The sequence below is a fragment of the Manacus vitellinus genome, unplaced genomic scaffold (genome assembly GCF_001715985.3).
Source record: "Manacus vitellinus isolate BGI_N305 unplaced genomic scaffold, ASM171598v3 scaffold_4_pilon, whole genome shotgun sequence".
NCBI lineage: Eukaryota > Metazoa > Chordata > Aves > Passeriformes > Pipridae > Manacus > Manacus vitellinus.
Window position 1 is genome coordinate 44,173,730 of NW_021940604.1, and position 144,179 is coordinate 44,317,908.

The 144,179-nt window shown below is 37.5% G+C and overlaps 1 protein-coding gene across 1 annotated transcript; it reads right to left on the reverse strand.

The window, feature by feature from the left end:
* Positions 1-19,746: 19,746 nt before the first annotated feature.
* On the reverse strand, positions 19,747-65,355 carry FAM83B (family with sequence similarity 83 member B). Its single transcript, XM_018077867.1, has 5 exons — positions 64,912-65,355; positions 32,825-32,989; positions 24,169-24,293; positions 20,053-22,105; positions 19,747-20,016 (listed from the first exon to the last, which is right to left on the reverse strand). The coding sequence occupies exons 1-5, from the start codon at positions 65,353-65,355 to the stop codon at positions 19,747-19,749; spliced, it is 3,057 nt and encodes a 1,018-aa protein (XP_017933356.1).
* Between the last annotated feature and the right edge of the window lie 78,824 nt (positions 65,356-144,179).

The following is a 144,179-nucleotide window of genomic DNA, read 5'->3' on the forward strand; positions in this document are numbered from 1 at the left end:
CCAGCATCTACCCAAAATCACCCCTTCAAAGGCATAATGATGGTTGTCTAGCACGAGAGCAGACTCGCTGTTTGCATTCAAAGGTTTTAGGGTGGATAAAGAGGAAGATATATGAAGCTGAAAAGACATCTCTTCCCACTCCTCCCTTGTTAACCCCCACAACTTCTGTATCTGGACAAGGTGAAATTTTTAAAAGAAAAAAATTATATATTAAGATTTTTTTATTCATGTTAGCTTGCTCATTTTTTAAATTATCTGAAAAATGGCTTAACGAATAAGTTGTATGTCATTTCAGTGGCATGAACACCCATGGGAAAGGCATGAAGCTGCATCAGGAGAGGTTTAGGTTAGATATTAGAAAAAGGTTCTTCACCCAGAGGGTGACTGGGCACTGGAACAGGCTCCCCAGGGAAGTGGTCACAGCACCAAGCCTGGCAGAGTTCAAGGGGCATTTGGACAATGCTCTCAGGCACATGGTGTGACTCTTGGGGACGGTCCTGTGCAGTTCCAGGAGTTGGACTTGATGATCCTTGTAGGGTCCCTTCCAACTCAGCATATTCTGTGATTCTGTGATTCTGTATAATGGTATGCAGTCTTCAGCATCCGATAGGATCCATCCTTTCAGAGATTTCACTTTAAAAGTCACCATGATTCTATTATCAATAACATAGGCAATGTTATGGCTGATCTCTTTGGGTTATTCTCATGAGTCACCTTGGCTTGAGTTTCATAGGCTGATGGGTTAATAAACAAAATGAAGAACTGTTCAGTCTCTATCTGCATTGTTTCAGAAGTCTTGCTGCTGTATGCACTCTGTCTTGTCTTTCTATTGGCAGAGCTGGAGTGAGCTACATACCAGAGAGAGCAAACCTGTCTCCAATTGGTTATTACTTGGAGTGCCGCTTTCTCTAAGTTGGGAATAATGCAGTTTGGAACAATTTAATTATGATTAAGGATGATGTTTACACATTCCTTTCTGAGGTAGAACTGAGGATGAACACAGTCAAGAAAATAGCAACTGCTAAATTCAAGACCTGTAGTAGGGACTAAAACTTTTAATATTCATGAAGGAATTTGTGTTTTCCTGTGATGTCAGAAAATAAACTCCCTTCTTCAGCAGAGCAGGCTCACAGGTAGGGAGAGATACATGTATGCCAAAGAATTACACTTCTTTCATCTACAGTACTAAACATGCCTGAGAAGTATCTCTGCAAAGAGATAACTTAGGTCAGCTTTCATACCTCATGGCTTAATTGAAGGCCTGTTCTTCATTCTGCCCTAATCTTACGTCTATTTCTATGGAGATGCAGCTTTAGAATACATTCATCCCTGAATGACTTCCACTCCTTTGTTATTAGGTAGGTGTGCAGCATGCAAGACAATCACCCCAGAGAAATTCTGCATGTTCGCTTTGCTCCAATGAATATGAGCCTTTCCGGCCGTTCTGTAAGCTGCACTTTCAGGTGAGTCAACAGGGAGTATGCTTAAATGGATAGCCATGCCCATAATCAAGAGGCTTGACTTACAGACTTCACAGTCCATATTGGGTGTGCCGTCTCTGAGGATAGTCTAAGAAAGTTCAGAGTAGATGAATAAAACTGTCATTCTAGTGAAATCAATTTTATTTTTTTCTCTGCAGTCAACCCTTTTCTGCAACTGTGTCAGCATCATTACTGTGGGCATAGATTTTTCCTCTCCTTAAAGCTATACATTTTGTGCTAAGGACAGTTCCAGGTACCACTTTCAGTTGTGAATATAGAAATCTATTAGGTCGTTTCAGGGTAAATTTGGAGAAGAAATTTTAGAAAACAACTGATCAATTTCACTTTGATATAGTTCATATTTTCTTGAGAGTTTATCTTGCAGAGTAGTTTTTTATTAGACTTTAGTGATATTTGTAGTTGAGATCTGAACCAGGTGTTTTTAAGAGAAATACTGTGATTCAATATAAATCAGTGCAGCACTTTATAAAAAAGATCAAAGCATGTTCAGAAACATGGAGCTGCTATTACAGAGCACACAAAATTTCCCAAACAGATGTGATAAAATGAATACTCCCAGCACACAATGAGTCATATTTTCCCTAGGGTTGAGATATCCGTAACTGAGAAGAAAGCAAGAGGGTATCTAGGTTAGCTGTAATGCAGGGAGGAACATATAAACTAAAAGCTAGATCACTGGAGCTCTGGTCTCTGCACCTCCCACAAACACCCAATATGGAAAGTGACCAAATTGAAACAGAAGCAAGTACTCTCTCTGTGAGAGAAAGGAACACAGAGGAAATCCTCAGTTCACAATTTGTAGACAAAACAGATGTCTAAGGCCTAAAATTTGTCTGTTGACCCTATTGAGTCCTTCGAGATATTGGTAAGATTCACATGTTGATAGCTCTAAGGCATCTCAGCTTTACTCCTGTAAAACCATCTGAGAATATTAAGTTAGGATTTTAATAGTGGATATTAAATAATTACAACTTCATGCAAAATAACAACATTAACAGCAGTAAAAGAATATTTATGGATTATGGCTGTGAGTAATGACTTCAGTGCAGGTGATCCTGACTTACACAATGGTACAGTAAATCTTCTGTAAGGGACAAAGACACAAGAGACTTCTGTCCGATCTCACAGCACTGGAATGCAGGAAAATCATTGTGAAGGCCAGTGGATTTATTCAGATGTGAAACTAGTGAGAGAAGAAGCAGCTTTCTCCAGATCCTGTGATAATCATTAACATGCAATATTCACAAACAATGCCTGGCAAACTTTGCACAGTAGCTGCACATTTAAGTATAATAAAACACTTTGTCTTCACTATTTGTCTTCTTTCCTGCATGTTGTTTGTAGGAGGTTCTGAAGGGTTAATCACACAGTTAGGAGGCAAGGAGATGCAGGGACATGTAGCCAGCTGTTGAATGAAGCATCAAGACATGAGCAGGACCATTACTTGAGGCAGTTTTCCTGCCTAAAACAACAGGAAGTCTCATCTACTGGATATGAATTTTTAACAGGAGACCTTTGAAGTGAATTCAAAGACATCAGGTGACTAAAACAGATTGAGGGAGCAAAGGGACAGGCCGATCCTGTGCCACGGGAGAGGCTGGGATGCAGGAAGGAATGGGCTGGGGTTTGCAGATGGGAGCCTGGCAAGCCAACCTGCTCTCCAACTAACACCATGGACTAACACAGCAGCCCCCCTCAAGGACTGTACTATCAACTGCTTTCAAGGAACAAGTACATGCTGCTTTGTTTCATAGAGAAAAATGTTCTCAACTGCTGATGGTCTCCACTTCATGAGAGTGGGCACCTTGACTTGCCCTGCTCTGAGGCTACAGGGTGAAGGAAAGATTCCAAGGCTCTACTACCAGGTTTAGGAGAAGTTGCTGCATCTGGGCTAACTGGGAGTTTTCTGTGAGGGCATTTTGATAAAACACTAGCTTAAAGCAAAAGTATTCTTTGGGATAAGTGCACAACATACATCCTTCACATCCCCTAAAACTTATTCTAAGACATCTTTCCACAGGATGTTTCTAACATGAAGTGGAAACAGAGCAATCATTTCCCTCCATTTCAGAAAACAAACTTTAATGCAGCTGCAGTATCACAGTTGGCAATTACAGAAACATTAGAGATATAATTAAAAGGAATTTTCTGAATGTTTTATCCATTATCTCACAAACTCATGACAAATCTTATTATTAGCATATTTGGCATTAGCAAGCTACACTGTTGAAAATAGCACTACTTAGCTGTCCAAATTGGTACTTTATTGTGGCAGGAATATCAATAAGGTGGAAAAAGCCTTTCAAACCATCTAAAACTAAATGTGAATTAATTTCATTTAACTGACATGTCAACTAAGTTATTTAACTAAAGGGCCACCTACTATTTGGACAGAAAAAGAAAGGACTAATTCATACAGTTCTGGCACAAAGCTATTATTTCCAACACAGAACAACAGTGTAAACTTTGAGTACTCATTTATTATTTGATTTCACTCATTTTGCTTCATTTTGTACCTGACTGCATAGGAGGGTTTTCTGTGGGATTTTCTGAGAGGCGGGGGGAGACAGAGGGTCTGTAATCACTTTGTGGAACATCTGTGATGTTCTGTGGAGCAACAGCAATTCCCAGGTCACAAGCTGAATAATGCTAAACTAAATCAGGAAACATTGAATCTGCTAAAATAAGACCCCAGGGCAGACTTGTACCCGCAGAGATGACTTACATAGACATAGTTTGCAGAAGATCAAACAAAGTTATAAAATGTACAGTGCAGCTTGCAAACCTAAAGGTTACAATAAATAAATAAATACTGTTAAATAAATACTGTGCATCCCTTGACGATACTCTCCTCAAGGAGACAGGCTGCCACATAAGAAGAATAGCAACAGCTCCATATGCAGCAGTATGTACAGCTTCAGGCTTCAGGCAGGAAGGGGGAAACTGAGGTTTCCTTCTACTCACCCTGCATAAAGCCTTTGTGACTCCTGTATCACATGCCAGGGATATACCCAAAGTTGGGAGTTTCAGGAGTGAGAATGGGACACACCACACTGTACTGAAGTGCAGTTTCCAAAGCTTCAGCAGAGCCACGATGATGCTGGAGGGCCATGCAGCAGTCAACTGTTGGAAAGTACCCAAAGTCACAGGACAACAGAAAAGAGATGGGATCATTTCAACATGACATTTCAAAGGCATTCCTGTCAATCATGTTTGGTGGTTGTTTATGTTTACCCTTTTGTATGTGTAGCCTTATTTGAAAGGCAGTGTTCACTTTTTGAACTGGTTGGGCTGGAATATCCACTTCCAGAATGACTGAATGCAGTGGTCAAGCTGCTTTGGAATTTTTTTCTAAATATTTTCAAGTCTAAAATTTCATAGGAATAGCTCACTCTGGAGGAGCAAACTGAAAACAAGGAAGAACCATGAGAAACAAAATCTTCCTTAAAACATAGGGAGCTACTGGCAGAGGCGTGGGGATTAATTTTACATCTTTCATGCAGATGTCAATGAGGAGACAAGTTGTGGTTTCCAGGGGCCAGAGGTGCTGGTGTCCCTGGGCAGGGGTACCAGCCCTAGTCCCCATGCCATGTCTCCCAGCCAGATGTCTGTACTCAGGCACAGCTCAGCCCTCCTCACTATTCAGGTCTCAGCCTCTTCACTGGTTGTTAACAAATGTACCTTGAATTTGGCTCACTGGGGAGCAGTTCCACAGAGAAATCTGCCTTTATCTGTGGCAAGTGAGAGAACATGTGGCTGATAAAGGAGTATGGTGAAACTCTTCCTGACTGCAAAAAGTGTGTATATCTTCTACCCTCTTTTCTGGGTGATTTATTCACTAGCTGCTATCATCCTGCTCAGTTCCATGGCAATCACCAAAAGCCTGCCTCCTCCCTACAGCATGACATTGACTTTGCTCTCAGTGCCATGAGGAGAAGCAGACACATGGATCCCTAGCATTTGTCAGATCATTTTCTTATCTTGGCAGAAAATTCTGAGGGAAAAAAAGATAAACAGAGTGGAATTAATCCTACCAATTAAAAGTAATATTACTTTAAAAAGAAACAAACTAAGAATTAATCTTTTATTGCCATGGTAGATTTCTTAAAGTAAAATCAAACATGCTAATTAAGCACCACCTTCGAAACAAATAAAATTATTGCAGAACAAGTCATGTACAGGCCTTCTTAGGTAAAATTTCAAAAAGCGATAAATATTTATTCAGAACTATACTGCTGCAAGTGCTGTAAATTACAATGACCAATTTACACGGCACAAACCTGTAAAGTTAGACCCAACCTATTCAAATAAACCTAGTTGTAAAATATAGAAGTAGTTCCGCCAAATGATGAAGCAGTAGAAACTTAGTCATCACTGTGTACTGAAGGTTATAATGTGTATAACCCCGAAAATTAAAATAATGGATACATTAAAGAGCAGTTTAGGATCTTGTACTGGCTAGATGAAAAGGAAATGAGACTGCAGCAGCCAGTTGTACCATGGGCACAGGGGAAGTACTGCAACTTGTCCCGAGCACGCATCTTGTCCCTGGTATGATACAGACAGGCAAATGGAAGAGAGTTTGTTTGGGTTTTTTTCTTTTGTTTTTTTTCAGTGTAGTTACTGTGTACTGGAAAGAGTAAAAATAGACCAGAAACCAGATCAGCTAAAGTACCTCCAGCATAACACCCCTTTTATTCTTTGATCTAAATTTTTAAGTCTCAAAAGTCAGCCTGATTTCTGTCTGACTGCAAAGTCACTGCAGCCATGTCAGTATTATATTACAGTTTTCTGACCACCTAAGATCTGCTTTAGTCACCCCTAAGGGGCCTAGATCTTGCTGGCAGAGACAATCATGACCTTTCTCATATCTCTGCCTTTAAAGATTCTGTTAAACTTTCCTCCATTTATTACATTCAGGGTACCTGGTTGGTCTATCTGTGTTGGTCTGTTTGTGTCCCTGGCTGATACAGAAAGTTTGCATGAAGCTGAGGAAGACCTCTGGATTATCCCCAAAGGAGCATCACCATTGAGGACAAGCAAACAGGTAGTGAAACAGGTAAGGACAAAAAAGAGGCATCTGTTGATTGAGAAATTAAGTCAGTGGAAGGAGGAATCCTGCCTTTTGGTCTTTGCATCCAGCTCTGCTTCTTTATTTTAGCTTAGAGCACAAACTAAAGGTAGAAAAATGGGTTTGCATGGCATGTTTAGAAATCAAGTCTTAGCTGGCTATGTAAGAAACCTGTGGAAGAGCTGTTGAATCTTAATCTCCCAAGTGCTAGTCCAGTACTTAATTTAAAAACATTGCTAATCCTGAAAATCAGGTTTTGGGACTGCCCTCTCTTAGGTGTAAATCCGTATGGAAATTGCCTCAGTGTTATTTAGATGTAGCAGCCCTGGGCTCTAGTATTAGCTAGAAGTAATGAATACATTACTGACTGCGTTTTACAGCAAGGAGAATCCATTCATTTACACTACTTTTACTTTATGATTGGTTTGTAGTTTTTCATCTATACAGGGAATATGCATCATGTGCATAAAAAAACCCCAACAAACCAAACTAAAACCAAAACCAAAATATGTTTGAAAAACTCTGTCATCAGGTTGCTGTCTTCTGTATTCTTTTTTCTGGTGATTATCCTTTTAGGCCTGCAGCATCACCATAATGAAAGCAAATTAATTACATGTTTACTAAGTATCATTTTCTATAATTGATTACTTGTAAAAGGAAACCTCAAAGAACACTCTGTTCTAACTTGGAGGTCAGTAAGAAACCATCTGCAAAACCAGAGCTGTTTATTAATATGCCCTTTATTCTGAGGCATTTTACTACCTTGTCAGATCAAACAAATCAGTATTAAGCATTGATTATTTGTTTAATACTATACTATATGTATAAAAATATCAAGAGATATAGCCAGTTATCATACAAAGACTGATATCACATTGATACATTGATACTGAACCTCAGAAACTGGGCATGGTTTAAATGCTAGTTTTGTCATCTCTTCAATGATTGTGTCTATACTTTTGCCAATACTAAAGAACAGAGATATCTGAGTAGGCTGAGAACTGTGGCACTTCAGATACTTTAGTTACCTCATTATACCTGCAAAACTGGCTTGCATATTTCTCTGGAAATTATGCGTTTATGCTGCTGCTATGCTGTACCCATAAATGGCTGGAAGAGTGGAGAGAGAAGATATTTCTTTTGGAAAATGAGGGAAAACTGAAGACAAGGTCTTTTATCAGGATCGTGTGTGTGAAATTTTCATCAGACAAAGAACACCACAGACCAGACCTGCTTGAGACTTCTCAGAAATGCTTGCAGGAATAGAGCTATTAACTCATTGTACTGACAAGGTCAGATTCCTGCTTCTTATGGTTTTGTGTCACTTTGTGTGCTTTTCAATGGAGAAGTGACAAATCACACCACTGGTTCCTGCTCTGGTCTCCTCAGTGCTTCTCCCTGACAAAACAGTCTTCTCCCACATGAAAAGGGACATAAAAAATATTGATGGGCAAGACTGTTTTGCTTTTTCCCTTTTTGTGATATTCAGGAAGATGTTTCAGTTTCTCAAACAGCCTCCCCGACAGCAATCTCTCCGAAGCCTGGCGTGATCACTCGTCAGGATCAAGAGAAAAGGTTTTGGTACTGGATTTTCTTACTATTTAACCTGACGGTTTGTGAGCCAGACCAGGATACAAGTCTTCTACCTCTAGATTTTAGCTCCACACTCAAAATATAAAAACAAAACCAATCATGGGTAGGATAGGGGATACCCACAAAGCATTTGGACAGGAGACCACACAGTTGATGGAAAATACTAAAAATGCCAGGTGAGATTCCCCTTGCAGTGTGCGCTGAGCCAGGACAGCCTCTACCTCACCTCAGTGCTGCTCAGCATGGGCAACTTGTGTCTCTGCCCACGTAGCTTTTGTAATTTTCTGAGATTCATGTTTAAAGACTAAAGGCACAGGTAAGCGTGTCGCTCTGTGTGAAATGCCAGCCTGGGCTTTACAAGATTTTTAGTTGTCACTTTGTTTTGTTTGCCACTTATAAAGCACTGCCCCTTTGGCTTGCTGCTGGCAGGGAATTAAAGTCTACCAATGTACATTTTGGCTGCCTTAAGCAAATGGAGTGACTAATATTTCCTTCTTGTCTATGATTCTTTTTTCCATTTAGAGATCTATAGATGTGCACACAAGTATTATGATGTGAATGCTTTGACCCACAATTCCTCTCACATTCAAAATTTTTCCAAAGAGCTCAAGGGCATAGTGGTTCTTGTTTTTCAGCATAAGGAAAAAGGTATTCCATTACTTATGAAGGAATATGCTAAAATATGCTTCATGGTATACTTCTTGAAGCCTGAGGTAGATAAAATTTGGAAAGTCATGTCTCTTGTGTTTCTATAATTTTGGAATCCTAGGCAGTCACGGTTTGAGTTTAAATAACTCCCATGGAGGGAGTTATTTAAAATTCAAAGGAAGAGGATATATTAATTAATAAAACATTTTTGATCTTGGGAAATGAAGAATTAAAAGTAAAAAAATTATTATTTTTTTTTTTACAAAAGAAAGGAAACATACAGTAGTGCTTGCTTAAGGAAATGCAGGTGAACTAATTGTTTGAATTCAAACTGTCAGCTCTCAACTTCATTTATTATTAATCTCTCAATGTCATGAGATTAACATTGTTATAAATAATTGATCTGAAAAATAATCCAAACAAATTACTGGCTTGTTGACTGAATAAAATATTGCCTGTTAACCTAAAGATTATAGACTGTAAATTTTTACGTACTGAGAAAGTAATCTCTTCTGAATTATAGATAATTGTTGAATAAACTTGTTCTCCTTAGAGCTGATTATGCTGGAAAATAAGTGTGTGTGTGTGTGTGTGTGTATGTATATATATATACATTATATATATATAACCCTCAAAATATTAGTTCTGTAACAAATACTTCTCAGGAAAAATATATAGATTATGCTTTTCACAGAGGGGTAAGAGGTGCAACCTGAGCCCACAGGATTTCAGTGGAGATAAAACCCATAGGTAGTGCAGAAGTCCTGTTAAAAAAAAAGTTTGAGCAAGGATGAGACACAAAGGTGCCTTCTGGTTTACTCTGACTTTCATTGCTTTTTTTCTCTATGGCCACATCTGTGTTGTGGGTGGGGATAAAAAAGGACAAAAATGCTTCAGGCAAAATCGTATATGAAGAAAACATAAGGGAATTTAGTTCAAAAACAGTTGATTAGCAGAACATCCATCCTTGAAATCTGCAAAGCGAGACACATTTCCTTTCGCAGCTGATGTCTTCCTGGCAAGTGAGGACACTATTCTAGAACCATGATTTGTGGTCCTGTCTCTGCCCAATCATTTGAAGCATCAAAGGACAACAGCATGATCCCTTGGACAACAGCAGAGAGACTCCACTGTGAGTTACTTGGCTGAAAAGAGGTCGTGTACAGTGACATTTTTCCAGAATACTCCTCTACCACTAAGAATTTGTAGTGCAGGGACTATCTGAGATGGGTGTCAACGAAGTAACTATAACCCAGCAGGTTATTTATTTAAGTGTCAAGTAACCAGGGACAGATGTCCTCCTAAAGGCTTTTTATGTGGAGCATGAGAACAAAATCTGCTGTCAAACAGGCTTCTGATCTTCTCAGATCTCTTCTCCTCCAGTTCTTGTGCATTTTTCCCCCAAACCCTTGCCCTGATCAGAGAATAGAGGATATGAATCTCTGTTCACAGAGATTGTGTGCACAACACCTTTACAGCACTTCTGTGGCTAACAGGCTTAGTGTGAGAGTAAGTATATGGCAACCACCCGCTTCCCTATGGCCTGTACTGATTGCTGTAATGCTTTTGATTAGGGAAACAATCATGAGGAGTTTCTGAGAGCATCCTGACTCCAAGGCCTGGCTGCCTCATAGACTTAGCCACTTACAGGCTGAGTCCTCTGCATCACTTTGATGTAGGCATACCTGCACTTAGACTTAAGAGCCAACTGCCTGTATCAGTCAGAAAGCACGGAGATATTTTTATTTTGATGAACAAGTTGAACAGAACAACTGTGAAGACTGTGGTTAAGAGGTTTGAAACTGGCCATTGCACACACACAGAGTAATGGTTAATCATTTCTTTTTTTAGATGTTGACTACTTACTGATATTTAGCAGAATATAGTGCTCCAAATACCACTAGCCATAACTTCAAGATAAAAAATAGTTGGGTGTCATAAATACAGTGTGGAAGTTTGTAATTTTTGAGATACATAGGGAAAAGCCATTTAATATATACAAAGACCTGCAATTTTACAGTTACTGAATAGAATCACAGAATCACAGAATAAGTTAGGTTGGAAAAGACCTCTGAGATCATTGAGCCCAACCTATGGATGCAGATTTCAGCAAGATTTTGGTTTGGAATGTGTTTGCACTGAACAAGACACAATTTGCATACTTGGAAATGGACTCTCCAAGTCACCATATTATTGGTAAACTCAAGGCAGTGGAACTGAACAGAGGTAAAATGAGGAGACACCCATACCTGTACCCACAGCTACTACCCATGTGCAAGAGCAGCAAAGCCTTCAGCTTCCTGTCTGCCAAAAGGGGATGACAGCTCTAACTCAGCTATGAGGAACTCTTGGGGAATCAAGTAATTCTTCCATAACTCTATTAGAGTTTTCAACAAAGTTTTGTCAAAAGTGGTACATTCTAACTTTCACTAATGAATGGCATGCAAATATTTTCTTGCCAGAAATCCCCTACTCATATATTCATTAGTCTTGTCTTCTTTAAGCCACAGGCATAGCTTCCTTCTCAATCCAATTGATATGTCCCAAAAATTAAAAGTTTGGTGGTTTTTTTTGGTTTTATTTTTTTGTTTGTTTTTGGGGTTTTTTTTTGTTGTTTGCTTTTTTTTTAATATTTATCTAGCAATGATGAAATGTTGCACACAGAGTTGCTGGCAGGGCAAATTTAGGTTTGTCCTAGTGAGGAAAATATGAAGGAAAGGAGATGAAGTAGTAATTTTATAATGACTTCTGTGTGTGGGAACTGAGAAAAGACTTGAGCTCAATTAACCGAGATGAATTTTACTTAAATTACCATGTAAGTAGAAGTTCCTGAACAAGTAGGAGCCTCAGTATTATGTGTACAGGTATGTGCATAGGTGCCTGCAGACACGACACCATAACATCAGCCACGGAAGTTCTCATATGTGGTAAATGAGTAACCACCTCAATGTTTTATAACCTTTACCTTTTGCACTTAAAAGTACAAACTTCCTCTCTTCCTCTTCATTTTCTTCCTCCATTATGACTAAATATAGACCACGTTCAGAAAGGCTACTACATTTTATACGTGTTTTCAAAGGCACAGAGCAAATATTCAGGACTCAAAATCTAATTCTCATGAACTATTCTGTAGTAGCATGTACTCATATATGGAGTTATCTGAAGATAATTCTTGCAATCCATGTGATGGAAATTATTTTTTCAGTAGCAATTACAATGCGAGAGGTAGGTAAACTGATTTCTGAAGGAAGTTCCATGTAAATAGGGAAGATGAGGAAAAAGAAAAGACTATTAAACCTGATACCACTAGCAAGGCAGAATTAATCAGAAGGCAAACAAACACAAAATATCTGAGCAAGGAAGTGATACTAGGCTCTGAAAGAAAACATAGTACACTAACACTGTGTACCCTACCCTGCTTCATTTGTGACTCCAACTTACCTTCACTATATTATACCAATATTTTATTCCATAAATTTTAAATTAGTGATGTTGGCTTTGGTCCTTTCACTGTGGTTTATGTGGACTATTGATCCCACAGAAGGTGCAGCAGTTCTGCAAACAGTGGTGCTGCCACAAAGCAGCTTTGAGACCACAGTTTACAAGATTTCACTCAACATTTCTGATGTCAGCATTTTTTAAAAGATATTCTAAATTTTGAAATGAGAAATGTAATAACAGTATGAGCCAGTGAAAAAACAAACACAGAAGTAAGCTGAGTTTTAAAAGAAACACTTTATTTGGTAAAAAATAAATGTAATAAATTATTTCAAGACAATTTTTGGGTTGTATCTATACATACACAGTATATCCGTAACATAGCTGCTATGTAATCCAGGAATTCCATTTTAGGAAAAAAAGGATTTACATATAAAGTAGTTTTAAATGAAACCAGCACAGTCTTTTACGTTTGTCAGTATTGAAAACAACTTGATGGAATTCCTTTCCCATGCTCCCTATCCCCCAAAGTTACCCAGGAATATCCATTCTGGGTCTTGTGTGTTTGTAGTATCTCTCATGCTTCTTTTGCATCATCTTGATCAGTGCCTCTCAGATTCTTTTATTCAAAGAGCACCTGATTATTATTTTTCCTGCAGTGTTGGTACACCAGCTTTCACTTTCAACTGGTAAAATGTACATTATGAATATTCACTTCTGACTTCGTCCTCCGATTTTACTTGTTTCCTTTGCTGTATGTGGAAATATTTTCAAATGCTTTTTAGTTTTGTCTGGTTGTTTTATTAGTAATTTGAACCACATTCATTTCCCTTTTGAAATCTTACAGATCATCAGGGATCCACAAACCCTGCTCTAAAGAAGATTGATCTAAACTCCGAAATCAGAATAATGATATTTGAACACCAGCATATGTGACATTTGAAAGAAACGTTATCAGATATGATGTCCAAATCTGGGTCAAAATCAACATGACTCAAAACTATATAAGTCACTAGTTACCTAAAATACACCAGCTAGGACTACACTGTCATTATTTTATACCAAAACCTAACAAAACACATATGCCTGGTATGCTTTATCCTGGGACTGCCTAGTTTATAAAGCTAAGCATATTTTTAATGACTCGTTGGAACAGTTTTTTAGAGCAATATTCAAGAGCTTAGGAAGCTGTAGACAATCAGTCTGAATTTTGACAATGTTGATTGCTAAATGAGGCAAGGAAGACAACGTACAACAGACATGTAAGAGTCCTGTGTTTGAATACTAATTAATGAGCTGCAGTCATTTCTCAAACACAATAAAATATTGCCACTGGTGCTTAGTCTTACAAATATTTCTACTTTAATTGTCATAAATGTTATGTATTCTGGAAAGAAGCAATTTTTTCCCAGCTGCATTTATATATGGAAGCAACACTATCAAAATAAGCATGTATTGTGGCCCTTTCATCAGAAATTATTATTTTTCCCTTCAACTATCTTTTGGACTTACCCATCTAATTTTTAGATAATGTTAATATATACGGTGCTAGAAAGATGCATAGCCTTCACAGAAGCTTCTTCTGAAGGGATGTCAAGTCATTTTTAGTAAACCAGATCCTCATCCAGAAATACACAAAGATATTTTATAAAAGTCTGCAAAAATATATATGCAAAAAAAAAGATTTTATGTCTTTTTAAAGAAGGTGCAGGCTACTCAGGAGGAGTACAAGGATGTGAGGCTATGCAGAGAGAAAATTAGAAAGGCCAAAGCCCATCTGAAAATTGATCTTGCCCCTGCTATAAAAGACAATAAAAAAGCTTTCTATAATACACCAGCATTCTGAGGAGAATCTCTATCCTTTCTTTGATGTGGGTGGAAACAGTTACAGAGGATGAGGAAAAGGATGAGGTACTTAATGCCTTCTTTGCCTCAGTCTTTACTAGTAAGACCAACTGCTCTCCAGGTACCCAGCCCCCTGATCTGAAAGACAGGAAGCAGAATGAAGCCTTCATAATCCAAGGGGAAATGGTGAACTACCTGCTCCACCCCTTGGAAACACACAAGTCCATGGGGTTGGATGTGATCTACTCAAGTGTACTGAGGGAGCAGGTAGGAGTGCTCACCAAGTCCCTTTCAATCATTTACCAGCTAACTGGGGAGGTTGCAGGTGACTGGAAGTTGGTAAATATGATTTCCATCTACAAGAAAGAGCAGGAGGAGGATCCATGAAACTACAGACCTTTCAATCTGACCTTGGTGGTGGGGAAGGTTATAGAACAGATCGTCTTGAGTGCCATCACACAGCATGCACAGGACAGATGGGATGAGGTCCAGTCAGCATGGCTTTAGGAAAGGCAGGTCCTGCTTGAACCTGGTTTCCTTTTGACAAGGTGGTGTGCTTAGTGGATGAGAGACGGGCTATGCATGTTGTCTGCCTGGACTTTAGAAAGCCTTTGACACCATTTCCCATAGCGTTCTCCTGAAGAAACTGGCTGCTCATGGCTTGGATGGGTGCAGTTTGCTGGGTAAAAAAATGTCTGGATGGTGAATGGAATTCCCACTGGTTGTCAGTCACAATTGTGTTCCCCAAGGTTCAGTGCTGGGGCCAGTCCTGTTTAATATCTTTACTGATGATGTGGATGAGCGGATCAAGTGCACCCTCAGTCAGTTTGCAGATGACACCAAGTTGGCTGAGAGTGCTAATCTGCTGGAGGGTAGGAAGGCTCTGCAGAAGGATCTGGACAGGCTGGATCAGCAATATTGTGGCCTGCAGAACCAGGGCAATGATCATCCTCCTGAACTTGGTACTGGTGAGGTCACACTTCAAACACTGTGTTCAGTTTTGGGCTTCTGACTACAAGAAAGACATTGAGGTGCTGGAGTGTGTCCAGAGAAGGGCAACAGAACTGGTGAAAGGTCTGGAGCACACGTTTAATCACTTAACTTGTCAGCATCACTAAAACAAAACTCAGAACTACTAGCTTTGCTTAACAGCAAAGTAGCTCTATTCTGAGCTCTCCAAATGTTTTCTTCCATCCTGTTTCTCAATACAGAAAAGCATTCTCAGAACATGCAACATCTTTGGCATCATATCAGAATGTGAAAAATGTAGACCTAACTGTAACTCTTAGAGTTGAAAATTATGAAAAATTTCAGACCCTAAAGAAAAGTACCCAGACATCTATCTGTAAGCACCTCTCTGAGATAAGGACAGAAATGGCAAGACAGTCTTTTGAGCATTCCAATCTCCTCTCTTGTCACTGGGGTGCTAATGGAATATGTACTTATGCAAGTGAAGACAAAATTGGAGGAACATGCTTCAATTACCCGTGAACTACTGCACCTTTATGTTGCTCTAACTCTTCTGACTTAAATGAAAACAAACTAAAAAAAAACCCAAATACCGCACTGTGCTGTACAAGATTGATATGAAGAATGAATTACAGTAACCTTACTGATCTCTCACACAGTTGCAAAGCTACTTGTTGGTTTTACAGCTTACCCACAAATGAAAAAAAAATGTATTTATCATACAGCTTAGTAGAGCCAATTTAAATTTTATTTTTACATTGTCTTGCAACAGATTTTAGTATTATTTTTCTTATGTCTTATAAATCACATTTTCAAATACTCTTCAGAAAGCTGAAAAATGATCAAACTGTTGTTTTCTCTGAATAATAATTTTTCAGCTATGCATGAACACCTATTGCCTGACAAGCTTTTTGTTTCTCTCAAGGTTTGTAATAAATACTACTACCCTCATTTATTAGACAGCTGGAAACTTGCTTTTTCTTAATTTATAATCTTTCTTCACATCTAATTCATGTTTGTTAGCATGAATAAAGAGTGCAATGCAAGGTAATTAATAAGAGAACGATCAACGATTTTGCAATCTGAGAGGCAGGAAAAGCTGTTTATTATGAGGCTGAAGAAACAAAGCAATTTATCCACTGGGTATTATGACTGCATGTAGGGGTGGTTTATTTATGATGCAAATTGAAGGGGCACTGTATGAAGAGCCCAGATTTCCTAACTGCACTGCCCTCTACTACGGATGGTGCTCCCGAGGGCCACTCTCAGCACTGTATAATTCTGATCAGCTTTTGCACAGCCACCCTCAGAGATCTATTACGGTGCTAATGGAGTTTTATTTAATGTGGAAATGATGCAACATTTTTTATGGGTTTCACAACTCCCAAGCCATATGGCCAAATGACCATCACGCACCGCAACAGCCATTACTTCACAGCCTTACAAAACTGGGAGTGCATTGGCTGCGTGCAGGGTGTAAAACTTGCAATGTGCAAAGCACATTTAGGGCACACTGAATAAAATGCATCTCCTTGGAAAAGCAGAAATATCAAGACAAGCTTTGGGAAAAAGACATTCAAAAATATAAACCCTACTTTTCCCTCTAGAAATCTGCATATCCTTCTTCTTTGTTGATGCAAGTATCCTTTTTTTCCCTTATTTTTGCTTTTATTTTGTGGACAACTGGGTTTCCACAGAGACAGGAGGCAAAGCAGACAGTACTGGGTGAGCACTTTCCCACCTTTAACACACATTCTGGAAGGAACAAATGAACACTTGGTCCTTGCAGCACCTGTGGACCTCCCCAGTGTCCTTCCCAGTCTTCAAAGCTGTAATGGCTGGCAGGGCATTAGACCTCTCCTCCCATTGTGTCAGACAAAGCCTTGTGCTCCCTAAGCACCACTGGGTCTTGTAACATTTCTAAAAATAGTGATGTCAGTAATTAAGTGTCTGATCCTACTTCCTCTGGGGTCTGTGGAATTAATTTCAATTAACCTTGGATCAAGCCTTAATGTAGCAACATTCCTATGTGGGATCTTTGAAAAGAGATCTGAAAATAAAAAAAAAAAGCTAGTTCCACTGAGATTTTTTTTTTACATTATCAAGTCTATGAGCAGGCTCTTCACTAAAGGCTCTTAAATCTTCTGTGCAGGTACAAAATAGCAATATAAATAAACATAGAAGACTTGGTAAATTAAAATATCTGCCATCTCAGCATTCTCTAATTAGCAATCTGTTTTGAAAAATACAGTAAAATATTTCCAAATTGCATCAGTATAGATATCCCAAAGTTTATTACAAAATGGAAAGCAATGTCACTTCAAAACTTGCCCCAAGACCCTTGTTCTCCCTCCCTCATTTCCTCCTCAAATATAGTTCTGCCTACAGGCGCATGTCAGAGATTGTAAGAGTATGAGGGAAAACTAAAGATCCTCCTAAAACCTACCCCCACCATTTTTAGCACCACCTGCACTGTCACTTCAGGTACTATCCTGGGTAATTGTCTGCCCAGTTAGAAAATATTAAGAGTTTTAAAAAGTACAGTAGGGCATTGCTGTTGGTTGCATAGGTGTGGAAGTATGTTGTACCTATGTTGGAAACGTGCCTGGAGTACTAAGACACTCCTTGTCTAGGGGGCTGAAAATGTTACCTTGCTTGGGATAGCATATATAAGTACAAATGTTCATTTGGGAAAAATATTAACTACAGCGTTTCATCAAGGAGTGAACAAAGTCGCCAGTGTTCATCAAGAAATTCATAAAATCTTCTGTGATCACAGGTAAAGGGGAGACCTAAACTTCCAGCAGAAGATCGAGACACAGGACTGTCAGCCTCAAAAATAAATACTATCCCCACAGTGAAAGTTACTGCTATGATGTATCAGCCTAATAAAGTTGTCCGAGAAACAGTTTGAATAAAAAGCTGACACTGCTTTACTGAAATCAATAACTACAGTGACTTCATAAGAACTAGAGCAGTTTCTCAGTGAGAAGTAGATTTACGTACAGAATCTTTTCCTAGGGTCACAGGCAAATAAGACAAATGAACTTCACCCAGCTGATGCATGAAATGCCCTTTTGGTATTTCTTTCTAAAGAACGAAGCTAAAACCTCTTCCATAGAACACTGTGGGACCTTTCAGATCTAATTGTCTCCTAAAACGTGCTCCTGGAACACAAAGACCCTGTATAAGAATTCTGAGCCTTCAGCAGTGAAATTTCCCAAAAATCTGAATTTGGAACAAAACTGTCACAGAATATTTGTCAGGTAAATGGTTATGGAGTCCTTCTAAGACACAAACTCCACATCCACGAGGGCGTAAGCCCTGGATGCACACTGCAGACAAGAAGTGGATTCCATGCTGCTGCCCAAACATAACCCCATGCCTGTGTTTTTTGTAAGCACTACCCTGTAGTCACCTATTATTGGGAAATTTGTTATGATACAGAGGCTCGGATAAACAAAATGTGTCCCTCAGACTGCAGTTAGGAGTCTAAATACCTTCACTGAAGTTAAACATTTGCCACTATCCCCTTCACTGATACTTTCTTTGGCTTAGCAAAGGTGCCTTATTGTTTGCTGTGGTTACATTTATGAATCTCAGTTTAAGCTGCCTGATTGCTCATGGCCCGTAATACTCATCCCGACATAAGGCTGCATTGCAGGATTGAGCTTGTAATCTCCCTTGTACACCTAATCTAAGAATTCTCATTTTATTTAAAAAATAAGGTATTAAAGCCATAGTTGCAAATATATCTGGCAACATTTAAAACAGATGGTTGCATGTGAAACTCAAAAACTTACCTGAGAAATGGAAGTCCATAGACAATTTTTTTAAACACCAAATAGAAAAACATAACAAAAAAGTTTTTTTTTAGAATACTCTTCAGAATACTGGCATGTTATACAAATGCAATTAATCCATTGAAATTTAAACTAGTTGCAAGTTATGTTCAAGGCACCTTTTTTATAAATAGGTTTTTTTAACGTTCATTCGACATTCACACTAGTTTAACCACGTAAACAAGTCTGTGAAAGCTCAGATTAAGGTCACTTTCAGATCTGTATGCCAAGTATTTCAGAAAAATATCATACTACAAGGAAAATTCAATAAAGTAAGATAGATCCATCTGCTGCTCAAACAGTTCAGTAGATGCTATGGGGTAAATTATTAACAAGATGAAAACTAAAAGAGGTTTTCAAAAATTAGTTTAAAGTAACATACAATGCATTAACATTGTGTTTATCATTTGAAAGTGTACATAAATGCTGAAAAAATACAATTCGCTATTCATAGTGCTATCCTATTTTACAGAGCAAATCTTTGGAAACAGTATTATCTGAAGTTTAAAAACATACTGAATCTTTTTTGCCCCATGCTTAATCTTACAATATGCTGGAATGTATTTTCTTCATATGAAAACATATAAAATTAATCTTACATTAAAAACAGTATAAACAACTTCCTTGAGGCAACTTCTGGACACAGAATTTCTGTAAAGATTAAAGTATAACAATTCTAGGATAATTATTTTTAAAAATATGTACATTCATTCCAATGTCCTAAACCCAAGAAGAAACCCAAGCAAGCTGTACAAAAGTTGGCCACTAGTCTTTGTCCAGTTAAGATTACGTTCAGCTTTGCTAGTCTTGCCGTATTTCAACATAATCAACAAAAGTTTTACTTGCTTTTGTGTAGGAAATTCCCAAACTTTTGCATAAATCCTCTCAGCTTATTTTCATTAGGCTGCAATGGATGGTAAGCAGTTGAGTTGTAGCTGGCCATGTGATTACTCCTGCCATAATTATTCCCTAAGGTCTTGCTTTTGATATCTGATAGATGTGAACTGCTGTTGGCTGCATTTCCTGCAGGTTGGCTAGCATTTTCCATCTTACAAAATGGCTCAAAGCGACTATAAACACGCCTTTCACTCAAACGAGATCTCAGCTCCTGTTGGGGTTTTGAATTTGCCAGCTGTGGTGTCACCGAACTTGCTCTTTGAAGTGCAGAAACAGGAGCACTTTCAGAAGCGGTATTTGTGGAGATTTCCTTCATATCTTGATACTGAATCTGTTCTGTGTTAAATCTTGGGGTAGATGCATCTCCTGCAGTTTCGATGAACTTACTTTCCAGGGGGCACAAGAGAGGACACATTTTATTGCTTTCATCAGATGGAGGTTTTTGAGATTTTGGTGACTTTGGAGACTTTGGAGACTTTGTTGGGCTACCAGTGACATCTTCTTTACTTCTGTTCAAGCTCCCTTGAGAATTTGCTGATGTGTTTCTTTTTCTCCTTGGGGAAGAATCTGTCTTATTTTCAGAAATCTTTGGTTTTTGATTCTCATCTTCAGAAACCAGTGTGTCAGAACTACTACACATCCTGTAAAAGGCAGGACCTTTGTTTTTTGACAAGTTTTCCTTCTTGTCTGGTGTGAGATTAAGAAATGACCGCAATTTCTGGGATCCTTTCTTTAGAAAACTTGGGGAACTTTTACTTTCTTTCTTTGATGTGCAATCCTTACTAGACTCCTCCTTGCTCACTTCAGTGAGAACCGCCATAGAGATTGCCTTGCTAGCAGTTGGGCTCTTTAGCTCTCCTTTCAGGTTCTTTTCCTCCTGTGGCAAGTGATTGGCCACACTGTGCAAACTTTTAGCACTCTTCAGCATGTCTTCTGGAAGTTTTGGACCAACTGGCTGCTTAAGTCTATGCCTAGTCAATGTGCTGTAAACATAATTGGATGCATGCTTGTTGGCACCAGGGTCCAATATGGACTTCGAATTAAACATGGGAAAACTTCTCCTTTTGAGCACATTTTCATTCTGAAGGTTCTTCAGATTTTCTGAATGTTTGTCTGTACACAGTGTTGTGTACAAATAAAGTGATGTGTCACCAGTTGCATTTGAATTTATGGGAGGTTTTGTGCTGTCTGCAATATGAATTCTGTGGTTTTTTGGTGCATCTGATTTAAGAGGGAAGTTTGTGCTAAGGTCTTCTGAAATATTGTCTGTTCCATTTTCCACACTTGGAGCATGATTAGATGTCCCTTTAGGTGTTGCACTTCCCTCTGACCCAATTATAGTTGAATTTGAAGAACTTGCACAGCTGCTTACTTCCTGCTGTTCAGGTAAAGTTGGCTGAAACACCAACGACGATCTCAAGCGAGAATGAGAATACAGTGCATGAGCTTTCATATTTTCAGCTGTGTCATAGCTATCATATCTGTCACCCACAGCTGACCCATTAGACTCTACCGGATAATCTGTTTGATCATTCAAATATGACTTTATTCTCCAGTTACGTAGGAATGACTTTGTTGTGTGTTCGAGAGTTGGCATCCTTTGCTGCAGATGGCGGATGTGATTATCTGTCCCGTTAAAAGACCTCCGCACAATTGAATTTCTTTCTGCAAGATTTACTTTCGGTCGTGAAAACTGATCAGCAAAACTTTGCTGGGGAATATTGTAGTTATTTGCATATCCTCCTCGTAATGAGGAAACAATACTAAGGCTATCAGATGGCATTTTCCAAGCATTTGATGGATTGTTGGCTCTGTTAATAGCTCTGTTGAGCAACAGGTAAGGTGTCCTTTCTGGCTTCTCCCCAGCATAACTATGTCTCTTCCAGTGCTCATTTTTTTCACTAGGTTGATACTGCTGGATTGGATTTTGCACATTAAAACCTGGATGAAATGGTTGCTTATTATAGGCTTGATTTCTCAAGCCATATTTATCTATTTCATTTACTGCATATCTTCCACGAGTTTTCCAACAAACAGGATCTATCTTGTGAACCTTGTCTTGCCTACCAAAAAGGTTTCTTTGGCTAGAAACTGAAGCCAAAGAAGACACTGAGTGTTGGTATGTATCATTATCCCAGAGTGTCCTGCGACTGTTTACCCGCACTAGTTCTGGAGCAAATGAGCTAGGAACAGAAGAACGGGCATACAGTGTCCTGAACTCTTCATCAAAAGATTCCACAAGCTGTCCTGTGATAACTTGAACCATACTGAGGTTGGTTTTTTCAAATGACCACATAAAGCTGAAAGAAGAACAAACGACCATTAGATGCAGTTCTTTTAAGTATTACACTAGTGCTTCTTGCTATGGAAGCTTTTGCACAAACCTGGGGTTTGTAAAAATACTTTCTAAATACATAAAAAAATAAATGTTGGGAATTATTAATGTAATTTAGACTCAGAAGGTCTAATCTAATACCAATAAAACTCAGCTGGAAACTTTCCACTGCTTTCAGTGGGAGCAGGAATGAGTCTATAACTACCCTTATAACTGCCCTTATAAAAAGTATTCTAAGAAAGTATTCACAAATGTAGAACAGGGAAGTACAAATAATTAATGGAAAAAATCACCTCTACAAAGACTAAGGCAGGATTAACTATACCCACTATATTTAGTCTTCAGTCAGAGAATGTTACTGTGTGGTTATGTTGTGAAAAAAAAATACATCTGAAAAAATATACAGGACTGCTTCAGCAGTTTTTAATGTACTTAATTCTAAACATATTTTCAAAAAGATGGAGCTCAGAATCATTAAAAAGTTTACATTTTCTACTATGCACATTGAATTGGATACGAACATTTCTTTTATTGCAATAATAATGCTTTGATGAAGTAAATTTTCCTCTGTTGTAAAAGATGGAACACATGCTCAAAGCTAAGTATCTGTAAGTATTTTACAGCTACAAAATGAAATAAAATAAATTAATATGTACATTAAGGATGTAGCAACAAAACTAATATCATGGTGTGTAAAGCATGCAATTTGTAAATTACAACAACGAAAAAACCTGTTTTGAAATCCTAATTTCATGAAAAAAGCTAGAAAAAAAATTAAATCAATGGACTTATTTTATTTGCACTTTTTATCTGGATATTAGAAAATAGGTTTGTTGTATTGACAAAAATAGCTTGTTGCTGTAATTTTTTTTTGCTATTTTTGTATTTTTCAGGAAGTAATAGTGTGTTGAGATTAAATGAAATCATGTTGCATAAATTTTTTTCTATTGATTTTCACAATTAAGAATAATACAAAATCTTTGAGACAAACCCCCAAACTTTAAATTGACTTCAAAGTGACAGTTCAGAAAGACTCATATTTCCTGTTATAAATAACTATATTATTTTACTAAACAAGCTTAATTTCTACAGAAATTGATGATTCCACTGCCTGTGGTACAAGGCCTTAAAGCAGCGTTGTTTTTGAAAATGAAATGAGAAAAACTATTGCATTCTCACAAACCTTAACACTGTGTGTAGATGTCAAGACTCTCCCTGCACTGTCTTACACTGATTAATTTATGAACTTGTCATCTACCCCACTATCATTTATACATGTCAGTCTGAATTTGGGGCTGAATCTCGAAGGAAATAAAAAGTCATATTTTCAAAAGCTTACAGTGGTGGAAATCTATGAAAGGCAGTGGCTGTAGATCTGGTACCCAGACACTATGCTGGCAGAAACTAATTCAGTGGGCCAAAGGAGAAAAGTGTAGCATGAAAAGAAGGAAAATATTTAATATTGTGTGAGTTAAAACATAGTTTTTTTCCAGCTCTGCAAAGTTGTAAATTCTTCTAGCCTACGCTTTGCACACATACACTGGAAATAAAATGGAACGCAGAATAAAGAAAGTCAAACATAAAGAGAGACTTGGGCAATTCTGAATTTGACCACCATTAAGTGCCACACAGTCAGTCAGTAATGTTATCTTTAGAAGATTATTATGTGGAGGAACTATCCAAGCTAGCTTAAAAAATAATTCTGGTGGCCTTTTCTGAAGCAAATGTTAAACAAGAACAATTCAGGCAATATAAGACAAATCAGGATTTTCCTCCCTTTTTAGCAAGTCTTCAGGTTTGGCAAAACCTACGTGCCTTATTTGTTATTTGTGAAAAACGAAGAGAGGACCTGTTAGGCTAGTTAGCAAGAAGTATCTTTGGTAACCTGTTAAATTACAGAAAAGATAATCAAATGAACGCATGTGCTTCCCTGCAAGAATTTTTACAAATAGGAAAAAGACCAAATTTGCTATAGCAGTAGTGCTGAGATGACAGGTTTGCTATGGACACTTCAGTGACTGATCTTACCTGTAGGAACCATATACAACTTTCTTACAGTCAACAAGAATAAATTTTTGTTCCATTTTTCCATGGAATTTTGCTCCTGTTTTAGAATAATAATCTTGTCCTTTCACTGTCCGCACCCTCATGTTCTGAAAAAGACAATCAAAATACTTTACTTGGTCTACTATAGTCCATATTAGCATGTAGGGGGTTGAAATTCAGAGGAACAGTAGGAGAAAAGCTACATTATTACATATTAATAAACTCTGCGGGGAAGTAAACTCTGATCCAACTTCCTGCCTAGGGACTCAAAATGGCAAGTCACTGCTTTGTCTTCAAGACTGATGAGATTCCATACGCCATAGAAAAGGAAATTCCACTTTTCCATATCCACCACTTCCAGAAATGAGGTTCTGGCACAAGAAGTCTTCAACAAGGGGAAGAGGTTTTGAGCTGTAAAAAAAATTCTTTCCATCATCTGCTGTACATATTTATAAGATTTCCAAGTATCTCAGCTAATCATAGACAACACCTAAAGAGCCAGGATTTCTTTTAGTTTAATTGAACAAGGCTGCTGTATCTACAAACACATATACCCCACTCTGAGAAGGGTGTCACGTGGTGCCAGAATCCCTCAAAGTTTCACCAGCAGTAAGGTTCCCTATCTAAATTCAGAGATGCTAACACAACATGCATAGGTAGCATGAACTCTAGCAGCAGTTAATTTTTAATTCTATTAAGCTTTATGTTTTACTCATGTGAATTCAGTAAATGGTACTTGGGAAATTTTCCACTTTATCTCAAAAATGAGGTTAATTTTTATCCCAGGCTACTGATGAAACTTATTCAGCTAAGTCAGTGTATTCTTTTTTCTCTCTCTCTCCTGTCACTTGTTTCTTTAAGCCCATAGAAATAAAAAAAATTTAAAGAAGTGTTACTACACCTTATGAACTGTACTAATAATAATTTTCAAAAAATTCTCATGGAGATGTAGAAAAAAAAAGAAATTAGTACACAGAGGTGCTTATAGAAAAATTAAAATTTATATTCAATGCAAACCAACCTACAGCATCTACCTCATGTGGTTGTGAAGACATAAAATGCTTCACAAGACATGAAAACATCTTGGAATATAGCTGTGAATGATAACAATATTTACTTTAGTTTCTAGCCTTGCCATATTTTTTTCTAGCAACACTAATTTGTGATAATTTACAAGTACTCCAGTGGGAGTGAAATCCATAGTTTAGCATTGGCAGTAAGAAAACAGAATCTATATGATTATTACATAGTCTGTATATATGGAAATGGTGCAACATAAGACTTGTGAATACAGAGGAATGTCTTGCTTCACAGGACTGCTACAAGGATAGGTTGCAAATCACAGCAGACATGCTCTGTAAAGGTCAGGTATAGGTGAATTAGGGCTGTTAATGAAGCAAATGGAAAACATCATGTATACAGTAAATTCAGCAAAATCAGGAGGATGAAATAAATAGGATAGGACTATTTCAGATGGAAAGGGCCTGCAACGATCATCTAGTCCAACTGCCTGACGAATTCAGGGCTGACCAAAGGTTAAAGCAAATTATTAAGGGCATTGTCCAAATGTCTCTTAAACACTGACAGGCTTGGGGCATTGACCACCCCTCTAAGAAGCGTGTTCCAGTGTTAGACAACTCTCTCCTTAAAGAAATGCTTCCTGATGTCCAACTTCCTAAACTTCCTGTGGTGCAGGTTTGAACCATTCCCACATGTCTTGTCACTGGATACCTGGAGGAGGAGATCAGTATCTCCTTCTCCACTTCCCATCCTCAGGAAGCTGTAGAGATGTTTAGACTTACAAGAGCATTTAAGATTCCAGTCTACAAAGTATGACTGAGTTTGCAATACAGTTACGTAAGACTTCATTGTCTATGGGAGCACCTGTACATTTACCTAAAACATATGAAGTTCCAGTAGATAAAGGTTATAGGAGTTTTAAGAATAATGTCTACTACAATCCAATGAATTTTATCTTTCCAAACAGAAAATTCAAAAAATTAGGAGACAACATCCATGAAATGAAAGCACATTTCCAGGTAACACTTTCTAAATCAGTATATATTTCAGTGTTGCTATCTTACGGTTTAACTCAAGCTATTCAAGTTCTTTAAATTTTATTCACCATTTCGTGAGCTTTCACTTAGCATTTTTGTCAAGCTGTGTTTGAACACAAATGCAACTCAGTTAAAATGTAAAAAGACAGCATTTAAGAATTACTTTTGTTTGTGAACTAAATGTCTTGCAAATGTGCTAAAAACAAAGCTTATCTCTTAATTAGATAAATAAAAGAAGTAGGATGTAGAAGTGTTGTAAAATTTTAAAAAGTAAAAATTTTAGAAGTGAAAATACAGGTGGTGAATGCTTAGGTCTACTTTCAGAAACAGCTACAACAAATAAGTAACAACCCAATTTGCACTACTGAATGGGAGGTGAATGTAAGTTTGCATCTCTACCTGCTAATCACTTTTGACAACCTAGCATTGTGTCTTTCAATTTTCTGCATTCCAATTAGAAGTTTTCTTACCAACGAAAGTCAGTTTTCCCACTTTACCAAAGTGTTTTTGTTAACTTTGAACAAGACAAGCCCATTGAAGAAAATAAGTTTTTTCTCCAGCAGCTATTCAGTCTTTAACTAATTAAATAAGAAAATTTTATTCTAAAGATAAATACTGTGGAAAAAGTAATTCCTGAAAAAGAAGATAAGAAAATACTGGAATTTACCCATTCTAAAGATAACCATAATAGTAAAGCCTTATTTACTATAAAATAATTTCATTAGTTAGTAATGAAATTTGCATTTACTTTGGTTTACCCAATTCTATATACCACATAATTGTATGTGTATGTCAGATTTATATTTAATTATATTGAATCATATTTATGACATTATACTTTGAAAAGGTAACTTGAGAGTCAACTTATATGTTTTCAAATAACCATAGCAAGTAACATCGGCCTAAAGACATGCCAGTTGAACACATCAAATCTTACTGAGACAAGGTCTGATAGGTATTGGACAGGATATCACTTGGGAATCTGGAATGCTGGAGGTACAACCAAGGCTAATGGTTTGCAAATTACCATACTATATAAAAAAAAAATAAAGTTTTGCCTTAGGTACTCATAAATTGAAATATAATTTCAAGTAGGCATATCTAAAAAAGGAGTAAAATTTACATTAAATTCTTGTTGTTTTGTGTTTTGTTTTTTTTAAATTGTAGTCAACGCTTTCTCTGTTCTCCTTTTTGCTTTCCTCCTCTTCAGTATTTTTCCTCCTGCAGCTTTTCTATCCTGATGCCTCTATCCTGCACTCTTTTCCTCCCTTGGTAGGTACCAGATGAGAACATGACACGTGGCAGAGATCATGCTCACCTTCCTCACATAACACTTCCTTTTCCTCCACAGTTCATCTGGCATTCTTCACCAGCTTCAAACCCTCTAATTATGTGCCAGGAATGCATACGTTGAATAATCACACAAAATACAGACCATCTTTGAGGATATATTGTTACAATGCATTCCACTTAGGATCAGAAGCAGTAAATATACACATACTGAATTACAAGCCCCATTTGGTATGAAATGTTGGGCTTCACCTTCCTATCTGGTTTCATCTTCAGGCTATAGGACTCTCCTGCTTACTCTAGTGTGTCACTCACCACTGCATAATTGTGGGTAAAGCAGTAATTTATTTATTAATGGAGGTTTTTGAAACCAAACAAGAAGTTCTTCTCTCTCATCCAAAAGGACATTGTAGGACACTCGGGAATATTTAAAACATCCAGTGGCTGCAGTTTCAGGATAGCCATCAGGTCTATCCAGTTAAAAGACACCTAAACAATGAATGGGAAACAAACTCTAATCTCCTTTTATGTACAACTGTACACTATAATCTCAGAGAGAGCCACATAACCCCCACTATACATTTATTTTCATCAGTAAAAACTCTCCAATATGACAAATAAGTACAGTGAGTACTTATTTCATTTCAGCACTTTTTATTTGTAGACACTGTTTTTGTCAGTGTTCAATTACTGACCCTGTACTTGCTGTCAAGAATATGCCCAAAGAAGAAAATGCATGTCTACCTAATATTTAGCTAACTGTTTTAAAGGAAAAATAATCAAATTTCTCATATTGTTCCTCATTGCTAATATTATTTATTATCCTGGGCCTCTCTCCTCTAAGATATAATAGGTCACAGAATCACAGAATATCTCAAGGATCATCTGATCCAACCTTTCTTGGCAAAAGCACAGTTTGGACAAGAGGGCCCAACATCTGTGCAGCTGAATCTTAGAAGTGTCCAGCTGAGAAATCCACCACTACCCTGAGGAGATTTTTTCAATGGCTGACTATTCTCATTGTGACAAAATTTTCTTGTGTTCAACCAGAATCTCTCCAGGAGTAACTTGTTCCCAATACCCCTCGTCTTTTCCATGTGACTCCTCGTAAAAAAGGAGCCTCCATCCTAGCCTTTCCATACTGGAAAATGATGATAAGGTCTCCCCTTCTCTTCTTAAGGTTGAAATAACTAAATTCTCTCAGCCTTTCCTCATCTGGCAGCTTCCCAGACTTTGGATAATCTCTGTGGCCCTTCTCTAGACCCTCTCACCCTGTCCACATCTTTTTTAAGTAGTGGGGACCAAAACTGAACACAGTATTCCAAGTGTGGCCTGACAGTTGTTGGGTAGAGTGGGATACTGAGTTTTTTATCTCTGCTGGTGATGCCCTCATTGATGCAGCCCTGTATCCTGCTCGCGTTCTTTGCTGGAGCAGCACACTGCTTGCTCACATTAAGCTTGTTGTCCATGGAGCCCCAGGTCCCTTTCCACAGAGCCACTCCCCAGCTGGGTCTATCCCAGCCTGTGCAGCACTCCTGGATTATGTTCTCCCAGGTGCAAGACCTCACCCTTGTCCTTGTCAAACTTCATAAGGTTCTTGTTAGCCCACCCTTAAAGCTAATCCAGGTCCTCCTGCAGGGTGGATCTCCCTTCTGAAGTGACCACGTATCCACTCAGTTTGGTATCACTAGTAAACTTTGTCACTGTATACTAAATCCCATTTTCCAGATCACTTATGAGGATATTAAACAGCATTGGACCCCGTACTGATCCCCAGGGGACTCCACTTGTGAAAGTTGTCAGTTTAAAAAGGAGCTATTAACCATATATATATATATAAAAATATATATGTGCTGTACAAATGCTAAGTGGTTTTCAAGTTTGCTTCTGTCTGAATCTGATTCAATAACCACTTAAGACTTGACTGGAGTCTGGCCCTTGCCACAGAAGCTTGCTCGCAGGTACAATATCATGCTGTGCATGACTTTTCAGTAACCAAATTTGACTCAGATGTGGAAGTACTGGAAAAGTTTTGATAATTTTGATAACACTGGTGAGAAAAAACAGGCTGTAAGTAGGTCTCAAGAGCAGCTCCCACTATGCATTTAAACATACATATCTGGAAGCAGACTTCACAAAAGGAAAGTAAAATCAATTCTTCAGTGGTTGTATTTTCTCTTTCCTGCAATTCATTAAAAATACTGAGAGGAGTATCAGGAGATAAATGGTTCCTGCTGAATTGCTTTCAACACTCTTCTGTAGCAAAATGATTTTTCAATATTGACAGAGGAGTAAAAATAGGTTTCTGAAGAGCATAGAACCTCCGCCACATCTCACTTCATATCAAATACAACACAAAGATCTGTGTCAGTTCTTTGTCAGGAGCTAGGTTGACTTCTTGTTGTAGGCAACACCACTGCCTACAACATTGGTTTTTTATTTCTAATCCAAAATACACTGAGCATTCTGATGGATCTGGGGATTGTTGTCTTGCAGTTCAAATCTGTTTCACAGTTTGCTGCAGCACCTGTCAGTAGCAGAAAAAAAAACCCGCAAAAAATTTAGTTATTAGTTTCTGAAAAATCACCTGAAAAAAAGTCTGAATCTGTAACAACTCTTCATCTTCAATGCAAAGGAATTGCTGACCGAACGAGTCAGAGCAGTGACAAAGTTAATCAAAAGAATATTAGGTAGAGAAAAAAAAAAAAAGAAATGCAGTAATTACTAAGGATAAATATAACACAGTCAGGAAACAAATGAAACCAGGGAAAGAGAAATGGGAAAGTACAGGAAGATGATTATTTATCTGAGTTCCACTGGTGATGTTAAGGCGAACATTAAGTAAACAACCCACAAGAAAACATGCTAGAGGAAAGATTAAAAAAGCTCCTAGTTAACCTCTGATTTCACATTCTCCTATATGGAATTCACAAAATAATTACAGAAAATATAGTCTATTCATTTCTTCAATTACATCTTTCAATAAAGAGGGAAACATGCCTTGATACGAAGTCAGACTACAGATGAGAAAAACTGGCTGTGCAGACATTTAATGTAGATTTATGAATAAAATCCTCTTTTTTTCCATATAAAAGACTACTTAATTGCAAATATGAATTAAAAAATACAGTTTTGCTAATCATTGCATCTCATTTTTTAATGATTCAGAGGGAGAGAAAAAGAGAGAGAGAAGGTGTAGGGTCCGAAAAGCTTTACAAAAACTCATCATGAGTGCATAGCCTAAGAAGCATCAGCCATACTCTAAGACTGAACCAAATCATACTAAAGAATAATAAGACTGATGCTGCTGGTGCTACATCTTCAGGAAAACAAATAGATCCATACAACTCTATCCTCTTGCCTTCACTAAACAGAAGGGGAAGACCAAAAGCAAAGAGTACAAAAAGTTGAAGATGTTATTTTTTTTTCTGAACCTTTTTTCACTGAACCTTAAGAGGATGGAAAAAAGGGAAAGGGAGAAAACATCTCTGAAGTACTGACTGTTCTTTATAGTCATCTCCAGTTTTTCTTTATCCTCTAGTAAGGTGTAGCAATTACTGCAGGAGTAGTAAGTTGCTATTCTCAGAGCAACAGTCACTGGGAGTAGCACTTGGATGAGAAGACCATTAATTTGAACAACTTTATTACAAGCTAAACTGGAAACGCAGCACACAACAGGATTACTGCTTAGCGCTTTGGCATATATGTTTTATTTTCTGATAAAACTCAAAGCATTCTAAGTAAACCTTGCAGAGTGAAGATGTATTTTATTTCTCCCACTATTACAAAACAGAAACATATAAAATACAATGTCATTGAAGAGGCCAAGTCCAAACCTCTCGATTCCAGACTAATCCATATAAAATACACTCTAATGTATGCATTTTAATTCTTTCAACCACAGTATAAATACCTATAGGTCTACAAAACTGTAGTAAAAAGACAATCTCGAATCCACTCAAAACAAGTTAAATTTTTGAAAAAGTTGTAGATACAAATTCATGGAATTAATTTGAAAATGCATACTATGACATTTTTGAGATAACACTTGAAATGCATGGTTGTAATTTCTTTTGCTTTGGAAGGACGAAATCCATTCCATATATAGACATAGACCATACTTTGCAACCACTACAGCATAATTAACCCAAGTAATCAGCAAATGGTAGTATCTCAAGTTCCATTGCCAAATATTGCTGAATACTGATTTCATAAGGCAATCACGACTAGCGTTTATAGAACGACAACATGGTTTTGGTATTTCTTTCCAGAAGTTCCCACAGCTCTGTACATACATTATGCCACCATAGAGCAATCCCACACACTCATACACAAGAAACAAGCACTGTTTTTCTGAGTGGAGATACTTTTAAGGACTAAAGTCAACACTTCAGAGTAAAAATTGGTATAAAATACAGGTTTGCTCCCTACTAAAAAGTCCTCTTTATCCTTACAAATACACCACAACTCTATCTGATTTTTGGACTGGGTTCTTAAAATAGGTGCTGCTAAGAAGAGCTTTTATAATATTTTTGCCTGGCATGAACATGGTTTGATTAGTTACAGAAGCAAGGAAATGCAAATGGAACTATACAGAAGTTCAGCCAAGGCAGTGCTCAGAGCTTTGCAAAGAGACTGACAACATCTTTGGAACTTTTTCAGTACTATTAGCAGTAGAGTAAATCTAGAAGTATTTATGAAGCATTTATGTCAGTTCAGTGCAGTTCATGGTTTGTATTCTAATCCCTGTTAAATATTAGGGCAGTGTAGGACATCTTGTGAAAAATGTAAACGTTAGTCACGTTGTTATCTCTCAGAGGACAAAAATTACATATTTAATGTCTAAAAGTAACACTCTCTAAGACATAGTTCACAGATATGATAATACGGATTTTCAGGAAAACACTAATAAAATAGAATCTTGGGCCTCTTAAAGTATTTTAATGCATACCTTAAAGAAAAAGATCATAAAATGAACTACACAATTTAATAATTTATATAAGTTTTATGACTTTATTTGAAGGTAACTTTAAGAGAAAGAAAAAAAGGCTTAGTTTTTCAAACATGCAGTATTTCTAAATACACAATAATGGAAAATTATTTTATGAATAATATGAAAAAGATGCTTTCTAAAGAAAAAATATCCATAGAGAAAGTTCTGCTGAGAGCTTACCTATTTATATCTGATTGTGATTTGAAAATCAGTATGTGATAATCACTTTTTCAAAACAGTCACTTTTCAGTGGGCTGCGGAGGAATAAAGTGAATGTTCATGCAACAGGAAGCCTTACCCTGAGCCTCTGAACTTGACAGCCTTGTTTCTCTGTCATCTTCAGAAAGTGACTGAAGTTTGACTCATCAAGCAGAAGATACACTGCGATCCCTCTAGCAGATGCCTCCACCATTTCTCTAAAAATATCCACATCTGTAAACATATCCATAACAATGGCAATGACCTGAATAAAACAGAAAATACACAAATTATTGTATTGCATAAACCATATATAGAACTCTTCACTGAAGGTTGCACTGAGAAGCTAACACACTAATCTTTTTTACACATTAAAAAGTTCTACTTTCCATGTGGTACCACTTAACATGGAAAGCTTTTCAAAACCACAGGATTTTTTTGAGAAGTCAAGTGATTGCTTGTGTGACATTCGTCACAAGTACTAAAGTCTGGCAAAACATTGTGTTGTGGGTTGTCTTGGTTTTGGTTGGAATTGAGTTAATTTTGTTTTGGTACAGCTGGTAGAGTGTTGCATTTTGGATTGAGTATGAGAATAATGCTAATAACAAACTGATGCTTTGGTTGTTGCTAAGTAGTGCTTACCCAAGTGAAGGAATTCTCAGTTTCCCACGCTCTGCCAAGAAGTGGGTGCACAAGAAGGCAGGAGGGCACACAGCCAGCACAACTGACCCAAACTGGACAAAGGCATATTCTATACCACAGTGTCATGGTCAGCATATAAACTGGAGGGAGTTGGTTGTGAGAGGAGAATCCCTGCTCAGGAACTGGCTGGGCATTGGTCAGCGAGTGGTGAGTAGTTGTAATGTGCATCACTTGTTTTCTTGGGTTTTATTTCTCTCTCTCTCTCCTTTTAATTACAGTTATTGTTATAATCATCAATAGTATCCTTACATTATTACTGTATTTTACTTAGTTTTAATTAATAAACTGTTCTTATCTCCACACACAAGGTTTTACTTCTTTTCAATTCTCTCCTCCATCCCACTGAGGGAGTGAGTGAGCAAGTGGGTGTGAAGACCTCAGCTGCCAGTTGGGGTTAAACCATGACATGGGTGTATGTAGTGACTGGTTATGTGAGGAAAAGGAAGCTCAGTGAAAGAGAAAGGAATGGAAAAAAAGCAATACAAGTACAATGGAAAAAAACTAAACCATCAAAATATAACTGCAGTGTGGATCAAAAAAAATTCAGATAAAGTTTTTGTATAAGGGGCTTCTTAATCTTTCATAATTTTCTCTAAAGCTAATGGCTCGAGAGTCTAAAGTATCCAGCAAGCAGACACTGAAGAGCTGGAGGAGTTGAGGACTTCAGGGTTGGAACTGATTCAGCACTCTTACTGGGAGTAAACTTCCTCAGCTGGTGAAGAGCCTGGTTCAAGAAGACCAGAGCGCTGAACGCCAGCTACTGACGCCCTTCAATCCATAGGGATAATGTCTGATTGGGAGAAGCAATGTCCCTCTAATGGTATTTTGGAGATACATATGGAGATGTTGTACTGTTGACATATATTAGCAATTTGGAAAGAACTAGTGTTGAAACCTTAAAGGAAATAACAGAGGAAGAACAAGTGTCTGTGTAGCTTTTAAAGATAGTATTTTTATCTACTAGAGTCTTCATGAAAAGTTCAAGTGAGATGTCTTAGGTGCAAATTCAAACCAAGTAATGCCTTTCACAGGTATCAAAGCAGGTTTTTATCATTTACATTAACCTTTAAACTACCTGTACCTCAATTTTAATGCTGCAATCACTCATTTTATTCTGGAACTGAAACATTTACCTCATTCACAAAATTTGGTAAATGCTGTTGCACCCACCCAGGTAAAAGTCATGTCTCTGGTCAGTTGTATGAATTACCTTTTTGAATCCTATCTGCCTAGAACTGAAAGTTTCACTTATGCCACACGTATTTAAAACACTACAAATATTAATGAGATCTGACTTAACATAAAATAAAAGGAAAATAACAATGTCATTAGAAAAGGTAAAAAGACAGCTCCTGAAGTAGTAAAAAGGAAAGAACTTGGCCTTATCGTAACATGTCGCCTGGCAATAAACAGACCACAAATCCATCAGTCAGAGAGGAAATGAACAGCATGAAAGAATTCAATTCTTTCAAAAATCTTGGGTAATATGCCTATGTTTTACCTCATTTGTTTTGCCAACATTTTGAAAATAAAACCCAAATGTGTTTTTTAACAGTACAGAATATATTTCTTTATCTAAACCCTGAAAAGCACACAAGTTTATCTTGACTCTAAGGACCCCATCACTTTCAGACTGCACCTCCTGCTTGGTCTTGTTTCTGAGATACACAATGTTAACTGAACACAGCAACCCTATTTATTCACCTGTCTTGTTTCACTTGTGTCTGAGAAGAAAACTGCCAACACAGATCAGTGTGGTAGGTAAAAAGAACAAAAAATAAAGTCTGTTCTCAAATAGTCTCTATCTCATTACCTGTGTCACCCTTCCTCTGAACTCCCTAATTTCTTCCTAACCTTTCCTTTTCTTCAGATCTTCAAGAAATGGGTGCTCATTACATTCTGGATCAACTTAAATGTAAGAGAAAAATCCTGAGTGGATTCATTAGCGTACACTTATATGAATACATGAAATATTCAACATCCACAGTACAGACTCACTTTCCTGTGGCAGATATCTAAGATACTCGTATGTTTGCAGCATCTGCGGATGTGCAAAGACTGATAAACTGGATATGCAGAAAAAAATCCCCGCAAGAATTAGTAATAAAAACTGAAACCCAACACTGACTAGAATGGCCATATCTAGCTTTATGAAAAGGGAAGGAGAGAAATAAATACATAAGCAAGCAGGCCAGTAAGTTGGTGGCATGTGCACTACTGTGCAGATATTTCATAACTTGGGAATGAATAGGGGAACCCTTTTTATCTTCACTAGTAGAATTGTTCTTAAACCATTTAGCTTATTAAATTTGAAGTTATTCTGCAAAGCACCAAGTAATCATGCAAGAAAATGTAGATTTCACTATTCGAGTTGGAACATTCTGAATCCTGAAGCTTGTGTTGGCTGTAAAGTCCTTAGTAGAATTTCAGTACATACATGCAAAGCCACAGTCATGATCTGACAATCAGCTGGCCATCCATTTGTGCATTCCCTGCAATCCAGAGATGACTCTCGTTGAATGTCCTCATTCGCCTGCCCACTTACTCTTAGTAAATTACTGAATTAATCTATTCAACACAAACATAATTAGGCTTAATTGTTGGAGGAGAGTGCCAAATTTGAATAATGCATATGATAAACATAAGATACTTACAATATGTAAAAAGTCATTTACAGTGATAAGGTCATTTCTGTACAGATTTCTATAAACCAAACGAGCTGCTTGACCATAAACTAGAGAACTTGATTCAGAAAGAATGTATTCCATACATGTCACAGAATATTCTGACCTTTAAATGTATTAAACTTCCTTTTTTTTGTATATTTTATTTTTTTCCTTTTAATTTGGGCTGTGAGTGCACATTTCCCCGTACGTTTGCAGTAGAAGGGAGTATTGCACTTGGGAAAAGAAAAAGCCAATACAATATTCAGGGTCCCAAATTCTGATTAATTAAGGAAACCAAGATTAGGAAGTTATTTCAAAAGAAGTATTCTACAATGTGTACCTACTTAATTAAAGCTCTAACAACAGCTGCAGGATTATTTACTTGCTGCATCACTTTAGAAGAAAAGATTTTGCTACTTTGTTTTTACATTTCTTTTTGCAATTTTAGAGCTACTTTCCACCCCGGTACTTCTAAGAAGAAGTCACCTAACAATGAATTCCAGCAAGGAAGAAAAATGGATACAATTCAAATTGCATAAAACACATCAGCAAATTGTCTATTTCACAAAATAAAAATTCTGTTTCTTTTGGGCATATCAACACTGTCCTGTGTCAAGAAAATCTCCCCAGGACAGAATGCTCCAGGATCATACAGTAGCCTTCCTTATAAACTGTCATTTTGTATCCAAAGCATATTTGTTTTCCAAAACACAGAGGTCTTTTCAAAAGCAACCACTCGTGCTTTTGTAGCAAATAAATTGGCCATCCAACTATTCCAGTAACAATGTCTGGGTACAGCAGTTTTCTGGTGAAAGCAACAGAATTCTGGGAGAACTTTCCAAACCTTGACAAACTGATTAGCACCTTGATCAAAAGTGACCCTCATTTGAGAATAATTAAGCATTTTACTCTTTCAGAGAGGAGAAAAGAATTGGTGGAGAGGATACCTGCCATGCATAATATCACATAACACTGAAACTATGCACAGCAAGAGGGAACTACCATCACCTGGATCAGCATTAGACAGAAGAGCACATTTCAGTGATGAACTAAAAATGAAGACAGTGCAGAAAACAGGTTTTTATGCTAGTTTTCTTCTCCCAAAATGAAATTTAAATAATCTTTGTCACTACTTTCATCTTCTCCACCAACTCTTTTTTTTTTAGTGATGAATGTTTTTTGAGATTAAAATTCGGTTTCAATGACATCCTTAAAGAAGAAGAAAATCTGTTGAAGTCAATAATCATAAAATTACTTCTAATAAAGCTGACAATTTGTTCAACTTAAATGAAGATGTCAGTACATCCTTACGCTCTTATTCGTACTACTATCCTGACACTTAAGACTATGATTTGCAATAGAAAAGTAAAGCTTCACACACTACTTTACCACTTTAAAAACATTTAAGTATAGGTAGGAAAGTATAATTTTGTTGAACAGTACAATTTTTATGCAAATATTCTAAAACATTTTTCAGTAATCTGATTTACTTAATTTTTACCTTAGAAAAGGAAAACACTATTTTAAAATTCATTATCTCTCACATATCAGGTCATTCTAACACAAAGCTCTTTTCATTCTTTAAAAGTTTTTAATAATCTTCAGGTTTGGGAAATGACTTGCTAAATGACTACACAAAACACTACTAAAAAGGTTCATGAAAGACACAAACACACTTGTTTTGAAGGTTAAAACAAACAGCTATAGCTCAAATATCCTGCAAAATCTTGCTTATTCTTTCAAATCAGGAGAATGAGTACCTGAAAACATGCCAACACACTGGATATTATGACACTGTAAAGTGGAGGCTGATGCTAAGTTTGTTGCATCTATCACGTTACAGGGTCAGCTTTTGCTAGTTTGGGCCCATTTGTTTGCATTACATTTGCCTAAATGTTTCTCATCTTTAGAAACCAACTCTAATCAAAAGCTTATCTAGAAAGAAGTTGCCAATCCCAAAAGTTACACCTATAACTAAACATCTCCTGAGCATGTCCAGGGGAGGGCCACCAAGACGTTCAGGGCTGTAGCACTTGTCCTGTGAAGAGTAAATGTAGAAGCTGTGTTTGTTCAGTCTGGAGCAAAGGCAGCTTCAGGGAATCTTGCAGCAGTTCCTGGTTGTCCTAGGATAAAAAGTGTTTTCCCCTTGGAGTTGGAAAGTGGTTAACCCCCGGGGGTGGTGTTCCTGATGTGCCAGGGCCAATCAGAAGTTACATTTTGCTACTGTAGAAATCAACATATTGCAACAGACCGGAAAAGAAGGAGGATGACACTGTTGGAAGAGAGGTAGCCATGGTCTGAGCCACGAGGAGAGAGGGGCCAGCGAGCCCCGCTGGGGGCCAAGGCCTCCAGCCCCCAGCTGAGACTACAGGAGACCCGGCGGAGTGTTAAAACTGGACCAGGTCCTGTGGTCAAGGGCTGGGGGAGTTTCTTCACTGTCAGCAGCAGCAGAAGACACTGAAAGCAGCAGTGGAGCAGCACTGAACAGAGAACAGTGGTTGAAAGCCAAAAAGATAGCCAGCAGCAGCAGAGATGGTACGTAGCCAGCTGAGAGACACAGAGATGTTCCTGCAGGAGGGAGAGCTGGCAACAAAACAGAGAAAACTCAGCAAAAGCTGTTTTGGGGGTAACACTGAATTACTTTCCCAAAACCCTGAAACCTCCAAGAGAGGAGGGGTGGACTTCCAAACTCTTAGGGAGTCCAGAAATGCAGCAGCAGTTAGAGAGAGAGAGAGAAGAGCTGAGAGCTTGGAGACATCCTGAGAGCTGGACCAGGTCGGAATGCGGAGGAGGTGGCCTTGCCCCCTCCCCCTGCTGCTGCTGCCACACTGGCAAGCTGAGACAGAGGGGAGGAGCTCTGGTAGGATGCTTGGGGCAAAGACTGAACTGAGAGCTGCCCTAAATGTTCTAATTCAGGAGGAGTGAAAGTCTCCAAGGAAATCTCCCAAAGGCTCGGGCTGGAGGGATTGGAATTTTCACAAAGTAAGAACAGAAAAATTCTGAATGCAATACTTAAATCTGCTGCCTTAAAAAATGAAAGACACTAACTAATACCACAGAAACTGAAATGAAGGAACTGTGACCCGAAAAGTGGCAAAAGGACTTTTCTCCTTTCTTCTGGGACTCTTGTTGAAGAAAAAGAGAAATTAGATATAATGTAAATATTTTATCGTAAAAAGATAGTTAAGTTGTTACCTATATATATATATATGTAAATAAACCTTGTAAGTATTTTTTTTCCCTTCCCCCAATGTTGAGTAGTTGTGTTTTGTCTGAAAACCCTCTCACACTGGGGCAAATTGTGGGAGGGGGGCTTGAACTTGGAAATTGGATTTCTGAGGGTCTCAAACCACCACACTGGTGCTTTTACCTTAGGGAGGTTCTTGAGGAGACAAAGTCAGGTTCTTCACAGTGGTGGCAGGACAAAAGACAATGGTCAAACCAAAACAAGAACAGTTCTGACTGGATATAGGGAAAACCCCTTATTCCCACAAAGGTAGCCCAGCAGTAGAGCAGGTTGCCCAGATCAGTTGTACAGTTTCCATCCTTGGTGGTTTTCAAGACTCAGCTAGATAAAGCCCTGAGCAAACCGGTCAGATACTACCACTAGCCACGTTTTAAGTAGGAGGTTGGACTGGATAACTCCTGAGGTCCCTTCCAACTGACCAAGTCTCCAAATCAACGATTCAGAGATCTTCACTCCCATCATTGTCACAATGCAAGCAAATTTTGCCATGTTTGGTAGTAATAACAAACTATGCTATGAGGCTTAAAGAAAACAAAAAGATCACAAATAAGGAACCCTGAGAAATAAAAGAATTTTTCTGCTTTACTTCTCCCATTTTTGGCAAGAAAAAAATCAATGGATTTTAACCTTTATAGCAGTTTTAGGACATCAAAATCAACCTTTTAATGGGTGTGTACTGAAATTCAGGCACAGATGTAATGAAAGGCCTTTACTGCTAGAGCTCAGTAAGTCTAGTTTGTGAACTACTGACAGTTTCATTATCTCAGTATTACCACTCCTTTCATAAGCACTGATTATAATTCTTTAAAACATACATTGCAGCGTGTGCCATTTCACAACTCCTTTGCTATAAACAGTAAAAATACAGGAATCCTCTAATGAAACTGCTTCCTTAGGCCAGGCTTTACTAGAGAAACCAATACCAATAACCTAGTAAGGAATAATGCTAAAAACCTACCCTACACTGCAAGAATATTGTTTTCTTTTAGCCTACACAAGGCTTACTTTGGGTATGATATGACAAAAATCCATATTACTGTGCAGTGTTTTTGAATGCCTCCACCCTTTCTCACCCCAAGGCCAAAGAAGTGCATCTCAGACAGAAATTTAATTCCATTTTCATTGACCTTTCCTCTGGTACTCAAGGCAAATCCCTTTTCGCAAATCTCTGTTTTGGGGAGAATCTCCTTGTGGCACAGGCTCAGTGCCATCCGAATGTAGCCTTTCTCAGAGAGCAGGCAATTGCTGGTGCTTGCAACCGTGCAGAAAGAAGACAGGGTACTGCCTATCTTGCTATTAGAAACAGGAGGCAGGCAGCAAATTTACTAGGTGGGTTTCAGGCACCATAAAAGAAGGAGAGACAAATTTTGTGATCAGTGCAGACAACCTTCCCACTAGTAAGCTATACAATACATCCCACAAGTTACTGTGTGTTTTTTAATTACGTTATGCTGTTTTTTATGGCTGAAGATTTAAATCCCGTTTATGCTTGCTGCAATGCATATTAGCAGCATCCTAATAAATCTCCTGTTATCCTTACTTTCTGGCATGCAGAGTACTTCTCAGAGGAATGTTCATTAATTTCATATTAATTTTCAAAATTGAAGACAGCCCTGAAATGTTTTGCACAACACATTCTTCCAGTGCAATACATACTTTGAAACCATTGTGAGTTGCACCTGAACATCTCGGGTCACCTTTGTGCTGGATGAATCGCTGAGGTCTCACAAAGCAAAAGTAACAGATGAGAAGTCTTGCAATAAAGTGCCAAAGAGCAGTATGTTGAGGGGAGCCCTCCTCTGTAAATACAGCCTAATACAATAAGAGACATAGTCATCAAACATCTGAGTAGGATCCATTTTCCTACAATTTCCATGGAAATGTAAAGGAACAAATGCTGAGACCATTTATACCTATGCAACTTCATGAAATTAATGTCACTACTTGTTGTATTGTCACTACCCGTACTACATCATAATTGACTCCCTGCGATCTTATTTAATTTATTTAATTTGGCTCTACAGTCACAGAGCAATAGAGAATAACCATGCAGTGTACTTTGAAATGTTCTTTCATTATTGCATTCTTTAAAAGCAATTTAATTAACTACAGGGTGAAGTCTGGCACTATTACAGGCAGCTACATTACCTGAGAGTCAGCTCTGCTAACCCTCACTATCCTCTTTTCCTCATTCTGCTCCAAAACATTTCCATCATTAATTCAGAGGATAGAAAAACAGAGTCCCTCAAACTGGGTACACCTTCTGTTCTGATCACCAAGCCTCATTTTATGTCACATACCACCAGAACAACCTAAGAATTTTAAAGTGAAAACTAAGTTTAAATGGTATAAAAACTTCAACATTAGCAGCCTTCAATAACCTCAACAGCTTCTCTCTGCAACAGAATGTAAGACACATTCAAAACCAACAAAAATTCATATGAAAAAGTTCACTGTCCAGAAAACAAAAAGTAAACTAAAATTCTAGAAATCTCCTGCAATACAACAAGGAAAACCAATGCAATCTATTCTTAGAAAATTACGAATGCAGGTAACCACATAAGGCACTATACAGTTTAACTGTGTCTAACTGTGTGGTTCACATGGTGAAGCTTATGTGTTCTGTTCAAGAAACACATACCAAAGATGTGTGGTAGAGAAACTTTGTAGCTATCAGTAATGGGGGAAAATGTTCTGATTCTGGCAGCAAATAATACAATAGTAAAAATAGGAGCTCTGAAGAAGGACAAAATTTTACTTTAAAATACACTGCAAAGATAAATTTTTTACAGTGAACAGTCTTCTAAGCAACTACACGAGAATTCTGCCATTCACTCAATTTGGCAATTTTTGTGTAGCTTGCCATGTCTTAAAAAGCAGATCAAAAGATCAGGATTAGCTCTTTGAAAAGTGAAGCTAAAACCAAAACAAAAGTTCTCTGAAAGTTTCCTCTGAAAAGTGAATGTACAGTACCCTTCTGCATTACCTTGCAGAAAGCTGTTGCAGGCCAAGCTACCAAGTCATACATATACCATCTTAAAATGATGCCTTCTGTGTTACCTCTTCAAATTCATGCAACTGGAAATTTTATCTTGCAAAACATATGGGAATGAGCTACATTCAGTAAATGTGATTTTATCTATGGGTTTGGTAGTTGCTATTCTGGCTGAAGGACTAGCAAGAACTCAGTTTGAGCTAACCAAATTACAGGAGACACCATCTCCCTTCAGCCAGCAGCAGAGGCGATAATTCCACTGAAGCTTTACTTCCACACGTGCAGAACTGAGTTTCAGCAAGTCATGCCAAGAGAAGATGGTAGGGGACATTCCAGGAAGTCTTCATGGGGACTTTCCAAGAAGCATTAATAAACCTAATCCTTGAAAGAAAGGATCTGTGAAGAAACAGCTGCTGCCCAGCAACTGACACACCATAGACAAGAAAATATTTACCTAAATCTCCAAAGAACTATCATGCATGATTAAAACAACAAGAATTCACAATGCTCAATCTTAACACTTTCCTTCCTGCTTGCAATGCTCCCATCAACAACTAAACTACTTTTGGTATTTAAGAAGCAAGCTGTGTTCTGAGAACAGAAGTGGGCAGAGGTCCTATAGAGAAGAACATAAGGCAGCACAGATGATAGAGAGAATGCATTAGGGATATTACTCTGCCCTTTTTTTTCTCTTGCCATTGATATCATTGCTGTATTCCTAGTGCCATGTGGGCTGCAGCTGGTTGGGTAGAAAGATTTTAATATTTGTATTTAGCTCTTCAGAATGTTCATATTCAGCTGTTATTTTGAGAAGCTGCCAAGCTGTTCCTGAGGAAACCAAACAGAAAGGAAATGCTAGGATTTCTGACAGCCTAATATTCAGCTACACCACACTGGCAATTCATGACGAAAATAAAAGGTATTTCTCTAGCCTCCAGCCTTCTCTATGATGAATTTCAAAGACTTGTTGCTGCAGAAATATTTTTTTTATTTAAAAGAGTATTAACAACTGTATATGTGCGTTCTCATGGGATCCCTTAATATTTAGGGAATGTTTAGGCTACTTGAATTAATATCGTAATGTTATACTTTTAAGTTTAAATTTGTTTTTAAGTAGAAGCACTCATTTATTCATGTGTGCAGTATTTAGTGACTGCCCAAAAACAAACAATGCCCAAAAATGTGACAAGACTTAACTATTTTATTTAAAAGTTCTAACAGTAATTAGAACTAAATTCTTTTTTTACTTTTTGATATGCCATGCAGGCTCTTTCCGTGATTTCCTTCAAGAAATCTTAAAATAATTGGCTGCTTATCAAAGAGTCAAAATAAAAGTCTGAGCTTTCAGCTAATCTAGGCAACAGTTCTTGAGAATATTTTGGAGTTTTGCCACCTTTAAGAGTACATTTTGTGGGGTTTCTCAGATCAGGAATGGACTGAAGGTTTGAGTCAGTCTGCCTTCTCGCTCCTCCACTTGGTTTCCCCAAGAATCCTGTATAAACACATTTTCAACACTGAACCCCATTTCCTGGGAGTTTACATATTGAAAAACACTAGAAAACGTATAGAAAATCACAATGTTAATGAACACTTACAGGCTGTAGACTTTAAACTATATAAAAAGCAACATTTCTTCAAGTACATAACTTTGCTGGCATTTGTTAATTAGACACTTGGAAACAACGAAAGATTCTCTTAGTCAAAGGTGGATCCATAGGAAGAAGAGATGATTCAGACTGACTTTTCTAGACTGGGGAGGATAATTTTGCTTTTAAGTTTGCTTATGCAAGAGCTGCGCACTCTTTGTCATCTTTGAGACCTTAATAATAAACACATTTTTGAAACTAAATGAAATGGGAAAAGCTGAATATCTAATATTGGTATTATATAAATAAGCTAAAATCTCAAAATCTAAATGTCTCAAAAGCAGGAAGCGCTTATTTTTAGTTTCTAAGCACATTAAAGTTTTGGTGGATCCAAGTCAGCACACAAACTTGATGTGTTTCAGAGTGGCTTATGATTCAGAAAGATGGATTTTGGAATGCCTATATGCAGTATAGTAACCACAGTCCAAAAGGAAGGCCTATCAAAAATTTTTAGTATGTGGAAAAATAAAAACATACAGTTGTGGATGACTTGTAAGCCACGCATTGTGAAGTCCATGAGTCTTATTCCAGGGTGACCTTGCATCAAGTAAACACAAAATCATAACAAGACTAATATTTTCTACCATGAAGAAGAGAAAACAAATCTATTTTGGTAGGCAGTGCCCAATTAAAAAAAAACAAACACCAGATTTCAAATCAGTGGAAGCCTACAGACCAATGAGCATGACCTGATTATACACCTGACTTAATCACCTTAATACTGAGAAACAAGTCCTAATTATATCATTAATTGTTGAAGGTTAGTCCTCTATAGACACCCAAAACTTCCCTCTTCCAAAAGGTAATTTCACAATCCTATGAAACTCTGCTAGTGAAAGTGTATAATTTAGAAGAAAAAGAGGAATAAAAAATTGGAAGTCCTTGCAGAAGACACTGATGGATGTCCACAGAATACTAACTGAGACTAGAACCAATTCTGGTTAAAAACCTCCTCTAGTTCATCGTATAGAGAAGGCAATACCAAAGTGAAGAAAGCAGTCCTCAACAGAGCCTCCAATTAGTCTTTGGAAAGAAGTGTCATAATTTCCTTGTCTTTAGGTTAAGAAGGAACATTACAGTCTACTGCAATAGGGTAATATTTGCACATAGCAGACCTGGATAGTTTACACCTAAGACAGAAAAATAATTTTGCTGTTGGTCATTTTTAATTAAACTTTTGAGTGTCAGGGAAATAACACTTTTGCCCAATATTCAAAAAACTGCTTGATGACCAAGTTGGTTGCTCAGCTTGACTTCTGAAAGGAAAATCGACACAAGAGTTAATGAATACAGAAATAAGGGCTAATCATATATTTAGGGAAAGGTAAGTGGGAAAACACCTTTCAAAACAGTGCTTATTTCATTCTTTTCAAAATTATAGGTTTTATATTCAGCTTCATACATGTGATTAAGAGTCAGCAACAGACACAAAGTATGCACACTTAAGGACTGATTAATGGCCAGATGTTTAAAGCAGTTGTCCAGTGAAAACATTTTGATTGCAAGTATTTCTAGCAGCTTGTAGAGTTCAATAATATTAAAGATTTTCATACTGCTGTCACAAAAGTGCAAGCAAAACCACTATAATTTACAGATTATTAAGGCCTATTTCTGTTACCTTCTTCTCTTCCTTCTCTTACTATCTTCTCCTTACTTCTCTCTTCCCTCTCTCCTTTCCCTCCCCCCCTTCAATCCCTTAATTCTTCCATTCTCCCTTCCTGTCCCTCCCTCCCTCTTTCAAGAGAGAAACCTGAAACTAATTTAAATTTGAGATTGGAAAAAAACCTGATATTGGATACTGAATGTGGGCTTAAAAATGGTTCCTATCAATTTTATACAGACTTCAAAATATTCCACTTTTTATTGCACATTTTATGATCATACCATTATGATACTCACAATAAGGCTTTTGCTTCCTGCTACAGATGCTATTTACTTCACTGCCACTGATTTCAAACCCTATAGATGTAGCTAAACCTGTTTAAGGAGGTCAAGCAGTAATATGGTTAGGGTAAACCAGAAAAATACAGAATCTAGGCTGTCTAAATTTCCTGGTCACAGGTCAATGATGGGTCAGTATGAAGGAAAGCCAGCAATCCTCCAGTATAAATAGAAGAAGATGAAAAATGAGAAGTTTCTGCAGGGCTTAGGTCTGCCAGATTCTCTGTTCACCTTATATATAATCTTTAACATTTTTCCAGTTTAGTATTTATAAGTAAAAATATCATGCCTGGACAAACACCCATAGTAACATTTATGCTGCTAAAAAAAGCAACAGCAAAGATGTCAGATCAGTATTCTGAAAAACATATTACAGACATTATACATGCCTCCATATATCCATATGGCACTTAATTACATCTGAATGCCAGGTAGACAACCCAACCAGATGATTTAAACTATTTATTTATTTTTTAAAATGCTGCCAATTGAGCAGGAACCTACTCTGATACTCTTGAGAAGCAGATTATACCACCTGCTCATAGAGCAGCCACAGCTACTTGTGCAACATATTGCTAATGACTGTGCGCTGGCAGGCTGCATTTCAATTTCACCTATTTTAAAGACAGGTTTTGAAACTAATTAATTAATTGCTGTCTGCAAATCATGTTGAGTTCCTCAGGTGAAATCCATTACCCTGGCATACTATATTATTTATTATAGATTAAGTGAAAAATGAAAAAATAATTGCAGACTAGTCTGAAAGCATCGGCAGAATGTCCTAAAGATAAGAAAAGATTAATCTACTTAATAAGTAATTATGTGCAGCTTTTCAGGAAGAAAACAAATTCAAATTTGTATGCACATTAACATATGGAGCAAGATGTCTGAAATGGTAGGGAAGCAATTATAAAAACCCTGCTTAAACCTCCTGTGAAGCAAACAGAAATGAAGAAATGCTACAATTCTTGTAGGCCCAGCGGAGCAAATAGTGAATTGGAACTAAACAAAGTATTAAACAAAATTTAATTCCTGAATCAAATACAGCATTTTAAAAAATAAAACAAGAAAGGAATTACAAGTAAAATTATTACTAGTTGAAAGAGTTATAATTTTAGTACTAATGCTATACTTTAAAAATATCATTTATAAAAATTATTTCAATTTTTAAACCCTCCAAAAGGTTTTTAAGAGAAACCTGACAGTTCTTGTTGAAGGGTGAATCTTCCATAGACAGAGGCATCTGAGGGAGTTGCAAGTCAATGGAAAAGAAAGGGAATTCACAGAAACAAGTTTAAAAAAATTTAAAGAAACATTTCTTTCTGCCAGGTTTTTGCTCAACTGATATTTTGTCTCTATGTGAGTTGATTCTTGAATAATCATCTTTGTCAGACAATAAGCCATAGGGTGTAAGAATTATCTTGGTGACACTATTATTTTGTAAATGCAGTTAGCGTCAGCTTTCACTGATTGGCACGCAGCTCCTCCACAAGGCCACAGAAGTACTAATTCATCACTTGCAATTTGATACTGCAATTATGCAAAATCACAGGAAAGATTATTTGATCTTTGCGATGAAGTCTGATCAGATAGTTATAATACTCCATCTTTGATATCTACTAGTCTTTCTATTTAAATGTAAAAGTTTATTTTTAATGGTTAAAAGTTTATTCGGTGTATTTTCTTAAATCAGAGTCCTAGGCCACTTCCAGGATACATCTGGGGAGGAGCCTCTACCTATCATCCTGCACTCATGGTTTGCTCCTCTCATTTTTCTCATTCTCACAAGGACAGGACTCCTAATGAAGCAATCATTCATGAATGAATAAAATGAACAGTTATTCAAATAAATGAGTTATCAGTGTGCCAGTAGCTGAGTCCTTTATACTGAACTGAGCTAGTGACCAACGCGTCAAGTTAACAGGGTTTTATTAATGGATAGAAGAGAAACGTTATCACAAGTCTTCGATTGTACAACAGCTTCATGTATGTGAGAGCATTCCCCTTTCTACAAAATATTCCTCCTGATGTGCATTGCATGCCAGCCCACACACACACCCCTAATCTCCATTTGGGTATTGATAATCAGAGATCTAATCAGGAAGCATGCTGAACATTAGCAAGAAATACAAAGTTCCTGCTAGGGCAAGGGAGTTTCCTCCAAAACATCAAAGCAGATATGTGGATTTAAGAATGGAGAAAGAAGAAAATCAGTGTCAGGGGCACCTACTGCAGCTCTTCAGTGGCTTCCTTTGTGAGATTTGCTGCATATTTGTGCCAGTAAGTCCCCTGCAGCCATAAAACACTTCTGCGTTGAATAGTTATGTAATTTAAGGGTATGTATGCTAGCAAACGTGATGGGTAGAGAGGAAAATTCATGTGTTTTGCCATCAAAAGCAGAACTTTCTAAGAGGTATCAAAGGTTCAAAAGGCAGAAACACAACTGACCAGACCAGCCATGGATTTACATCAAGCCATGCTCTGTTGGAAAACGGGCTCTTCAAAAATGTGCCAAACATGCTAACAGCTTAATATACTAGGTAACTTTAGTTGCTTGAAATAAGGATGGAGATGAGAACCTGCAATACACCTCTGTGGAGGAGAGGTAAACATTTTAATCCAATAAAACTTTGGAAAGTGTTGCTTTTTGATGCAAACTAGTGCCCTTCAAATAAATATTTGTTCTTATGAAGCACCTCTCTGATCTCAGGAAAGATCTTCACTTGACTAACCTGCCCACTCCAAATTCATGACAATAAGGCTCTCTGTACCAGACTGCTATGCATCTTGTGCACGTGTTCATGCCTAGAATCCACGCTTTCTGTGGCACAGTGTGTACATGTGCATGTACAGGATTGCACACATGTGCACGCACGCTGACTGAAAAAAACATATTTTTACATTTGCCTCTTTCCTTTAGACAAAAAGATTCAAACCAGCACTTTACTGACAAATGAGTGGGAAAAAAGAACACTTGTTTCAGATGTAATAACAGGACAGCTTTTTCCTTTTTTTTCTTGCTCACTTAAAAAGGTGTATATCTTTTCCTGTTCTTCAGAGTCTTTCCTTGTAATTCTGAATCTGCTTTCAGATGTTGGTGCAGTGGGCACTGACTAGAGATATGAGGTATAGCTGTCAGGAAGGAATTTTTCAGAGACTTTATAATTTTTGGTCAACTGTGATCAGTAGTTGGTAATTAAAAGGTACTCCAGTTTCTTTTCAATCATAAAAAATGCAGCATATATCATTTTAATTGACACAGGAACAATTTTGCTATGAAACAAGAGTCAAGTATGGAACAGGTAAGACTTTCATGACATTTATGTGGGTGACTGAGCATTTGCTGAAATGCAACCTGTATCACAAGGGAACAACAAAAAAAGGTATTTTCTTGTTTCTCACAGTTGCATAGAAGAACACTGTGAGAAAAACGTAACATCAGAACACGGGCAGATAATGGGGAAGAAATAACTCTCTTTTGTATTTGGATATTACTGAAATATTTTTGCTTGAATCTTCTAAAGCAAACAAACATGGATGAAACGAATATAATATTTGCTGATGCAAAATATTAAGTTTTAAACCATTGGAAGCACCTGAGAAGGCAGATTTCAACTTAAGCTCTTGAACTGTGTTCAGTAACCCCTAGTATATGAGTACCCCAAACTATGTATATGTCTTCACAAATCACTTTGAGCTAGTATTCATGTTTAGAGATGAGGAGTCTGTGTTCTACATGGAATTTGTCTTCCAAGTCTTAACTATACCAATTTAATAGCAAAACTTTTATATTCAGCAAAAATAAAAGCATACAAATAATAATATAAAAGATGTAAAAGATCTTTGAGTGGATACAAATGCATGAAACTATAAAAATGAAACTAGAAAAGCATGTGAATTGCTCCCATTTTACCTAGTTCTAGAAGATATTAGCATAGAAATATATTTTTAATAGACTAATGTCATTTATGGCCTCCCAAATCATCCACGGTGTAACTAAAAGAACAGAAACTTACTGAAGTCTGCTTCTGCTACTTCTCTGTCATAAAAGACTCTGGAAAAATTACCAGAAAAAATAAGCAGCTTTTTAAATACCTTTTAAATTACTTACAATAACACTTTAGTGCACACAGAAAGCTTCTCATCTGTAAAGTACAAACCATTTAATTAATGCAGGAACAACATATTGCATCTATTTTTATCTGGGAAACAGAAAATATACAGGGTGTGTATGTGAGTGTCACATTGCTGTCCTGTGCAGGGCATCTGAGTCAGCCCATTACTAATTAACTTTGTTACTGGAAACAGTCTAGTCACGCAAAGGTGCTGCTCTGAGGAGGTGAAGATGCCTTGCTCCTCGTGAATCTCCTCACTACACTGAATCCTGCTATGTGAACAGATCCTCAGAGGCTAAGGGCCTGTATTTATAGAGAGGCTGAGCAGCCCAAAGTCCCTATGAAAGCAATCCCTGTGGCTACAAAGCAGCCAAAGCCTCACCTCACCATCCAGTCCTGCATTTAAAATTCTCTGCGTCTTCTCTTTTGTCTGACCGTCATGTTGAGTGATGAGATACACAAGCAGAAAGCTCAAGCAGGCTTCGTCTGAGCTTGCAACATGGGTTTCCTCAAGCAAATTCCATCATTTAGAGAAAAGTGATTGTTGAAAAAAAATCTGATCTTCTGAGCAATTATTAATTAGTTACCCAGAACAGTTGACTGTAAGACTAGCACTCAAGTGTTTTAAGGTCAGATTGATTCTTAGTATCAGCTCTTTGAAGATGCAACACTGTCAGGCTTGTGCTGTGCAGGGAGTCAGATGTCATTATCATAATGGTCCCTTCTGACATCAAAACCTGTGAATCTCTCAGTTTTATCAACCTCTGCTGATTTTGCAGTCTGGAAACAGCTGCAATAGGGAAAGCCCTATGAAGTGAGTTTCTAAAGGATACAAACACTGATTACAGGCACATGTTTACTCACCTCTCTTTCAAAACAACTTTCAGTAAAATCAATTAGAAAATCATATCTGAAAAGGAAAGCAATGACAGGGCTCATGAAGAGGACACATAAACATAGCATAAGAAACAGCATATAATCAAGAAGTAAAGAAGACTGATTTCTAAAAAAAAAAGCATTCATTAAAATATCCCAGTTACTGATAGTGATGGGGAGAAATCATGTCTCCTATGACTGAGTTCAAAACTAAAGCCCTGCCACGGGGATTTAGAGGGGAATGAACCTGGAGCATAGGAACTCTCATTGGATACAGCGCAAAGGGTCATTCACTTCAAATTCCCAGGCACAAAGCACCCAAAAACAACCAAGGAAGCAAAAACTGCAGATGAATGGTTCTCTGAAACACTGAGGAATATTTTACAACTTGAAAACAAATGAAACATTTAATATGAGATTGTCTTGGTTTTGTGGTTTTGAGCAAATTTGAGAACGGAAAGAAAAAGAGTGTATAGCTGACTAACAACAAAATCCTTTCTGGACAACCTGCTGACCTTCAAGAGCCAACCACGACTCTGACATTAATTAAAATGTCCTAAGTGAAATACCATTCTCAATTTTCATAATGCATTAATTTAGTCAAGTATGTTCAAAATTACCATGAAAGATTTTTGGCATACATCATATTCATAGGTGTTCTGCATTTCAACCTTGTGGTGCAATATTTACTGTGGCAGCTGCTGACAGCAAGTTTTTAAATGACATTTCAGAGTGTGTGTGCTTATTTATTTATATAAATATTTTGTAACGTGTTAATACAGATTATTTAAAAATATTTAATGTCACTTTTTTCTTTTTTTTAATAGGAAAAGAGATTTCCCCTATTTGGTTTATATATTTTATAGTCATAAAATTGACCAAATGGGATACCTTATATTTTTAGAGTTTGAAGCTCAAATCCAATTCAGCCACAGGTAAGCAATTTAAAAACAAAACCAGAACAGCTCAATGTATGTTACTTACATTGCAATTGCTATAGACTTTATTTATAGCTGTTGAAAACTAAAAAATAAAATTCAGTGAATTTTTACTGTAGCTCAGTCAGTGGAAGTCACTAATTCAGAAAAAAAAAAACTGGATTATTTTTAGGTTGTATATTACAACATGCTTTCTATATACAATGTTTTCTATACTTTCAAATTTCTCCTCACTAGAGAATTAGCTTAAACTCTGGTTAAGGTAATTTCTTTCATAATCTCAAACAGGAGAATATTTAGCATAACTATCAGTAACATCTCCACTGTTAGGACACAAGAGGTATTGACAAGAAGCTTTGTGTATTTTTGTGCCATATCAGGGATTTTTTGTCCTAAAATTTTTGACACACATTGAGCCAAGACTGATCAGAGTCTGCCCAAATTTGAATCTATTGAGCAAGGAAAAATTATGCTTAAACCTATGTCTGTTTCCTTTTACACGTACTACACATATTACAAATCTCTACAAAAACTGTATGACAGCAATCAGCTTTGAGTAAGTTCCATTTGAGTTTTTAAATCTACAGAGTCTCTGTGAACATCAGGATGAATTGAAATACAGCCAATAATGTTACTGTTAGTTCTTTAAAAAAAGTCAGAAAAATGTCTGTATTTAGAATTAAAATGCCACAGTTTTTTGTTTCTCATTCAGTGTCATATTTCCACAACAGGTAATTCCCATATAGGTGTGCTACTAGAATGTCAATGTACTTTGCTGGAAATCCCCAAAAATCTTTAAACACCTAGTTTTTTGTGGTATCTTCATAGTAAATACTATGGAAAAAAGTCTGTCAAATATCATCTTCTAATGCTGCTTTCAGATACAGTACTCAGCTTTGTAACTTCGATGCCTGCATCAAAGTACTACTAACATACTTTAGAAATTAGGTATTTTCCCTTTTCTAATTATCTGTATTTTTTTATGTGCAGTCTATTACCTTAAAAATAGACATACGGGTTATGAACTAGACAGTAACACATTAAACTGAAATGCTTTCTTCTTTGAATCTCAAAGGACTACTCTTTATTACTAAATGTAACTAATAACCTCCTCAATAGTATGAGCAACGTCTCTCCATAGAATTTAGCAGATTACAAAATTCTGATCCCTAGAATTCTTAGAAACATCACTAAATTACTTTAGTGATTAGTAATTACTAAGAAAAGTAAAAATATGTATGTCTATCTGTGTACACACCACTTTGTATCAACATAATGTCATAACTGTCCATGAGACTATTTCTCAAGGTAATTGGGTTTTTTGTTTTAATTTAAGAATATGGAGCATTCAAAAAACAAAATCCATAAACTATTCTGGACAGTTCTATCACAGTAACTAAATTCCAGATGTTCATTACTTAGAGTTTTTTCTTTGATTTTTTTACTTGCATGCCAGCATGCATGAAAAAGTGCACGTGTGCTTTCAATATATATTTTGCAATAATTTCAAAAGTCTTAACAATACAAATTGAGAAACTTCATGGAATTTTCCTTGCAGTGTATACAAACCCACTAAGCATGTGTAATGTAGCAGGACACAACAAAGTCCTTATCCCCAGTATAAATTGTAAAGGTTTGCTAGCAGAGGACTCAATCATTTTGATTGAGGCCATTTATAGGAAATTATTCAAAAAATGTTCTTTGACAGATATTCTATATTGACAAAATCTGTTCTTGCTCTTTATGTATCAACATGATAAATTAGTCTCACTCTTGTACTTCTTTTGAAGGGACCAGCCTATCTTCTATAACATTCACATGTGCATCCATTCCTTTGGGTTAGGTTTCTGCAGGACCTGGGCCTGGCTGCAGGGATCAGTAAAGGAGGACTGAGGGATGGAATAGCATCTGGGGAAGGTAAAGCCTTCCACTAGTTTCAATGCTTTGCTTGGGTTTCTGATATTCCGTTATACAACAGTTTTTATTTAGAATAAAAGAAATGCAGGAGTCTGCTTGGACACACATTATTCTTTTTTAGTTGCTCACAGCGGATACAATCAACTGAAGATGAAGCTCGTTTTGTACTACAAGTGTACTGTGGCACAACTTAAGAGAAAGAGATTAATTAAACATTTAAAATCATATTCTTAATGATATATTGTCACATCCCTAGGTATCAATCCTGCAAACACATATGCATGTAAAGTTAATGGAACCTCTCATGTATACAAATTAGAGTTTTTAAATCCTCTCAGGATTAGGGATCTAATTTTGCTTGAAGAAGAAAAAAAGTGTCTTCTTTGAGCAGGTATTGTATTTTTGTCTTTCTGCCCTTTACTAAATATCCCCTCAAAAATTCTTTCCAAGTTTCAAGATGTATTATTTGACAAAATGAGATGAAAATCAATTGTGTATACAAGTCATTGTAATTAAATAGTGTACTGTCATTTCTGATATACAAGTGCTAGATCTCTAAACTTCATAATTGTTGCCAAACAACATCAGTAAGACAGTCCTATTCAGAAAATATACATCCTCTAATATTTAATCTGTTAGATGTACAATTTATAATAAAAATCAGAAACCTAGCAAAAAAATTAAGCAATTTGACTAGCAATTCAAAAGCACTGCTGTGTTTCTAACATCATGGTGGTTTTTACAAGTTCTTGCTGGGAGCGACAGAGGATAGGGAAAAGACACAAACAGTACTGCAAGCACTGGCTTCAGGTGTACTAGCATCCTCCAAGGCAGCCACTTTTCCTTATCGACCTATGAGGGACATCACATTCCCAGATGTCACATCTGGAACTGCATTCCAGGAAGATGCCAGAAGTGTCTGGAGCAGGCAGCAAACTCTCTCCCCTGCCTGAGGTGCACAATGAAAGGAGAAGGACAGAGGAGCTAGGACTGCCCAAGGAATAGAGCTGGAGTGGGGGAGTAAAGAGGGAAGGAAGGAAAAAGGAACTACAACCAAAAATGTACAGGTTTCTAATCATACTGTAAGTATGGTCACCTCCGTATGGACAACTTTATTGCCTTACTTCCATCCCTTTGATACGGATTCTCATGGAGTTACTTCTGATTTGAACTGATCAGCTGATTTGAACACTGATCCACCTGTGTATGTCTTAAAGCTGTCCCCTTCCACATGATGCTGCAAGAGCCCAGTAATCTCAAACTGCAAGCATTTTCACCCTGGGTGCAGGCTCCAGAGTGCTACAGCTCCTCAGAAGGTCTAGACAGGGTTTAGTTGACACACTGGTTTCCAAAAGGAATCAACTGAAAGGACTAGCAGAGATCCCTGCTCTTCTGACATGCCTCTTTCCCAACACCCAAGAACAGCACACCTTTACCCTCCTTTTTATTCCTCTGAAAAGCACTTGGAGCCCTGGCTTTGCAAGGCTCTGACATTTACACAGAAGAGCTTTCTGACATCTCAAGAACTCATTGCAAAGACACTGCTAAGCCCCTCTTACTTCAACACAAAGTACTAAGCCTTTACTCATGACAGAAATCATGTAATGGTAGACTGCAATCTTGTATCACAGCACTTCAGATCTGGACTCCACTTTCATCATTAAAATTACACATAAGAAATCAAATCACCTGACTAATTAGATTTCTGGCACAAGTGGCTTACTGACATTCAGTAAGTCTAGAATTTATTAATAGAATTGATGATGATATTACTGCAATCATATTGTGCATCATAAAATCTATTATGAAAACATAATAATATTACTGGTTCTCTTGTAATGCTAAAACATGAAAAAGGTGATAGCAAATAATAAACTAATAGAAGAATCGTCATAATTTCCAGTTTCATCTCTATGCTTAGTTTTCTCATTTCAAAAGTATATCCTTTGTGCAAAATAATATAGTTTTTGCCAACATTCTAAAGCAACTTTCTGTAGACTTGTAAGAGTACATACTATTGTAAGAGGTAGATCTGTAGATGGTTATATTTTTAGGCCCATCCTCAGCAAAGACAGGTTACTGATCTCCATCAAACATATACTGTGCTGCCACATATACCTGTCTATTATTTAAAAGAAACCCACACCCTTGACAGCGACTTTTCAGGCAATTATTGCTTGCCTGAATGCTAATCCAGCATTAGCCAGTGCCAAAAAATTATCAGAACAGAAGACAGCTTCAGATATTAATGTGCTTTGTCATGCTAGATGGAGAGCTTGTCATTTTGACGAGCAGTATCTCGCTGGCATTTGAGACAAATCAGATTTGCTGGCTTGACACTGTCACTTCTCTTTGCTGCCTCTGATGTCTCTGATCAGAAGGCACAGCTCACTAGCAGCGAATTCTGAACAGCTTAAAGGGCTTAGTTCCTTAGAGGGCATTTCTTGAGAAAGGTCCCACCGAGAATCATACTTTTCTTCTGTGCTGGTTATTTCATCTCATCTTCCTTATTATTTCTGGCTTACTGAGCATCAAAAGCCTAGCAGTAAAACACTAACTACAATACTTTCTGTGGGCTGATGCCATTCAGATTCACCTGAATTTGAAGGCGATGTCCAGTGCTTTACCTAGTACTTAAGCCATAAAGGGAGTTTATTGAGCTGAAGTACACCCTGCTTGGCAAAGAGTGCCTGCAGCCCCAGGAAACAGCATGAAAATAAGGCTGTTATATCTGCTGTTTGAACTGAAGGCACACCTATTTGGCTACCTGAACACACAATCCTGTGCTACTCTTCGAGCCTGATTGCTGGTGGATGAAGCAGGTATCAAAGCTTTTCTTTTCATCTCTAAGAGATACGGTGCATAACTTCTCATATTATCCTATCACCCAGCTTCATCTCTGACAGCGGGATCACTGGCAGAAGTGAAAAGGCCTGAGGAGATCTGGTGCTGCAGCTAGCAAAAATCCCTGGATAAAAGTTCTCTGAAGGCAGCTTTATGCCCACACACCTTGCTGAGGAAAGCAGGGGTCACCACAGATCCTGGTTTTGAGGAATCTGTTCTGGTTCCCTCACATTTTACATCTTCTGGGCAGTCAGTACAAACACTCCAGACCGAGAGACAGAACTGGTTAAGATAATCTGCTCCTAGATAAGGTATGAGAACACCCTGCGTCTGTTTTAAAGATACACCCTCCTTATCTAAAGATAAGAAACGACTTTATGCTTTTACAAATATTTTTTAAAAGTAAGCACTACAAATCTACGATCTGCAACTTTTTTGGAGAAGTACTGATGTTCCTCAGAAACTAGTTTTCATAACTCTAAATGCATGACTGTGATTTTTATTATCAACCAAAACCAGAGAGGCAAGAAAATAAAAGCTAGCCTCTACTTGCTCTGCATACTGTTTGCTAATGTATAATACTCTTACGCTTTTTGTTTATAACTGTACCTTTTTTTTTTTAATTATGATTTATATTCATTTAATACTCAATGTGACTCAATATTCTCATCTATGAAACTGCAAACACTTTGGTCATGTTTCTTGCTGGCTAAGGATAAAGGAGAGTATATAAATTCTGAATCTACTCTTTATATTGTAGTAGTGGTATGTCTGTACTGGCTGGTACCAATCAGGAAGATTAAGACACCAGTAACCTATATGATATACAGATATGCAGCAAAACATAATGACATTTACAGCTTCAGAAAACAAACACCCAAGATATAGGAAGAGATGCCAAACAAAGGCAAGGAAAGCACAGATGGCTAGTTTGGTTGCTTCTACTTCTGTATTTTTGATGCAAATAACACTACTATAACTTCTGGCTAACTGACCAGTGGACTGCACGCTGAAAAATTATGAACTGTTGATCAAGCAAGCCACAGCCAGATCTTGCAGTTATTTGTTTTGAACAGCTCTATTGAGGTGAGTCATTTTATGGATGTCTGGAGATCCTACTATAAAGTAGTAAGCTCAGCAACAGTTACACCCTGTTACTGTTGTGATGGCCACTGCTTCCTCCTTCCAAAGGTAAATTACAGTTGAATTTTAATAAGCAAAAGCCCTCTGAGGTCTCAGGCATGCTGCTAGCATTTTTGAAAAAGTGGACTTTAACTTCTACTGTAATTTATTGTATCTTTATTAGAAAACGGTTATAGACATACTTTATCAACAGACTAAAAGGAAAGGCATGACTGCACTGCTGTCTATGGCAAGACCTGCACTTCTCTTAGAGATGTAAATAATAAAGTGTACTTTGACCCCTTTATCATCTGTACTGAAATACTTGCAGTGTTCCCCAAGGAAAATAATACAGCATTAAGCAAATTGTTCTGAAGTGGATACTTGTACTCAGATCTGATATATGAGGAAACTTCATACATGTAACTCATTGACATTCAAGCCCACTCTTTCCAAACAGAAGAATGGGAAATTTTGAACTTTTTTATTTTGTTCCATGTCAGCACTTCTCCACTTTCCATGTAGTTTCTACCACACTGTGATATACAAATACTGTTGCAGTATTACAGGTATCTGCACATCAAGCTATGCTCATTTAAAATTCTACCAAAGACAGTATAATATTTTAGTTTCCAAATTCTGATATCTAACAAACAAATTTAAAGGTTAAAATCACCCACAATGTGTCCCCCATCCCACAGAGATCACTGGCTATATTGGAAAGCTAACACGAGATCAAAAGCTATGCTAAAACTGCAAGACATGAAAAAAGGCTTATGGCAATATGAATGTGAAGTGATTAAGCCTAGAGTTCTTCAGGCAAGATTGTTTCCTGGCTGAAAAAAAAATTAGAAAAACAGAGATCTCTTCGGGATAGGAATTCAGACAAACAAAAATAACACTTAAACATTATCATGGGGTTTTTTACAAGCAAGAAAAGGAGAGGGACAAAGCCCAAATACAGTAGTCTGGGCACTGAAAGGAGCATTCTGCCAGGGCAAAATTATTTTACATCAACAGTTTTGTATTTATAGCATATTTTGATCTGTAATTGCTTCAGCATACTGTAGTACAAAGTTATTGTTGAATTTGATAAAGAACACTTTAATCTACTCAATGTGCAAAAACCGTAAATGACTTCTTAATAGCACTTTTGTTTTGACTGACAAAGATTTATGTCAATGAGAGAAAATGTTTTAATGAAAAGAATTGCTACCAAGCATATGTGTATGCTTACTTCTCATATATATGTGAATGAGACAGACATTAATAAAGAAATACAGCTGCCTGCAATATTTGGCCTTTAATTTTCCCTGTTCCATTTTTAAATTCATGATGGAGGTGTGATATTTTGGTAACACATTAGCACACTCCTGACATAAAAAGGGTAATACCTATAAATTATTTAATTACATCTTTTAATGTAGGAGTATTGAAGATGTCAAAAGTCTTGCAAAGACAGAAACCTGAGTAAAAAATCACCATGACTGATTAAAAATTATGTTATCAAAAATTCCCACTCCACAGGCTAGCCCTAGTCTCTGACTGCTTTTCAGAATTGGATCCTTCCCACCTAGCAGGAGGACTACCACAAAAAATTGTGGGTTTCACATTTAGAGCAACTGTGTATAAGAACTGAACTTCCAGAAGTCCCAGGCTTTCCAGATTAAAAAGTGTTTGCAGATGTGTCCCACTGACGGTAGTCCTCTGCCTGCATTGTGAATGTACTGTTGTGACTGCTCTGGGACTACCCTTACATGGAGGGAGCAGGACAGCAGGGAGAGAAAGGGACAAGCAAGTAAAATATTGTGAAGACTCCAAAGGCAAATCCAAGAAGATAAATACCTAAAATAATTACTTGCTGTGAGCAGCATTACTTTGTGATGACAAAAAATTGATACTGGGTCACACAACAACAGCATCAACTCTGTGCGATTAGAAAGGCTGGGACATGACCTCACTTTCTCAAATAAATCTATCAAAAACTAAAAATTATGTTTCACCTGGGAACCATACACATGACTGCCATGCTGGTTTTCAACTATCAGGAAGCCATTTAAGGGACGTTGAGTGGAAGTGAATGATGAATTGACCCTTCAGCAGAGCACCTGAACCAAAAGGCACCTGCTGAAATCCTGGTGAGATGGAATATTTTGTCACGGAAAATGTTGCCTATATGTCTTTGGCTGGAAACTGAGTATTTCTGTGTTATTCTCAGCTTAAAAAAATTATATCCACTGATTCTCACTCTACAGATAATATAGAAAATATCCGAGTGGGACAAATACTGCATTTATCTCTTCCCTCTCCCTGAATTCAGCAGGCTGCTCTGGTTTTTATGAACAAAAAAGCGCAGCCCCTCTCTCTCTTCTGCTCGTACTGATGCAATTAATGAGCTAAGACAAGCATTGCCATAAGCAGAATTCATTATCATTGTTCCAGTCTGTGTTCAAATTACATTTAAAACAGTTGGCAAACAGTACTGCTGAGAGAGTAATAAAAGATTGTTTAACACACCCATATTCTACAAGTTTCTTTCTGTACAGAAACATTGCTCTTCATATAAGCATGGAAAGAATTTGATTTTCTTTCATACTAGATTGCAGCCAGTACTAGACTATTACTGTATTATACACATGACCAAATGAGATTAACAGTGAATAACAGTGATTATTAATAAAGTATCAATAGTGATTAATAGTTAATTAATAGGGAATATTTTTTGCTGTAACACACCTCTCACTCTTGCCTGAAACAACACAAAACAAAATAAATTTAAAAAACCCCTAAACTAAAGAAAATATTTTCCTTCTTATATATTTGTAAAGTGAGTCAATTGTTTTTGTTTATTTCACTCAGTCCACTGCTTTAGAAAACAACACAGACATTATATTTTGTTCACAACTCTCTCTCACAAGAATTCAAAGGAAGTCCTTTTTGACTTACTAAGTGCCTACCTACAGTGTCCAGCACGACTAATAACAAGTTATACTCGTTTATAGTGTGTAACTTAATTCTTCCCCAAGGGTCCAAGTTTTGCAACCTTTTCTCATATTAAAAAACCCAAGCATGAGTAATTCAGCAAAAACAGTTGCCTTTTTTTAATTTTCCAAAATGATAAAACAACCACTTAAATTTTTATTTAAGCTTCCAAGCAATTGTTTTTTAAAAAGTCTTAAAACTATCACTGACTTTATGAACCCAGGCTTAAGCTTGCTCGTGTATCTGAATAATATAAAATCAGTGAAAAGTATTGCATATTTACTGAATAGCATACAATCCATCATAAATCCCAAAAGTATGTCAGGAAAGTCTTTCAACATTTTCTAGCTTGTGCTGCAAACCAGCAATCCTTGGGTTGTCTAAACAACATAGTTCTTTAAGAAACAGGTTTTACTTCTCTCTCGGAAGAGCAGATCCTTATTTTGATATTAGCCTGAAAGACTCGGCTGAGCATTCTCTCTAAAACTGTGTAGGAACTTCTCTGTGGTCGACTGAGGAATCCAGTTAATGAAGTAAGAGAAAAACACACTGCCAGAAGGACCCTTTGGTGTTCTGTCCTGTCTTCCCCTGTTGCCTCACCCTGTCAATCACAGCTGAGAAGAATAGTGCAAGATATTTCTTGCACACATGTACAACTCTCATAACTGAAGTTTTGAGGCAACTCCTATGAAAAGCCATACAGGGAGAGGACACTTCATTTTTGAAGTCTCAGTGTTACTTCATAGTAAGAGAAGGAAGTTTCACATCAACCTGACACAGGTGAGTAATCATCTTGATATCATTTCCCAGATGAATAATCTTCTCAGTAAAAACTGCTAAACATTATCAGTTGCTGTTCAGACAGCCCAGCCATGATGAGTCAGGCTGTAGGAACACCTCAAGCTTCACAGAAGCCGGAAATCTGCCAATGATTAAAGGTAGAAGACTCCAAAACATAAGAGAAACAAGGCAACTGGCTTGTTTACAAAAGTTTGTCCATCATTAAGGTCAGACAGACCTTGAAGTCCTTTTTCCTCATATGGTTGTATCAACATGGGAAAAAGACTCGTGTCTCCCCAGTTGACACAGTCACGCCAAACAGCCTCCTTGCATGAACACAGGTTATGTTGACAGAGGCAGGTGATTGGCAAGCTGTATCATTTGGAGGAGAGGTCTAGTTACACCAATTGTAAACCCATTTGTTGACATCTTGGTTTGACCTAAGGCACTCCGCTAACATCACACCTATCCCACAGAAGTGCTGCAGTACAGATGGCAATGGAATGCCATGCTATGTACAATGCAGTTTCCCTGCTCTAACAGAAGTTCAGAAACGTGTATCATGGATTCATTTCCTTAAAATGGTTAGCTCATTTTTCTATAACTTAACAGTATTGATCCTTTTCTGTAAGAAAAATTCCATGATTATATCTCTTGTACTTTACGATGAAGGTGATATGCATAATTGTTACGCTGATTATGTATTTAAGAATCATGTGAGAAGATTTTTCTTACACCACTTTTTCATAGTCGCTGGTTTTAATCTAGTGTAGCATGGCTTTACAAATGATTTTCCTCTTTAGTCAGGAAAAAATCACTGTCAGCAAGCAAGTTGCTTAATGTTGTTTACAACATGTCTTCTTAAGGTCAAAATTAACATATGTAATAATCATTTTAAGGAGTGACACTGTGATGCATCAAGCACTAAAGAGGCCAAGGGTAAGTCCACTAATAGTGTCATCTTATCCTTATATATCTTTATATAAGAATATATATATATATATCTCCTTATATATTTTTGGGATAGTTTGTACATATAAATACGTATCGAATGCGTTCCTTCATGGGGTCAATCACTGCAGAAACATTCTCTGCTTTGCCCTTGTAGGAACTGGTTTCCTACTGCACTGAGAGTTCAAGTAGCCCAGGGAAATCAGTGCCTGAACTCAGGCACTCAGGTTTGGTGCTTAAAGTTTAGGTGGTATGAATATGCCCACCTCCAAGAAGTATGCTAGCCTGTTTACTTTCACAAATAAGCTTGCTGAAATTCCCATAGATTTTGCTTAGAGCCATGTTGGCTGAACATGATTTGCCGATTTATTCTTTCCAGGTTTCTGTGTTTCATGTGTAATATTTTCCTATTGCCTTAGAATATGTTCATAAGACTACACATCTCCACGACTACATAACAAAGAATCCTGTTTAATATAACTGCTTTTTTATAAGTGGCTTGAGAGAAGCATGCTAGCCTGTTTGCAAAGTGTTTACCTACTGTAAGCATGTTTTAAATACCTTATTTTACCTTACTTAGAAATCCTTTAAACTTTTCTATGGATCTGCAGACAGATGAGGCTTAACAACATTATGTCTTTAGATTTAATTGTTGCTCCCCGAAGCAACCAATCTATATCAGTGTATCAAGTGTTACAGTTGTTGACGTTGAGGTTGTGCTGATCAACTAAACAAACCTTTCATCTGTCAGATTTACAGTGACACACACAAAATACCCTCTTTATAAAGCTGAAGCACTACAAACATACCATGGAGCCAATATACTAAGTTTCCAACCCTTCTGCAAAGTGAAGTAAGAATCACACCTAAATTTTTTTCTATAGCTGCATTTGAAGGAGGCATACTCCTTAAAGTGGCATTAATCAGCACCACTTTTCTTTCCAGAGAGACATTTGGGAGGGACTGGATTGCATGCAGATCGTCACAAAAAGCATGGCAACTAATGGGAAATGGTCTTTCTTCATGGCATTTCAAGACCTTGTAGCAAAACTGAACTAGTCTTTGCAATAGAATCAACTGTGGGTTTGTGGTTTCCCTTACAGTGGATCCATTGATAGGTCAGGAGCTGCAGTTGAAAAAGAGTATTTTGGGCAAGGCACGGTCAAGTCTCACTACATACTAAAACAGAAAACACCGACTCTCACTCTGAAATGGACAAAGAAGGAGAGAAGTAATTAACTCTTCCTTGAGCATACAGTCATTCTAAACTATAAACTGCACAGTAAACGGCCTAGTGATAACTCTATTACCGCAACAAATTACATGCTTTATCTCAATATAGGAGAGACAGTGTAAAAAGACGCTGTCCTTCCCTTCCCCGCCCTTTTCAGCCTGTTCCTACTGCACACATTTGCACACATATTTCAGCCACTGACGTGTTTACAGATGCATGCAAGCTAGAGCCCATCCTACTGCTTTAAAGCTCATAGTCATGCAGAATACAATTTTATTTCATGGGGAAGAAATCAGAGCGTGACGTACTTACTAGGAATACTTCTGAAACCTTGTCCTATCTTTTAGAAGTAAAGTGACACAGTGTTAAACAGATCTGCATGATAATACGTTTTTTGGTGTTTCTTTTTCCTAATTGACTGTTTTAAACTGAAAAGTTTAAAACTTAAAAAGTTGCAAACTGACACACTGAAAGCAAAAGGCGGCTTGTACATACAGCACCCTGTCACTGAATTGTAAGCTGGGTGTGCCATAGGAAACTGAAGATACAAGTGCCCCTAAGTGGAGACAAGTACATTTGGAGAAGTGTCCACATTTCTAGTGGTTAGTCAGAAATGAAGGTAAGATACCCAAGGAAAACTATTTCCTTACTGCCTAAGCCTAGTTTGTTTTTTTTTTTTTCTTCTGAGCTCTCTTTAACTTCTCCAAGGACATGTGAAAATGTCAAAACCCAAGACTCTCAAGATACATGAGTCTGATGTACATCGAAGTGTTGTTTGCTCATAATAACTGTCTGCCATACCAAACCAATGCATGTTTCCACTGATGCAAGACAGAAACTTTAGTATATATCCTGCAGTTATACAAAACTGTATCACTTGAGGTATATATAATATATATATTCAACTGAGGTCAAAGAAAAAGTGTGCTGATTATCTACAAATTTCTCATGCACTGGTCAGCATTACAGTAAAATAGTAATTATTCCTTATAATAGTAATATTCATTAATCCCTCCAATTAACCCCTGCTCCCTTTGAACTAAGGTTCGTAACACTGGTGCAGGTGACACCAAAGGACTGATATCAGTTTGGGAAAATCTTTCTGTTTGAATTGAGAGCAGACAGATAATATTTTTTTGCTAGGAAAAGAATAATAATAATAAAAGCTTGTAATTAAACAACAACTAGATTGTTATTGCCACTTTTTTTCAATAATATTTTTTACGTTTACCTTTCTTGCATCTCGTATCATCTTCCGAATAGTTTCCTTTATAGTGTAAGGTTGTGCTCGTGGTGGATGAAAAAGCAGATCAATATTTGTGCCACCAGAAATTCCAGGCATCAGGTAGGGCCAACCTAAGTCAAGATTTGGAGCTTCCACATCTGATTCAATGGGCCAGTAAGTTCCCGAGGAAGAGGTGTCATCAATGGCATGGTTAGAGGAATAAATTGTGTTTTGGGGAAGTTTGTGAACATTGTTCAAAATATAATCAATTTCCTCATCCGCTAGGAACTCTGAGCATCTCTCTTTGGAAAGAAATTCTTTGTAGGCTTCTAAACCTCCTTCAATCAGAGCATCGATAGCTATTCGGTACCATTCCTTGTAATGTGGTTCAATATAGTTGTCTGATCTGCATTCATCATGTAAGGAGGATAGCAAAGATGAAGTTTCCATTTTCATATATATTTTGTATAAAGTCTCTTAAGCTCCCATTCATGAGCTGATGAAATGTATCTGCAAAGAGAAAAAAGTAAGAAAACAACCAGAATATTTCTAGAGATCTATGATGTACCCAGATATTAACTAAAATACTTTTCTGGTAATGTTGCTTTAAGTTTTTCTAGCATCTTCCAAGAATTTAAAAATGTTTTGAAAAGGCTCAGAGACTATTATTGCCAAATGAATATTAAAGAGGTAGATAAAGAGCTTTTACATACAACAAAACTAAACACATAATTAAGTGACTTGGTGAAGTCCTACATCAGAGCTCATAATACACTGAACATCTGTACCAGTAACACCAACACATACCTGAAGCATGTTCCAATACACAACCATAAGTTGTGTTTCAAAACCCTCTTTGTAACAAGTGACAGAGTAGTGTTAAAAGAAACACTTCAGAAACCAATTAAATTTCCTACTTTTTGATGCATTACTTTCTCTGCAATGCATCCCTTTTCTCTGGCTTCTTCAAAACCATGGTCATTCAGGTACCTCTCCTTATGTATCTCTTCTCCCATGCTGATCTAATCCACTTGTTGCTCCCAAGCAGGACCAGCCTACCTCATTTCAGTGAGTTATGAGGAACTCGAGAAAGATTTATCCTCCCACATCTGGGATCTAACTCTGAATCAGCAATCCGATGTCTAGTTTCCACCCTGTTCATTCCTTCTGCCAAAAGGAGCGGCTGCTTTAATCTAACTTTTTTTTTTCCAAAACATTAATAATAAGTTGTTTACTGCTGATGTTTTATAAATTCATTCTTTTTTTTTTTTAATTTCATTTAGCAAGGGCTGACAGATTTGTTTTCAGCTGTAACAATGTGGGATTTAAGACAGAGGGAGAATAAACAGCAACTCCACCATTCACCTAAAACCTAAACTGCACTGGATTTCTGCATTGGGCAAGTAAGTCTGCAAAAAAAAGGGGGGGGGGCAGTATTTCAGGACAGTGGCATCAGCATGGCCATGTAAAATAGAAACATGATACATGGTAGCACTGTTTGAGCTTCTAGGGCATGAAGCTTAAGCGAAAGCCTGCAGAAATAGGAAGAAGATCCAACAAAAGTAGAATAGTTAGAAAAAGCTTTCACAGTGGATAGCTTGAAAATTAATGCTGGGTTTCCCTACAAACCTAATAAATAGTATAGCAGTGTAATAGCAAAAAACAGTCATACGGCATTCTGGTTTCATTTACTGCCATATAAATTTAACACAATTCCCTCTTCCCATCAAGACCTTTCAGATATTTTTGCAAGAAGTGCATTTGTTTTCCACTGTTTGCTGGGAACAGTTTAAATCTTTTTGAAAGGAAACGTAAATTACCTATATTAACCTAAAGGAATGAAAATAGAGATCTCCATAATTACTGATACTTCAAAAATCAATTAAATGTTCAATTAAATCAAGATTTATAAGGAACTTGGGAAGACTGAGGTTAAAAAAAGACCAAGAAAGAAAAATCCAGATCTGAGGCTGGCATCAGCATGTCATATGAAATAATTCCATTTGAATCCTGTCTCTCAGCCAAGCAGCAAGGTAGATCTTCCCAGATAGGATTGCTTTCGAGCCTGAGGGAAAGGAGTGTTCCTGGCTGCTTCCAGAGTAGCTCTTTGTGGTGAACTGGAAAGCAGCAAGTCAAAGGGATCTGACTGCTCTCCCTCCAACTGAGAACTACATGTATTCCTGTGACAGATATCCAATTCAGAAGTTAAACTCTTAAATTATTGTAAAATTAAAACAGTCACTTCAGTGTCCCAGGGAAGCCAATCATCTGGAACAGGTTTTCAAGACATTTTAAATAAAGAATGAAGAACAACCAAGATATGAAATGCAGTTAGCTGAGTTATTCTGAAGAGTCTGAACACTTACAGGTGACTGTACTGAGAATCTAATACAACTCTCTTTTAAGGCCTTCCAGGACAAGTAACTTTCTAACCAGTTTAGTAAAACAGTCAGTTTTATTATGACATGCTTTTTATAAAAGCAAATTAAAGATATTTCTAAAACTCTTACTATTTTAGAATGGATATACTTTTCAAATAGAAATTTTGTTATTGATTGAATATATACACTTGAGAAAGACTTATGTGTTTATTTCAAAATCTTGTCTAAATACATTTTTTCTTCTTCTCTCTCTTTCCTTTGAAAACAATAAAAGGGAACAGGACTATACTTACTATATAACATTGTGCAATACCAAATATTGAAAGCTATGAACAAATAAAAGGCAAAAAAATATTGCATGTGTGTTCTGGCTCACCTACATTTCTTTTATTTGGTTTGGTTCTTTGATTTGTTTTCGTAATACTATACTAGTTGTAATTGCTTGACTTTTCATCGAATATAATGAATTAATTAATTAATTGTGGTATACGTCAAATACAGCAACTTATGCTCAGACTTATGCTGAAAGCAGAGTATAAACATATGTAATCTTGGAAAGGTGGGACTTCTAGTGCAGCATCTTCCTAACAAGAATAATCATTTCAAAGTGAACATCTTTGAAGTTGATGTTTGATTAACAAGTGCTCTTTACAAAAGAAGCTTAAAGCAGTGCAGATTTATTTAAGAAAGTAGATGTAAAATTTGTCAGCATGGAAACAAATCGCAGAACACTTGAGACAAATGAAAATATTTTAATCCTGGTTTTTGAAATTAAGGAAATCAGCATGAGGTATATTCGTGTGAAACAAAAGAAAACTCCCAAATAAAAACAATGGCTTCAAGTCTATTTAACAAAAGCTCTCAATGTCTTGACAGAGGTATTTTCCTCCTTATAAGGTTAAGAGCTACGTTGTAGAAATTGTACCTATGAAACAATATAATTTTGGATAGAGAGACAGAGGTTTAGATAAAATTCTTAAATAAATTTTTTTGTGTTCTCTTCAACTCTGTATTATGATTTCTGTATAATAAGCTTGCATCTTCAAAGGTCCTCCTCAGGTCAACAATTATATTAGCAAGGTTGTGTAGAATGTGGCCCACCTCTGGAGGCTTGCAGATCTTTATCAGATTTCACATACATGATTACAAATTTTACCAGCAAAGTTGCTCATCCTCTGAGAAATAGACTTGGCTGTTAATCCCAGCCCAGCATATCAACCATCTTCTCTGCTTGGACACAGGGATCAATCACTTTTTTAATAAGTGCCATTAAAGGGCTTAAACTGAATTTGAACTTCAATGCAGCTGCTAAAACTGAAACTTTTGCTGAAGAACACAAATTCTGAATCCTGCACTGAGGTAATCATCTTGTCCTTCTATTAACAATATCCTCAGACCTTTCTAATGCCATTATGAGGAACCCAGCAAGAAAAGCCCTTTTCCTTCGACAAAGAAAAAAACATGCCTTTTTGTAGAAAGATATGGAGAGTATCCTGGACTTCACAAAAGCAGCAGATTACAAATGTCCAGTAAAGAAAATGACACAACATTCTACATGGGTTCCAGGATCACAGTTCTCCAGGCTAGTGCTAAAGACAAGAAACTTCCCTGCCTTACTAATATTCACAAGATTTGAAAAAATCCTATTCAGCAACTTTGGGGAGCAGCTGTAACCTCAGGCTCATACAGCTGGTCCTTGGCAAGGCCCTGGCCATAGTGCTCTCCTCAGGACGACCGTATCTCTTTTTCAATGGAAATGTGATTGCTTTGACAAGTTCTGCATCAAGTTTCAACCTTGGCACCCCTGTTAAAGGAAATTTAAACCTCGGGAACAGCCTGCTGCAAGCCCCTCTATCAGGTATGGTTTCTGGGGCATCCACCTAACTACCTCTGACCCATGGCTCAGCCAAGGAGCCTCTCTCCCCACAGCTTAAGGGCCTGGCATGACCAGCCTTTGATAGAACAAACAGGCGTTTTACGACAGCTGCCTTCCACCACCCTTTCTATTAAAGAATTATATCAAGAATAAATAATAATTACCTACATTAAGCAGTGACAGTCAATTATTTCATTATGAATGACATTACAGTATTTTCTGTGGATGCAAAGGACATCGAATCCAAGTGAAAAACAACACCGCAAGCGTTCCTAATGCTTTCTTCTTTCCTCTTCTTTTTTTTTTTTTTTTTTTTTTTTTATTTTTTTGTTCAACCAGAAAGTTAACTTTCCGGGCAAAGCAGCCGGCCCTCCGCCGGGAGACACCGCACGTGTGCCGCCCCCAGCCGGGCCGCTCAGGGGGCCGCTTGTGCAACGCGGCGCCGGGAGGGAGCGCGGCGTGGGAGCCGCGGGAGCCGCGCCCGCGGGCCGCCCACCCCGCCCGCCACCGCCTCCCGCTCCCCCGCGCTCCGGCCGCGCCGCCGCCTCCGCTTCGCGACCCTCGCGCCCCCGTTCCAAGCGTCCCTCGGCGCCCAGCGGGATGTTGGCGGGGCGGGGGCTGCCCTGCTGCCGCCGCTGCCCCCCACCCGTCCCGTCCCGTCCCGGGGGGGGACTGAAGGGAGACACACCCACTTACTGCGCCGGTGCCCGCGGTGGGGTCTCGCCTCCGGAGCGGCTCGACCCGGCTGCTGCGATCGCGGCGGCGGCGAGTCACGGCGGCGCAGGGCTCATCGCAGGTACTTCCCGTCGCTCTCGGCGCGGTGGGTGTGGAAACCAGTTACAACATGTCAGAACGGTGTCGCACCAAACCCGCCGCCGCGGGAGCGCGGCAAGGACTTGTCTGAACTGGGGAAGCCCGGCCCTCCCGCACGGGAGCGAAGGGCAGCGCCTTTCCCAGGGCCTCGGCGGACCCCCCGCCCCAGCCCAGCCCTGCCCTGCCCAGCCCTGCCCTGCCCGCTGGGCCGGCCGGCAGCCGCGCATCGGCAGCCCCGCGGGGGCCCCGGGAGCGGGGTGTGCGTGGGAGATTAAACCCAAAGCAAACGTTGGCTTCAAGAAAAAATAAACCCGTCAGCCTCGAGTCACGATTTCCAGGTTAACTCCGGTGGAGCAAGACATGGCAAGGGAGCAATACCCATTTGAGACCTTCCAATTAGGCTATGTGGACGAGCCTCTTTTCCGTAGCTTAGTTGCTTTAAAGGCTGTTCTTTTGCGCTTGATGTCTCAGGTGAGAGAAATAGACCTGAAGGTAGAGCCCCCCATCCTGGCTGCGGTGCTGCTGAGGCCGTCCTGCGGCCGGTGTCGATCTCCTCGCCGCCCCGTGCTCGGCATGCCATCGTGGCACTCCCACGTTTTGAAACTTTTGACAGCACTCTCTGGAGGGCTTTTCCAAAACACGATCATCTCTTTACTAGGATCTTGAAACCACAAACAGATCAGCACATCACATGTGCGTAAGAAGCACACTGAGGGGTTTTTGTCATTTTAAATTAATGGCAGTAGATAGAAAACTTTTTATAGGCTTTGTCCATGTCATACTCTGTGGTGCATAACTGCAACCAGCTTTTTCTTGAGCCGTTGAAGACAATGCAGTGTAACCCTGACAGTTATCCTTTTATCAGCAATAACTAATCCAGTCCAGCTTTAAGCACAAACTATTTTCCTAACCTTTCTGTCTAACAGTAAGTGTGAGATATATCCTGCTTGTGAAGGTGAGTATGGTTCTACTGTGGCTTTTGGATGATGCTCCTTGAGAAGAGGAAAAAAAAAAGTAAAAATATGCAGTATCATTACAATATATGTATATAAATGTATCAGTCTGATGACCATCAGGGAGAGACTTTTTCTGTGCAGTTAATTCAGGTAATGGAATGCACAAGAGGAAATAGCTGGTGTTGATATACTCAGGGACTACCCTTTACACACATAGGAGCATCTGATTAAATGGTTAGACTCTTCTTGTACCCAAAAAAGAATTTCCCTGGTTTGATGAAAAATGCAGAGGAAAAACTGTTTTAAAAACAAACAAACTTTTAAAATGTACGTAGAAATTAATAGTTAGTTAGTACACAGGACTTTTTATCCCATGAAAATATGTGGTCAGGAAGAAGAATGTGTTTCTGTGGAAACTTGTCCAAAGAGGTGGGGCTATGTAAATTTTTAAAAGAGCAGATCTATTCTCTAAAATTATTTTTGAAAGGGTAAGAAAGTAGATGAATGATCACAAAACCACTTTTGACCTGGACTGAATTGATTGGACTTTTATTCCATAAAATATACAAGTATTACTGTGTCTTTCTTCTAGAGAAGTCAGTGGTTGAGTACTGGCTTAGCATAACCAAAAATCTGTAATAAGAACAACAATAGCTTTCTAAATAAGGAGATCTTCATAAAAAAAAAAAAGGACCTAGGTATTTTTGCTACATTAGTATGCCTACAAGAAAAGGTTTTTTTTCTGTTCCTTTACAGTGCCCAGCTCAGTGGGAAACCAATCTGTTACTGAGATCTTAAGCAACATGCACACACACATTTAATACAAATGACCAATACAGTATAAACCAGGAACACTGATATCAGTAATAATAGGGTTTTATTATTGCTGTTTTTACTAAAGAGAACAAAGTGCTCCTTAAATAGCCAGGACATGGTTATTTATCATGCCAACTTTAAAATTAACAGATAAACACAGTGATGAGAAGATACAAAAGAAAACTTAAACAGATCTTTGTAAATACTGAGAAAACCTTTGCACTGACAATAGAAAAATGGGATGACAAATGCTGTTGGAGATTCTTCTACACAGTTGAGAGCTGCCTGAGTTTATCAGCTGAAGCCCACCAGTAGCTATACCAGACCAGACCAAACCTAGCTTAGATAATGTGTTTTGGAAACCAGCTATCCACAGTTAACTGTCAAAGTAAAGAACATTTTTACTTGGCAAGTAGTAAACTTCTGGGTCTTGCAGCCACAGGAGTCGGTCAAGGCAGTTAGTATGAGCAAGCTCAATAAGTGGTAAGACAAATACTTAAATAATAGGTACAGAACTGGATTGTAGAAGGATAAGGCAGGGATATGTGCTTCAACATCCTTATTCCTAGAGTCATGGAACTGCAGCAGTTTGAGGGGAATAGACTGCAGAAACTGGCCAGGCTGTCATTTGCCTAAACAACCTTTCCTGTTGCCATTGGAAATGTAACATTGGGTAGGACCAGTTGAAGCATCCTACTGGTTGGAATCATTTTACTGTAATCCATCTGATTCATGAAGCGTCAAAACTACAGAAAAAGTTCTTGCTGTAGACATAGCTTGTTCATGGGATAAAAGAATCAACTCAATATGTTTGATACCACCATCTTGAGAATGATTGTCTTAAGTGACCTGGGTACTCAGATGATGGTGCTGATGGATGATTCTCTCTGTGACTTACATCAGTTTCCAGTTCTGAGACTTCTTTTTGTATTGACAGATCATCTTACTGTGTATGGTCTAGCTGAATGCAAGCAGAAGATAAAAGATGATTATCACATATACAATGACACCAGTCTGGAAGTTTATGATATGAATTATTATTAAGGATAAATATTTATGTGAATTACTATTTATATTCCTACTGCATGCTTACTAAGATTTCATTTAGATTTACTAAAGGAACACTGATTTGGAAGCAGTGGATATTTATACGATTCGTGACATCTATGAATTGAACTTTTATTAGATTTTAAACAGAAGAAAGAGTACAGTTCTGAAGACTCATACTATTTACAAAGCAGTGGCCATCTAATCTAAAGCATAAGCACAGAGACTTTACACACTAATCTTAAAATTAGAGGAAATGTGCTGTTACAGATATGAATATAGAAGGAGCTGCACTGCATATGAAATTTAACAAGGGCAAGTGCTGGATTCTGTACCTGGGACAGGGCAATCCTCAGTGGTTGTACAGACTGGGGAATAAGATGCTGGAAAGCAGTGATGTGAAAAGGGACCTGGTCGATGGCAGGTTGAATATGTGTCAGCAGTGCCCTGGCAACCAGGAGGGCAAGACCATGTCCTGGGGGGCATCAGGCAACGCATCGCCAGGTGGTCGAGGAAGGGGATTGTCCAGCTCTGCTCTGCTCTGGAGCGGCCTCACCATGAATATTTTGTGCACCACAATATAAGAAAGATATTAAGCTGTTAGAGAGTGTCCAAAGGAGAGCAACAAAGATGGTGAAGGGCCTTGAGGGGAAGTTGTATGAGGAGCAGCTGAGGTCACTTGGTCTGTTCAGCCTGGAGAAGAGGAGACTGAGGGGAGACCTCACTGCAGTCTGATCAGATCTGATTGCAGGCACTGATCTCTTCTCTGTGGTGACCAGCAATAGGACCTGAGGGAATGGCCTGAGGTTGTGTCAGGGGAGGTTTAGGTTGGATATTAGAAAAAGGTTCTTCACCCAGAGGGTGGTTGGGCACTGAACAGGCTCCCTGGCAAAGTGGTCACAGCACCAAGGCTGACAGAGTTCAAGAAGTGTTTGGAGTATACTCTCAGGCACATGGTGTGACTCTTGGGGGTGGTCCTGTGCAGGGCCAGGGGTTAGACTCACTGATCCTTGTGGATCCCTTCCAACTGAGCAGATTCTGTGATTCTGTGATTTATACAAAGCTTGATGAGTACTGATACAAACCCAACACCTTTCAAAACATAGCAGAGAGAAAAATGAGACAGAAAAGTGCAAATTAGTATGGAAAAACAGGTGTCCTACTCTGAGTACTTGCTTTTCCGAATTAAATAATCACAACCTACTTTTTTGGTATCATCATTAAATCAATTAATTTGGTCCTAGTGATATAAAGGAAATACTTGGCAATGTCCAAACACCACTTAGTTTACCAATTACCTTCACAGCTTCTATCAGGAAATGGTCAGCAGTTGAAATACAAAGGATTAAAGTTAAGATATTTTACTTGAAGAGAGTGTTCCTAACCCAAATATATAGGCCTGGGCTATATACCCAGGTATGTGTGGGGGGTGTGTGTTTATGTATATATATATATATATATATATATATATTTGGGGTAGAATTTTGTCCTGGGTCAGGTCTTGTGTGAAAAGCTTGTGCAAACCTACTGAAATTACTTCAGGAAGTTCAATTGTGGAGAGAATCTGAGTGTTTCCTTTAAGGAACTTATAGCCCTACACTTCTCTTGCAGTTGTCTGAGAACAAACACCATGTCTGTGGTGCTCCTGTTGGCTCTGAAACCACACTGACTTTCAGGTAGAATTCCTTCTACCTGAAACATTAGTCTGTTCAAGAGTATTCTTGCCAGGATTTTACCAGCAATGGAGAGCAGAGTAATACCACAGTAATTTGAGCAGTCTGATTTAGTACCTTTCTTCTTATACAAAGTGATGATGACTGCATCACAAAGCTCTGATGGTAGTTCGCCTAGTTCCCAACAGCTCACCACAAACTCATGAAATTTAGCATGGAGTGCAAGACCCCCATGTTTCCAGACTTCAGGTAGAATTCCATCAATCCCAGCTGCCTTGCCAATTTTCACCTGCTGTATGGCCTTGAGGGTTTCTCCTAGAGTGGGGGCAGTATCCAATTCATACTTCATCGGTTGTTGTGTGATGGACTGAATTGCTGAGTCTTGGTACTGAAAAGAGTCTGAAAGTGTTCAGACCATCGATTCAGAATGGGGGTTTTATCTGTTAGAAGCGTTTGACCATCAGTGCTGAGTAGAGGGCTTTGGACTTGGTATGTAGGCTCGTATGCTGCTTTCAGGGCCTTATAGAATCCTTTGTGATCACTCGTATCTGCACATAATTGAGTTTTTTCAGCTAGATCAATCCACCACTTTTTCTGGTATAGTAGTGACCATGATAAACTAAGAATATCAATGATTCAGATTTTTAAGTAGAGGTAATGTCTTCAAATCAGTTAATATCGTTGTGAAAGGCCCACAAGCTTGTGGTCACTGAAGCTTCTCCAAATCTGAAACAGACACAGCAAACTTCAAATCCAAGTACAAATTGTGAACGGTTTCTCTGAGCTGAACTAGAAATGCTTCAACAATAGAAAAGGAAGAACATACAAATCCAGGAGTAGCTATACTAGATCCATCTGATTTAACATCATGTCTCTGACAGTAATTGGTTAGAACGAAATATTTGTGTGAGTTTGTGGTCTCCCGTCTTCAGCTGCTGGCTCTTTCAGAGGCATATGTGAGTCGGGGATGATGGATCCCCATCATTATCATCCCCAAAGTGTGCTGAAAACCCAAACATAATTGAAATCCCAAGCAGATAAAATACAGAATCACTGTTTTCAACATGCTTTTAAAAATTCTTGCTGTGAGTTTGTGGGAGGAAGGAGATGCATTGTAATGCCACTTAGGCAGTGCTCTTTGTGCCAGTGAGACAACAAGACACAACAATCACAAGTTGCAGCAAGACAAATTCTAATTGGGCACCGGAAAAATTCCTCTCCGTGAGGGTGGTTAAGCACTGGGATGTGCTTCCCGGACAGCATGAGGGATCCACCTCTGTGGAGATTTTCAAAACATGACTGAACAAGGCCTTGGATATCCTCAATTAATTTTTCAGTTAAACTGCCTTGAGGTAGGAGGTTGGACTAGGTGACTTCCAGCAACCCTTTCCAACCTAGTTTTTCTGTGATACTATGAATCTGTCCTTATTTTCCTTCCTGGAACAGCTGTGATTCAGACAGAGCTTACTTCCTTAGAATGGTGAAGTCCTTACCAGAGTTTTGCTTAAATGCAATTTTCCTTTATGTTTCTCTGTTGTGTATTAGATTATAATCCTCAATTTTTAACTGGAATTACCTGGTGATAATAAAAATTTTTGTTTTACAAGTTTTATATTATTGACACTTAGAAGTTACCTCTAGGAAACTGGGGAAGTTTTCTAATTCATGTGAGAATTATCTGAAAAATAGTGAGAAGTAATAGCTTGAAATTATGAAATAATGTTATTATCTGATTGTATCTACTAATATTATCCATAATGGAATGAATAACTCTGATACTTAAATTTGCTTTGGAGTTAAACCAGGAAGAATAATGGAAACTGTTCACTCCCAACACTGTAGTCTTCAGTGAGCTGTTAATGTCCTTAAGGTCTGTCTTAAATCTTGTTTGAAACAACTCAACCCTTTGAGTCCTCTATGGTATGTGATGGTTAATCTGAAATAATCAAGTTCTTGAACAGTATCTTGGCTAAAACATACTCATAAATTCAAATGTTTGTGGATTCTCTCCATTCCCTTCAGCTACCTGAAATGTTAACCTTCATGATGTAGGCCTAGAGGTGGATTTGAGCTATCCTCTTGTGTTCATCAATTATGAGATGTCATGTGCTTGCAATTCATTTTGATTAAACAAATACATTAACATTTAAGTGGCGATCTTAATCTGACTTGTACTTAATTAGTAAATGAATAAGGGTAGTTCAACTAAGGGCAAAAAATACATAGATTAAGGAGTAATTGAGTAAAATGGTTGGGTTATGAACATGGAAATTGGCACTTGTCCTTGCCAAGAATTGAACTTGTTTTTAAGTGGAATCATTTATACAGAATAAAAAAAGGTGTTTACAAGCTAGAGAATGTACAAAGTTCAGTCGTGCTGAACCATAAACGTATGGCAAGCTAGAATGAGGCACGCTATCTTAAAAATGTTAGACAGCATAAAAATCTGCTCCAAATCAAATAAATGCTATCCTTTCAATTTATCAAAGCCTAAGGAACTCCTGAATAAAGGAGCCAATATGATTTCAACTCTAACAAGGGGCTTTGATGACTAACGCAAGATTTCGGGCTCCTGTGTTGACAATTGGTTGTCAAATAAGCTCTTGTCAACTGTTATTTAAACTAGCTCCAGAGGGTCTTATTTTTCCATTTTAAAACTCTAGGATGCCTGTTGCTCTGTGCCTGTATATACAAGGATTTTGATCCCCCTGTGCTCCTTCACCCCTAACTCATAAACCTGATCAACATCCAGAAGCTTTGAATTCCTCCTCTCACATCCCACATGATGCTCAGATCAACAGGTTTATAGGTACTTAGGTTCTCAGTTGGCTCTAGTCCTCTCAATTTTCTTTTACTATAATTTGCAGTGAAATGAAAGAAAATGCTCCCAATTTAACTTCCTTCAGTCAGCTTTAATTCGAGACATTAATAAGCAGCGGAGACACGAGCAGAGCGCATCAGAGGAGATGGTGCATAGACTGCCGTGAGTAAGGAAGACTTCCGGTGACCTCAGAAACGTGAAGGGCCGGTGACCTACATCATGAACCAGTATGCAACATGTCCACACCCACAGGAAGAGCAACAAATGCAAGGTTATGTCCAGTTGTTATTATGCATATCCTGGTAGTAGGAAGCAATAAAAGAACAGTGGAGTTGGAAGAAAAAAAGTAAACAACACCACTTAGATTTTTGACCAATAACCTCCAAATTGGCAATAACATTAGGCATTTAATTGCTATATTTTTCATAGCAGAAATAGTTTATTCATGAAGGCGAGTTGTAAAGAATCATGTTCTGAGTTTGGGAAACTATTGCCTATGTCAAAAGTAAAACAGAGTGGGAGAAAAAGGATGAATGAGAAATATCAATACAAGCAATTGCAGATGTGATAAGAGTAGAAGTATTCCTCGAGGGCTAGTTTATAGGCAAATAACTTAATAGCCACCTGTGTAATCTCACTTATCCCCTTACCTGAATGTGCACATCCATACTGTTTTAACATACCTTCTTTGCAATGTGGTTTTCACTGTCAGAATTTTGCTCTCTTCTTTGTCATCCTGCAGTTTTCTGATAGAGCCTGCTATTCCTGAAAAAAAAAACAATTTCATTCTCCTTTCCTCGATGGGTTTGTTCATTATTGTTGCAAGATGTTCCTCCATAGCCTAATAAAGTGCAGAAATGCACATAGCTCCATACAATGCCTATAAGTTTTGATTTGATTTCATTTCAAATTGGGCATTGCAGAAAACCAGGTACAACAAACATCAGTAATATTTATGGTAAAAAGTGCTTGAGTTTGACTGAATTCTTCTTACTCCATTGCCAGGTAGCAAATAGCACAGTGGAGATCATCATGCTGTCAGCAGACACATAGGAACCATACTATCCATAGAAGAAGCCTTGAGAGATTTCTGAAAATGCCTGGCAGTAAGGGTGATCTTGGCTTTTGAGGCTGGAAATATGAAGATAGGGAGAAAGGAGATTCTTACAATTTTTAATTCTGTGTAATGTAAAATAAAAGTGCTGATTCAGTATTACAATTCATAACAGCAACTGGAATCTATTTTGTTAGTGAGTGCATTCTGGACATGTATTAACCAGAATGCTGAGAAATGCAGATGAGTGACTGGCAACTTTGAGGAAAGCTGTCACAGTGGAACTGAGCAGGTTACTCCAGTGAGCATCATAGTAAATGGAAATACAGTTGAAAATACAACTAATCCATATGGAGTTCAAAATATCCAGACAGCAAATGTAACACAAAAATTAGGTCCATAGCATATTTATTGAAAAGGAAAGATTAAAAAGAAAATTAGGTGGTAGTGATGGTTTATTTAATAAGAAAAGAGTAATTAATTTATGAATAGAACTAAATGAACACATTTATTCAAAATATGCTGGTGCTTATACTTGGAATATAGCTGTTCTTCAAATTACGATTAGTTATTAAGATGAGAAATAAAGATGTTAATGCAGGAAAGGTTGTTGTGAATTAAGGTCAGGATTTTTCTATATTTGTTTGCATTGGACAGCGTTAGGTTTCAGGTGTTGTACTCTAGTTGTGTTGGAATTTCTGTGATATTAAATGACTTTTCATGCTAGTATACATATTTAAGTTTGAATGCATATGCACTACAGTCTGCATTAAATACTCCTAAATAAAAACCATATTACAATCTGTTGCCGGTGTATTTTGGTTCTGAAAAAATCTCCGGAGCAGTTAATTAGGGGTGAGATAAGAAAGGGTTTATTTGCCAAGGCAATAGGTGATATAGACGCGCGCACCGCCGTGCCCGAGAGGTTACATTTTATAACATTATCCATCCAATCCCAGATGTGTCCACCCTTTGGCCCTTCCTCTGGTCCGCCCCGGGCCCTCCCCCTGAGAATTGGGTCTGGGGTCTTTTTGGGACCACCTAATTCATCATCTTCAGCTTCATCAGAGTACAAAGGGTATATTGTTACCTAGTTTTTGACCGTACTCTGTGGTTTAGGCCCTGATACGCTGTTCTCCAAACAGTCTAGGCCTTTACCTTGACAAAAGACTAAACACTGCTACTGGATTCAGGGGTAGGTTGATATAGAAGGCATAGAATGGGGTAAAAGGGTTAGGGAATGTGTAAACAAGGGAAAGGAACAAGGGACAGAGGGGTTTCTGCTTTTGAAACCTTCCTATAAAATTTACAAGTCTTAAATAAAAAAAAACAAAAACATTAGGGGCTTAAGGCATCAATCAATACAGATCTAATTTCTTATCCTTCATCATTTCCTCCATCACCTCACAACGTTTTGACTAAGCCTTGTCAATGGTAAATGAAACAGCAGGTACAGTTCAATCTGTTCCTTTTCCTCCAAAGGGAAAGTTGTTTACATTTTGTACTGCTCGGTTTTATAGAATTTTTCCCAGGAAGAGTTGGGGATTTAAAAAACAAGCAAGCGAACAAAGCAAACAAACAAAAAACTGGTATGTTTTAACGGGAAAATTTAAGACTGAAGAGACATACTTTGCATTTGAAATGCAAATTGCTGAACACATAATGGCTATTACTTTCTGTCCAAAATAATTTTACTCTTCCTGGAATGACCTTGCTTCACTTCTGTTCTAGACTTTGGAAGGGATCATACTGTCATACTTTTGGGCACGTGTTTGTATGAAGTGGATTATGGAGATACTAAGATAGTACCACTTGAACTGAAATGTTCACATGATGGTATACATATTAGGAAATGCAAGCACAGTTCCTGTGCTGTCAGATAAGTGGTGTCTTTATATCAGCATAGTGACACACCTCTAGTAACAAGCCCCAATTTTCAGAGGGATGAATTAGCTCACACACAATAACATAATGGCAGTAGTTACCTTGTTTGGGAGCCAGCTCACTTGTCTCACTCTGTTAGCAGAGTAGGCTGCCCATAGAAACATCTCTACCTGCTTACCATAATCATGACTGATGCCACTCTGTTGTTCCTCCTCACAACAGCATGTCTGTAGTCCAGCATCCTAGTTTTCCATAAGTCCCAGAACTCATACCGCTCTCTACCATTACAGGTGCTTAGAGCCCTGTCAAGTTTATCTTCTTTCAGTGCCCATACTTAATTCTTCTATTTTTGGTGTTGAACATATCAGTAGTGAGAACAGAACTTGTGCACACAATAGATAACGAAGGTCCCCAAGTAGTCTGCAAAACAACTCTGTCATGGTATTTGAAAATCCATTACTTTCTGTGAATCAAAACCAAGGTTTCTTATTTCCTTATGAATGATTCTTTAGGAGTAATTTTCTTGCAACTCATATTTAGTGGATATGTGTCCCATGTAAGGCTCCTTACATATGTCCTATGTAAGGCTCCATCCTGTGCAATAATCTCAGCTGCTTTCTTAAGGTCCGCCCAAAGTCTAGGATTTGTAGATGGATACTTACTGGCATCTCTAAAGTGCAAAGTAGTGAACTGTAGTCACACTAAGGAACAGGAAATCTAATAATGAAAGGGGGGAAAAAGCCAAGAAGATGTAGGTTTTTGGGTGAGGTTTTTTGGGTTTGGGCGTTTGTTTTTTTTTAATTGAAGCAGTATATCAGGAAATTACTGCTAAGGAAATTTGCAGGTAAATGGAGAATGCTTTCTGAATAAATTAGTATGGAGCTTAATAACAATGTCCATGTTTTACTGCTTTGGGGGCCTTTAACTGATCTGAAAGAGATGATCTGTTGATAACTACTGTCCAACTTGTCTAAACTTAAGTTGAGGAAGACATCCTTAATTATGTTAGCACATGAACAGTCTCAATTATTCTGAGATGTGAACACCATACAGCTGTAGAAGACACTGATACCTTTTCAGCTTTTACGATTTGCCTGGAAGCAAACCTCTCTATGGCAGATCTATTCACAGAAAAAATTTTACTACAAGCAAAAGTGATAGAAACATATTCTTGTAACTGAAAAGGAGAAGAAATATCTCCTGAATTCGGAAATTGAATGCAACCTTGAGTTAAAGTATTTTCTTTCAAGAGTCAGAAGCCCTGTGTCATCTTACTACGGTGCTTTAAAAAATTTGTTTTATCACTTCCAGGTGTTACCAGTTTTACTTTCCTTTATTTTCCTTACATTTTTTTTTCTTATATTTCTGTACTAGTAACCATATTAAATCCCTGTCTGTCATTTTTGCATCTTACCATTCCGTATATTTATTGTACATGATTAAAGGTCTTTTAGATTGATAAACATGCATTTGGTATCTTTCTCCTGTATTTTTATTTCACTTACATATATTTTCCATTAATTTTTTTGACATTTAGCGTGTCTACCATTGACTTAAACTTTTGTTACAATTTCTTATTCATTCTATCCTTGTAACATAGCATTGTGTTCCTACATAAAGTAGTCCTCCTTTTACTTGTTCCTCTTCCAAAATAGCCTTGACTACATGGTACTGTTGGCAGCTTACCAGGACAGGGACCATATTGAAGCATAGATCTCAAGAAAGGACTTTATTACTATATTTCAAGGATTGCTCTTCTCTGAACCCATTCCTACATCTTTTTTTTTACAGCACAGCTTGGTTTTCCTTGTGGAAAAAGCTGACACTATTGCATGATGTTTGTGAAAAATTAAACAAAAGTCTTCTTTACCTCTTTCTACATCTCAATTTAAGACCTGTGCTCCTAAATTGGATTAATAATAGAGTAGCTCATGTCACCCGAAGTTAACTGCTGTATTTGTTTGACCTAATGTAGGTCTTGCAAGGTTGGTTCCTGTCCCCAGCTCCCTGTCCTGCATGTAGATGGGCAGGAGGACAGTGGGGACAATGCATGAAAAAGATGGGAGTAGTCCTTTTTTCCATAAGTATCCTGTGGTATCCTTCCTTTTATATGTTTCTAAATAATGAGTTGCCAAGCCTATATGATGTTATGCAATCAGCCTAATTTAGCTCTCTCCTCTGTAGAGTCCTACTGAATTGCTTTTATCTCTGAAAATCGGTGTGAAGGTAAACCCTCTCTCTGAACTGATAAGAAACAGTGGTATTATTAGCATTCTAATGATCATATCTGAGTTGTTGCACAACAGGGGGATGCAATAGCCATTACCAAGGATTTGGCCAGGTTTGGTGCTAGCACTAGTTCAGTGTCCAGTACAGAAAGGGTTAATAAAAAAGGAATGTCATGCTAGCATATAGACACATAATAAAAGAGTTATTTCTTGTATCTTGTTCAAAATACAAGAAGAATTTTGGGTGTTTAGTGACTATTGAATCTTTTACAGCCATCAGAGCTGCCTTGATGCTTTGCCAGGGTCAGAAACACTAACTGCGTCCAGGCTGTTAAATATAGAACATGCTGGAACCTGGAGTTTATATCAGAAATACCAGGTTGATGGAACTTAACATTGGCCTGTTCTTAATAATTTTTGCCAAAGTACAGTAATTTTTAAGCAAGATAGAACTTGGAAAAATATTTAGAACCATTGGAGCCACCTCTGCGCTTTGGATTGTTCTCAAGCCTGGAGATCTGGGCTGATTATCGCAATCCAAGACTTTTGACAGGGCTTTAGTAAAATGATGATTTCATTTCCATGTGAATTATTCCCGCTCTGTGTCAGCTACTTTAAATTTCTGCACTTGTATCAGGTCTCTGAGGTATACTGTGGCACAGATTTATGTAGTTAAAATAAGACTGTATAGATCTATAGATATACAATTCCATTGCATTCTTAATGTGTTGACAGAAAGCTTATTTCACCTCTAACTGCCAAGCACAGGCTTGTAGAAGCATTTCGCATTGGCAACAGGTTTTGTCAGTCAGGGCCAGTATTCCAGCTTTCTGCTCGGCTGTTTCAAATAACATAATGCATTACCAGCAACTGACATCTCCATCAGTGAGTAAACAACTCTGAGCCTCTGTGTAAGTGTCAGCACATAACTGACATATTCAGTGGTGCTATATTCAGACTGCCCATTATCTGTGTAGCCTTTTTCCTATTGACGAATGAACTCTGGGAATTCAGGAGTTTTGGAGAATGGTTCAGATTCTCAGTGCAGATAAATAAGAACCTTGTATTTTATCTCACTTAGAGCAAATACTTTGATTTACACCAGTACTGGTAAAAGCTAAAATAGAGCTGCTATTAAAAGGAAATTCAAATATTATACAAATGTTTTACAATTATTCAAAGATTTGTTTGTGATGATTTTGCAGTGTTGAAGTGCTGATTAGTTGTTATTTTGAAATACCAAATTTTGAGGTCTTTTTGTTTTCTCAGTTCTTACAAGCTCACAAGGATATAAAGACAATATTGCCTGCCCAAGCAAGATGAACATTCCTATTAACTTCAAAGGAGGTCAGCGCTAAGAAAGGCTGTTCTTAAGAGCAGAGATTTGTGAAACTTTGCTTTAATTGACTATAATGATATAGTAATGAAAAGACACTACTATTCAATTAATAGATCCAATGAGATATGGAATTTATTGTAGATATTCACCATAAGTTATCAGCTGTCTTCCTGTAGCTGGCTTCAAGCCAAAATTAAAAACATTAATCTGACCAAATCAGTGCATCATGTCTTGTGGCTGCCTGCCCATTCATCCTCTGCCGTGTGATAGTGTACTCCTGTGTGACACAGGACAAGTCTGTCTTGTTCAGGGATGTGGTCATGCACATCTGGTATTAAGAGTGGTGAAATCAAAGCCTCACTTGTTCCCCAGCTTGTACTCTCTTGTGTAAATACTGAGTAGGACTGAATTCTGTTTTGCCCAATATTGCAAACTAAGAAACAAGCTTAATTTAAGCTGGAAGAAACATCTCTAAAGTGGAAGCCTGTCTAACCTCAAGGATATTAATCAAAGCTTAAAATGCTTGAAGGACAAATTGTCCAAAGGCTGTTAGATGTTTTTGGGGGGTTAGAACCATTTTTTAAGTGATGATAAAAGTGATAAAAAGTGCTGTTTGCAGACACTTTGATACGATGTGAGAAGACATACCGTTTTAGATATAATAGATGAGTGAGATTTCGTGTATCTACAAAGGCAAATAGGTGACCTATCCAAAGACAGTGTGAGGCTAAAAGTCATTTTGTTTCAGTTTGAAATTGTCATTAACACACACGGCTTTCACTGCTTGTGTTAGGCTGAAATTGTGTTTTGGTGTTGCTAATCCGTTAAGAAATAAATTTAATTTGAAAATAAAATTTGTATGAAATATAGAACAGGAAAAGAATGCTTCTGACAGACAGAGCATTTCTCAGTTTATGTTGCTCTTTGATAGAATTATGTACTGTTGTCACAGACAACAGTAGGCATAGCTTTTCTCTGAAATCAGAAAACAACCAGCTACCATTTACTTTGGGCTCTGAAATCACCATTCATGCTTTCTAAGTTTTGTGCTTTTAGTAGTATGAAATAAGTCAGAAGAAAAATCTCTATTAAATATTTTTTAGACAAAGAATATAGTTCACTGCAAATCCATAATTTTTAATATTAAAAGTCAAGGAGGAAGGCCTTATGTTCATTAAAGTCACAGAGATAGATGGCTGAGGGTAAGAAGACTCCTATAAACTACAATTGCAAAAGACTGGCAATGTAATTGGAATACGCTTATTCCGAATTGATTAATCCCCTATTCAAAATAAAGTGATAACTGATTTGGAATACTAGCTGATGTCTATTGAGGACTGTGAGTCTCAGCATCAGTATCAGATCAATCCCATTGAAGTTAGGTCATATAATATAAATTACTGCTTTAGTTTGGTTTGGTTTGGTTTGGTTTGGTTTGGTTTGGTTTGGTTTGGTTTGGTTTGATTCTCAGTAAGTAGGGATTTGCTGCTTCAGTCTAACACCTACGAAATGGCCTAATACTCCCTCTGCTTCTTTTTTTTGATGAACCTTAAGTGCTCTTTGAGAGGCTGCAGTCTCAGGAGTGCCCATCCCTGTTGCACTGAGAACATCACTGATTACTTCACCAAGCTCATGGGCATGTTATTTCCTGAACTATTTATACTTACTCTAGAGGTGGACATGAAGTGCAGTCTGAAAGCTGGCTGCAGATTCAAAAGACTGGTTTTAAATGGACAAGATGGATATTGGCACTCAGGTGCTATCAGTGCAGAGCAGCAGCGTGAAGCAGTGTGTTGGTTGACTTCTTAATTGTTTATTTGGCTTTCCTGATGGATTTTGCAGCCTCACTCAGGTATGTTGGCACCATTTGCAGTCACAGAAAAACCAACAGTGTAAATATATCCCTAATCTGGAATTCTATCCTGCAGCCACTAATATCACACAGACAGCACGGTAACAATTCAAATACAAACAACAGGAGGTTTAACACAGATAGCACCAATTAAATACCAGCAATTTCATAGTTCTGAGCAAGGGCTTCCAGGACATACTACACTTTTTATGACACATTGTATGACTTACTGGAATTAGGGAAAGAAATTCAACTTAAAACAAATAGAAACATTAGAGTATTTTAGAGCAGTGCTATAGTCAAGGATAGAAAATAATAAAGATTTTAAATGCCTTTATTAATGTTTTGAAGACCTCACTCCCTTCAGAAATAGAATTCTTCTTTGTCTTAAAAGGTACAAAAATTTTGGAGGAAAGTTTAATACATTGATAATATATTTAAGCTGAAAATTACTAAATTGAAATTATAATATTTTGCCTTAGATATAATGTCATCTACTTTAATACTTTTCCAAACAGTAAATTGGCAAATATCTACATTGATAGCAATTCTTCTGTATTTGAAAGAGGAGACCTGAGGTTCTCATTTATTATTAAAATAGAACCCAAGTTAGATAGAAATTACATGTACCAATTAAATGAATGTTGCTCGTCAAGTTCTTTTATTTTAAATCCTCTGTATATACATTTTCCCCCTGCCATTTTTATTATATAGGCCTGCTTAATAAACCTATAACTGTCCTTAAAACAAAAAGCTATCTAGTTCAACCAGAAATAAACTTGAGAATTGCAGAACTGTATGGTAGTTAAAAAAAGATAAATAGGCATAGATACTGTCACACCAATAAGTCTTATTGAACTTCTGATTCATAAACAAGAGTACAAAAAAAGTAAAAAATACTGGATTCCAACAGTTGGTGACCTCCACTGAAATCACAGATCTCATGATGTTGGCACATAAACATGAACATTTTAACAGCATGATAAAATGAACACTGTTTCGCTATAGACTGCATAATTTTATTTATTAGCCTTTTATGCAGCTTTTAATTTACATGCTATTGCAGATACTAACCCAGCAACATGATACTACTTGAGCAAGGTGATGCAATGGTAGTCAAATCTTCTGACAGCACAGAGAAGCAAGGGGTAATAGAAGCACAAAACACTACTTAAACCTATAAATTTCTGTTCTCAAGTATTTACATGAAACCTGTTGGATATGCAGGATGACAGTGCAGGCTTCATTGCCAATGGTTTTCAGATGTATTTTCCATTTTTAGTGGTGTAACTACTATCACTAAAAAGATACCACAAAGCCCTCAAAAAATTATTTCCTCGAAGAGGAGCAGTTGTCTGAATCTGAAATTGTCCAAAGTCACTTTTGAACCTTGATATGCAATTTTTAGGAATATTATGACAAAATCACTCCCTTCTTACCTTCTAGTACCAAACTTTTTACTGTAGTTGTCATTAAACCAATTTTGCATTTCTGGAACAGACATCTCATGGTTCTGCATCTTTTACTTACTCAGAGATGGAGTTATTTGCCGTGTATTTTTTTCTTGATGTCCAAATAGATATTCTGGACATATTCAAGGCTTCCAAACAAGCAGTGAGGCTGTCCATGGAAGCCAGTATCTGATACAGGTTAAAATAAGAGCTCTTTTGCTCCTGCAGTTGTTCCTCCTAATGTCTACTGCTGCAGCTCTTACAGAATTTAGCCACCATCACTTAAAAGCATGCCAAACTGCTTGTAAAAATCTGGAATGTGGTGATAGGAGAAAGAACAAGGATGTGATGTTATCTCCCTTGCCACTGGTGTTGCAGTAATGCACATAATGAAGGGAAGTAGCAGCTTGATGGTACCTGTAATCAGTGCGATAGACATCCCCCGGTAATTGCTAGAAAAGCCCTAAAGCTGGGAAGACGTAGCAGCAGTGTGCAGCACTGACACCTTTAACATGCTCGTTTTCAGTGCATGAAAGGCGTACACCAGATTGACGATATCTTAAGCCCTCCCTGTAGCAAAAAATGTGGAAAGGAGCCAAGAGTAAGTAAGGCTGAAAAGAACTTATCATCTACCCTCACCTGACCTCTGCAAACTCATCCAGCAGGACAATTTTATTTGATAGTGAGTCAGCAGGACAGCAACACTGAGGATACTGTTGTATTTGTATGACTTGGAGAGAAATGCAAACCCAGGTGAAGTGTGACAGGATTTGTTAGATTAATTAAACATTGCATTGGTTAGTCCCATGAAATATGATGGACTGTGAGAAGCTGACCATCTCTGTTGACACTTTATTTTCTTACTCTGGGAACCAGAAAATAGGTATTCTAAATGAGGCAGGAATCTTCTGGGAGGGGTATTACCTTTTCATGCAAGCTCATTCTGTATTAGATTGCATGGTAGATCAAGATAGATTTTTGCAGTGCAAGCTCACCCTGATGCAAACTATACATTCACTAACAATAGAAATGGAGGTCTCAGAGCTGTAAGCATCTGATTAAATTCTCCTAGGATTAAAATATGTGGGTACTTGGTTGTGGCTATCACTCCCCCTTTCAACTATTATATCTGCATGTATGTCTCTCTTTTTAGATGACTGTGTATACCCACATGAACGTGTGTCTGTGTTAACATTCACCATGCTCATTTATATAAGCTTTCAAATCCCTTTTTAGATTTTAGTGCACATCCATGCAGCCAGAAAGACGAGTTCTTGCTCAAGGCTGCTTCTTCTAGTCGTTGACTTTTCCCACACTCTGATCCCGTCAATGGTCACCAGAGAGAAGAGCTCAGTGTCTGCCCCTCTGCTTCCCCTCATGAGGAAGCTGTTGACTCCTATGAGGTCTCCCCTCAGTCTATAAATTCACTCTTGTAATTTCTTTCCAGTTGGTATCCTGCCACCAGTTGGTACTTGGAGCAAGATCGGTTTGACCACTCAACCAAATGAACCAAAAAGAAAACCCTTACCCAAACATTAATATCTGCAGCCTTGAGTGTACATGAAAGCAGTGCCTCTCAAACACCACTCCCTGACTTTATCACTGCAGTTCTTTAACCACCCAGAGATCTTACAGGATGACACTTCCACGTGGTGTGTCACTCTGGGTACCAGCAGTGTGCTCTTATATTTTTTAATGACACCTAGGTTCTTAGTAATAGGCGTAGCACTAGATTGGAAATAAAGAAAGAAGCACACACACTTTAGAGGTCTCAACCTGTAGCTATTTACACATCAGGCTTCAGGATGGTGTATAGTCCTGCTAATAATCAATGTAATGTCTCATGGCAATAAGTTCACTGTGTATATAAATTGCTGCTCAGATGAGGGTTGTATCTGATTTAGACTGAAAGTTAATTGGATGTGGATTTTATATGCCTTTATATTAGTGAAATGGAGTGCATATCTATGGGACTATCAGGTAGCATAAGTGATCTGTGCGTGAAAAGAAGGTGTGGGTAAGTTTTGTACACATCAGGGTGTGGTTTTAATTTTATAAGTGTCTGAGTAGAATTTTGCATATCTCATCACCTCACCTCTGCTTTTATCTTCCTTCTCTTATTCTTTTTGTTCTGCCCAATCCTTTAATTTTCTTTCTGCTTTTATCTGCTTTGCTTCCTTCCTTCTATCCTGCTAGACATCTTTTCTGCTTTCGTCTATCAGATCCTCACTCTGCAGTCCCCAAACACATATCTCCAAGCTAAATCTCCTCTTTATAATCCACAGAAATAATCACCCTTACTTAATTTGGTCTTTAGTCCTATGTTTTGCTATGTTAAGGCTGGAGGTTCTTTAGGACCTTAGTGCAGTACTGCTCACAATTTGTTACAAATATTTTGGAAGAACTACAGTAAATCGCAAATTGATTTTGCACAATTTTTTTTTTATATCTTAATCTGGTATTTGTCTATTCTGTTTCATAACATCATATATTCTGAACTCAGGTAATTATTTTCAAAACCAACTGTTACTCCAGAAACTGAGGAAGACAGCTCTTTTTAATTTTTGAGAAAAATACTGTATTTCTGTTGAAAATAATTATGGTCTTGTTTTTTCCTGAAATCATCTCCTGATAACATCATTCATAGAGAAAAAAATGAGTGTGCCCATCATGAGCAGAGTGTATCAATTTCACCTCTGGGAGGTCATCGGAGGCAGTTTATCCAGACTTTTGTGGTTAGAGTGCCTTGTGTGGCAGGAGTGACACAAAACAGATGGTTGGAAAGCAATAATCTTTTCTTCACGTTGATTTGGCAGCCTTATCTTCTGTGCCAACGTGAAAATAAAGCCAAATTCATCTACTTTCTAATATACAGTCTCTTTCACAGATGATGTGTCCTTTTCTGGGAAAGACTGTTGTGGCACTAAACCTATATATGCTTTTAGACTACAAAGGAGGCCTTTTCAGGCAGCAGCCACAGGCTGGGTTTGCATATTCTGCCCAACCTCTCTTACTCACTCAGTAGGAAATTGCACTATAGGTTAGCCACCTCTCAACCCCGAGGTTTGAGTGTGGAATTCATATCTGCTTTCTCACTTCTGGCCTCAAGTAGGAAGTCTTCAGAGACCACAGAAATCCTTAAAATGGCTGAAGAGTCCTCATCATCAGAGGAAAGCCGTAGGCAATCGGTGTATTTGAGGTAGGAATGCAAATGCTGAACAAACCAAGCACAAGGAAAAAACATTTCAACTTGCCGTGTGTTATAGTGTAGGCTGCCAAAAAACTTTGGGCAGGCTCTAATACTTTAATGAGAACTCACCTTTCATTTGTGCTATTTATATGAAATTATTATATTCCTTTAAGAAAATTTAATGTAAATAGTTCTGTTTTCTTAGAATACACAGGATGACTGTGAAATTATCTCTATTTCAGACAAAGAAAAACAATCGGGAAGAATCTGCATGACACACAGAGATTTGTTTGCCACCAGCCATTGTCTGCTGCTAGAAGAACAGACTTCTATTAAAAATGAGAACTGAGAAATGGTTCACTAGCTCTTACTCCTGTTGGCCATTTGTCTGGGGTTGTCTGTTTCTGAGACTATCTGATTCATACACCCCTACACTGCCCTTTCAAACAGCTGTTTGTAGCAAACCGAGCTTTATTAGGTCAGATTACACTTGTCACTTTTACAGTGTCCTTAAGGATAAGAAGTCGCCTAAAGAGAGTGGAACATAAGGGCAGCCAAAGTTATTACTGTCAATCCCTTTGCCACCTTTTTAACTGATTCTTGGATATGGATCCAGTTCATACAGGGTATGGAAACACATGTGCAGCTGAGTTTCCCAGACATTCAGCAACAGAAGTGTTTTTTTGGTAACAGATTTCTAGTTTTCATGTAGTGATATGAGCTATCCATTCTTAGCAGCCATTGCAGCTTTTAGAAAGGAACACTTTCCATCCAGAAGATGAGCAATTGGAAAATCACACACAAAACTCCATATTAACAAATGGGTTATCAGAGGATTGGTTGCAGTTCTGTTCTTACTTGCAGTCTCAGAATAAGCAATAGATTTTGATGATGTCTAGAATTGGTCAGAAGTAGACACAAATTAGTGTCAAAGAATATGCAAATGGAAAGAAATTACTAGGTCATCTTGTCACCTTGCAGCAGTGTAGGACTGCTCCATACAGGTTGTTTTATCAGTAAAACCAGCATGAATGATTTTAAACATGCCAAGGAATGTAATTTTTCTTCTCCTCCATAATGTTTTTCCACATGTACTTTTGACTGGATTCTTATGGCAAAATGTCTAAATTTCCTTTTCCACCATTTTTTCCCCGTGTTACTAGGAAAGGGTGAATGTGCTTCTCCATTTTACTTTTGCAGTTCATCTGTGGACAGTGAGGCTGATACACCTGGCCTACATCTTGCAAGTGGCTCAGCAAGATTGAAACTCCAGCATTATCTGGAGGAGGCTTGAAAGACACAGTAACTGTGTAAGGACACAGCTGCTTGGCTAAGGTGCACCTTCTCTGTGCCCTTGGTGCTGTCAGCATGTCAGCAGAAATAGGAAGCAAGAGCTTAGGAGACCTGGTCTCTTGGGAAATCTAACACCCCCAATAAATATGTTCTTTTTTTTATAACTTCTGATTATTTTCAGGTTCTTATGTCCTTTATATTTTTCTTTATAACTTCTCAGTAAAATAAGTCCCTTGCCATTTCTCTGAACTGTTTCTTGCTAAGAAATGTCTTTTTTCAAGAGAGTGTGAACTTCAGTGGGCATAACATTACTGTTTTCATCTCCATTGCAAACACAATTACTATACTTCACTCCTCCAGGCATCATTCTCTGACATCTCCAGTCCCCAGGAAACTCAGCTGATGCTAACAGGACTATTCACACGACCAGTGCATATATTTGTGCAGGCTTTGATTGCTTTATGTTTACAAGTTTTACGTGTCATCTGCAGCATAGCTGACTGTTTACACAGAATGAAATGCTGGTGATGCTGCAAGGGCCTGTAAATTCCCATGTAAGTATGGTTTGCTGTGAGGTGCTTCTGTTTCTCTTGGATGAAAATACCACTTCTTTAAGTCTAAGGAACTACTAGAAGACTGCTGCTTTGAACAAAGTCACAACAGGTATCTAATAGCAAAGGGAAAATTCTTTTTTTTCTTTGTCCCTGTTTCATCATTCACCTTTATCTCTCCAGACTCATTTCCCAAGGCAATTTCCTGTTTTATCAGTGTCTCTGGTGAAGACTGTGTGACATATATGACGCCAGGAAAGAGAGTTTCCTTTGATGCACCTCATGGCTTTGATGAAGTCCTCCAATGTAATATGCATATGGTTATTATCAGTAATAAAAAACCACCTTGACACTCAAGTCTCCAAAACAATTGTATGAACAGACACAATTTATATCCCAATGGATCCAAGGCCAAAATCTGGTTCAGGTTGTCAAAAAATGTAAGATTGTAAGGCTTTGTGTATGCTGATCAAAATAATGGCTTACAGTGGTTTTCAATGACTCCTGAGCATCCCTCTGCACAGTTTTATATCCAGGGATATGTTGCCAACCTTTCCAAGGTTAAGATATCAACACTCCTGATCTTTACCTGCATGGAAGATCAATGCAAATGAAACTCTCCTACTGTTCTTACAAGGTTTTGGTATGTAGAAATGTGTATTCTGTTCCCTACTATATAGGGTTTTTCCCCCCACAGTTTAAAATTCCACTGTTCACCTCCATATATGTTCTGATACATGGCAAGCTGCATCACATGTTTAAAAAAGGATGTATAAAGACATGGCCACACAGGTTAGGAATAGATTTGGCCACTTAATACTATTGTATTTGGGTGGCTTGGATTATAGATACCTAAAAAATCTATCCCTTATTAATTAATCAACACTTGTATAGGATCCGCCCCAACATGAAGTGACAGGGGCAGTATGTTTGCCTTTCAATACTACAGAGAATGTGCCATGTCCTTTCTTTGAGATTCAGAGAATCCCCTTAATCATTCACATTTAAATGAATTTGTCATTATGCTAGCTTACATGTAAGGAAAGGAGTTAAATTTAGACATATTTCAAGCTGCTGTCTTCTTGCAAGGGGAAAAGAAGCAAACATACTAATTTACAAATTTATCTTCGTGATTTGAATTGACATTGAAATTTTTGGGAAGGGGGCATAAAAAAAAGAACTAATTTGTATGCAAATGTCAGGTTGATTCTGAGGTGAATCACTTGAAATAATAACAATTTTAAGACAGTCTTTTCATTTTTAGATTCCCAAATTATACAATCCCCTATGAGTAGTAATAGCATTTTGGAACCAGGTTAATTTTAAAGCTTTGCTTAGCCAAAATTATATATTCACTACTGATTTTCTTGATTCACCTGACTGTTCAGCAACAAAAATTAGATCAATATAAGCATTGGAGTCAGATCAGAAGTGATAAGATTTAAGCAGTAAAGTGCACAATGGCCTGATACAAGAAATACGTAGGGCTACTAGTGAAAAGGCAGAAGCCCTAGCTTAGAAGCAGCCTTGTATTGCAGTCACTGCTATTGTGCATTAATCCCTCTTTATACCAGTGTTAATAGCTTTCTGGAACACCCACAAAAAGAAAAGAGAAAGACAATGAGAGGTAATCACATGAAGATGTTGAGTTTCTCATTTATTGTGTCTCAGCTTACATATAAATGTATTCAGAATCAACAGCTTCTAGTCAGTCATTACCAGAATTGCATAGGGTTACACTGTGGTCTGATTTGGTTGAAAGTCATTCAGGTACACTGAGCAGATGTGTGAGAATACGCTCTAGTTCTAGAAATAGCACTGAGCCACTCTTTTTGTCATGGCTTTTAGCAAAGGGTTTCAATGAGACAGTTGTGGATCGGCTGTGTCAGAATCCTCATCTGTTGAGATTTGAACAAGGAGAGTTTACCTTTGCTTATTCATGGCATCATGGGCTATATCTCTGAAGAGGACTGCAACAGTTGCTTTTTGGAACTATAAACCTGAGCAATATAAAATTAATACTAACAGAAATGCACAAATTCAAGCCCTTTTCTACCAGCTACAAAATCCTGCAGGGATTTTCTCTGAAATTGGACCTCAAGAGTTAAAAGCAGCTTTGGACTGCATGAGAATGAAATTCATTTCTGTCAAACAAGTTCCATGTTACCCTTGAAACATCAATTGGGACTATCCATAAGGATTTTACCATACGTCTTATACGTGTTGCTTCAATTAAAAAAAATTACAACAAAATTGTTAGAAATGGTGTGTCATAAAAAACAATACCAATATAGTTGAGCATTTATAGAAATGGATATTACCACTATTGCACCTACAATTATGTGGTGCAATCGCTGATGTATTTTGTAACTGGATGTTGCTGAACTCTGCCAACACAGTCAGTAAACTTGTGTTTTTACTGTGGTTTCAACAGAGTGTTGTTTTTCTATGGCAGAGACCCAATAGATGTACCAAGTAACATGAGAAGGGTACCCCTAAAATATTACTAATGGAATTATTTAAGTTACTGTTTATTAGGAACATTAGATCAATGTTAATTATGCATTTTTCTAATGCTAACTTTTGGAAAAACATTCTTTTTCTTGAACAATTTACAGATACTAACTAATATTTTAAAGTTTATATTTCCACTTCTATTAGTCTGAATTTGTGAACAAACATTCAAGAATACTGTACAAACCATGGATGCTGCTTGATACGGGTGAGTTGACTTCTAGAGTTATTGCCAGCACAAAATGTTAACTTGAGGTATAAATAGTCAAGTCAGTGTCATAGGATCACAGGATAATTCAGGTCTGAAGGAATCTCGGGGGGGTCTCTACTCAGGCCTCCTGCTCGAACCAGGATCATCTGTGGTCAGAACAGGTTACTCAGAGCTTCACCTGGGTGAGTCTGAAAACCTCAGAGGTAGGAGACTGCACAATCTCTTTCTGGGCTCTATTGCTGGGCTGTGCTTATGGTGACAAAGTTTCTCCTTATATCCGCTCCAAACCTCCCGTTTCAGCTTTCAATTTGCTCTCATGCTCCTATGATACCCCACTGCGAAAATCCTGACTCTATCTCCCAAGTAACTTATCTGTAGGTCTTCCCTGGACTTCTGGCTGAAAAAGCCCATCTTCCTCAGCCTCTCCTTAAAGGCAAGTGTTCCAGCACTGACAGCCTTGGTGCATTTTCCCAAAATCACTCCAGTCAATTAATGATTGGCTTTTTATGGGGGGAACACAATACAGGATGCATGTTGTCGATGTGATCTAATGAGTGCTAAACAGAGGGGAATAAACCTGTCCCTGATCCACTGGCCATGCTCTGTTAACACAGCCCCAGATGCTGTTGGTCATTCCATCTACCGGGGCTCACTGCTGGCAGAGGCTCATCTCACTGCCCACCAGCACCCCCAGGGTCTCCTCAGAAGAGCTGCCCCTCAGGCAGCCAGACCCCAGCCAAGATCACTGTCAGAAGTTATTTGCCTTTGTCTGTCTTTGTTGAATTTCATAATTTGTCCTCAAGGTGTGAGTTAAAGGAGTCATCATGTGTGGTACCATTCCAAGCTATGCACATGGCTGGGAATCAGACGAACTCACATGAACCAGGATAACAGGAACTATTCCCCTTTCTGCTTTTTACCTCCCTTGGGCAAATCATATCAGTTCTCTGTTTTAATGTTGTCATCTAAAAAAGCATTTATTGGTATATTTATTTTTGCAGAGCTCCTGGCCAGGTTTATCAGCATTGATTTCTTCCTCCTCACACCAAGAGGATGAGGACAGACAGGGGTTGAACCCAGTTTTCACCTGCAGAATCATTTATGAACAGCTGTTCAACAAGTAGATAAAGTCAGTATATTAAAATAAATATGTGTTAGGTAGTGAATCAAATTTAACAATAATTGTGCTTTAAATCTATTTCTCAAAAAATATCTAAATTTGAACAAAAGCACAAGCTTAATATGCATCAGAAGTATCCCAGCAGAACTTTAAGTGTAGTGCTTACAGGATAACTCTAGAGTGGCTAAAATAGAATTCCATGTGATTCGTAATTAATTTTGTCACTGCCATTTTTTTATGTTTAATATTTTATCTTTTAGCTCATTTTCCCAGCCTCTGCTATAGATGGTCAGTCATCTACTGATACTTTTCTAATGACAGAGTGCTTAATAGGCACTTCGTGATGTTGTGAAGTTTGTCTTGGGATTTACTTATTGTGGAAATAATATCCCAAAGGCAATGTTTCTCGATAAGCCGAACATTGAAGAAAAAAGGAAATCTCTTCCTTGTGTTATTCCCAAGTAAAGTTTGCACATAATTTTTTCAATTACTGTGGGACGTCTGCACTCTGCAAAAAAAAAGAAATCCAGGCCAAACTTTCAAACTGTTTGTGATTCATGTTGTACTCCCCATGAAGCAGGGTGTGACTACTTGTTGGGAACATGTTCATACAGATCCTCACTGAATACCTGTGAAACACAGTGCTTATTTCCGGCAGAGAAATAAACTTGCTCAGTAAGTAAAAAATGCTCCTTAGCTATCATTTTTCACACCTTTTTTGTTTTAAAAGGTCCAGCACTTGCAGGCACTCACAGACAATACTTTGGAGGTGTCCACTGAAGACCAGTTTTTCATTTATGAGAAATACACCAGAAAGTATTGATTCTTTTCACCATTTCATCTGTCAGGCTCTTAGCAGTAGAAGCTGCTACCCTGTAGAAATGGTTTAAAAGGTAATATCTGAAGTGACACTGTTATCCCACCTGATCTCTTGGCTGTCCGTTATTCTTCCCACAACATAGATCACGCCACAAGTAGCTCTACTATAACCTTTCATCTGTAAATGTAGACGACATAATATATCTTCTTTATGATATATCCTTTTCACATTAGTGAGGTCTTATACCAACACCACAGTCCCTCCTGAAAGCTTTATTAGCACTAGTATCAAAGAAAGAGACAAGGGAGAAATGAGGCCCAGATACCCACCCAAGTTTTGCCTGTAGACAATAAAAGGCGTTTAGATGCAAGCAGTTCAAACTTTATCTTATCCACAAACACCATAACTTCTTTCATATTTATAAATACCTAAATAAAAAAGGACCTTGAATCCTTCCACAAAATTCCTCTGGAAGCATTGTAATACAGAAGCTGGTTTGCAAATGCCATTACCATGAAAATTCTGTTTTTAAGGAAAAAGAGCATTCACACTCAATGAAAACATACAGCAGCCACTGACCCTGCAAAAGAAGAGCTCTTAAAGGAAATACTGCATGGCTGTATTTTTCTCTCCCACACCAAGATGTGCTGTACTGACATTTTATAAATGCTGTAGGTGTGGTCAGCAGTAAATCATTTCTCTTCTGGGGAGTTAACTCCTCTGCACCTTGAGCTGTATTACGCCTTGAGGGCGGCTGTCTCACAGTGTACTCATGTGCAACTCAATACTTAGGCAAAGAATCTTCACATTCATGTTACAACATGGGAAAAGTATTTCTGTAACATCAGTACATTTCCAATTGAATTTTCTCATACTTGATGATCATCCTTATGCTTAAGGGCTCTTGAAAAGAAATGCCTTGGCTGTGTATGCAGCTATAGCCTTTAGGGGTTTGGCATTTCTCAGGAAAATGATGTTTACTTTTCTGACAGAGTGCCAAGCATTATAAAACTCCCTCCTGCAGTATTACAGTTAAAGAAGGCAAGTTTAAAGGGAAAAAAAAAATCAAACCCAACAAGAGAACCCCACCTTATCCATTATGACAGTTTGCAAGCTTGGAAGAAGACATAAACCATCAAATTGCCAAAATGAAAGCTAACAAGTTGTGCATTTTGGTGTTTCAGTTGGCAGAAAGAAGTATTTGGATACCTAATCTCAGTGGTATCTGTGTGATACTGTAGTACTATAGCTGTCTGACCCAGCAAAATATCTACTTGATATTGAAGTGCAGTTGTATGACTAACAGAGCTGAAATTGGTTTCAATCTTTTTAGTGTGCCTTGTTTTGCTAAAGATTAGTGTGCGCTTCTTATTGCCTTTTGTTCTTTGACTAAACTGACATATTCTGCGTCATGCAGCATTGGGCTTAGTTTTAGGAATAAGAATTTGAAAGTTGACTGTATCACATTGACATACAAAGGAAGTCTCATGAATTCATCCAGTAATGAAAATGTAATAGATCACAATGGCTATTCACACAGAAACTGTGAGGAATAAAACTATATTAAATACTTCTGTTGAAGATACAGCTCAACCTTTGGTGATTTTGACAATTAATCAACATTGTTAAAAAGTTGATTAACCCCATCTCCTGATAATATTTTCTATATTTAAAATCAAAACCACAAACCAAATTAAGCAAATCTGTTATGTGATCTTGCTGGTTTTGTCATCATATTATGCATATTGTAGTGTTTTAACCATTACTGACAATTCTTTTTTTCAACAGTAAAGTGAGAATGAGGCACTTTTGCATACAAAACAATGTCACAATAAAACCCTTGTTTATACTATTTAAATCAAACAAAACATGTTCCTTCATCAACTGATTAAAGGCCAAAAGATTTTCTTGTAATCAAGTCAATAAAATCTGGTTCAGGAGTTAATTTCTACTATTTAGGATTTTTTTAAGATACACAGTAAAATTACCAAATTATTATAAAAATATTAGATAGCATTTTAATATACAATTACCAGAAATGGAATTTATGATTTCTGTAACTTTTGCTTACTGTCAGTCTGTTTGCATCAACCCCAAGTATATGGCTGTTTTTTATTATTCTCCTCCTGATCCTTTCTGTTTCAAAAAACAAACAGAAAAGAAGTGAAAACTACTTGCCACATGAAGTATAATGTTTGCTCCAGATCTAGGCTGAGTGTCTGGAAGTTGTGTGGGTTTCTTCAGAACTCTTCTGCATTAGCTGGAAGTTCTTGTTTTCTCTTTGCTCATTTTCTTTTTGGTTTATATACCATGTAAGCCCCAAGAGCTTCACCAACAGGCTAGTAAATGCTATAACCAAGCCCGAGTGTAATCCAGCGGTTCTGTAACAAAAGCAAAACAAAACAAATAGACAAACAAACAACAAGAAAGCTTGAAATACTAACCTCTCAGTAGAGTTTTCTCCCCTCCAGTTTCTGTTTCCAGTGAGGTAGAGGAAAAAAAGTGAGACACATGCCACCTCCCAGGATTTGCCTTGATATGATGAGAAAGAAAATATACTTCAAACTAAATAAGAAATATAAAATTTGAAAGTGCTCATGACTTTCCAAAATGTTACTTAAAAAGACTGGAATACTGACCTTGCAATATTTATTATATGCAGTCCTTCATATCTCTCTGATTGAATTTGGGAAAAAAAGTGTTCTTGTGATGAGACTATGAGGAAAAAGAGTCAATTTAATTATTCTCCCTTAGAGTTATGCTTTTGTGGATGATGAAATGAGGTTTCTTAAATTTATGCAGAACCTAGCTCAGTAGTGTAATCTTAATAGATAATTTGTAGTACTGTTAATGACAGAAATAGGAAATCCAAGAAAACAGGATTTCCTTGTGTAAGTTTGTTTTAGTTTGGTTTGTTTGGGTTTTTTAATTAATTTAAGCTTTTGTGTCAGCAAAATAGGAATCAATATTTTGTATTTAATATTTCAAATTCTATTGACATTTTAGTTTGCACGAGAATAAAATTTCATCTTAGATCAGAACATTTTTATTCATCCAGAGTTACAGCACCCTCAATGTTCAACAAAGGTTAATACTCTGTTATTATTTGCAAGACATATGAGTTAGGCATAATGTGGTAGACACAGGGTAAATCACATTGACTCTTATTAGTACCCTGATAACTTCAGATTTCATGGATGATTCATAAGGTAACCAAGCATAGACCTCTTTTAGACTTCTAAAAGTTATCTAAGGCAATCACCACAAATTCTTTTTTATATCATTACCAAAAGGAAAGTTACACTCCACACAGGCTATACAGCGTATCCTAAATTAAGTGAAATGACAGGTGAAATGGAGTCCTAGGAGCTCCCACTGACCAAAAGGAGAGCCAAGGATGGCTGTCTTTCACTTAGGTGAATAATTCTTAACTGTATTGTGGTGTATTGCACTGTATTACAAGAAATGGTAAGCAATTATTTCCCAGCTACCCTGTATAGGCTTCTCATGCCATTTTTCTCAGAAGATATTTGTGCAGTAGCCAACCTTATCATTATTGGGAAATCCCGTTGGGATGGACAGACATTTTTGTGCCATCTTTTTCACTGTGATACATGGCATCTTTTTTCTTCTGTCTGCATTTTGTAGTACCATCTAAGAATCTCAGTTGAGACATATAAAGTTAATGTCTTCTTGGAAATGCTTGTCAAGGCATCTGTGGAATTGTTCCAGGAGTAGCTCAGCTGTCTGGATGTTGCAGACCCAGCACATTTTGACATACAGGGCAGAGGGAGAAATGGGAGAGCATTGCTCTGCTCATCCAGTAGCACAACATGTCATGGGGAACTTCCAATTATATAGGCGTGGGAGGTTATGTTATTGTGTACCCCTCTCCTTACTTTTATCGTCATCCTCCTGTCAGCTTCAGCTTCAATCTGCATTGTCAATGAATATTTGGAATCATTGCTTCCTGCTAAAATCTCCAGGAGCATTTCTCTTGACTCCAGATGGTTTTACTGGGCTCTAATTTGAATCTTTTGCATTACCAGTAGAAAAATTTAATAAATTGCCCATAGGAGAATTAGGTATTTTAGCAATGGCAGGACTGCTTTGTTTTATTTTGAGTTTGGGCTTGTTTTTTGTTGTTTGTTTTTTTTTCTGAAGAAATCTAAGCAAACAACAAACTATACCTTATATTTCTTGCATTTCTGTTTAAACATTTATCGCTTGGAGCTAAAAACTAAACTGTAGCACAGCAAAATAAACTGGTCTTACACTGTAATATTTCCTGTATTAAAAAAGAATTTTCCATTGCTCCTTCAACCTTTAACAAGGGGGAAAAAATCATCTCTCTGTGTTTGCTTTTCCCTAGAAACATCAGTTTCTCTTTGAGAAAGAGTTTCAGGCAGATAGAATTCACTTGAGATATCATGTTGCAGCTATCGTCCTCAAAGTGATGCGTGTAAGGGAGGATGAAGGTGAAATAATACTGATTCTTATGCTGCAATTCTGATATCCAAAATTTTAAAAAAAAAAACCCAAACACAACCCCTCACCCCCCCCGTAAAACATCAAATGGTAAAAAGGACAGTAAATTTTTTTGAAGTTCTGGGTTATTTTTTATCATTCATGATGAAATAAATGGCTGGATAAAAAAAGAAAAGTTATTGCTTTGCAGATAATCCTTCCAATTAGCCTGGGTTATTAACATATGGTCATTTAGATCCCATAGAAATACAAATTTACCCTTATTTTTCATAGAAATTGGAGAGAAAAAACCCAAATTATAAAAGCATACCAGTTTACATATCTAAAATACTTTCCTCAAAACCCAAGTTATATACATCCCGAAAGAGTTATGCTGGAGACTGATAAGAGAAAGGTAGTGTTGGAGGTAGGTAATAGTTTCATTCAGGGTGAAAACACTATTTCAAAAAGAAAGATGGAGGACTTCATACTATTTAGGTCCTGGTGGAGTTGGAAGAGTAAATAGAAAGGGGATCTCCATGGACCAGTGCCTTTTCTGGAAAAAGTCAAATAAAAACTAATGCAGTAAGCTGAGAGTCTGTATTGTTCTTTATCTAAATTCATCCTTACTGAAAAAGAAAGGTGAGCTCTCTCAGTGATCTTCCTCTCTTACGATTATAATCAGCCTGTAGGATCATTTCTGGCAAGAGTGTTGTTTTCCTATCTGACCACGGTGTGTCTGGTATATGGATGTAGCTCAGGCACAGGTCTACTGGAAGCAAAAGGACTTTAAGTTTCCCTCCTTTCAGGCAGTATCAGGCCTGAAGAGCGCACTTTGTAGTCACACAGCCCAGCTGTGGGCACATGGTTGCAAAGCCCTTCTGCGACTTCCTTCCTTAGAGACAGACCCAGCAGGTCTGCCTGGGCTGGTGTCTCTCTCACAGTGTATTCTGATTAACACTTTGTGGTGTTCTGTGGTCTGAAGGGCTCCTTCACAAAATGTAGGAATATGTGTATTTCTTTTCTTCAGAAATCTTACCTGGTTCGTATCAATCGGATTTTCCTGAAGCAAGTCATGGTGTTAACTACCACAGAAATGAAATCTGAAAACTCTGCAGAAGCTACAGCTTTTTATTGCTGTTCAGTGACCCAGCTGCTACCATGGATGGAAGAAAATAGGCTGTATCATAAGTTGCTGTAACATGGCTACTTATGCAACACTGGATCCAATGCAACACCCTAAAATGCCTCATTGCCTGTATAGCCTGTCTGCTCAGCTTCTCCATCTTGCTCCCTTACACTCCTTTCCTCCCACAGCTGTTGCATTTGATGGTGACATTGGAAGTCACAAAAGCTTCAACTCCAGTGGGGTAAAGGCAGAGCATCCCTGTGGAGCATGCTGCTTCTAGAGATAAGCTTGTCCTCAAATCTAAATGAGCATTCAAAACCAGACCACTTTCTGCATGTGCCTTATGAATGGCAGAGTTGCTGTGGATTATTTCCTCTTGAGGGAGAGATGAAAGCAAGTTTCTCTGTAATGAAGGATTTGCTGTTTGTATTTCATGTGCTGTTGCCTAGATACTGTAATGACTGATGTCTTTAAAACACAGATAGTCTTACACACAAAAGAACATTATTAAGTTTGCAGAATCAAGTACTCAAAAGCTGGGAAATGCCAGAATTAAGACTGACCAGGAAACCTTAATTCAGCTATCTTTTGCTGAATATACTATTACACTGTAGTTACATAGGACACATGCTTCATTAAGCACGAAGAGAAACAGTACTCCAACAGTGAGCATTTGTATATTGTATTTGCCTCTCACTGTTCGCTGTATACCCTATGGCCTTCTTCGCCTCACATTATTCAAACACTGCTGTAAGGTAGAATTATTCATTTCCTCTAGGGTGTCAGAGTGCTTCACAAACATTAATCCCACAAAACTCAAATTAACTGATTTTTTTTTTTTTTGTAAAAAGACCAATACAGGAGTTGTCTAAGGTCAAAGGTAAAGGTTTCTATCAGTTTGAGGTGTCAGTCTAGGTGATCTAAACCAAGAACTTTCAGAGCACTTTGAACTAAATGTTCAGGAACAGTATCTGTTGACTATAACCGCAATTTTTAATTATTTTATATGTAATAAAAGTTTGTTTCTAAATACATAGAATTACACATACACATAAATATAATGTATCTAACACTTGACATGATAATAATGTACTTCTGGTCTATTGTGTTCTGAAAAATATTTTGAGTTTGAATTTTCTGAGTCAGAGCTCATTGAGTCAGTGCTCCTCGTATGCAAGTCGTAGGAGACTGCATACTGGCATCATCAGTGGCAGTAATGCCTTCAAAATGCCTTGAAGACTTTCTGTAATGCAACATTCTGAAGGAGTGGTTTTAGCATAGGGATCGCTCATAAAGTTTTACTTTTGGACCTTCACCATGACATTATTCATTATCTAAATGAACTGTGTTTAACCTTTCCTGAACTTCCATTTAAAATAAATGTCCATTAAATGCATGTACAGCAATTGAATTGTTTCCATGGAAAAATATATTTTTATGCTCTTGGTATTTTAAGAGAATTTTATCCCCCATCTATGCTCATAGAGCCTAAGTTGCTTTGTGATCTGAATTTGCCTATTCTACATATGAAGTTTTGCTCTAAATTTTAGTATGGGAGGAGTTTCCTGGCATTTATAAACCCCATTCTAAAATGTATTTGGCTGTTCTTATAGTACACGACGTTTGGGCTCTGCTTTACTCAAATTTCAGTATATCTGTGCCTGTGCAAGAAAATTTTAAGAAAACAAAAGAGGAGAGTGCGAAGCCACCTTTACACAACTGCACCAGTCACAGTGGCCTGCCATGAAAATATATTTGCCTTTCAAAGCACTTTAGATGCTTACTGAGCAAAACAACAGTCTAACCATAGTTGTGTCAGGTCTACAGTTAAAAACAAGGATATTTTGCAACAAAGAGCTCTGAAATGCTCGTGCTACTAACAAAGTTTTATATTTGGTTCAGAGACTAAACTGAGAGCTGGAAAGTTGCGAAAGGACCCTGACAGGACTTCATTATATGTTGAAGTTGTTTCAGGGTGTTTTTTGTGATGAACAATCTATTGAAATAACTGTGTGGAAATATCTCCAGGATGAAGTTGCTTCTTCAACAAGAAATTAAAATGTAATGTAAAAGTAACACTTATTTCTGCTTGGTTTGCATATTGGCAATGTTAATTGAAAAAATTATTAAGTACAATAGAGGGACCTAATTTGAATTCCTTTTTGATTTTAATGGAAATTGGATGAAGGATGTAGTTCATAAATCTACCAGTGATGTATAAACTAGTATAGAGCTTTATTTGCTGCATATCAGCATAAAATTTCTCTTGTTCTTTTTTGTTCAGTTATGAACACATGAATTTGAAAACAGCCATTAAGATGTATGTGACTAGATTCAAAACTCTCTTTTTGACTGATTTAGCTTTCTGAAATACTATTCTAATGATTTTTCATTTTATCAGTTACTAATACATTTTCGTAACTTCCATATTTGATTTTGCTAATTTTAGATATATTGTATCTTCAGAGTTCATTTCTTGCAACTTTTCTAGGCAATCCATGTAATCCATGCTTTGTCTGATGTAAGCTGCTCGTAACTACCTTTTGTTTGATACATCTATAGTACAGGTATATCAAGCAATACTGGGCCCAGTATTGTTTAATTTTTTCATCAATTGCTTTGATGAAGGGGCAGATGCCTCCTCAGCAAGTTCACTGATGACACAAAGCTGGGAGGAGTGGCCAATACCCCAGAGAGCTGTGCTGCCATTCAGAAAGACCTGGGCAGGTTGGGGAGATGGGCAGAGAAGTTCAACAAAGACAAATGCAGAGTCCTACACCTGGGGAAGAATAACCCCATGCAGCAGTACAGGCTGGGGGCTGATCTGCTGCAAAGCAGCTCTGTGGAGAAGGGCCTGGGGGTTCTGGTAGATGACAAACTGTCCATGAGCCAGCAGTGTGTCCTTGGGGACAAGAAGACCAGTGGTATCCTGGGGTCCATTGGGAAGGGCATTGCCAGCAGGTCGAGCAAGGTAATCCTTCCCCTCTACTCAGCCCTGGTGAGGCCAGTCTGGAGTGCTGTGTCCAGTTCTGGGCTCCTCAGTACAAGAGAGACATGGAGCTCCTGGAGTGGGTCCAAAAGAGGGCAACAAAGATGATTAAGGTACTGGAGCCTCTCTCTTACGCAGACAGGCTGAGCGAGCTGGGCCTGTTGAGCCTTGAGAAGAGAAGACTGAGAGGGAACCTCATCCATGTATATAAGTATCTGAGGATGAAGATAAGATGATGAAGCCAGGCTCTTCTTGGTGGAGCCAACCACTAAGACAAGAGGCAATGGGCAGAAACTGATGCACAGGAAGTTCCACTTGAAGATGCGGAAGAGTTTTGTTACTCTGGGCATGACTGTGCACTGGAACAGATTGCCCAGAAAGGTTGTGGAGTCTCCATCAATGGAGATATTCAAGAACCATCTGGACTTGTCAGTGTCTCAATTTCGACATTGAGAAAACATAACTATAAACAGGACAACAGCACTATCTAAGAAGAAAGAGGTCCACATAAATTTCGGGTCTAAAATGAGCTGTGGAAAATCCACTTGAATTTAGTAATTTCTAAGGCACAGCTTTTCAGCTAAGCTGAGAATATCTATAGCTAATTGGTTTTTACTTTGAAGAAGTGCCATTGTTCTGTGTTTTTACTTAGCTTAGGCCACTCTTTACTGTTTAGCACAAGCACTTACTAAAAAAAAAAAAAGAAAAAAGGAAAAAAACCATAATAAATTTTACAACACCTTTGAAAGTCCAAAGGTCCCATCTGCTGACTTACACAGGTTAAATAGACAAATCTAAGTTTTTTTAATTAATGATTGTTTCTGAAACTCCATCCCCTCAAATAGGCAGCCAAAATGTCCTGTAAAAGTGCAAAAGAATTTGTCACAAGGATTAATCTTCTGAAGACCCATGTTGTTAATCAGAATGAATAAATTCACCAGGTTTGTTACTGTGGTAGGTGTGGCGGAACTTTGTGAGAGACAGACATACAGATAAAACTTCAAAGGACTGTGTAGTTTGTAGGGACAAGTACAGCCTTATATCTACAAAAATCAGTGTAAAACTGTAAAACAGTGTAAAGCAATCTCCTTTATGTTTCATTTGCGCAGAGTTGCACGTTCAATTTGTAACAACCTCAGTGGTGGTAGAATGGTATAATGGCAGAGAGAGATGCTGTGATTTTTCTCAGCATCTGCCAATGCTGTTGGTAATGCAGAGTTCCTTTTTTTTTAGGCAGTTTGGTGGGGCAAAAATTGCACAGAGCCCTTAGATGGTGGAAACGTTGCTTGAAAGTGACCCTTAGACAACATCTAGTCCAACCTCTTACTCAGAGCAGGACTGTCACTAACACATCAGTCATTCAGCTATAGTTTTGCCTGAGTTTTGAAAACCGCCAAGGATGGGACAACCTATTTCACTGTTGCATTTTTGCAGAGTGTTTGGGGTTTTTTTGTGTGTCCTCATTTCTGACCTGAACCTCTCAAGGTTCCATGTCTCGTTTGGCCTTCTCGTCGTACCAATTGCTAGTGCCAAGAAGATTTTGTCATCTTTGTAGCTACCTTTCAGTTAGTTGCCACCTGCTATAAGAAATTCTTTAGCCTTCACTCTGCAGTGCTAAACAAATGCAACTTCTTCAGTTAGGTGATGGTTTATAAAGTAAAAGAAAGACTATTCAATATAAACCACACACAGTAGCTGACGAACAACTAAGAGTGAAATATCTGAGAAAACCATCAACTGAATTATTATAAATATACAGGAATCTAAAAAAAATATTATAACTAACACTGTACTGTCTAAAAGTTTCTATTAGCATCAGATACTTGTTGCTTTTAGCCCTATGAAAACTGAAAGTAAAGCAATCCCTGATGCAACAGTATGTCAGTCTGCCTATTTCATGCAAAAATGGTAGGAGTCATTTCTTAATTAATATTTTACAGAAGTGATGGAAAAAGATGTCCAGTTTGGTCTTGTTCAAGCCCACAGAGACAAAAGATTTTGGAGTTAAAAGGCTCAGAAAAGCCATGGAGCAAAGAGGCTAAACTTCTTCAGACTTTTTCATTTTGTTAATTCCTGTCCTTTATCCCCTTTTCAACTGAGTAAAACTGTATCGTGTTATGTCGACAGTACACAGTTGACACCATAATACTATAGGTTAAGGGTACTCTGATGAAAAGCGACATCTTCCTATTTTTTTCTTCAGTTTCAACTGAAATATTTCCAGGGAATTAGATGAAGTGGGAAAGGTGTTTTGCCCTGATAAAAATAATTCTAAGTGCATTTTCTACACGAAAAGGTATGCAGCTTTAACTGAAAAGCAACTTCTGTGACTATGCTACTCTTTCAAAACCATTTCACATTTGAGCAGTAGATGCCCCAGATTTTTATCTTTTAACTAAAGGAAGATACTGCTTTGTGCAGTACAACTTATGTCTTCAAAGCTGTAAGCTGACTGAATGCAAAGCTTTTAAAAGTTAAGAACACCTAACATGTAATGAAAGTCTCTAAGACCCTAAAGAAATTCTAAAATCTGAAACATACCTTAAATTGGGATAAATGTGGGAAATAAACATGAAGAATAGGAATAGATGGTTAAAATTAATTTTTCCCCTTTAAGAAACAGTTTTATCCATTCCTGTAGAACCCCTTGTCAGCAGGTGCCAACACTACTGTGCTTCCTGAATATTTTAATCTTTCTTCCAAGAGACAGGAGCTGAGATTTATTTCTAGGAAGTGTAGCTGAAAAAAATGGAAAGGTAGGAATGTTAGGACAAACAATCATTTTGTGTTATGGCTGAAGAAAAAAAATACATGCTCTTCATAGTTACACTGTCAAGCCTTACAATTCAGCGAGGAAGATGGGATAATAAATGGGCAGATAGCAATATGGCAGAGTAAGAAGAGTGAAATAAATGGCTGCAGCAAGAATTGGAATAGGGCTAACTGCATAGTTCAATGAAAGCCTTACTACCTCTATCAAGAAAACTTAAAGTTTGGATTTAAAGAGTAAGTCAAATCTCTCAATAAGAAGTGCTGTAAGAACAGGCTGAAGTGGTAGCCTTTTAAATGGAAATTTCCAGTAGGCAAGTGGATATCATACTTAAACATATATGTTCACAAATATCTCTAGTAAAATTTATGTAAAGAAGGGGAAACTGTGTGAAACACTTTTCTGGAAATACAAAGATTGTATATGCCCTTTATTTTGTGGGTTATGCATAAATTTATTTTGTATCTAATATCAGGTATTATGGTAACTTTGAGAAAGAGTGCACAAGTTGACAGAAAATCTGGAGAAAAAGACATCCCTCAATTAAATCATGCTTTAGGCATGCTTTAGGCTTTGTTTCATCACAAAATCCTTTGTCTCCTCCAAAAGCATCAGTCTTAGGGAAAGAAGAGAAACTGGTAAATACCACTGATTGACAACTTTTCAATTTGGACTAATGAAATTCCCAGGATGCCTGAGTATGCACAGCAGGCTTGCTGATTTTCTCACAAATAACCTAGCAAATTCCTTGCAGTGGTCTGGGAAAAGAGGTTGTGAGCAATTGCATACTCTCTCCTCCACAGAAGATGCTACAAAAGGAGACAAACAGGTGAATAATGGAATGGTAGTTTCACAATCTGCCACACTTAGGTATTTTTGTTATACAAAAAAGCTATGTCATAGGTAAACTGGGATGTGACATTTTGCAATAAAAGAACTGACTCAGCTGCCAGCAAACTTTTCTCTTTTTTGACTAAAGGCTTCTTATCAAGGTAACTAATTGGATTGCTATAAGCAGGACCTGGGGAGTGAACTAATCTGCATGCTGTGTAAAATGATCATTTGACTTGGCCCCAGAGCAAACAAGAAGTCACACCAACTTGGCAGTATAGCTGTATTCAAGAGTAACAAAAGATCACTTACATTTAGTTAAAACTGATATTTGCATCAACAGATGCTCCATACTAGCAGTGCAAAAATGTTCTTTACTTATTGAATATATGTTATAAAAAGTACACTTCTCTGATATGCAACATCATAAACATAAAACTCATGTTGTGAGGCCTATTTGTTGCAGTAAGAGCAGCAGCTATCCATCTTAGGATATGGTAACATATTTCTAACATATATAATATATGTAATAAATTTTAAAGTGTTCATCTCCTCTGCATAGGTCAGCAGGGAGGACATTGTTCTGGAAGCCACTTGATGCAGGTCCTGTTCCTACCTTTACCAATAATCAGCAGTTGGAGACATAGCTCAAATTCTATAGTTAAAAATGATACATTTTGAAAACAGAAATCCTATTGTCATAGGAAGATGACAAATTTTAGAAATTCATACACATTATGTGCCAACTCTGCAACTTTTGGTTGACACAGAGAATACCTTTCTTCTGAGAATAAGTAGAAATATTTTATTTTCTAACTTCGTATAAAAATACATTTTTTTAAAAATCTTTCTATTTTTCATTGACACAAGTATCTCATTCATTCCATTATTCATTTTCTGTGTTTCATCATGTAGAGAGAGGAAAACAGATTACTTGAAGTTTTTTGGATGACATGCCTATGATAATGTCATTGCATGTGCTTTAAAAATAACTTCGAGTCTTTGATTAAATTTATTACAAACAGAATTTAAAAAAAAATTCATCTGCACTTTTCTAATTTGTTGAATCTGTAGCATCAGAATTCACAGTGCTTTTCCTGTTTAACAGACATATTTTGTATTTATTTTTATAGCTACAGGATTATGGGTAAGTAAATCCAGATGTCTCTGTCTTTTCCTCTCCTGAATCATCCAGCTGCAGAGTGCAACACGTCCTAAGAGAAGGACAGTTGCTCACAGTTGCCAAGAGAAGTTGTGGATGCTCCAATCCCTGGGAGTGTTGAAGGCCAATTTGGATGGGGGTTTGAGCAGCCTTATCTAGTGAAAAATGTCCCTGCAGGAGGGTTGGAACCAGGTGGTCTTTAAGGTCTCTTCCAATCCAAGGTATCCGACGATTCTAAGCAAGAACCTGAAGCTAGGAGTTATGTCCTCTGTTTTTCTCTGAGTACATTGTAAAAATGTACTAGCAAAGGTCGAGATCTGCAGTGTGTCTCTGTTTGCAGAAAAACAGATCAAACTCACCAAAATATGTGAAAGCACTGGATTAGGAGGTGAGAAGAGTCGCAGTGTGGTAATGCAAGTTAAATAAAAGACATTTGGCTGAAGGACAGAACGAGACAAGCTCCAATGATCCTAATTTAAACTTGATATTTTACCAGTTAGAGAAGCCTGATCAAAATCAGTGGAACCAAAATCAAAGAAGCTATCACATTTTTCATGAGAATTGATCTCTGGATCTTGATTTCTCAAGCAGATTATTCAGATGACTGTTAATAAACTGATTGGAATTTTCTCAGAGTATGAACAACATCCTTCCTAACTGCATGTTCAGATCTGGTGACACAATCCTGAATTGGATTGCTCCATAAATGTTATAATCAGCATACTCACAAAATATTTGCAGTAAAAGTTATATCAACTATTATCATGGCAATCTTCTCCCCCTCCTCCCTCCTTAAATCTGAAAACTCTAAATAGCACGAAGCAGGAAATTTCACAATACGTTGTTCAGGTAGGTGAGTTATGTTTAGGGAGGAGTACACAACATGCTAATTTGTGGCTACTTTTACCATAACTCACAAGTATCATATTTGGTTTAATGAAAGTGTATTTCTTCTTCCTCGTCTCATTTAAGAGCACAGTACCCCATCACAACTGTTTAGGAAAACACAACAACATAGGACACAACAGTCAATTAAAATTATGTCCATAGAACTTAATTACCTGTAGTATTTGGAGTGGCTGAAAAGTACAGGAGAAGTACTGAGTTAGGCAATCTGGCAGTATGAAACATCAAAATTCTGTAAATTTGCCCCATAACTGTCATATTGCAGAGCTCCAGAAAAATATTTTTATGAGTCAGCAGTGAGTAGGTTATTCAACAAATACACAAAATAAAAACGTGTATTTCCATAATGAGAAGTAAGTTTGAAGTGTGAGGCCATGGATACTGGAAAATATTGGAAAAGGCCTTCCCAAAGAGAAATGTTTGTGAATGAATGACATGATACAGAATAGTTGTTGAAACCATAGAGGTGAAATGGCAATTTGTATTTAGTTGCTGTTTTGTTTTATTTGTTGGGTTTTGGGTTTTTGTTTTAATGTCTCAAAAGTGATAAACAGTCCTGGATTCAAACTAGTCTTGCCACTTTATTCTCACCTGTGTGCAAAATGGTGGTATGATCATAATGAGTCAAATGGGAAAAAAAGAATAACAAAACACCATTTTACTTAGGGAACTTTCTTAATTTCATCTTAACAGAAAAGAATGAGTATGTGAACATACTCTGCACCCAGTTCATTCCAGCACAAGTTATCTCCCTAGAAAGACTGCATGCCACTTTGTTCTCATGTGTCCTACGAGGTTCATCCACGCTAGCTAGCATGTCTTCCCCAGGAACTCCAGGCCCTCCTCCAAGAGCAATCTTGGTCCTCCTCTACTTTCATACCACAACTTCAGTGTACTTTTCTTTCTGTCCAAGCTCTCCTCAGGTCCCTCTGAATGGAACTAGGAGAAACTGAGTGTGCTTTCAGAGTCCTTCATTCAGAGGAGAGACCTGAGGTCAGACAGAACCACAAAGTCATGGAATGGTTTGTGTTGGAAGGGATCTTTAAAGATTCTATAGTCCAACCCTCCTTCCATGAGCAGGGACATCTTCAACTATAACAGGTTGCTCAGAGACTTGTCAAACCTGACTTTGCATGGCTTTGGGGATGGAGCATCTACCACCTCTCTGGGCAACCTCTTCCAGTGCCTTATCACCCTCATAGTAAAAAAATTTCTTCCTTATGTCTAGTCTAAATCTACCCTTTTTTAGCTTAAAAACATTAGCCTTTGTCCTATTACAACAGGTCCTGCTAAAATATTTCTCCCCATCTTTCTTATAAGCCGCTTTCAGGGGAAAGGCTGCTCTAAGGTCTCCCTGCACCCTTCTCTTCTCGATGGCTGAACATCCCCAAGTTTCTCAGCTTGTCTTTGTAGGAGGGTTGCTCCAGCACTCCGATTATGTTTGAGGTCCTGTTCTAGACCTGTTCCAAAAGGTCCATGTCTTTCCTGTGCTGGAGTCCCCAGAGCTGGTTGCAGCATTCCAGGTGGGGTCTCACTGGAAAGAAGTAGAGGGGGGAGAAGCACTTCCCTCAACCTGATGCTCTGCTTTTGATGCAACCCAGAATGTGGTTAGGCCTGAATAAACTGGATTAGCAGTTCAATCACACAGCACAAAGCAAGGGGCGACTCTGTGAGGAAGGACCAGTGCAGTTAATCAACTGCAAGGGTATGAAAGGCTCTGTGTCCTGAATGTAGCAAAGTACCTTTCTGCAACCAAGAATCAGTTGCTCCTCCTTGAGGAAGGTGAGAGTTACCTGGGTGTTCAACTTTGCTAAAGAGCAGTCTATAGAACTCTGGACTAGGGGCTATTTTCTGGATTTCAGCCTTGATTCCGCTGTCCCCGAGGCTTCCTCTCTCTCTCCCTATCTTCAGGAATCATTTCCCCATTGCAGTTAGATATCATAATCTGTCCCAAACTTCTGTTTTCCCTATATTTGTTTGCAAAGGCTGGCATGGTCAGAGTTGTGTCTGGAATGTGACCTCCCACTGTTTTTCCCTGGTTGTAGGCTGGAGGCAGCCAGAGAGACAGCCCAACACTGACAGCCCAGTGGCAAAGTGGTATCAGGCCCATGTGAACCACACTGAAATCACCCAAAACTGAGCATACATAGGCTTTTAATGAGCTTGTTGATACTGCAATCAGGATGTCTGGAAAACACCCAGAAATCAAGACTTTCCGGGCCAGACCCACCGATCTAATAAGGCTAGCACTGGAGTGGTAGAAAGCATGTATGCCTACCTTACTCTGAAAAATTGCGGCTTAGCTTTCTAGCTTAAGCAGCCAATAGAGATGGGGATGAGCAAAGTATCAACTTTTTGTGCTGACATTGGCAGAAGCTTTGCATGGAGAGTCAAACACTGAGCTCTGGCTTCCAGAACACAGGAAGGTACCACAGGCCTGGACACTACCCTGCTCTGCAAGTACATTGCTGTGCAGCAGGTATTTGGGATGCAGGCTTTCACAATCATGCCCTGTGAGCCAGGCAGAATGAAAATAACAGAATTTCCATTGAGTACCACTAAAACCTGGCAAATAGTCATGTCAGTAATTGAACTGTTTGCAAAGTGAGGAGGAAAGGGAGAAAGTCCTGATAGGATAAAATGTGATTAGAATAACAGCTCTCTGCTGAGCAGCTCAAACACAGGCTATTGCACCTGGGAAGTGTGAGAAAAGCTGAAAACACAGCAACTAAGACCTTTATTTAGCAGTTAACAGGCTAATACATGCAATACTGTGTGCCTTTCCACAATCAAGTTCTAACAAGTTAAGAGATATCCTTCAAAAGAGCATCGCTGCGCTGTACTCGTTGGGATGCATTATAGGAACAAAGGTTGATGGAACTGAATCTGTGTAATGGAATGTGACATGAGAGGAAACAGCACTCCCATGAAGGAGTTTTTTAGAGTGGCATCTACAAAACAGTCTTTTTTGAGCGCAGCATTGCTTTTCATTGTTTGGGATTTTAAATTTAATCGCTGCTATGGCTGCAGATGTTCATGAAAAAGCAAATCACAATTGTTACACAAATGTTTATTCACTTCATACTCGTCAGAACAGAAGGAGGGATGAGTATTTGCCTGCAATGCTTCCCAGCTGCTGTATTGCTGTTGCAGTGCCCATCCTTTCAAAGGAGCAATTTGACCTGTCCCATTATTTCTGTCACTTTTCTTGTTTTAGGATCCCAAGGACAAGCAGAACTTGTAGGTTGTTGACCCCATCTTCTTTTGACACAATGAAAAGACATAATTGAAAGAACCTCTGCTAATTTCATCTCATTAAACTTTCTGTCTTTGCTGGTCTCCTTCTGTGACACAGGGAATGAAGAAACAGTAAGGCCCTGCATTAAGGACTGGATGAGTTAAAAACTCAGTGTCAAAAGCAAACAAACAAAATGTGGCAACTATAAATGAAAGCAACAAAACTGTATAACAACTGTTGATGTGGTTAGAAAAAACAATTATTCTATGAGAAACAATTAAATCAAACAATTAAAGAGGAGGTTGGCATAATGCAGCTAGGTAAAGCCTAGGAGTATGGGAAAGCAAACAAGTTAAGCAGGTTTTGCTGCTGTCTCAATATCCTTGGGGTACCTCTGGATAATAGTAGGCTTGCCCTGCTCAAGTTTCATTTGAGTTACAACAGAGATGCCAAAAACTTAACGTGGTGTACTTAACGGAACACCTCCCTCCCTTCCCAAATTTCTGTTATTGAGGACTGTAAAGACAGGGAAGCCTTTAATAAATGTTTTCTTGCTCAGGTTACATAAATGAGCAAAAGCCAAAGAGAATTCAGTGGAAAGGCTGATCTGAGGTTCCCCTCCTGCATCTGGGAGAGAATCTTTACAACAAGCTAATGTCTATTCATTTCATTATCGGGTTCAAGATTTTCATCACTGCTACAATTATTGTTACATCCTATTTTTCAGAAAGTAAGATAACCATATCAAAACTATTCCACCAGAGTGTAATTTGGATTGTCTAACTACATTTAATATGTATGAATTTCTGAAACAAAATCAACAATTCTTATGCTCATTTTAAAAAAGAAAAGGCCAATCTAGAGGTTTTAAATAAATATAGATAGATATCTAATAAGAGGAATAAAAGAAACAGAAAAGTAATAATTGCATGCTGAAGGTGTACAGAGATGAAAAATGTTCAGTCTGTACAGGGGAAAATATGCCTTCTGATAAGCTCTACAAAGTGTTAGATAATCTAAGTATCCACCTCTATTCCTCCATATATGAGACTAATTTACTGATTTATTTTATATAGTTTATATATTTTATATATAAACCCATCTTGACTTGAATGTGATGCAGAATAAAGTGTCTAATGTTTTTATGGAATCTTGTGTTCCACCACATGTCAACATTTTTCTAATAATTTTAAATATTTATGTTATAATTTTATGGGTATCATTGAGTGTTTGATTCAAGTAAACTAGAGAGTTACTTTACATTTACTTCCCATAGCCATTTAAAAAAACAGACCTGTAAAGACAAAATAAGAAAGATGGGCAAAATATAGCATGGGGTAAAATGAAAACAAAATATATGGGTTCTAACTAGTGTCCACGTCCTGTAATTTGCCTACAGCTTTCCTGTTGTAAAGTTAGCTGCCATTTTATTAGAGATCCATTCATCAATAGAAGGTGCATCAGGCAAAATTTTTGATCACAATGTTTTGCAGTACCATGGAAGACAATCCCTGCTACAGGTGTGTAGATCACTGATGGTTTAGCCTTGTACAGTCATTAATGGTGGACATGCAGGGTCTGAAAAGGTTTAGCAAGGCAGGACGTGGCACAGAGTCCCCAGGTAAACTCCCTTTGTGAACTGACAGGAATTCCAACTCTTTCCTTTATGTAGTTCTCACTTTCCTGGTGTTGGGTGACCTGCTTTAGTGTTAACCAGTTGGTTTTCACTTTTTGAACTGCTTGGGTGAAAACACTCAGGTGACCATCCAATCCGAATGTAACCAGTATCCAAGAGAAAGAAAAGGTAACACCAATCCCTATTAGGATGGGGAAAATTTCTTCTGCTTCAGGGAGTCAAGGATTCTATTAATAGCTCAGCCACAACTTCCTCCATAATTTTACTGTTCTAGTTGTGCTGTACACCAATTTCTTCATGTTTACAGCTGAAGTACTACTTGCTAAAAGAGAGTGTTCTAGAGATAATGGATTAATGCTTATAAAGCACCAGGATTATATGTAACAAACCCTTGAGATATGTCAGGTTTCTTGTGACAGTGCATTTAGTCATACAATGTATTTTAGAATGAATTATATTTTTCTGTTAAAGTAGTATCAAATTTTAAAATAAAGTTTCCTGTGATGAAACTGTTTATTTTTCAAGTCTCAAATGTTCTCTTAAAAAAATGCCAACCGAGCAAAAAAAATAGAACCACTTCCACAAAACATTTAAAATATTTCTTTGATACTTTGAGAATGAATAGCCTCACATATTATACTTGAGACTGTAGTTCCAGGTAAGTTTCTGATACCATTATCCCAAAATAAAAAAATAAAAATCATGAAACGGTAGAATTGCATGGGCTTTCAATATGTTGTCTCTGGCACACCTTTGTTCTGAGACTAAGACTATAGCTGTCTAGACTATTCCTGATAAGTTCTTGCTTAATCTTTCCTTAAACTTTTCCATTTTCATTCAATTACATTTCAAAACTCTCAGGAATTATCATCCCACATTTGGAAAACTTATTTAAATAATTTAATTTGATAATTTAAAAGAATAGCCTAAGGGTTTGGAGGTATGTGTGGGGGAAATACAAGCAAATAAAATATATTAAAAAGTTGATAAGAAAGTAGATTATATTTTAGATCTGAACGTCAGCCATTGAAAAGGTGGCTTATAAGAAATCCTAGAAACTGCAGCATATAATAACAAAATCCTGTCACATAAACCTTTGACAAAAACAAAATAAAGGAACTATCATATGTATTATTCTGAAAATATCATAGAATTAAAAAAGGTTATGGAATCTTAATTTGTGATTTAGGTCATTTGTGGCTTAAATGTAGTGAAATAATTATTAGATATCAGGTTTTATGAAATAGTTGTCTTTTTCTATTAAGTTCTTTATTTTAGAAAGAAAACTTTCTTGAGTTTTCTGGAGTTTTCTTGAGGTCAGAATAGTAGGATAGGGATGAGATTTAAAGAAGGAATGCTCTTTCTTTCTTACATTAGTCCTCCATTCCATTTTTATAAGCACAAAAATAGTATTATGATAAGACCCCAGGAAGAGCTGAAATGTTAATATGATTTTTCCAAAAATATGGATTAAGTTTTATTGTTTGCTAAAGGTTTGTGCAGAAATGCTAAGTGAGAGATAATTCACACCCTTCATAAATTATATGGCTTGTTGTCAGCAAGTGTTAATCTGAGATGAAGCTCACCAGTAGGGGTGGAATGTGCAAACTGTAATGGTTCTCCCAGCATCAAGTGTGTAGGAGGTGTTTAAGAAAGAGCCAGCTCTAGCAATGTTGGCACAGGGTGTCTCATTTTGTCTGTTTTTCCTTAATGATACTCTTCAAATTACTTGGAAGCTCTTCCCACACATGATTAACCAGCACGTTCAGGACAATTAGATGAAGAATAGTCTGTATTACGGTGCCTTACCCAAAACTGTATTTCCAAATTTTGAATTGCTTCCTGAGCAGAACCTTGACCCTCAAGATATATGTACACTGTCCTCAACATACTGCAGACTTATGCCATGCATATTAATTTGTGAAAGGCACGTTGTTCGCCTACTAGTCTCTCATGCCACTCAAGGTGTGTCTTACTAGTTCTAGCTTGCAGAAGCAAAGAGTTTTCATTGATATGCTACAGGGTGCTCAACCAGTTCTCACTATATCTGCAAATAAATAAGCATGAGTGCAGATATAGATACATATTTTATCCAAGTGGAAGCCATCATATAATGGGAAACCTCAGAAGTGACAGTCATAACTTCTCTGTATAGCTTTGCTTTTAGAATTTCCACATGTCTCATTGTATATAGTATAGGCACATCAGCTTTCATTTCACAGTCAAAATGTGACATGGCACCCTTCCAAACTTTTACACGAATGTGAAACTTGGACACTAAGAATTAGTAACTGCTCAGTGAAAATTCCAACTCATTAATGCCTCAAGAAAGTTATGATTAACACTCTATTCTCTTTCATACTCTTGTCAACACAGTGGCACTGTAAAGAAGTAAAGAAATGCCCTAGTGACAATATGAGCCCAAATCTGAGGTGAACCATGGTCTTAAGTTCTCTTTCTAAGTCAGTCAACAGAGTTGTATTAACTTCCAAAGAGATTCACGACGCTTGTGCTCTTTAGGAATGCTGAGAGAAAAAATGTGTACTGTGGATCCCTCTAGCTTCACTGTGATACAGAGTTGAAGACCAGAGGGGATCATTAACATAACTTTGTCACTGTAATGCAAGCCACTGATCTTTCACAGATCCTCTTTTGCCCAAGGTCCAACATCTATAAAGAAAAATACATCAATATCCAAAATTATGTAGATATATTCCTTTATGTAAAACTCTTCTCATTCCCATCTCCATTGAGAAATTTTCCATTCTCTTGGTAGTTCCTCAAATTATTTCTTATTTTTATTCATTACCTTTTCTTGAGAACTATGACTTGACAACACCTTGACACCCATTTAATCCAGTATTGGTCTCTTATTTTTTTCCAATGGTACTATAATTATAGCTAACCCATTTGCACAAAGGCATGCATTTAGTTCTTTAGACTTTCTGTGAAAAGAACTTTTCCCATTAAGTGATGAGTTTTAAATGTACACAGCCATCACTCAGTTATGGGATTTATGGAGGATTCGAAAAAACTAGATAAAATGAAAATACAGATATTAACAAGGACATGAATTACCCTGTGAGAGTACATTTAGTACATTCTCTTCTCAAAGCTTAAGAAGTCCTGTTTATCCACTTTTTGCTCAAGAGAGTGGTACTTCTACATAGCAACAGGCAGAGTTTGACCTCTTTATTGAGCATTTTATGGGCAGTACTGTATGTCAGATGTGCATGGGAGAGGAAGGAATGGGGAAGATGTGGTTAATATACAACTTAGGTAATCCACTCAGAATTAAATGGTCCTTGTACCTTTTTAGTACTGGCCCTGCTATTTCTGATATAACAGGCATGCACATATGCCCAGTTTAAAATAAATATACACCACTTGATTTCATGACAGCTCTTACCTGTCCCATGAGTAATTCCTGGGAGCCAACAGTGCTGTCATCCTCTTTGACCATGAGACGCACGCTCCCATCGTGCTCCTAATATCTTCCCACCTGATGCACAAGGTTTCAGTGTTCACACTTGGATGATGTTTTGGACAGAATATGGTACTCTAGCATAGGGAACTCAGATTTTTAATTTTTCATGACCCTCAACCTGCTTCTGACTGCAGTATCTTTATCTGTCACTGTTGATCTTGAGTCAAAGATCAAACTTCAGTCAAGACTGGGTGATTATCTTTCTCTGCAATTGTAATCCTTGCCTACATGTTAACTCTGGATTTCCTCAACAAAGCTATGAGCTTTGACCTGTATTCCATTCATGATGTAGCCTGTTATCACAGACTCCATTAGCCTCAAAAACTTGCAAGACTAGATCTGCTGCCTTAGAGATTAACACCTTTTGGGTGTGGTTTCTTTGAGTCTCATCTTTTTCAGAAAAAATGTCTGTATTTTACACAGAATGTTGTCTCCCTGAACATTTCTGATTTCTCATTTGATTGTTAGCACAGGTACAGGTGACTGAATGTGCCTTGCAAGGCCATCTGTTGCCACAAATAAGACCATCTTCTGACGAGCCAGCATTCATTATTTAAAGTTATAACATGAATTGTTACTTAAGTGTCTGACAGTCCCACATGTTTCCAAAGAGTGTCAGTGATGCTTTTAATTGATCCACTAAAGGGGATTTTAGCTGTATTTGGTTACATTAGTGTGCTTTGCTTACTCGGCATCCAGAGCCAAGAGTATTAGATAGATCTGAACATGATATGAAGTATTACTGTGTGATTGCCCCTACTGCACAACTGCTAGTGTATTCCCTGCGACCTGCACAAACTGACTGGGCTGGAGGGAGAGTGTCTAGCTCTAAGAACACAAGCCATGATGTGCCATTTGCATGCAGGATCGAAGGACAGCTCCTTGCATATTATATTTAGCAGCACATATATAGCCAAAAAGTCTGAAGACAATCTGCTTCTTTCAGACACTAAGTTTAACTGACCACTAACACAAGTCAATCAAGAAGATAGCTGGTTCCAAACAGTATGGTCTGTAGCAGTTCAGTTTCCAACATCCACAGCCTATTCCTTTCAAATTAAAAGTGATTATTTTGGTTTTCTTCCACAAAATGGTACCAGAATCTGGAGATGACAGGGAGAGAGGAGCTTATAAGGAGTTTTAGTACCAACACAGGGACTACCAGAGAAGCCCCTGTAGCCAGGTCTGAGCCTGCTCTTTAATCTCCTTGCAGTTTGCACTTGCAGGTGGGGGAATTAAGTCTTGTCTTCCCCTTACACACACACTCACCCTCGCTCCCAAGTGACATATTCTCTTTATTACTTAATAAAATTAGGTCATAAACTAGCTATCACATTTTAATAGTCAAAAAACACTGAGACACTACATCTGATAATGCTATACTAAATAAAAGATGCTGGGCATGAGTCTGATTGTACAGAGACAGCAAACTGACAAGCAAAAATGTTCACTAATCTTTAGTAAAGAAATGGTTCTTGAAATACCCTGCAGAAACATAATGAAAAGTTTTCCTTTAAAACTACAATTTAAACAAAGTATCTAATTAAAGTATCTAATTAGCACATATCCCATCAGCTTCACATTTTTTTAGCCTGTTCATCAAAACGTCATGCAGTGAAATTAGGTTTTTTAATGTAAGTCCAAGTGGGCTAAACCAGCACCATTGCACTAACATTCAGTGGTTTGAGAGGATATGCTTTCAATACAGAGGTCTTTAGTGCTAGGTGATCTGTATTAATTATATTATCATCCTCTAGCTTTCTATTAATAAAGATTCAGATACACCTTTTTGTCATTTACTCAAGTTAATAATTGATTTTCAGGCCTGACATTCTCTGGCGACATAATTCAGTCTTTCAAATGCTGTAGATCATTATTTTTTCTTTGATTTCTATGGTCCTTTAATCAATATCTAAAGATTTAATTTGATATAAAAAAGCTTGTTCCCATGTTACATCATCTCCAGCTAAAGATTATGACTCAAAATAAAAGATTCATCATCTCAATATCTACTCAATAAGCATTTATTTTCACTTGTATGGTTACCAAAACCTTGCCACAGCAACCAAATACAATAATTGTGATAAAATATAGTATTTTCACTATCAAGCCAGCAGTGAGAAATATTAGTGGAGATTTTCTAATGAGAACTCCTTGATTTCTCTTCCTCTTAACTGTATGTAAGAGGTTAGTTACAAATCAGACTTCATTTGCACAGAGTTAATTTTTTGCAGCAAAAGATACGTGAACAAGAGCTGAACAATCATCCAGTTTTCTGGTTTAGGTGAAAAAGTCGTTCCAGAGAACCATGCCCTGGAAGTTATGGTGAATTCAAGCTGCCTGATATTTTTGTGTGATTTCTGCAACTAGGCTACTGGTTTTAAGGATGCTAAATGTCATTTAATCTGTTTCTGAAGGTGGGAGTAGAGCATTTCTTATTTATTACCCTCTTTCATAATAGAAAAAATGTAGTGCTTCAATTGTCTGGCAGAACTAGAGGATTGAGTTCTCTCGCACAGAATGAAGTCCCAACCACTTTGAAGGGAGTGGGAGTTATGTCCAACTTCATCAAAGCTAGAAATTTCTTCTAAGTTACAAGAACACATCAAAGTGAGAACACAGTAAAATCCTTTATGCTTAGCTCCTTATTTCCAAAGGACAAGATAATTAAATTCATTTTATAAATATTTTTAATTTAATTCTTTCAATAGAAAATAGATTGTTTAAATTGGATATGCAATATTTTTTATTTATATTTACTCTGGTTTGGTTGCTTAAGAACTCATTGGCATCTTAGCACACTTTACAGAGCTTCCAACATGCTTTTCTGTTACTATTGCAAAAAGTCAATTGTAAAATCATCCATGATTTGAGATTGTTTTGCATTAGGAGTTTGCTTTTGAGTGCTCAGTGACCTGAATTTTGCAATGGACTCAGGTCTATCAGGTAGGACACTGGCATCTGAAGGAGGACTTGTTGGCCAGTTGGCTCCTGAATGTTTTCACAACTGTATTACAGAATAGACTGTGTAATTGCACTTTGGAAAGCAGTCTGATGTTAAAAATTCAGATTTTTATTGATCAATAGACATATAAACCAGAAAATAATTCAAATGATAACTAAAGAGCACTATATGCAAAAAGATCTAGCAGGATCTAGAAGGAAATAGAATTAGTTGAGCTTGGTCACAGACATGAATAAACTAGTGTAATACACTTCTCTTTTACAAGCTAAGCTAATAAAGCTGCCAAAATAGATTAAAAATAATTTGACTAACAGCAGTACCAGTCATTATAAGAGTTGAAAATCATCAAATTTTCCATCTTAAAAGATGTACCTTATATAATGTAATTCATACAACCAGCCTAACTAGTGCTTTTTTGGTTTTTTGTAGGAAGTTTAAGAGAGTGGTTATTTTCCATTCCCACAGAAAGTGTTGCCTTGTTTAACAAACGCCTTTCTCCAGTCTTGAGGATCCTTCAGGGACACACAGTTAATTAAAGTGGGCTCCATGGGGACTTTTATCAAGTTTTGTGGTTTTCCCTTCTCATTTTGCACCTCACAAGGCAGAATTCCATAGGTAACTTGAAAAATCAATAGGTTCTGAGTCCTGCAGAAAAAAAAATACCTGTTTTACAAAATGCCAAAGACAAGGAAAGTGAGATGAAAGAAAAAAATAGCTACAGCCCACTGATGCATGTGATTATTTTATTGACAACTATATCACATAGGAAATTTAATTAGAATTAGTTTAAACTGACTTTGAAGTTCATTTCTGGTTCAACAAAAAATAATATAACATTAAGTTTTTCACCTGTAAGAGTGTTTTTTTGCATTTCTCTCTCAATTTATATATTTTTTGTCTTCTTCTTCAGTCACTTTACATTTTTATGAGGCTTTTTCTGAATGGAGTACAAAATAACATCTATACCATGATTTATAAAATGAAACAAAAGCTTACATACTGTTTAAAATTTATTTGTAAATTTTAAAGTGATTAAAGTCTAGTGTTGCATATATATCTTACAAACTCACTTCCTAGTTTGAAAGTTGTTATTAATTTGTGGAGAGGAGGTAACAGGACTGAACTAAGTAAGGGCATGGGAAGGAGCATGTTTGCATGTGGGTGGTCAAAGAGAGGGCTGGGCATTTTTGATTTGAGCATTTTTGGATGAGGAGAGGAGAACTGACAGGGCAGATGGCTCTTAAAGCAGGATGACAGAGGAGACCTGCGTGGGATGCTGAACAAAAGATGGAAGTCAGAAGGTTCCAGACATCTCCAAAAGTCTGGGTAGGAGAGAGGAGTCTGGATAGTTTCAGAGGGAGATTTCTGTAGAAGATCATGGTTATGTTTGGGGGAGAGGCAAAGGCAGGGAATGCTGCTTCTTCCCTCCTTTATTCATCATCTTCCTTCTTTTGTGCTCTTCCAGGGTACAAGAACAGTGCTTCCCCTTCCTCTTCTCCTAGCAGTTCCCATTAGAAACAAACTGAAACCATCTTTCTGGGCCTCTGGGACCTCTTGGCAAGGTCAGGGCTGTTTCCTTTGAGACAAAACCGGCAGAATACTGTCACTCCGAGCGCACTGGAATGAGTGGCACCAGAGGAGCTGGTCTGGACCAGGGACTATACTGGAAGACAGGAGGACATTTCCTCAGAAAGGGCTGATGGAGTCACCTTTCCTTGTACCCTGAAGCCACTGCTGCCCTCACCTTTCCTCAGGTGCCTACCAAGCCTGTGCTCCAGCAAAAATGCTGAAATTCGAAGGTCCTGCCTACAGTCTTGATTCCCTCGCTTCCAAATTCCTTCTGCACTGCTAGTGCTTCTCCTCAGATCCTGGTTCCCTACAGGGAGAAGTGGCAACAACTGTAACAGGGAAGTGGAAAATGTGAGTGTAAATACTTTTGGGCAAAGGAGAGAAATCTCCCTTTGGATGATGGCCATTTAAATATTACTTGGGAAGAGGGTAAGTCTTTTTTGGGGAAAAAAAACATCAACAATAAGTTTTGGATTTTTATGAAGAAGAAGATATTTTTAGCACTATAAATCCAGAGTGCAGAAGGTACCTTCTATCAGCAGGTGACTGGCCAATAAATGTCCCAGACAGCCTGCCTTTGAAATTTCCTGTCTTGGCTAATTCCAGATTTCTCCTCATACTGGCTTCTGAACTGTGCTACTGCAGTAGACTGAAGACACATGTGGTGGCTTTTGATCCTGCTACAGCAACCAGATAAATAAGTCCTTTTGGGGATCTTGGGGTAAGGCAAAGTGGAAATTAGTATTATTGTATATAGTGTTTATTATACATAAAGTGTTTATATAGATATATATATGAGAACCATTCTGTTAGGGCATACCTTAAAAGTTTTTAGAAAAGTGATTCCTGTAGATTAGGAATTTCAGATTGCAGCTATTGAGGACAAAGATTCTGAACAGGACCAGAAGCAAGCGAGACAATTTTATCTACATAGTTTCATTGTTTATGAATATGAAATTTTATTAAAGGAAACCAGCGTGCTGGTCTCATTATCACTTAGGTACTGAGAAAACAACTTTTTGCTGTGAACTTCATCCAATGGAAGCTGTTACCAAGGTAGATGGCATTTAACCAAAAAAAGAAATAGCAATAGGGGCCCAGTCTAGCAAAAATCACAGCATGAATCCCAAATTACTTCAATCTCAGGGTCACAAAAGCTTCCAAGCAAGCTAAGGCCAACTTCCAGCAGATAGTTGTTGTCAAGGAACACTTAGGAACATTAAGTGGTAACACTTCTGATTTGAAGAGGTAGTCTAGCAGAAAGGGCTCCACTTAGCCATGCCTCTTTGAGCTCCTGCTGCTCACAAGTCTCCATTTGCTCTGTGTTTCTCTTCTTTCTTAAAAAGCATGGTCAGGACAACATCCTTTTTTACAGCAGGACCTGCTCGTACTGGGAAAAGTAAAGTGACCCCTATTAATTCATTACTCAAATGAGCAGTTTTCTGATCTAAGTTTTTGAAATGGTGGGTATTAGGAAAGCCTTTGCATCTCTCAAGGGTGTCTGTTATGTGAGCAAAGACCTAGGGTAGAAGCTTCAAAACTTTCCACCTGTCTGGTTTAGGGCATGAGTTGACAACTTATCACCTAGATTAAGTAAATCTTGATCTTTGTTATGATACAGACACAAATTTAGTTTCTTACAACCTTGGCATGACCTAGACTATATCCAAAAACCCATCTCCCTATCCTTCTAGCCATACAGGATGTAAGTCTTGGAAATTAAAACTGAAGTTTTAATATAGGCAGATCAGGTTTGAGCATCAGCATGTTTGGGATTACTTGCAACATCTATATTCACAATTTAGTTCTTTCAAGACTGCTCTTGTCTGAACCAATACAGTAGGTGAATCAAGCTGTACTGGCAGGCTGTACCTGCAGGGGGTTGTGAGTACAGCATTCTGCTCATGGCAGTGCCAAAAGTTAAGGATCTGTACCACAACCATTAAAATTCATCACAAATTCATAATTATCAATTGTGCCATATACCATATACACCTCAACAGTTTATAAAAATGAAGAAAATATGCGGGTAGGTTTACAAATAATTGTTACTAAAATATAACCTAATAAATATAGTGTAAAGGATAATTTCTCTCCATTGGATATTGTATAGCTCTTTGTGAGCATGTGAGAGGCAAAGCAAGCCACCCAAAAGACTTGTTTCAGGCATTCCTTTCTTCTGCATCCACTGTGAAATCTTTTCAGCTCTTAGCAAGAAGTCTTACATTTACATGATATCCAAAAAAAAAAAGTTACAATTTTATACATTAAAATAAGGAAGGAAGAGATAAGAGTTACTGGGGAAAAAAAAAGTAAAATTAACACATATTAGGTTCCAGACTTTAACATGTAATGGACTGATGCTGCAAGAAAATAGATGCAGTTCACTTTCAAAATAATCTGAATGGTCCTCTTGAGGATTTGAAAAGATAGTAAAGAAGTCAAATAATTAAATCACTTCGAATAATTCTCAAATGTTTTTGTGGTGTCTAGGGAGTGAAATCTGAATTTTGTCCTTTACTAAGTTGAGTCCTTCAAGACATGCTGGCAGTACTTCTCAAAGTACCACAATAAACACCATCTCTCCTGAAACACCAAATAATATCAGCTGGAAGAAGAATCTGAGCAAATGATGACTAAAGATCCCAATAGAACTGGAAAAAAAAGAAATCACAATAGAACACTGTTTCAAAATACGAAGTATTAATAATTGGAAAGTGATTATATTCTGAAGGTCAAGTGTAGGAAGGTCAAGTCTTCCATAAATATCAAAAACTGGTAATCTGATTTTCAGGACTAATAAGAACTGATAGCAAAACAGAAATTTCATTATTTTCTGCAGTTTGTGAAGGTTCACAGTTATGTTAATGATTCAGTACAATCCTGACCATCTATATTAACCAAATAAATAAAAAGGGTAACAATAATATCTGAAGATATGAGAGAGCTTGAAGAATTACTAAAAAGATTAAAACTCATTGGCAGAAGGTAACAAAAAGATTGTGATAAAGATTTAGAAAATCACAAACAGCAGAGATTTAGAGGAAGCGAGCAAGATTTTGTCACAAGATTTTGGTGGCAACTAATGAATCTCAGTTTGTTGGAAACAACGGGACAAAACTATATGACTTACAAGAGAACAAATAGGAAGAAGAAAAAGAGAAAAATTAGAGTTTTCAAGTAGAAAAATCAGAGATACATCTGCACTTCACATATCCTTTCACAAAGGCATTGAAGCAGCCAATTTTATGGGCCATCCTGAAGGCAAAAGAGAGGAAAGTACATGCAGGATACTCAAAGGCATGTGAAAACTGCAAAAATAACAGGTGTCCAGGACACCAGCTCAGTGCTGTTTTTCTCATCTGTATCATTTCTTACCTGAGTCTCTATAAAGTATGTGACTGTTCACCTCATTTATCTCAGCATTGCTCTTACACTGGCTGAATATCAGGTAGCTACCCCACTTTCAGCCATAATATCTCTAAGTGCTTCTCACATTCAAGGTGCAACCAAGATGATGGATATTTTTCACAATATATACATTCCTGTAAGTATGAACAAAATCACATAAACAGTCATTTCTGCATCCATGTTGTGTTCTTTTTTAAAATTCACAGCAATAAGCAGGGGAAAGATAAGCCTCTCTTTGAGCCTTCACCCACAACTTGATGATCAGCAGAAGAAAATCCTGATTATATAAGAGCAGTGTGGCAACTTTGACATAGATCATAGTGTAAAGAATGAAGTATTTTTATGCAGCCTGACTGGTACTTCCCTTCTTTATCTTTATGGTTTGGGTCAAAACTACACCCATGACCATCGGGCCACTGATAACCAGACCACTGAGAACTAGACACTGGGTCTATGGGCTCTGCTTTTCATACTATTTATTTTTGAAGAGGAAAAGTAATAGTATCTCCCATATTCCATTTTTGACATCAGGATAAGGTTACTAGGTCAATCACTTCAATCCATGACATGATTTCTCCTTCCTTGTTCAAAGAGCAAAACTGTTTAACTGCTGTCAACTTTTAAATGGTCAACACTACTCACCATTGGGAATGAGTTGATGTGAAGCACCCAGAGCTGTTGCACAGTGTGCATGCCAGGGTTGTCGCTGAAGACCCATGCTCAGTTAAGAAGAAAGTTCTGTTCTCTTCAGAATGGCTACAAGTGAATAAAGCAGAATTACAGCTGAGGTTGTGGAAAATCAAGGAGCAGCATCAGAGCTACATGTATGACCAGCAGGTATCACCAGCCATTTCCAGGAGAGATGAGCACGATGAGAAAAGATACCATTTATGTTTGTAAGATGAGATCTTATTGTGAGATGATTTTTTTTTAACTAAGATATCTGTTGCTCTCTTGGGTACGATGGTAGAAATGGACAATAACAATTTAAATGGCTAAGTCAGTCAAAACCTTGCAATAATGTTAGAGTAACCTAAACTTATGAAGAGTTCTTTGACCCACTCATTTCCTAGTTCCAAAATTCATATAAAGGTGGAAGGAAAGTTGCATTTTCAATTACATATATTTGAAGTGGATGCAAATTGTTGAATTTTTTAAGAAACATGCTGAGAGTCATACATGAAGATTGTTTATCCCAAAGCTGGAGGACTTCTTTCTCATATGCCCATGAATTTCAGTAGCTTGTCTCTCTGAAAAAAAGACCTACCAGCCTTAGAAATAACTGCCTGGACTATCTCAAACTGCATGATTTTACCTGCTTTGGACAGCTATTAAAACAAAAAAAAAACCAAACCAACAACAAAACAAAGCAAACAAACAAATGCTAAAAAAACCCCCAAAACTGAAGCTACTTTGCAATATGTTTAATATTCATTTCTACCAATAGGTGTGGGAGAAATCATGCTCTTGAGTACTTTTTATTCTGTGGTGACACAAAATACCACCTGCTAAGCAACAAGCATACAAACCTTCTGATGAAAGAAGTCAGCAGAGTCCCATGCTACTGAAGGAGAGCAAGTGTTAATTACAGACCTCACGGTTACTGACCTGCCAAGAACTAGTAGTATAACATTCAAATTCAAATGGTGCGTTATTTCCTGATTATTACACGTTCAGATATCTAGACTAAGGTCAAGGTGGAAAATATTTTTATTTTTACTTTAAAAGTGTTTTCCTACACTTCATGTTAAATTCTTTTTTATCTGCAAATACAAGGGAGAACATAAGGCAGTAAAAAACTCAATTCGGTCTTATCAGAATTAGAGCTATTAAAATATTTATAGACCTATATAGGCCTAAAGACAAAAGCAAGCTTGAAGCAGACATGCTACACCAAGAGAAACCAGTGCAGCTCCAATCAGTAGTATCAATTTTCATTCATGTGCAGTAGCAAGCCCAGCTCTGATTCAGGTGGAAAGTGCTGGTCCCAGTGGGCAGCTGTTGCCCCAAGGTCCAAGGCCCAGGTTAGGTGTCTGGTCTGCATTGGCAGGATTTATGTGTCAGTCTTTCTTCACTTCTTTTGAGAAATGCCAGTTCATTGCCACAGTAGTTGAAGTCTCCTACATTCCTCTTGAATTATGTGTTTGAATCCCTGAGGACTGCTGCAAGTACCTTCAGGAGTGCTTCCCTGTTGGCTGCCCTTTGAACATGTAAAGGCTTACTCTACCAAAGCCTCTTTGGCATTCAGGTGAGGCACCTCAGTGTTCAAGTCTCTTTGAGACATCAGTCCTGACTTTGAGCACCTCTTATGCTAATTATAACAGCCATGTGAAGTTTAGTCTATATTTAGGTAGACTAAGTCTTGTCACTGAAACCCTTAGGATTTCCTGTACACAGCCTGCTTAGTAGTGTGTGATTAATTTGGACTCATTGCAGCCATCTGAAAGTTAAACTTCCCCTCTGAGCTACATCACCTCAAAGACACCTCCAGAAGATGATGAATTTCACATACTATGAACACCTCTCAGATGCTCTTTTCTCTCTCTTGATCACAGAAGGAGATAAGGTGCCTCACATAGCCTATGATCAAGGAAAAAAAGAATTTAATGTTAAGGCTATTTAACCTTACACTTTGGCTTCTCATAATTTGTTATGTGTTGTGTATTAATTAGATTCTTTATGGAAAGTGTTGGGTTTTTTGCCTGTGGTCATTAATATACTTGGACACGCTGGCATAACCTCAATACTAAGAAAAGCACCTTTGTATATGGAAACAAACCTGCAGTGTCTTACTGGTGCTGGTTTCAAATATTACATCTGACTAGAAGTAGACTATTTTAAAGCACAGTTTTTAAAAAGAACAGGGGAAAGCAGCAGGCAAAAGAATATGAGAGAGTACCGTGAGTGGGAAGCTCAAGTGACTAGCATTATCCTTTCTGCAGCTAAAATTTTTTTGGTTTTATGTTAGTTAATCAAAAAATACAAGTCAGTTATTTTCCCCATAGGCAAAGGATTTTTCTTGAAGGCCTTTAAGCTACATACTAAAATCTAAATGTATTGAGTTAGCTGTTGATTTCCCTTGAATATCTAAGCACACATACAAACTAGCTCAGAACATCTTCTATTAGACAATTGTCACATAAAGTAATTAAAAATTAGTTATCAGAGATTCTTTTTTTCAGTAATTTATTCTGTAATTATTAATAATTATAGCACAGAAGGATTTTATTAATACATTAATACAATAAATTTGTTAAATAAGTATTGCATATGTCATGTAACTGAAGTTCTAACTTAGTTCAGATTTGAAGAGGTACTTCAATTCTATTTTTGCTACCATTTCTTATGCTGTTCTTCAGCATAAAGTTTTAACATACTGTTACAGACACGGGAAAAAAAAAAGGAATATTCAAAATACTCAGATAGAAAGAAAAAACATGATTCCCGAAGCTTTTTTAATAAATTTGATACCTAACTGCTATTTGTGTCTATAAAATACTTCCTGAAGTGATTTAAATCTCACAGGAAACGGAGTATTCAATTCATAATGAATACAAGCAAACTTGGTGCATGCAGGTCAGGATTTTAAACTTGCGTAGTGTGCTTGTGCATCATATCCAAGCATTTAACAACAGATATGCCCTTCTGTCCTCAGAAGAGAAAAAATCATGGGTTAGTTATTTTTGGTTTTCCTGCCCCAACTTCAAATTGCATGGGAAAGCTCATGCTGAATTTTTGGTTATCTTTATTTCACAGCTAGTACCTAGCACCAGTGAGGGCTGTGCTCCAGTGCCTTGTAGAAATAAGGGTTTATGCTGTCAGGTGGGGGTTTTGGGGTTGTATGGATGTAATATATCAGCAAGGAGAGCTCAAGGAATTAGGACTGCTGACCAACAAAATGCAATTAGTTGCCATTGTTTGGGAAATATGAGAGCAATATGTTTTTGTTGCTAGTATCTCCTTAATCTGGTTGCCATATGGTTTGAGGTATTTATTCTCTCTCCAAATGTCATTCCATGCTGAAGTGTTATGGGAGTTTGGTGGTTATGATTCCAGCACACTATCAGAAGTTGTGCTAAATCCAGATAAATCTCACCTGAACTCCCAAAGATCTTCTGAGAGGGCTCAAATAATATGGGAAATATAATTTATTTTTGTAGTACTTTATGGAAGAGGTTTGGGAAACCAGACTAACTTCAGCCCCTGACAGCCTAGATTTTACCCAAAAGAAAATACTTGAGAGAGCTCCCATGTGCCCCAGCAGTTAGAAAGAGTACTGGCTATTAGCAGTCCATAGTCAACATAATATGCTCATACTCTCCCTCCTAGTCTAGTCTGGGGTGCTACATCTCAGACAGAAGAGTTTAGGATGTTAGCAGCTGGCAGAGCCAAAGATTTTTTTGATGCATTATGAATATACTAATACGTTGATTATTTTCATTCTTCAGGTTTCATTGCAGAATTTGCCATCCAAATGGCAAGTTGATAGATCTGACCCAGCAATCTCTATTTTTTTCTGATAGCTTATATTCTACTAACTAATAAAAGCTAGAAAAACCTAGTTGGTGTTAGTCTACTGGTAACTTTAAGTGTAAAACCAACCCTCTCTGTGATCAAGATGTCTGAAATGACATGAGAAAAAGGGCATGATTAAGAAGAATGGGTTTCTATGGCCTTCAGCTTCCATGGTAACAAAGAGATTAGCACCAAAGGTTCACAAAGTACATTACGGGAGAGAATATGGAACATCATACATTTCAAAGAAAGTTGGAGATGTCAGAAATGCATTATTAAAAGAAATATGATAAGGATTAATCAACAGATCTTTTTTTTCTAATGTTTTTATCTGAGACATTTCTGACAGAAAGTGAGATGTTTTATTCTGTATAACCACACTCCCCTACCAAGAGTTTTAGACCCTCCCATTCAGACCTGAGTCTTGAAATTCCCCATGTGGTGTGTAACAAATTCTTTATTTCTTTGCAAGCTGTCTTGCAGATACTACTTTCTCACTAGCTATTTATTGTGAACTAGTTTCCTGATTTATGTGACTCACTTTATGAAAATTACTTGTTTCCCATTAAGTAATTTCTACCAAAAAATGAAGTCAATCATCATATGATTAATTTTATCCAAAGCCTGTGGTTTTGATTACACAGTGTTTAATCAAATAAAGAATGATATTTCATAAGTAGCATTATTTGAAGCTAAGCTGATGTGCTGGAGGACCCACAAAACAGAGCAATAACAGGAAAGGGCACTGTGATAAGTAATGCAATGAAGTAAGGGCTGTGATGAAAACTGAGGCATCAATAGATGGTAGCCAAAAATTTAGAGCTGCATGTTAACATTGAATAGATATAAGCTAGTCACACAAAAGTATTATCACCTGATACGTCTTCAATTTCCATATGTTCTGAAAAGTAGGGATAGAGCTGAAGAAGAATGGATATTTGAAGGAAAAACAGATAAGTTTCAGGGACAACTGAGCCCTTGCTGACATCTGCTGAAAAATGATGCCTGGAAAACAGATACATGTTCAAGAACAAAAGATTTATGAGCAAGGCTGAGGTCTGTGGTGGCTGGTAGAGCAAACAAAGAGCTGTTGACTGTCAGATTAGATGAGAGGATAAATCCATGTTATTTCTGCTTTGACACAGCCACAATGAGTCACAGAAAGTCATTAGCTTCAACAGAAATCAAGGTGGCATTTATGTTTTTAATGACAAAAATAAGCATTCTGAAACATAACCATTGCGCTAGCCAGTTGTTGTACCATACCTAAGGGGATGGATAGGGAAGGAAACACATTGCATGAATAAGCATGAAACTGCCCCTTAAGCATATTCTCATTATATTTTATATGGTTTTTACACTCCTACGTGTATCTCCCAAATACATTTGAGGCCCTTTATTTTTCTGGTTAAATTTCTTTCATTGCCTTTAAACCTGTTGTATATTTGAAACAACAGTAGGAGTTCTATGTACTTTATAAATAAGCATCACAAAGTATCCTATCAAAATATGCTTGGCATCAAGTCATCCAGTCTCATAAGTATTTTGTAAGAATGCCATAATTACCTCTTAAACAGCTTTCAATTAAAGAAACCAAACACACAAAGTCTGTTAACACAAGATAGATATCTTATGTCAAACCCACATAATTTCTTTCCATCTACTATCCAGTAAACTTCCCAGTTACATCAGTCAAGTTTTTATCAGTTTGTTTTTTTTTTTTCCTTTTTACTTCCATAGCAACTAACAACACAAAAGAGAAGATAATAGAGAAATCAGGAGGGAAGCATAGGTTTTAGATCAAAAGTAAGGGTGCTTCTCTGGAGGGTCTGCAGGGGAAAAGCAAACTTGAAGGGAGAGAATAAGTTATGCACAATAATATGGATTTGGAAACCAATTTGAGTCAATAGAATTCAACAGGAGCTTCAAAGGTTGATTTCAATGATTACCCAATTTGCCAATTACTGATTCACTGACTGATGACAAAGAAGTGAAGCACACACCAAACCTGTCAACAAACAAGTTGGTTTCCTTATGAAACAGGAACATAGATACCAGAGAAATAATAGAAAAATTAGAGAAGTTTCTTATTTTCTGTTATAACAAAAGAAAGGAAGCAAATGTTGTTTCCGAATAAAATTGTGCTGGCACTGGTGTTCAAGAAATCTGGTTTTTTGCATGCACTGTTGAACTTTGCTGCCCAAAAGCCTTGGAAGGCATCTAAGTTAGCCGGCTAAGAATGTTGGTAATATGTAGGTTTTTACACAAACATTTGTGTTTTAATTTGCAATAAAACTGCAGATATTTAAATTACTTTAAAGTTCACTTAATAGCCCATTTTTTGGCTATGGCCATGGATCTGCTAGGAATTTATTTCGCTGGACTGTTTTTGCATAATACATTAGGTTTGAATGTGACCTTATTATCCTTAACTGCCATCCCTAATTTACTTGAAACATTACCATGGACTTTGCATGAGATTCCCACTTCCCTCCTTGTACAAGCTGCTTGCCATCTCCTATGTATCCTTAGATGGTTTTTTTGTTTATATACAGATTTTGGTTCATTATCTGTCAAAAAAACCCCATGGATTTCTCTGTCCTAAACTGTCTACTCTGCTATGAAGTATTCTGTTAGTGTTTTTAAAATAACACCCCTACTGCTGTTTGAAACAGTGCCCATAATGCTTATGGTAAATTTCCAGTTGACCATTGCATTCCCAGAGGTATTACCTGCAGTTTTCAAGGGAAAGCAAGGGTCACTTTCAGGAATATGCAGCATGGGATCAAAATATCTGACTAAGTAGGTCTCAAAGGTGCAGCAGCAATGCCAGCTCTTTCTTCAAAAGAAGCAAGATAATTGTGTTTCCATGGCTGTTCTGTTGAAAGCCTAATTGTTCTAAAAAAGTTTGTTACAACTGAGTTTGGAGAGAGTGATGTCATATGGGTTTTTTTACATGTTAGTATTAAAACTTTGTGCATGCTGCAATGGAGATTTTGGCTTCTGTGGGAATTTCGCCCTGCTGAGAGTTAGAGTTCCGTTTCTTTAGCCCGAGTTTCCTAATGATGTCCTCTGTTTCCAGTTTTCAAACTTCTTTTACATCTGTCCCTGACTAATGCTAATTAGGGTACTCTCTTTAAACTCTCATCTGCTCCACCAAGTGTTTTAAAGTATGTCAAGCACACCATCCAAATTCTGTGTGCTGCTTCTGCCATCTCCTGTATATCTGTTTAATCTCTGACAGCAAAAAGCAGGACAGGAGGAATAAATTAATGTTTATCAGCAAAACCAGTTAGAAAAATAGCAACAATACGACTTAGTTATTCTTTCTTCGGGAAAAAAGCAAACCAAACCAAAACACAAAACTCCTATTCATCGAAAACTTATTGCATAGATTAGATATTTAGATGGAAAAAAAAGCTTTTCTTTTTATACTACGACATTTTTACAAGTGGCAAGTATTTAACAAAAATGCAAGATGGGAAATGTTTGAAGAATGTTCTGGTTTGGGAGATCAACATTTTATTTACTTGTAGGGTATTATGGTAGAGAGATTGCATAAAACAAAATGAATAATGACAAATTTGTTGCTTGCACACCCCTTGAAATATTTACAGTTACTACAGAGGTCTTTCTAGAATTCAGTTATTATTGCTTTTATGAGACCTTTCCAATTCTATTAAATGAGCTAAATACAGACTAAGGACTAACCTAAAGCCCACTGAAGTTATGTTATTTATCTACTCAGGCAGGAAATCTAAACTCTCTTTTCTAGATAGGTTTCAGGTCACCTACAAATGAGCTTTTTCTTTCTCTCTCATTCTCCTGAGCTTACCTAGCAAAAGGTTTCACTCTTAGAGAAGGCAACCTTCCCTCTCATAAATCATCTTATCTCTGTGTTGGGGGAAAGCTCATGTACAGCTTCCTTCTAAGATTTCCAGAGAGACAAGAAAAATTACAAGAAAATGAAAGGGAGGAGGAATTTACAGATGCATGAAAGACCTAGTGAATAAATGAGATACTGCAGTCTCCTCTTCTGCTGCTCCTTCCTGAGGACAGGCCATGTTGATTGGCATTCGACCACAAATTGTCCTGCTCTTCAGAGAAAAAGCATCTAAGCAGTAATTCAAGAAAAAATGGCCTATAGAAGATGCCACTATTTTTAGGTAATAAGAAAAGACAGTTTCAAAATGGTTCAGAAAGACTATATGATTACTTATGTTGTACATTTCAAGGATACCAGAGGAAATAAAATTTTCCTTCATCAGACCCACAATCTGCGGTAAGTTCATCTTTTAAAAAACATCTTTTCAAAAAGCTATATACAGAACAGTGACTCACCACCCCCTAAGTAGTTTTAGAGTAGAAGGTTAAAGTAAAAAGCAAAGAAACAAACCCAAGCCTAGTGTCTAGCCTCTCCCCCACACTTCTGCCTTACTTCCCACCTTCCCAGGAAAGATTCAGAAGAGTTTATAATGATGAAGAAACATAGCCCTATAACATTTTAAAGAGGCAAACAGAAAAGGCTGCTTTGAATGTCTCCATAGCCCCCTTAAGGTCTTAATTACTAGTCATGTCAAAAGCTCTCTGAACACACTAATTGAAAATTAAGTACAGGAGAAGTGAATTCTAGCCTTATTTAAGCCAGTGGGGAGTTTTATCATCAACACTGACAACAGCAGAATTTCATATAGGATGTTTACTGTTGCCATCCTGGTAAATAGCTCAGTACCTTTTTTAAACACTTAGCTGGAAACTTTCAAGCAGCCCAGTACACCAAATCTTACAGTCTGATCCTTGCTGGGCCATATAATCACAGCAAATGTGAGCAAATCTATAGAGACAGAGGAGACAATAGTCACATGCTTGAAAGATTGCTTAGACTTGTACAAATGGGAGGTAATAAGTGACTAATATGGGCATTATTACTTACACCTTGCATATAGGTAACCCCTAAACCCTATGAAGACTTTACCTCTACGAGAATTTAAAATGATATTTTGAGCTGTTAATTTTTTACAGCTGTCATCCTTCTGACTGTGCAAGGGTCCTTTTTAAGTCTGAAACACAATGTAGAAAATTTTGCATTTCTTTTGCTACTTTTTTATATCTACTTACCATAATTCCTATTCAAATAATATTGAAATAAAATTGACAAGCTAGCTTGAATTGTCAGTTTGAATGTTTACAGCTTTTAAAAAAGAGAAAAGCTGCAAAGGACTAAGATTTAAGAGCACAATGAAATCATGACAAAACATTTTGATCAGAAAGTAGATACTGGCAGGTATGGAGATTTGACACATTTTTATTAAATAGAAAATATGCTATCTGAATGAAAATGCACTATTTTCCTGTCCTACAGAGCTATGCATGAATGTGCTTAAAATTTTCCCCCCAAAACAAGACTAAGAAGGAGCACTAACAGTACCAAAACCAGTACTCAATGGAAACACAGAAATACTGGAAAACTTAAGCAACAACTTCCTCTCGAGGTGGTGACCAGTGACAGGACCCAAGGAAATGCCCTGAGGCTGTGTCAGAGGAGGTTTAGATATTAGGGAAAGGTTCTTCTCCCAGAGGGTGGTTGGGCACTGGAACAGGCTTCCCAGAGAACTGGTCACAGCACTAAGCCTGACAGAGTTCAAGAAGCATTTGGAAAACATTCTTGGGTACATGGTAAAATTCTTTGCGTTGTCCTGTGCAGGGCCAGAAATTGGACTTTGATGATCCTTGTGGGTCCCTTCAACTCAAGATATTCTATGATTCTATGCACACAAGGGTATTATTCATACATATCTTTGTGTCATTTAAAATTCACAAAAACTGGGACACAGACATAAATTTCAGGGGTTTTATTAAGATCATTATTTTTGTTATGGCCATAACTCATTCTTTTTGTTCACTAAACCTAAGTTCTCCCAATACTTATCTTTTAGCCTTCTGGGCTAAAATTTTCTACAGTGACTCCAGAAGGGCATTCTTGCAACAGGAATGTACTCTGTCATTGATACAGAAAAACAAAGAGCAAGCCAAGCATGAGGGAAGGCTCTGTGTTCATATATTATGCAGACTGTATTATCCTCCCTCTTTCTCTACCTACTCTATTTCTCCATTTAATTTATTCATGATATTTTTCAGACAAAATCTTCATTGAATAGAAGATAAACTACGCTGTCTAGATTCTCACCACTTGGCAACTCCAGAAACATCCTTGCCCATCTGAGGTTAGTAAATAAAAGGCATCTGTTTATTTCAGAAGGAGTCATGATTCAATGTATTAATTCACTCTGTTAAAATGGCAGGGTATTTTGCTAAGAAAACTTCTCTGTCTGACCCTTCAGGACCCACTCTGGCAGTCACACTTGCACCACCTGAGCTGGGACCAAGGCCCCTTTGCAGCTACACCTCCACACTCACAGAGTTAGACCAGGTTTCCTTAGTGGCTTAACCCCAGGTTTCCCATAGCAGACTCTCAGAGGTCCCAACCCCTAAAATAATTTAATCTTGGTGCAATAACTAAGTAATGAAAAAACAGCTCCAAGGAGGGACCCCAAAATGGAAACCCTGGGCTTTTTTACCCTGAAAGTCTAAGTGTGGCAAAGTCTGGAGTCCTTGGCTCCTGCTGTGTCTCTGAGTATTGGGTCCCCTGCCTGGGCCACAGGTGCCCTTTGATGTGCAATGGGTCAGCAGGTCACAGGCTCTTGCCTTGAGCTCCACCACCCAGAGCTCACCCTGCAGCTCAAACTGCAGCTGCTCACCCAGCTACCTGCACTGAATGTTCAACAATTTGACTAAAGGTTTTAAGGCCTTGTTTTTCCTTCTCCATTACGATAAATCTTTTCAGTTTTTGTAGCATTACCTTCTTTAATAAGACTTGTTAAAACATGTAAGTGTAAGTGATGTCTTCTTCAAAACAGAACCTGACTGGTTTCTCACTATTGACTAAATTAAGTGTTAGGAACAAGGTTCTTTAAATCTCAGTTTCTGAAATGCCTTGAAAGAAGATATTGCTGATATGCTTGAAGGTATTCTATTTTCTGTCAACATTTTTGGAAAAACAAACAACAGCTGGGTTGATTTTTATTTATTAAATGATAAGTCTATCAGATTTAATAAACAAAAGAGTCTGTACTGTGTGTGTATGGATGACACTTAATTGTGTTTTATCATGCTTAGCACTGTTTGAACAAACAACTCTAGTGTTCAGTCAGCATAAATTCCTTTAGTCTGTTGGGCTCCATATTTGTATCAGAATTAAAAAAGAAATGAAGTATAAAAGAAAACTTCAAGGAAAATTGTATTTTCCCTTTAATTATACTTCTTCCTGTGCAGGCTTGAAATGTATTTACTATATGGAACACAGCACTTCATTGTAACAAGGCTTCTGTAAATGAGGACAAAAGAAATAAAAACAGTTTCCTGAAAGGCAGTTTACAAATAAATATATTTCTTAATGGACATTATATTAATATATCTTCATATATATAAACCGTGGTTGTATGTTAGCCATTTATTTATTGTACTAGGGTAACAACTATTATAAACTAGAATGCATACCTGGATAAATGGTAAGATCCAAAGTATGTTTCAGGGTACAATGATGGTATTCCGAAAGGGATCATCACTAAGATGGACAAGGAGTGGACAAGGAAACTCTAGAGGAGTCACTGTCTTTGAAAGATCTGTGTTTGTGACAACATTTATGACGGATCATCAAGATAAGACAATTCTGCAAGCAATTTTTTGTTGTATAATTACATAAGCTCAGCTTGTCCCATTGTATTTTTATTCCATAATACTCTATAAAACCAGATGCTCTTTGAAATCTTCTACATTGATTTGGGAATTTAGACAATGTAGTCCATCTTCAATTCAATTTCTTAATTTTATGGGACAACAGAAATGTGAATACAGACATCGTCTTCCAGTGAGTCTTTACATGATGGAGTCAAAGCAATGAAGTGAAGCAAATTTACATACTACCCTTCTCCCTTATTGACAACCATTAAACCACAACACATCCCTGACTGAATTGTCTTACTACATTAAGATTAACACATAGTTAAGAGACTACTTTAGTTAAGTAAAGCAGAACAACAATAATCAAATATTTTTATCATAGTGCTAGTAAAAAAAGCTAGTAGAAGCAAATGACAACATTTCTAGCTACATATAAAGGAGTTAAACTGCTGAAATGTTAAAAGTTTCTCTCATTTTTAAAACCCAGCATTGTTTTGGATTCTCTCCCTTCACCTATACCATTCCCTTCAAACAGAAATACTTCTTGGGGAAAAGTGAGGAGCTCTAAGTTTCTCTATGCACTCGTTGGAGAAAACAATAAAAGGGAACAATGAAAATTATATTAATTTTCAAATCTAGAGTTAACCTACTAGTTGACAATTTCCTACAGTTACTCATAATAAAATTTATGCATAAAACCTGCACTTCCTTATTGATTTGCTTTTTCTGTGACTATTTTAACACTGGTCTTGATACCAAATCCACAGTGTATTATTTTTTGGACAAATACAAGTATGGAAACTCTGAATTCTTTCTAGTTCTATATCATATATACATTTTATCAATTCTATATACCTACAAAAGAAAAGGAGTTTCAACTGCATTGGCTGCAGTATTGCAGAAGGATCTCCTTCTTGTTTGTAGGAATAAACAGAGAAGTTGTCAGGTACTGTTGACAGTGGAGTGGCCAAAAGTAAGAGTTTTTTCCTGAAGTCACGAGAAGTCAAGGGTAGTGAAATAAAAGAAGCAAAAGGAAGTAAACCTTTTAAGGCTTTAAGGCTTACCTGAATCTCAGCTCAGAAGCAGTTAAGTCATAGAATCATAGAATCATTTAGGTTAGAAAGGACCTATAAGATCATTGACTCCAACCATTAACCCAGCACTGCCAAGTCCACCACTAAATCACATCCCTAAGTGCCACATCGGTATGTCTTTTAAATACCTCCACAAATGGTGACTCAACCACTTACCCGTTCCAATGCCTGACAACCCTTTCGGCCTATCTCTGTTTTTCTTACCTACTTTCTCTCCCTTCAAGAGATTAGAGTTGTCAAGAGATAATGCAGCAGATGGACCATCTTTCTAAAGCACAGTAGAAAAGCTGACAGTGATTATAGCAAGGAAAGGGACATCACCATAAACCAATGCATGGTATGTATGTGCCTGCTGGGCCAAAGTATTTCCCTGCTACTCTTTCTGCTGTGATTGACCATGAGTGCTGTTCTAATTCAGGCAGTTGTCAAGGGATACAAACTCTTATTTATAGACATACCAGTGCTGCTGGAACAGAGCAGACCCCAAGGAAAAGTGAATTGAGCCAGTACAACTCAATTTCTAAACCTTTTTAAATGTCACCCAAGAAAAACTGATGTTGGAAACCAGATGCATGTGTGTCCACATAACCTCCTTTCTGTTTCAATCACATGTGTGAGCGGAGTTTGGAAAGTAAAATGTGAATACTGGGATTTCAGTAAAGAAACTTCCACATGTTTTTGTCAAAGAACAAGATACTCTGTTTTGTTTGTAGTAGCTTAAGCACAGATGTATTTATTCTCCATGACTTCCTAAATGAACACATCTTTGAAACGAGGATGATAACTTTGCTTGGTGGCAGTTCCTATCCTCATTAAAGCAAAGCTAAGAGCACTGAGCACTGTCTCTCCTCTGGCTTCCTCTCTTGTATAATCTATGTTAAAAGGAATGTTACCCATCATGTTAGGAATACAAAATAGCATTTAAAAAAACCTACAAGTATATCTTAAAAACAAACCAGGAAAATCTTTATTAGTGCATAATTTTGCTTAAATCCTCAGACTGTGATTTAATTTTTTTCACCAACAGTAGCTAGGAAAACGTTTTGTCAAGGTACTTATTTTGCAGTGGTGTAAGCCAGTATCAATGTCTAAGATGGTTTCAATACTCTCTATCCAACAGCTTAACGTAAAGATGTGCAACTTTCTTGCGTTCACATCTCATGGAGTACAAATAATTATCTGAGTTCAGTACACATATTCTCCTGCCAAGTCATTAACCTATCTGATCTACAGTATTGACAATGCACTTCAGTCAAACACAAGCAAAGTCTTACTGTTTTTCTAGGCATTACCTGCCTCCCATCTGTACCAAGTAAAGGTAGAACTAATAATATAGCCAAATTATTTTATATCAATATATCAAAATATATATCTCAATATATATCTATATGTATCTATATCTCTCTCTAGATATGTATATAAAATAGGGTCTGGACATAGTATCTTAGAAATGGTAATTTCCTGTATAAAACCTGAGACCAGGCAGGTGTCGTGGTGAGCTCAAAAGGTGAGTTTTCACCTCTGTACTGGAGCTGTGAACCTGAGTATAAAGCCTCGCCTAATAATGTGAGTTATTTGTGTTGATACTCTGCATTTTTCCATCACAGTCTTCTCTCATGTTATAGAATATAGTCCAGAGCAGGTGTTCCCAAAGGTCAAAAGTGTCACACTGGACCAACTTCTCTTTGAACCCTGACATGAATGCTTGAACAGCTTATTGTAGCTGCACAAGCTTTTAAAATTACTCCCCTTAGATCCTGTTTTGTGAACAGTAATACTCATCCACAAATCTGCTCTCAGGATGCACTCAACGCACAGAGCCAATTTCCCTTGCTGTGTGCCTACCTGATGAGCTGGTACAGTACAGGTTGCTGCTAGTAGCTTATATTAGATGTTATGCATAGTGATTAAAAGCTTTTAAGATGCATATTTTCTAATGAGATTTATTTAGTTTACCATATTTAAGTTAGCTTCTAACCTAGTGTTTAGAATTGTCTCACACTTTTCTCTCAATCTTTATACACTCACATAATGGAAATTTTGTAACTGAGTGGTAACACTAGTGTTTTTTCTCAAAAATATGTGAGGTTTTGAAGGCAATTTGGTTATAAGTAATTTGGCCTTGGAGTTTTCTGGTTCACCATAATTTACTTGGATTCTTCACAAGTCTTTAACTTTGTAGTATGCATCACTGCACCCTCACAGATTTTAAAGAACTCAATAACAATTTTTTAATTATTATTTTCTTGTCCTTCTAGTGACCCTTATTTGCTGTTTGAGCAAGTGATCCAGTTGAATGGCCACTTAACAAACCTGAAACATTAGGTCAGTATTTTTAAATACTCTTCTCCTTTTCTAATTGTTTATTTCATTACATACAGGACAAGAAAGTCCATTTATTTATAAGGTTGAAGGCTAGGAGGGCAGAAAGAGCAATGGAGAGTGAGTTAACACTAATGAGAACAATTTAAGCCAAAGGACAATGCTGTAACAAGAATAAATAAACATAAACTGTCCATGAGTAGCATTAAGCTAAATATTAAGAAGTTTCTAATCTCTTACTTGATGTCTATTGTAATCTCCACTAAACACTTTAGCTTCTGCAGGTGTTTATTAGTCTGTACCCGTAAGAAAGATGGGATCTGACAGCTTTCGCATCTTTTTGACAGTTATTTGTTATCTCTCTTGGCATTTAATAAGCTTCGTAGCAAAACAGACAATTTTTTACTCCAGGCAACTCTTTTAACAGCAACATATGCAAGGAGAATATTTCAATTAAGAAATGTAAGATAAAATTTAACCCACATCCAGGCTGCACTGACAATTCTCTCTTAGATATCCTTTGAAGTCTCCAAGCATCTACTGAAGGTGCAGGACTCCTGGATATATTCTGCTTTCCTGGTAGCTCCCCATTGCTTAATCCCAACCTGATTTCCTTTAGAGTCAGGTTTTGGACACGAGCAGAAGTTTTCTTGAGTGGAAACAGGTTATACAGATGCTTAAGTGTAGCTAACCAGCAAGAAGATTTGTGAACTCTATAAATACTATTGGAGAGTTGTACTCGGAATGGGGAATTTCAAATGCTTAAAGATTTTTCCATTTGCTTCTGATTTACCTGCCAGTTATCCAAACCCAATCTGAACTATTAATTTATCCCACAAGCATACTTGGCATGAGTAATATAGTCATAATAAATTAATTTTGTTTTTAGCTCATTTTTGTATTTAAAAATTAAACCCTGAATATCTTTGATAGCAAGAAACCAATATTTTAGTTGTTTTTGATGAAAGCAATAAAAAAGACAGAAAGACTGGAAGACAAAAAGACAGAAAGACAGAAGAAAAAAGAAAAAGTTTTGCAGACCTTGATTATACTTAATTCACAGTTCTAAAATTCCTATGAAGTTGAGCTTCTGGGCTGCTGTAGTCATGAGCAAGGGCCCTTGAACAAAATAAACCTACAGACAAGAAAAACT

Bases quoted from the DNA above. Each gene is read 5' to 3' on its own strand.
- FAM83B (XM_018077867.1), bottom strand. From the start codon at position 65,355: ATGGAAACTTCATCTTTGCTATCCTCCTTACATGATGAATGCAGATCA. The intron at 32,990-64,911 runs GTAAACGTAAAA...TGTTTTATTCAG, and splicing joins TGATACGAGATGCAAGAAAG to GTCATTGCCATTGTTATGGA. The intron at 22,106-24,168 runs GTAAGATCAGTC...TTCTTCTTTCAG, and splicing joins GTTGTATATGGTTCCTACAG to CTTTATGTGGTCATTTGAAA.